A 121896-nucleotide genomic window follows, 5' to 3' on the forward strand; every position below is an offset into this window, starting at 1 on the left:
TGAGCTAACAGGAGCTCCCTCCCCTTCCCTGCACAGAAAACAAAACTCTCCTCACTCCATGATTTATTAACAGAGCTGGGGAGGGGATGCCTGAGAGGTAAAGGAATAAAGCAGGGATTTATTAAAAGCCTTTCAAATTCACCTTGGGCCATGGTTCTGCCCAGGATGGACCCAGAGTCAGGAGTTTCACACTTTTATCAGTTCTGTTCCATTCCCATCTTGGGGTTCATTGTCCAATTCCAGCTCCAGGCTCTGCAGTCCCACCCTCCCAGATTCTCTCCTCAATTCCCTGTTTGCACTTTTTGGGGCTGGAGCTGCAGCAGTGTCCTGGTTCTGGGTCTGGAAAAGGATTGTTCTGTGTGCCTGAGCTGGGAGGAGAACCTGGAACACTTTGTGTGGAGTTCAGAGTTATATCCTAATGCAGGGCAGAAAATGGAAAATATGAAAGCTCAAACTTAAGGCATCAGAGAGACAGGGACAAGGAGGAGCATTCTCCAAGGGGGGATAAGAGAGGGATTATCTTGCTCTGCAGGCTGTGCTCAGACCCTGGAGGGGACACCCTGACCTCCTGGGGAAAGCCCCATCAGCATTTCTGACTTGTGAGGATGAATCTTCAGTCTGTGAACAAGGGAGAATATTCCATGGGCTTGCAAAGCAGAGAATCCTGCATCCTGCAGTGACAAGGACAGGCTGCAGCCAGGAGCTTCTTCTGGACTCCTTAAACTGCTCTGGTGTTCACTGCTATTCACCAGCTCTATCTGAAACAAATTGACATGCAGAGGGTGATTTAATATTTAATATTTAATCTCACTCCTGCTTTGGATGCCATTAGCACAACATCAGGAGGAACAGATAAAAGCAGCTCTCATGCCCTTGAGGGGCTTTTCCAACCACAGCTGTTGAGCCCCTACAAGTTTTCTGGCACTTGTTGTCTTGTAGCCTGTGTTTACAATTCAGCAGTGATGCTGAGAACTCTTGTTTCATGTAGAAATCTAAAAAAAATCTTTGCAAGCATCACCTAGCTTCACTTGTGAAGCAGGATTCCAGAGTGGGACTTCCCACTGCAGAGGTAAAAATGGCATTACAGACATGAAGTGAGAAGGTGGTGCCCGAGCTGGGGAAGGGTTTCTGTGCTCTTTGGCCTCTCTTGCTGTGTCTGCTGGAGGATGATGCTGTGGCTGGGGACCAGAAGTGTCCCCTGTGCACATCTCCACAGCAGGGCTGCTCAGTCTTGTATTAAACACAAGTTTTTAGCCACGTCTGTTGTGTATTTATGGCCATATCTGGGTAGTGACAGTTGGGAATGCGTTTTTTTTTGTGTCATTGGGGGGTTACAGACAGGAAAAAAAGAAGTTTTTACTGAGTTTGAGGGCTGTAACCTCCAGAGCAGAGAGCAGGGGAGGCAACAGGGGCTGCAGGTGCTGAAATGCAGATTATTGCCCTGTGTGGCCAGCAGGACTTTCTGGAGGAACAAGAGCTTTTTAATTCCCCACTCAAGGCAGTGATTTGGGGTAAGGCTGAGCTCAGGAGGGCTCAGGCAGGGCTGGGGCATGGAAAAGGAATTTTGGCAGTGCTGATAGTGCTGCCCCTGAAAGCCCACCTGCAAGTGGAACAGTGCTTTGGAGAGAAGGTTGGCTGTGAAATATTAATTATTGCATTATTAATAGTATTAATATGAATCAATATTGAGGGGAAATAACCAGGGTGGGGCTGTGCACCTGCTCCAGGGAGTAAGGAAATGGAAAGGAGGGAATAACAGGGGAGGAGGAGTGGGAAACCAACAGACTTCTTCTGATTTAGTAACTCTGGAGTTCAGTTCTCAGATTTCCCAGAAAAGCTTTGATGTTCTCTGCAGTGTTCAGCCCCAGCTTTTCCAATGAAATGATGAGAAACAAGAATATTTGAGGGGGTATGTGTGTTTATATGTAGACAAGTAGCAATTAAAAAAGCCCAAAACACACCTATCTTTATTCTTCCTGATGTTTGGAAGGATGATTAAGTGCAAAGGTACCAAGATGCCAATTATCACAAAATTAAGGCTGGAATTTTGGGTTAAGGGGTACAGAGGAAGGCAGCTCATGCATGGAAAAGGAAAAATCATCTTTGCCCTCAGTACAGCACAGCTTTGTGGTAGTTAGTGAACCTGAGGGGGATTTATTTAAGTGCAATTTTATTTTCAGACTCGTTTTGGCTGTTTTGACACCTCCTGGCAATTTTCCTAAGTGCTTAAACTGCACATTACAGTGAGGAATGGTTTTGATCAGCTCCACATTGCAGTTGGGTGAGGCTTATTTACTGTTTGACTCCTGCCTCTGACAGGGTTTATTTCTCCCAACGATTTCTGCTCAATGAGCTCTTTTCCAGTTGGACTGAGCAGGTTCCCACACTTGCATCTCCTTTTCCATCTCCATCCTTTCCTGGCACTGCCAATCACGGAGTTCTCTGGCTCAATGAGGATTTCAGGAGGCAAACATTACCTGATGTGGTTTGTGCAGCAAAAGGGGCAGGAAAACAAAGGGGGCTGAGGAAAACCTTGAAGATTTTAGCTCGTGACTGACACAGGGATGAGAACAACTTCATCTCATTTTACTCCCTCAGTGTCCCAAAACCTCTGTTTTTATCTTGGTAAGAAATGTTGGGCTCTTCCCCCTGGCTGGAGCAACTCCCAATGGGATGCAGTAATTTTATCAGTCCCACAGTGGGACTCAATGGCCATGAGCAGAAAATGACTGGCTGGAGGAAGGATGGGTTGTGAAAAGATAAAGAACACTGCCCCAGCTGGTTTATAAACATGGCCATGAACAGGAGATATCCCATGGAGATAAAGAACACTGCCCTGCCTGGTTTCAATGGATGCCCATTAGCAGAATATCTCCTGCAGAGATCAGGATCACTGCCCCCACTCTCAACAGATGGTGATAGAACAGATACCTTTGATCACAGCCTGTATTGTGTTGCCTGACTTGGTTTGTGCAGCAGAAGGGGCAGGAAAGCAAAGGGGGCTGAGGAAAACCTTGGAGATTTTTGCTCCTGACTGATACAGGGATGAGAACAACTTCATTTCATTTTATTCCTTGTTTTCTAACAAGGAGAGACACACAAACCCAAAGGATGGTGTTTCCACAGAGAGTTTTGTGTTGCCTGGATTAAGAGCTCTGAAGGGCTTTGGGATCCTTATTTCCCATATCCACTTCCCATCAGAAAAATGGAGTGGACAGAGATGCTCACACTTCATCTGAGGGGCAGGATTTAATGGCCAAAGAGAGATGGAATTATTTCAGAAGGGTTCTCCTCTGGGACTTTAAAAAACACCTGATCTGAGCTTGTTTTGTCTAGATATGAGCTGAGCAGAAGGAGCTGGGTGTGTTTATATCCTTGATTTAGATTTTTGCTGCTTTTGGAGCACAGAGCTAAATTCTTTATCAAGCATTCAAACAAAAGGGTGATTGAAAAAACACAAATAATCCACAGTGGCCTTCCTTTTGCCTGCCAGCACCCAGGTATTGCTCTTGTGAGGAAGAAAAGGAAGATACTGGTGCTGAAATTCAGAATCTTCAATTCTTGGGCAGCATTTTTGGTCTCTTTCTCCCTTGACTTTGGCTGTTGGACAAGAAATCACTTTGGCTTTTAAGTTTTCTCTCTGTCTCTTGTTTACCTGATTTTTTTTTTTTTTTTTGTGGTGAGTTTGTGTTTCTGCCACAGAATTGCTGTAACTCAGATCCTGCTTTGTTGATGAATCTACACCTGAAGAATTTGTTTGTCTTTGCCAAAAGGGATCTGTCTTTATTTGTATTTGTGCCTGTCAATTGAAATACAGCTGAAAAAACAGAGGATTTGGGGGCTGTTTCATCATTCAGCTGTGACTCTGAAAGAACTTCTGCCTCTTTAAGCCTGCTGTGCTTAGCAGAAAAATATTCCAAGTTTTGACCTAGGAAAATTCCATTGGTAATTAGAAGTTTGCTTCCAAACAATCAATAACAAATGTCATAAAGCACCAATCTATTCAGGAAATTAATTGGAGATACTTAGGAGAAATTAATAATGAATGCTCAAGTGATAGTTCCTTTTTAACCTTGCAACATTATCAAGACAAAGTAAACATCAGAGGAATTATAGTAAAGCAGACAAACTGTGGGGGAAATTAAGTATGCAAACGAGAGAAGTGCATAAATCTCCATGTTATTAATTGGGGGAGAGTTCCTGAAATTATCATCTGGGCTGAATATTAAGTGTGATAAATCAAAATGAAATGTGGGGGGAAGCATTGCAGGCATCCCTCCGAGGATTGCAGCTTTTCCTGGTGCTGATAATGAACGTGATGGGTGTGATGCTTTAAATGGATCCTGTTTCCTGTGTGTGCAAAAAAAGGAGTGATCAAACCTGGAATAACCACAGCGAGGAACTTTTCATTAGAAACCTCTCTAATTGCACAGCCATTGTGTTTCACCTCCTACAGCCCCACGCTGCTCTGGAGTTTGAGCTCAGAAAAAGCAGGTAATTCCCATTCTGTGTGCCTTCTGGAAATGCCTTCAGGACGTGCTCTAAATGCTCTTCGTGCTGAGTTTTCAGAAGTGCTGCAGGTGCCTAAAGCACTTGGACAAAATTCTCTGAAGAAGAAAACACTTATTGAGTGTTTGAGTATTTGAGATCATGTGGAGTGCACATTTTACAGAGGATTTCCACTCTGAAATCACACTAAATAAAGGTCTGGAGAATGTTTTAATTTATCCTGGTAAAGCAGTTAGAGCTGTTATTTATATTATCACTGCAGAATTCAGATGCTATGTTCTGTACCCTTCACACATGCAATTATCTTCCCTGGTGTCATTAGGTACCCTGGAAATATGTGAGAACACAGATTAGTAGCTGGTAAAACTCCTGAGACTGAGAGTTTAGCTGAATGGCTCCAAAATGAGCTGGGAAATTGGTGCCAGTGAAGTTTCTGGGATCCTCATCAGCCCAGCTGAGGAGTTGGCTAAAAAGCCTCCAGTGGCAGCTCAGGAGCTGTTTCTGAATCTCTTTTTCACATATCTCTTCTCTTTCTCTTTCTTTAAAGCACAAAAGTGTTTGCTGAAATGCCCAAGGACTTGGATTTATTTCATTTGGTGCTGAAGCTGCATTATTCATGAGCAGCACATCCCAATTTATCACTTCCAAACAGCGTTCTGCAGATGCTCATTGTGAGGTGTCCAAGAATGCCCCTCCCGTGCTCAGAATTATTTCCAGCTGGTAAAAGTCTGAAATTACTCCTATCTTAACTCATGAGTGCTGTAGTTGGGTGAGGGTCAATCTGAAAATTCAACAGGAGGGATCTGTGCTTAAAAATCAGAGCGAGGAGGTGAGGGGAGATTTTCAGAACTGCTCTGAACTTGTATTTGCCTTGAAATAAAAAGTTATTTTCAGCTTGAACATCACCCTGGAAATGCCTCATGCCTGTGATTCCTCACAACTGCTGTTAAATCTCCACACAATGTGCATTTTGTGTCTCTTTTCTGATTAAGACTGAAGCATCACTTCCATTCTCCCCAAGCAGTTCTTGAAGAATTGAACCTGCCAAATGTATGGCTCAAACTGTTGGGTGACATCTTTCTGGCTTTATGCATTTCCCTGAGTTAAAAAAAGGCTTTTGTGAGGAGTATTATAATTGATTAAACAGGAAATTAATGTGGGGATATGCCATGGTAAGTGTGAAGAGATGAAATTTGTGCTCACTTTTCATTATGAGCTCGAGCAAGGAGGGTGTTGAGATCAGCAGGGAGGGTGGGGATGGAGGTGGGAGGGCAAAGATTTCCTGAAATTTTTACTGCTGAGACCTGGGCAGCCTCCCTTGCAGCTGTAGCAGCACAGGGGGATGCAGGAGGGATCCTCTGCTCAGCATCCCTCAGATGAGAACCTGTTCTCCCTTCCCTTCCTTTTCCAGCCCCTTGTTTCCTCCCCCTGCAATGAGAAAAAAGGGAAATAACTCAGCAGGTTATTGGCTAAACCTCACCTGTTGTTTTTTTGCATTTCAAAATTGTGTCACAATATTGGGTTGTTTCTGCTCTGATAGGAATAGTTCAGAGCGGATATTCTGTTTATTTGTTCATTATTTCTTCTTTATTTCTGCTCAGGGAGGTCAAACAGCTTTGGGGTGGAATTAAAGCTCAGGTTAAAAAGGGTCAAGTTTCCAACTGAGCTCCTTGCAGGTTGGAGGAAAACACCAGGCACTGCCAGGGGAAAGAAGTTGGAATTCCCTTAAAAATATCCCAAAAACTTCCCCCCATGGCTTCAGGATGATCTATAAAATGTAGACTCTGTGGAATCTTCATTTTGCTCTCAATTCCAGACATTTAAAATTATGCAGCAGGAGTTGAGTTCTAATGGTGCTGCCAACACCTTGAAGAAGACAACTCTTTATTTTCCTTTAATTCCACGGATCTGGAGCCTTCCTGAGGGGCTGGAGGAGCGGATTTTCCTGCAGAACAAAACTTTGGGAGTTGAAATGTAAAAGGTAAAATGTTAATTTTACAGTGGATTCATGAATTGACCATTGGAAGCTCAAGTGCTCTCTCTTCATGTGCCCTAATTTTTGTCCAGTGGCAGGAAAAACACTTGAGTGGTTTTTGCTTTGTTTTCTTTTCTTCAGCAGTGATAATTTTCTCCAGCTCAGAGAACTGGGTAATTAACAGTTTCAGGATTGTTCCTGAGCACCTGACACTTCTGTGCTGCACAGCCAGAGCTGTACAGCTGCAACTCTTAACAGTTCCTTTGCTTTCTGTTTCCATCGTGAGAAATTATTTCCCTACTTGTTTATATAAGGGATGAGATCCCCTGCTACCATTTTGGGGATAATTGGCTTCTCCTGTGACTCCTTTGACACTGAGTGGTTGTGGCAAGGCTGAACCTTTGTGTCTCAGCTCCAAAAGTGCTGTTTCCTGCATGGTTTATTTGCCCAATATCCTTTTTTGCTCTTGAGTTTAGCAGAGATGTTGAATGTCAGCTGATCCCTTCAGAGTGCAGCTCTGCCTTGCAGAGGTGAAAGAAGGGAACAAAAAATCATTTTAATTGTTCCACATGTGAGCCAGCAGCAGCTTCATGTGTGACACCTCTTAATTTCTGAATGCTTGGAAAGGCTTGGTAGGAACAGGAGTTTTTGTAATCCAGGTTTTGTTTCTCTTCCATCCATTTCATGTGAGACTGATTATTTTATTTTTATTTATTATTTTATTTTATTTTATTTTATTTTATTTTATTTTAATTTTATTTTGTTATAGTCCTGCAGCTGCCTCTACCACGGTGTTTATTTGGAATAAAACAACCCAACAACATACAAATAAGCATTTGCACAGAGCAAGTATTTGTGGATAAATATCAGACCCCAGCTTGCTTTTCCTCTGCTGACACAATATCTCAGAAATAATGGCCTGAATAAATGCTAGCAAAGCAGAGTGCTTAGAATTGATTATTGTAATGCTTTGTTTTGGGGATTATATTTGTTTCCCCTCCTTCAGTCTCTCTTGGCTGGTTACTGGCTCATTTCTAGATGGTTTTGGAATCTGTTTAAATTTCAACTTTGCTCTGGGTGCTTGTATTTTCTCACTTGTGTTTCTGCCTTGCTGTACAAAACCATTCATTCATCAGAAAATGGGGTTTTTCCAGCAGTGGTGAGAAAAGCCTCCTTCAGGACAGATCTTTATTTACAGTTTTCCTTGGCTTTGGAGGGGAAATTCCTGCCTGGAGCCTGATCCAGAGGCATCCTGAGCAAGGATTTATTCTGAAATAATGGTGCTGAGAGCCCAGAGGGGGGTTGCACTCCTGGCTGCCACATGGAGAAGTTTGAGGGACTGGGAGGGAAATTCTGATTCAATAATTCTGATTGCCCCTCCCCAGCCAGGCTGGCCTGATATTGTCCCCTCTTTCTGTCCTGTAAATCACATTATTGAGCCCATGGACTGCTCTGGGTCTGCATGAGGGAGTGGAATTTTAGGGATATTCTCATTCTCTCTCCCTCCAGGATTTTTGGAGTGAGCTCAGCACTGAAGTGCAGCTGTGCAGGTGTTGCAGTGTTGGCACTTGGAGTTGAGCTGGGATTTTTTCTGTGCCTTCACACCCAGGGAGGGCAAGAATCCATCAATACCTTGAATTCTCCCCTTAAAGAAGAACTGCAAGGTTAAATTTCCTAAAGTCTCACTGTTTTATTCTGTACCAGCTAAAATGCAGAGCATTGCCCAAAAGCAGAATTTGAATTCCCTTGCTGCTGCTCTTTCCCCAACCACTGTGTTCTTTTGATGATTAATATTGGTTCTCATTGTCTTAAAGCCAGATGGGTTTCCACACCTGCTGTGCCATCCCAAAAATAAAGCACCTTTCTCCTGAGCTTGCATTGCTCCCAGTTTGGAGCTGTGATTTCCCTGTTCTGAGCTCACTTGGGGCAGAAATGGCTCTGGAGCTGGTGGTGCTCAAAAGCAGAGATTGAGGGAGGAAATGAAAGCCCAGAATGGAGAAGAAAATGAAACCTCCTGCTTGGAGAATGATTCTCTTGCACTCCTCATGAATGTGCCTTGCTCTCTCCAGGTCCTTTCCCTGCCAAGATTTCCCAGCCCCAGCTCTCAAACCGCTGATTTCTGCTTTGTCTCTCTGAGCTGAAAATTAAGCTGCAGTTCCATTTCCTGCAGGGTCTCCAGCCCTGACCTTGCCATGATTGCAGTGTCAAAAAGGAGGCAGAGTATGAAAATGAGAGCTGGGATTGCTCTGGCAGCTCGGCCAAGGACCAGGACAGCACTGGGAAAACACTTCCCACTCGTTCAAGCATCAACATTTCATCCACTTCAGATTTTACCATGCTAATGGCACAGCTAATACAGTTTTTGGGGGAATGAATTGCTGCAAAAATCATCTGATTTTCTGTTTGTTTTAAGCCACTTTCACTTTTTGGGCATCTTTTCCTCCAAGTATCAACTGCTGCTGCAGTGAGCTGATGGTGCTGGTGGCAGACCTGTGCTCCTGGGTGTGTTTTCCTTGCTCCAGCTGGGGCTGTGAAATGCCAGCTGTAATCCAAGGATCACACAGGGGAAACTCAGGTTGGTTCCACAACAAAAGCCACAGCAGCTGCTGGTGGTGCAAAGCATTTTGGCTCTGGTCTCAGGATGTGAAATCTCTGAATTATTTGAGAAGGTTTGAGCAATGGGAAGGCTCTAAGGGATGGTGCCTGATCTTCATGAGTGTGGGCAAGTTTTGCTCTCTTGAATGAGGATGGAACATGAAGCCAAGGGGTGAGGAGGCAAATCTTCACAAAAATCATACTGCAAAATTCTCCAGCTGCTGCTAAAGGAACCTTTCTGTGTCATCCAGCCCAGCTGAGCCTTGGTTTTATCTGTACAATCCCATCCTGCCCTGTTAAATTTGGTTTTATTTGTACAATCCCATCCTTCCCTGTTAAATTTGGTTTTATCTGTGCAATCCCATCCTTCCCTGTTAAATTTGGGTTTATCTGTACAATCCCATCCTGCCCTGTTAAATTTGGTTTTATCTGTACAATCCCATCCTGCCCTGTTAAATTTGGATTTATCTGTACAATCCCATCCTTCCCTGTTAAATTTGGGTTTATCTGTACAATCCCATCTTTCCCTGTTAAATTTGGTTTTATCTGTACAATCCCATCCTGCCCTGTTAAATTTGGTTTTGTCTGTACAATCCCATCTTTCCCTGTTAAATTTGGGTTTGGATCCCTCGTGGTGGAGGATGGACACATCCACTGCATCCTGGGTCCCAGACCTGATTTTGGGAGGGAATTTCTGTGGAATGAGCTGAGGAGAGACCCCTGGGCCTCCTCCCCAGGCAGCTGCTCAGCTGTGAGTGCAGCTGGCCCCTAGGAGGGCTGCTGTCCCAAATTCCACATGCAAACAATAATTAAAGCAATAAATGCTCTGAATGCAAATCCTGTTTAGAGCTGGCTTTGAAATTGTCTCTTTGCTGTTGCAACAGGGACAGGAGAACAATGGAAATGAAAACCATCGTTTTCACAGAAAATTCTTTGTGAATATCTTCATGGAAAACAGTACAAAAAACATAAATACAAAGTGCTTTGATTTTAAAATGGAATTGACATTTTTTCAGATGTAGACAAAAAGGATAAATATCAAGAGAAAACAAGTTTCAGTCCATTTTCTCCTTACCAAATGCTTTTCACTTGGTGACATTTCACCAAGCAATCTCTTTTCTCTTCCTTGAATTTCCAGTAAGAGAATCTAACATGTGATTGGTATTCTTGGAAATTGGTCAAACAGTCTTTCCAGGCAAGTTGGATGATTTGAAGTGAGCTCAGCTATTAGGGACTGACATTTCTTCCCCTAAGAGCTTGGCTCTGTGCAGAATTGTAACACTTGTAAGTCTTGCAGGGCTCAGATTTCCAGAGAACTTAAGGCCAAGGTGAGGAGAAGTCACATCTGTAACTTTTGGGCTTATTTTGATGAAAAATATCTTAATGTAGAAGACTTTAAGTGCTCAATCCTGCCATTCTTGCTCGTGATGAAGAATGAGTAAAATTGGATTCCTGGCCCAGAATAGAATTGCAAAGTGTTAAACAAAATTTCATTGGGTAAAAACAGCTCCAAGTGACCTTGAAGTGAAATAAATTCATTGCTGCCTTTGTCCAGCAGAAATTATGATCAACAAATTAAAAGCTGGCTGTGTGATCTCCTAGGAGGGAGACAGGCTTCCTGTAAAGTCCTTCTCCAGTCAGAAAAAATACATCCTTAAATTGTTCCAGTTGTAGGAAAATGAGAGTGAAGTGATGGTGGCTGGAAGGAGCAAGGATCAGGGGAAAAGGGAACAGACAGGCATGGCAGAACTGTAAAGAAGAAGGAGCTGAATGAAGATAAATGAAGATAAATGAGGAGTGGAGACAAAGAAAAACAAGTGTGGGGGAAATTTATAAATTGGAATTGCAGTAGAACAAGGGAACTAATTTTGGTTTGGGGTTAAACACTGCCCCAGCACTGAGAGGCACAAAATTAAACACAGATCCTTCACTTTATAAAAATCCCCACGTTTAGTTCTCCTGCTAAAAGAGATGTGTTGTTCTAAAAGGTGCCTGGTTCTGTTTTTCTAAGGAAAAAGAGAAAAAAACCAAACCAGTTCCAGTTCAGAGTGGAGAGAGAGCAGATTAGTGAGAAGCAGCTCCTGTCCAGCAAACCTGAATGACAAACAACAAAATCAAAAAGGCTTTTTTGCAGCAAAACCTTTAGTCTGGAGCAGGCAGGGAGCTGCCAACATCCCTGTACGTGAGGAGCTGTCTGTTCTGCTCAGAGAAGTGAAAGCTCTGCCTCAGAGCTGGCACCTGCAGGGACAGGAGGTGCCACAGGGCTCGTGTGCCACAGCTGTTGTGACACTGCTGATAAGGGGACACCCTGCTTCACATTGCACAACAAGGGGAGAAGCTGCTGCAGAATTAATCTCTACCTGGAAAACAATTTCATGCTAGGCTAAACAAGGATTAAAAAAAAAAAGAAAAAAAAAAGAAAAAACAAGCCACCCTGGGCTGCTTCACAAGCCAAGCCTTGGAAAAGAATAAAGGAGTTATCTCCAGGTGTGGGGACAAATCTGTCCTGTAAACAAGAGCTGGGATGGCCTGACCCAAATGAAGATCTACAGGACATTTGGCTGCTGATTAAAAATCGATTAAGCAGTATTTTTTTGGGGGACATCTGCAGCTTGAGTGTGTGGGGAAGGAGGGAAATGGGAGAGCATCCAGAGGGGGGAATGGGAGGATTTATCAGTCCCTTGCAGATCAGGGGGTAAGCCAGAGTCCAGATGTTTAAAACCAAGTTCAGTTATGTTTAAAACCAAGTTCACTTATCCTGCAGAGTGTTTGAACCTGGGGCTGCATGGTTTTCTTTATAATTTGCACTGAGCACATGGACAAGGATCTGAAATGCAGCGTTTGTGTGGATGAAATCTTCACTGGGAGTGGCCACTTTGGGGCTATTCCCAGGATTGCTGGATGGGAATAACCAAAAATCCATCCAAATTTATAGGTTGGGTGGGAATAACCAACAATTCATCCAAACTTCCTAGCTGGATGGGAATATCCTGGCTGGATGGGAATAACCAAAATGTACAAGCTGGATGGGAATAACCAACAATCCATCCAAATTTACAGGCTGGATGGGAATAATCAACAATCCATCCAAAATTCCTGGCTGGATCTGGATGGGAATAACCAAAATGTACAGGTTGGATAGGAATAACCAACAATCCATCCCAATTTACTGCCTGGGTGGGAATAACCAACAATCCATCCAAATTTATAGGTTGGATGGGAATAACCAACAGTCCTTCCAAACTTCCTGGCTGGATGGAAATAGCTTTTCCTGAAGGAGTTAATGGGGAAATATCTGCTTGAATCTCAGGTTCTGTGGTGAAGCAGCAGCTTGAACTGGGTGCTTGCAGAAAATGTTTTGTTCAGGTGGAGCAGGAGGATCTTAAATTTGGGAATTCTGGGGCTCTGGTCCTTGCTGTGCTTTAAATTCTTCTTGGCCTCAGGCAAGGAGGGTCTGGAAAAGCTTTTAACCTGCATCCTAAGGCACTGCCACTTCTGGAAGGGAATTGGGCACTCAAACCCACGTTGCTTTTCTCTGTTTAAGCCAAATCCAGTCAAACCAGTAGGAAATTTGTTTTATTTCCCAGGGTATTGCAGCTACACAAAGGGTTGGGTGAGCACCTGGGTTAGCACAGAATAGAAGCTCCCAAAAAGCTTTTCCTTCATGTATTTACATCAGATCTGCCTCAGTATCCCAGGTGTTAAACACATTTGGTGCCCTGACTCAGGAGGATTTTCTGTGGGGAATACACTGGGTGACAGGAGAGAGTTTCTAAATAATTCCAATAAACAGCTCTGAGAATCTGCTGAAATGCTGGGCCCTGCCTCTGATCTTGAAAAAAGAAAAGAAAAAGTAAGAAATGTTCAGTGAGAAGCACCAGAGTTCAGAAACTGAGATATTTTTTTTGGTCATGTCTCACTTGTCAGAATTTTCCAGATCTTTCTCCATTAGAAGTGCTGCCACTCAGAGATGTGTCCCCTGTTTAAATTCCTTCCTTTTTTTAAAGCCTACAAAGTGGATCTTTGAGGGGAAAAAAAAAAAAACAACTTAAATGAACTTTCAGGCACAGCTTAAATGAACTTTTTAGTGCTGCTTGCTGAGCGACAGTGACTCACCAGCACAGAAAAAACCCCATTATGTGGAGCATGGCCTTTGTTCCAAGGAATAGGGGATTTTAACAATGGCTTTAGAGATTTCTCTACAGCCAGGGAAGAAGTTTCATCTCCTCAGTTCCCTGGATGCAGCCCTGGTGCCTGTGTTAAAATTTCTCCTGGAAATAAAGGTGAGCTGCAGAAATTCAACTGCCAGGAGATATTGGAGGGGAAAAAGGGATCTGAGAGATGCTGGGAAGAATGGAGTCAGCACGACTGGGCCAATCTTCAGGGTTTCAAGTGCTTTTTTTTCATAATTGCTAAAGCTTCCTGACACTCTTGGAGCAGGTAAAAGTGAGATAAAGAGGCTGCTCAAGTGTTTCAGCTTGGAAATGAGAAATAATGATTTTTGGGTAAGCTGTGGAGAATAAATCAGGAATGTGGATTTTACTTTTTTATTTTTTTCCCTGCTCATTTTCCTCCACAATTCTAGAGGATGCAAGGCACCTCTAATTCAGTGTGCTTGCACAATGCTGGCTCTATAAAATTTCCAGGGGTAAATAAACATCCAAGCAGCTTTGTTCAGGGCTGAGTCCAAGCCACAACCCCCTGAAATCAGGATCACATTGGCTTATAAAGACAGTGATTCCTGACAGGAATTCACTTTTAATAAATGCCCTTTAGTTGCAGCTAGACATTGTGAGAATTTTTAATATTTTCAGCTTTCAAATGAATTCCTGGTGGGATGCAGCTAGCCTGAAGTTTTTCCTCCTGGATGGACACGCTGGTTTTATGTCTCCTGTCCTGTCAGAGCCTCTCACTGCTTTCATCTGCTCTGAGCATCCCCCTGGAACATCCCTTTGTTTGAAACATCAGGACTTGGGGATGAAGGGAGGGAGCAATCATTAGTGCCTGTGATGGGTTGTGTGAGCTCCCTCAATACAACACTTGCAGCTTTTGATAAATTACCAGCCTGATGTTTTGAAAGCCTTTTTTTCCTCTTGTCCAGCACTCCTTTCAATCATTTCATATTCCATTGCTGGCACTCACTTCAGGCTTTTTCCTCTTTCTAGACTCTGCCTCTTAAGCTGCCAGCTTGGCCTTGGAGACTCCTGCCACAGACCAATTTCCCTGCTAAAATCTTCTGCAAGGCCTTGGCAGGGCTTAAAAAGAGTTTCTTGTGCTGCTGCTGGCTGACAGAATTGATCCTGGTTTTGAGAGGATGGGCAAGGCTTTAAATTTTTTAATTTTTGTTTCTTTAACTTTTGTGTCCCCTGCAAGAAGAGGCGTTTTTGAAGGGTCAGTGCCACACTCAAAGCTATATTTAAATATCTGGGCTGGTTATGCTGATGCTTTTGTTTTGTTACCTACTCCTGTGTTTTTATTAATTAAGAAATGAGGCAAATAAATAATGTCAGTGGCGGGGGGCACTTTGAAATTAAAGTGCAATTTTGTTGGAGTCAGCAGCTCCCTCTGCTTTTCTGCTGTGGCAGCAGTTTGGTTTGCCAATAAAATGCAGAGCAGGGTCTCTCAAAAGCAGATCTGGTGCTGGGTGGAGCCTTGAAACTTGTGATTTTTCTGCACTGTGTGCTAATTTATCAATCCATAGAAAGGGCTGGGTTATCTGCACTCCAGTCCTTGGGTGTTGTGAGGTTTTTTGTGTTTTGAGGTTGGACTCGATGCTCTGTGAGGTCTTTTCTAAGCTGAAGGATTCTGTGATTAAATCAAAGGTACAGCATCAAAGTTCCTGTTGGTATTTAGAGACTTCAGACCTTCCTGGGGTTCCAACCCTCTGCTGGGAGGAGAAGCAACACCCTGCCTGTCATATTTTTACTCTGGTGTTCCTGCTCCATCCCTACTCCATTCTTGGATATTCCCACAAAGTGGCCACATTTTCCTGGATTTTCTTCTCCTCTATTTGTTTCTAGTCCCATACAGAGGAGAAGAATTTACAGACTTAACCCATATCTATTTTCCAGGGTGGTGTTTCCAGATTTATTTCCATTTATTTTCATTATTTCTGTTTAAAATGCAGCCCACTGGAGCCAGGCTATGAGAAAACACACCCAGGTAAAATTCCTTCCTTACAGCTGAAATATTCCTTCACCAGTGCATAAAACCTCTGTAATTACAGATGCCTGATGGATTTGGAAGAAATGGATCCATGCTTTTTCACACCCCTGCTGTTTATTTTGCCCATTTTTCCCTCCCCATGGGTTGAATCCATCTGGGCACTGGAGCATGCAAATATCTCCAGTGATGGAGGTAGAATTATTGTGTAGGTCTAATTCCTTTTTTTTTTTTTTTATAATTCAGGCTGAAGAACTTCTCAAGGGTCAGTTTGGGGGTGTTTCACTTATTCTTCTGTTCCAGTTTTCCACATGAGCAAGATTTTATTGTTTGGAAATAAAAGCCAAGCCAAAATAATTCCCCCATTTTCATGCTACAGTTCTGCAACAAATTTTAAGGGGTTTTTTTTGGCTTTTACAGAGTTTGGGAATGTTGCTTTATTTGGAGCTGGGGATGGGGGTTCCATCCCATAAATTTGGTTTATTGCTAACAGCAATCACAGAATATTCTGGGATGTAAATAGGAAATGGGGAATAAGTGCCTGGTTTGTGGTTCCAGGTTTGAGGTTCCAGGTTTGGGGTGCCAGGTTTGGGGTGCCAAGTTTGCAGCCTTAAAAGGGGAATTTTAATATATTAATCAGAAATCTGTCTGGGTAATAAAAAGAATGAAAAAAGGAGGAAAAGGGAGAGGGAAGCAGAGGGGAGGCTCCACCCTCACCCATCTCTGCCATTCCTGTCCTTTTATCAAACAAGGGGGTGGCTTGAAGTTGAAATGTCCTTCATGCATCCAAATCACAGATTTTTTCCTTTTTTTTTTCTGAAACCCCAGTGAGCTGTTGGTGCTACTGAAATTTCTATCTGTACAAATAAGCAATGAAATAATTCCCAATAATTCCCAGCCAGTTTTGAGTTCTCTCTGTCCTTTCCCCACTTCCCCTTTTCACCTCCACACTGGCTGTGGGTGAAATGGGATGTGCAATTTGGGGCATTTGCATATTTTTCATTTAGGAAAGGGATATTTTATCAGGTTTGATGGCTGAGGAAAATTGCCTGTGTGGGAATGGAAACCAATTTCAGGCTGAGTGATGGGAGCTCCCTGCGAGGTCCCAGGTCACTCCTGTCCCTCCCAGGGTGTTCACACCCCAAATTCCTGCTCTGAGGAATTTCTGCCTCCACACCTGGAAGGTGCCACTGAGCTGAACAGAATGAGTTTTTGGAGGCATCAAACCAAGAAAAATGGTGAAGGACTCCAAATATTTCAGGGCTGCCTGGTTCCTTTAGGATTGACCAAAGAGTTGAGGACAAGTCAGAGCTTTCCAGACACAGTCAGGAGCAATATCAAGAGGAGAGATGAGTGTGTCAGGGCTGGGAACTGAGCTGTTTGTGTCCCAGAGGGAGGAATGTGCTGATCCTTGCTCATCCTCCAACACCTGCACGGAGAAGAAGACATTCCTATTTATTTTCCTTGCTGGAGCCACCCTCCCATCCCTGTGGGTCGATTTATAATTCAATTTGTGTCCATTTGTTTGCAGACAGAACAGGGTGAAATCAGAGCAGCTTTTCTTTATAGCCAGGAAGAGAAAGTTCAGTGTGAAGTGGAGGTTTGGGGATATTTGGGATGAATGCTGCTGCTGTGGGGAAGCAAATCCCAAAATCCTGGAGGGAGTCCCAGGTCGCTGCTGCCTCCCAGGGCTTGGATTCTGTGCTTGGGGAGAAGCAATCAGGGCAGATTTCCCTTGCTGCTGGCTGCAGTGGAAGTGGGGAGGTTCAGAATGGATGTGGATGAAGTGGATCAGGACCTGTTTTGTGCTGGGAACTGGGAATTCTCAGGGTGCCATCCCAGTTAAGGGTGGGACATCCAGCAAGTCAGGGCCCCCAGAGCTCCAGTGGCTGATCAGAGGAAGGACAAATCAGCATTTCATCCCTCAAATGAGTTAAAGAGCTGCCCCTTCCCCATGCCACAGGAGGGACTGTGACCTGGGAGTTATCTCTGCACAGATCTGACAACTCTGCAGTGCAACAGCAGGGAATCTGACCCTGAGCTATCTCTGCTTAAATCTGAGTATTCTGGAGCTAATTGGGGAACTGGAAACTGGAGAAAGCAAATCAAACCCTTCCTCATCTCTTCTGCCTCCTATTGCATCTTCCATCTTTTGAGAACTTTCTGAGGTACAAGGGACAAGCAGGTTGAAAATGAGAAGAAAAATCAGAAGCACTTGGCCTGGTGCCTGCCTTTACACTGTGTTGATTAGGTTTTAATTGGCAATTCTTGCCTGCAATAAAAGATAATTGCAGGGATTTTCAGGAATTGCTGTACAATAGGAAGAAAAGACACGTCTGAGTTCCACTGGAGGACTTTAATTGAAGATTTTTAAAAGTGCAACAGCTGGTGCTTTGCTGGGTGGGAAGAGAGGTGTGGGCATGATGTGATGGACAGAGCTGCTCCTCCCTCCTGCCTGGAAATGTTCTCCACACGTGCACAAGGGGACTTGGACAGGTCAAGGATAATGCACAAGTCATGTTTTGGTCCAAATTCTGAAGGTCAGAATTCATCAGACAAAGGGGAATGGCTTCAGACTGGAAGGGAGAAGTTCAGATGGGATATTGGGAGGAAATTGCTCCCTGTGAGAGTGGAGATGGGATGGAATTCCCAGAGCAGCTGTGGCTGCCCCTGGATCCCTGGCAGTGCCCAAGGCCAGGCTGGATGGAATTTGGAGCAGCCTGGGACAGTGGGAGCTGTCCCTGCCCATGGCTGATCTTTGATTTCCCTTCCAACCCAAACCACTCTGGGATTCCACAAAGCTCTGAAGAGCTCCTTCCTCCCCAGTGCCCAGCATCACCGAAGAGTTACCTCAGAAAGGGAAAAATGAGTGCACAGTGAACATTGCAAGGAGAACCCTGCTTTAGTGAGAGCTCATCTGGGCCTTCAGCATGCAGCAAAAACATCAAAGTTCAGAACAGACAGCTGGGAAACAGGGAGTGCCTCACCTGCAGTGTTCCACCTGCAATGTTCCACCTGCAGTGTTCTATCTGCAATATTTCAGGTGCAGTGTTCCATCTGCAATGTTCCACCTGCAATGCTTCACCTGTAATATTTCACCTGCAATGTTCCACCTGCAGTGTTCTATCTGCAATATTTAACCTGCAATATTCCACCTGCAATATTCCACCTGCAATATTTAACCTGCAATGTTCCACATGCAATATTTAACCTGTAGTGCTTCAGCTGCAATGTTCCACCTGCAGTGCTTCAGATTTGCTATGTTCCACCTGCAGTGTTCCACCTGCAATATTTCACCTGCAGTGTTTTACCTGCAGTATTCCACCTGCAATATCACCTTCAATATTCCACCTACAATATTTCACCTGCAATATTCCACCTGCAATATTCCACCTGCAGTGTTCCACCTGCAATGTTCCACCTGCAATGTTCCACCTGCAATATTCCACCTGCAATGTTCCACCTGCAATATTCCACCTGCAGTGCTTCAGATCTGTGAGATGGTGACAAGTGCACTCTCAGTTTTCCCTGTGGATGCTCCAGGCTGTTCGTTATCTCCCATTTCAAGGCGTTTCCTCCCATTTCAGGCTCAGCAGGGCTGCAGGGAGCTCCCCTGGGATCAGCTCTTTGTGCATCTCCTCTTTCTGCAGCTCAGTTTCCATTTCATTGGGCTGGGTTGGAAATGATTACCTGGAAGGGGTTGGGTTACCCTGAGCCTCCACAGAGCCACCACCAGGTGCTCAAAAAACATTTAAATCAGAAACTCAGAGCTTTTCTCTTTTTTAGGGACTGCTCACAAGCTCCCATGGCTCAGCCTTGGAGTTGGCTGGTTTTGTTCTGGAGCCTGAGGACCTTCCTCAGAGGTGAGTGGGAGATTTTTGTACAAGCAAACTTCACTTTTGATTTGTTTTGCTATTTTTAATTTGCTGTTTGGTCTTTTTTTTTTTTTTTTGTTGGTTTGTTGTTGTCATTTTGTGCACGTGTTTTTTTGTTTGTTGGACTTTTTTTGTTGGTTTGCTTTTGTTTTTCTTTTGTTTGGCAATTTTTTTGTTTTGCTTGTTTCTTCTTTGGTTTTTTTTTTGTTTTGTTTTGTTTTTGTTTGGTTCTTTATTTTTAATTGTTGATGCTGTTTCCTTCTCAAAGCTAGACAGCATTAAAGATGGCAGTTTTTAGCTCATTTTGCCCATCAAGTGTGGCTGCACAAACTTTATAACAATTCATTCAGGAGAGAAGACAGCAGGTGGGGGATGCATTCACCAAGAAGATTTAATTTTCTAAACAAAGAAAAAAAAACCATGAAAATGTCAGTGTGCTGTGATAACAGCAATCCCAAGGTGCTTATTTGAGTATGAAACAAAGGGAGAAAATTCTGGAACTTTCCTCCCCACCCTGCACACCCAGATTTGGTTCCTTATGAGGAAATTCCTCTGAAATCCTCGTGCTGGAACTCACTTTTAAAAACCAAAGTAATTCATTGGGACAGAGGCATGGCAGAATCTAAATCTGATAACAAGAAATGCAAAAAGGGAGATAATTCAGTGATTGTTCTGATTTTTCAGTTCAGTTTTCAGGTGTCCTCTTCCTCTCACAGGAGATTTCTTGAAGAGAGATGGGTAAATTTGCCTTTACTGAGCAGCTGAAGTAGAGAAGAAAAAGCAGTACTGGGTTGAAATTCTGAAAATCTGGAATTACAGAACACACAGCACCTCCTTTATCCCTTGGCTCTTTCCATCTGTGCTGTTTGCACTCTCCTAAAAACTGAGACTTTCAACGTCCTGGCCCACAAAAAACAAAATTTTTCCTAAAGCTGAGAGATGCATGGAAAAGGCTCCCTGCTGCTTTTTCCAGAGGTGAATGGTTCAGTTTGATAAAACATCTGAAACTGGGGTTTCCCCCAGGATTTTGTGCTTAGAAAATTGACTTAGAAATCTCAAGGGAGCAGATTTGAAACTTTTCTTCATTTTAGCCATCAGCACTTCAGGCTGAGTGTGATAACAGGCAGTGATACTGCATCATGGTGTGATAATAAATGGATGTCTAGCTTGGAGGCTTGAGTATTTGTTAATTGTACCTTAATTTTATTTGATTTTTTTTCATCTTTCAGGGGTCTCTTCCCTCTCAGCTGACTGCAGCTTGGACTGCCAGAGCCACTGCCTCATAGACTGCAGGCAGGGTTATTATTACACAGCTGGAAACTGCCTGGAGTGCCCAGCAGGATTCTAGTAAGTCCCCTGGAAAAAAAAAAATAGTTAAACACTCAGGGCATCTGGCATTCTGAATTTTCTGAGGGTTGGAATAACAAAAACAAAAAACAAACACCCAACAAAACACATAAATCCATGGTTCTCTAGCTGGAAACTTTTTTTTGTCAGCAGTGAGCCAAGAGGGATGTTCCTGTATTTACACAGAGTTGGGGATGGAATTCAAAAGGAATTAAAGAAATTAATTTTATAACCTCATCATTTTTGATCCAGCTGCCCTGGAGGCCGAGCAGCTCCAAGGAAATGCCCACTGGGAACTGTCAATGAACTGACTGCTCAGGGAAACCTCTCAGCCTGCCAGGTGAGCTGCACACTGATACCCCAAATCCCACCCTGAGCATCCCTGGGAGCAGTGTCCAACCCCTCCTGGAGCTCTGGGACCCACAGGGATCATCCACAGACACCCCAAATCCCACCCTGAGCATCCCTGGCAGTGGTGTCCAACCCCTCCTGGAGCTCTGGGACCCACCAGAATCATCAATTTAACTCCTGGTCCTGTACAGGACACTCTAGATCCCACCCTGAGCATCCCTTGCAGCGGTGTCCAACTGCTCCTGGAGCTCTGGGATCCAAAGGGAACATCCACAGACACCCCAAATCCCACCCTGAGCATCCCTGGCAGCGGTGTCCAACCCCTCCTGGAGCTCTGGGACCCACCAGAATCATCAATTCATCTCCTGCCCCAACAATCCCAGTGCAGTGCCCAGCACCCTCTGGGGAAGAACCTTTCCCTGACACAAATATCCCTCTATTAAAAGGAATAAATACTTCTCATCTGAATTCTGGCAATGTTGGAGCTCAGCTTTCCTGCCACCACGAAAACCCCCAGATGAGCACTCACACTTGGAGGTTGAGGTTCCATTTTTGCATCTAGAAATTGTCATCAGAGGATGGAGATGAAGCAGTGCAGGGCAGAGAAGAAAGAATGCAGTAATAGGGTTTTTCCTGACTGTTTTTGGGCCCAAATGAGCCCTTTTCCTGCTGTGTGTTGGTGTTTTTTCCCCTCAGCACTGTCCAGCAGGTCAGCAGCCCAACCCCAGTCGCACCCTCTGTGTCCCCTGCACTCCTGCTTCCCTCTCAGCTGAGGACACCAGGCCCTGCCAGCCCTGCCCAGCAGGTAAATACATCTCCCAGGGCTCTTCTGTGCTCACTAAAACATGGGATTGAGGGAGATTGTGGTGGCATTTTGCTTTGTTAACACTTCCCTCAGTGGAACAGAGAGAGGCTCCTTGTGTTATGGTGAAACTGGAGGTTAAAATTAATTCCTGAGACAAAGCAGCTGCAGAAAGTGAGAGAACACCAAGGAGCACAGCTGGATTCAGAACACCAAGGAGCACAGCTGGATTTGAGAGTTCATGGGAGAGGTGCAGCTGATGCAGCCCCAGGATGGGAACCAGAGTGTGCCAGTTGCTGAGCAGCGAGGGAAGCTTTTGGGTTCTCTTCTCACACAGAAAGCAGAGCTCTCACTCTCTGATTCTTAACTGATCATCTGTAAAATTGATTTAGGTACAGTCAGAGTTCCCCCCTCTCCAGGCCTTGACTCACTGGCTGTCACAAGTTCCATTTATTGTCAGAGCTGTAGGCATTAGGAACCAAAGAGGGGAACACTGATTTTCTTACCTGATTTCCCTTTCTGCTCCACACTCTCAAATAAACCCAAACAAGCCTGTGTTGAGGAAATTGCTGTGTGTTGTTCAGGGTGTCACTGAGATGCAGGATGAGGCAGCAGGGGAATAGATTGAGAAGGTTTTGTTGCAAAACCATTGCCTCTTGAAATTCTGCTTCTTCAGTGAGAGGGTGGAGAAACCTTCCAGCCCTGGGTCATGGTTTCCCTGTGAAAAGAGAATTAAAATCCTGGCATGTCCCAGCCAATGAGCACAAGCCCAGTGAGGATTTGGTAGTCCAAGATGAGTTTATTCTTTGTTTGCTGTGAATTATCCCTGTCCTGTCCTTCAGTGCAGCCCCTGGCAAGGCAAGTTTGGGGCTGAAGGGAGCAGAAATTTCACCAAGCATTCCCTGCACACCTGAACCCTCTGGAAAAGCCTGATGGAGAGTGGGGTGTAGCTGGAGCTTGTAAAAGGATCAGCAGTTGGCAATCCCAGCCCCTCCAAGCCCTGGATTGCCACAGGAGATGATTCCAGCAGCAGCTCCGAGTAACCAAGCTCAGTAACTCAATTCTGGTGTCTGTAATTAGAACCCCTCCTGTTAAATAATGAATTCTGTGCTCTGGGTATCTCACCTGCTGTCCAGATAAAAGGTGAATGAGGAAGCTGAAGAGATCAGGATGTCAGTGCTTCAGTTATAAAACACAGGGGAGGGAATAGAAACAGGATTTCTGTTATGGGGTTCAGCACAAGCACAGCCCATCCCATGCTGGAATTCAGCGTTCCTAAATCCAGCCCCAAAGCCCTGAGGTGATGAGGAGCTGGGATTCCATCACCAGCCTGAGATTCCCCTGTGCTTTTCCGTGCTTTGACTGATTTTAATGACACATAATCTGTGTATTTAGTGTTGCCTGTGTGAGAGAAGTGCACAGTGATGGATTTCAGCATAGCAGTGGCTCCGTTAATGCTGCTTTCTTTTTCTCCTTAACATCCATCTGGAGTTTAGGAAAGCATCTGATGATCAGGTTCTGCAAAACCTTAATTGGGAAAAGCAATTAATTCCAGGGTGATGTCAGCTTTTTGTCTCAGTTACAACTAGCAGGAGGATTTTAAGTGGAAGATCATGTATTGAACTGGGGAGAGGGATGCTTGGGAAAATATCAGGAACACCTCAGCTGATCTTTAATCTCCATGATCTTGGAGACAGCAGAAAAACCAGAGTAGAAAGAGAGAACAATTAACTCTAACCATGCTAATAAAACTAATTTAGCCAGAAATTCCACTGCATGTTTTGAATTTAAAGACATCATTTTGTGTTAAAAATGTTTGAATTCCCTCTGCCAGCTCAGCTTTACAAAAGGAAGAAATTTTTAGGCAGGTGGAGCCTGAGCTGCCCAGAATGTTGAGAATTTTTTTATTATTATTTTTTTTTAAATTCTTTCCAGGTCACTTCTGTCCTGATGGCCTCGAGGTCCCTCCATGCCCAGCTGGGAGCTTCAAGCCCAAGGAGGGAGCTCCCAGAGCCAGCAACAGCTCCTTGTGCTTGCCAGGTCTGTGTGCTAAAATTTTAATTTTGGGCCAGCTGAGGTCACCCAGCAGGTCAGTTGTGATGAAAAACTCAGAAACTTTCTGGGTTTTGACAGCAGCTTTGCACAGGAGGCACTTTTTTAACTCTTAGTGAGCTTTTCCAGCACAGCCTCCTCACTCAGAATCCTTTCCAAGCTCTCTCCTGAGAGGAACAGAGGAGGAACACAGTGAAAGCTGAATCCCTTTGGGAAAAGGGTTCTTTATTTGTGTTTGAATCTCTCACAACAGTCCTCATCCCATCCTTGCATCCAGGGGAAATGAGGTTATAGATCAGGGAAAACTTCTCTATTGTAACAGCCAAAAAAACCCACTGGAATTTCTGCCTTCAGGAGCTGCTGAAGGCCTGCCCTTCAATTTGAAAATGCTGAGCAGATGAAGGAGTTTGTAATTTTTGTAATGTTCTAACTGCTGCAAGGCAGCAGCTCAAGGCTTCCCCAGATTTCCAGCTGTGATGCTTCCTTCTAAAAATTTTTGTTTTGGTTTGGTTTTCTAAGCCAGTAGAACTTTGTTTTGTACACACAGCACTGAGTCACACTAATGATGGGAAACGTGGGGAAAGCAAGGAGATTTTAGTTTAGTTGTGGTGAAATTAAGTTTAAAAGGCAGAATAACAGAGGTTTGTCAGTGTTTTCTGGAATCAGAACCTTGCTTAGGCATGGAAAGGGAGCCCTGGTTTATAATCACCCCTGGCTGAGGCTCTCTCTGCCTGGGTTTGAGCATCTCAGTGTCTCTCACAAAGGTATAAAAATCCCTCTCTGTCCTTAAAAACAAATAGGAAAATAGAGGGAGATTCAGGAATGAGCTCAGTCCAAAGCAAACCTTGGCCCAAGCCCAGAATGTTTTACCCAGGGTCACAAATCCCAGCCAGGAGCACAAACCTGGAGTTCAGGTGCTCAGTCTCCCTTTGCATCTCTTGGGCTCTTCCCCTCCTGTGCTAAGAAAATAATTATCTCCCTCAAATCAAACCATATCTTTGTCCATCTGATAATTTCTTTCCCAGCAAATGACTCAGCTGCTAAAGTGCCTTGACTGTTGAATGATTTTTTCCTTCACTCAGAAGGAAATTGCTGCCTTCCACCCACTCCTGGAATGAAAACCAGGAGTGCATTTCCGTGGTGCAGCAAGGAGCAAACCTCACATCTCATCAAGACAGCCAAATTCAACAGACAGGGCCAGTGGCATCTGAAAACAAAATCATTGTAGGAGCTGCACAGTGAATTAGAGTTTAAAAACTCTTTGGGTTTAATAATGTAAGCTGCTGTGCTGGGGCAGTGCTGCTTTATTTAATGATGTTGTCATCTCTGCTGAGGAGCACTTGGCAAAGGCAGGATAATTCCTGAGGCCCCAGGATATTCCAGATGCACTGTCCTGATGGTTTTGTTGTGCTCACCCCCTGCACTGCTGGGTGTCAAACTTGTTTCCCAGTGAAACCAAATTTTCATGTCACATTTATTGCACAGCAACAAGTCCAGCCTAGTCCTGCAGAAAATAAAATCTTATAACATGGATTGCCAGAGGAGCTGTGGCTGCCCTGGGAGTGTCCAAGGTCAGGCTGGAGCAGCCTGGGATGGTGGAAATGTCCCTGCTGGGACACTGGGGTGGGATGGATGAGATTTAGGGTCCTTTCCAGCCCAAACCATGCTGGGATTCTCTGCTGTAAATCTGCTCCCTCACTGATCTCACATGTGCAGCCACACTGCTCAGTCTGTTCTGAACTCCATCATCTCCACAAAGTCAGGCAAGAACTGTCCCTGCACCCACATGGTTCTGGAAAATCATCCTGGATTTGCTGGGGGTGCAGATTTTGTCAGCTTAAATCTGAGTTTTGAGTGGGTCCCACAGCTCCATGGGTTTGCAGCTCCTCAGATGTGCTGGTCCAGCTGAGCTCAGTGCTGGGGAATTTATGGTCTGGAGAAATTCAGATTTCATCCTGCTGAGGTTTCCCCACCCTGTGCTCCTCTGTGGTGTAAATGTAAGGATGAAATAATGAGGTGTCTCTCAGGAGTGACAGGGAGCAAGTGGGTGGAAGGCAGAGGGGGAGACAACCCCAAAACTCACTTTGCACCCTGAGGAATCCCAGCCTGGCCCTGTGCCTTCTATCTGTGGAGGGGGAAGGCTGGATTTTAATGAATCCTGATATTTGTGGGGGGCTGCATTGCCCTACTGCAGCCTGCAGACACACACACACACACCAGGGCATGACTGAGGCTTGACAAACTCAGCTTTGCCCAGTGTCCAGCCTGGCAGTTCTCCATTCTCAGGCATTTCCATTTTCCCTTCCCCTGGAATTGCTCTGTTTGCTTTAGAAAAGCCTGGCTGAGGAGGGGAGCAGCCACTCCCGGGCTGAATTTGTGTTTCCATTATTTGGGAAGGTTTTCTAATGAAATGCACTTTCTAAACATGCTAACAACAGCCAGGGATGTTGTTTTATTACATATTGATATTGCTTTAGTGTGCAATACGAGCATCTTTTGTTTAACATGTGGGATTTTAGGGATGATCACAGATTGGGCTGCTTGTCATTCGAGTAGCTTTGCACTGAGTTTATCTCCAGCCTGCAAAACCCCTTCATCTCCCTGAATTCAAGCATGGAAAGAGCCTGGTTTTCCTGGAAATCTCTCCCAGCTGAGCCCCAGGTGGTTATTATCTGTACCTGCATCAGGCTGTGTTCAGGCTGATGGGTTTGTTTGTGTTTTAACACCTCAATTCTTATCAGAACAGAGGGGTTTAGTGCTTCCAGGACTAAATTCAGCTAATCCAACACCACCACCTCCTGGCTTTGCAGGAGCTTTATTCTTTGGTGTGGATGAACCTCAATCAAATTTCCTTGCTGCAGGTAGAAGCAGAGGTGAACTATTCTGTGGGATGCTCTGAGCTCTGACATTTGTTTCTGACCTTATGTATCTGCTTCTTTAGGAGCTGGCTTGTGTTTGAAGTGCCCTGCTGGCCATTTCTGCCCTGCTGGAGCCAGTTTCCCAGTGCCCTGCCAGCCAGGGACACACAACCCTCTGCCAGGACAGGATGAGGCTGCAGACTGCAGAGCCTGCCCAGCAGGGAGGGCTTGCACCCAGGCTGGCCTGGCCCAGCCTGACACTGAGTGCTCAGCAGGGTAAGCCTGGATTATTTTTTGCTCACTTCATGTCCGTGCTGTGCTCTCAGGTACTGCTCTCTCAAGTACAATAATTTCACGATTATAAGCCACACTTCCAGATGTTGGCAACATTTTATTCTTTGTCCATAAATAAACCACACGAGGATCCGCGTGCAACTTTCACAAAGTTGCCAATTAGTAACAGAATCTCGGGATCACGGGGTTTACTGGCTTGGAGCCACCTCCCTGGGGCTGGGCTGGCTCCAGGGTGGCAGGCTCATATTTCTGGGTTGGCAAATTTCTGAACTTTGTTCGTATATTGGCCGCATCTGATTATAAGCCGCACTTCCGGGTTGGGACCAAAATTTTAGTCAAAATGGTGCGGCTTATATTAATGAAATTGTTCTCAGGTGCTGTGCTGTGCTGTTCTCTCAGGTGCTGTTCTGTTTCTCAGGTACGTGTGCCCCACGGGCTCTGCCAGCCCCCATGCCCCCAGCAATGCCTGCCCTCCAGGAACTGTTGGCAACCACCCGGATCTCTTTGACAAGTCCCAGTGTGAGCCCTGCCCTGCAGGATTTGTCTGTGCCAGAGGTACGGGGTTTTAGCACAGAAATGAGTTCACAGAGCCCACAGAGCTATCACAGCAATGGGAATTGGGACAAAAGTTTCCCTTTAGTACCCTCTGTGCCTGCTGGATGAGGTAATTTTGCTCTGAATTCTCTCTTTGTGCCATGCCTGGTTGCTGTTTTAACTTCCTGACCTCGGGGCAGGCAGTTTTTACAGCTTTCCAAGCTTTTTAGCTTATTTGTGGCCTCTTCACCTTCATCTCCACGCCAGCCTTGGGCAGGGGCACCAACTGGAGTTGGTGAATAATTGCTTTAGTAACCAGTTCTGGGGTAGAGCAGAAGCAGTAATTATTGTTGTCCCATTTAAAATAAAGAAAATGCCCAAAATGAGGGGGAGATTTAACTGACAAAGAGCTGAACACTCTGGGAATTGGGTGCTCTGAAGCCAACACTGCTATGTCAAATTTCCCTTGCTGTTTCCACAGGAACTGGGGGCCAGCAGAAGCCTCCCAGCCCCTGCCCAGTTGGTCACTACTGCCCAGCTGGCACCAAGCCCCAGGCCCAGCTCAGGTGTCCCCCAGGCACCTGGAGCAACAGGAGCAGGCTGGCATCAGCCCAGGAGTGCTCCCCGTGCCCCCTGGGCTGGTTCTGTGTGCCAGGAGCTCGTGTCCCCACCGGCAGGTGCAGCTCAGGCCACTACTGCCCTCCAGGTAGGCAGCTTCTCCTAAATCTATCTCTGCAAGCACTCCTATTGGTTTAAAGTTCAGACTTTCCAGACCTTTTCTGCCCATCTTTGCCTTCTGCAGCCAGGCAGGGACTCACTGGACCAACCCTCTGACTTTTCCAGATGTTTCCCTGCTGGGTTTATGTCCCACCAGTGTGCTTTGTCCATGTATGATCCAATACAAGCCAGCTTGTACTGTGACAGTCAGGGAGATTTTATTAATTCCTGGCTTTGTGCACTCTGATAAAGCCCCACACTGCCTTCATCACCATATTTTTTGCACCATGGATATACTGTCCTCTCTGTGTAGTCACTATTTTATATTCTTTGAACACAGCATGTTTATCCCATTCCCTCCCACCTTAATTTACAAAGAATTAAAATGCCCAATCAGGCAACCATTCTAAATTGGAATCCTCCTGCAAAGATTCTGTAATTGCTGCTAAATGCTGATATTTTGTCGTTATCAGAGCTGTGAGCAGTGATTTTTTTTAATATGAATTTACGAGCAAACCTTGTCAGCAATTAATAGCCACAAAAATACCTTCGTGCCTTTTGTGTTTGAAGCTGCATTAAGACCTGGGGTGGTTCTGTGCTCTTTTTCTTCTGCAGGCAGCTGGAGGAGCACGCAGTTCCCCTGCCCTGCAGGAACCTTCAGCAGCAGGCTGGGCAGGGGCAGCCTGGGGGATTGCTCTGCCTGCCCTGCCGGAGCCTTCTGCCCCCCTGGCACCTCCAAACCTGTGCTGTGCCCACTGTGAGTGCAGGGCACGCTGTGGGGCTGGGCAGGGACAAGGGAAATGGCTGTTTGTGGCATCTCATGGCTCTTCTGCTTTAATTATTGTTTTGTTGCACTTGGAGAGTTTTTGGTGTTAACCTTTTGTGTTACCAGGTGAAGTTTTGTCAGAATTGGGTGGGTTTTGCTGCAGAAAGAACTCATTTCCTCTAATCAGGGCACCAGGAATTCAGGATAGAGGTGCACTGCTGGTGCCTTTGGATTTTAGCTTTTCTATTTTCCATCCATTTGTAACCCTGCAGTTCTTCAGTGCAGAACTCTAAACTCCACATCCAGTATCACTGCTGCTCTCCCATTGTGGGCACACACAACAATTCCTCTCCAGGCCTGGCAATCAAGGACACCTCACTGCCTCAGGCCTGAGAGATGGAAACAAAAGTGAGCTGGGGGAGCAAACTTGGGCTCAGTGACTTCATTAGCTGGAGCTGGAATTGGAAGATGAACCCCCAATGTGCAAATGGCCCAAACTTATCAAAGTGTGCAAACCTGTGACCCATTGTCCATTTTGGGGGCTTTATCTGCCCAGAATGTGCCTGAATAATTCAATAAATAATAAAAATAACTGTTTTTTATTATTTTAATTTGGTTTGGCCTCTGTTTTTAGGTAGCCCCAGAAGGCATCAGTGTATTTTCTGTTTTATCCTGGCTGCTGTCTGGGAGTCTCTCTGCTGTGTTTTCTCCTCAGGGGATCCTTTCGCTCAGCCCCTGGAGCAGAGGTGGCTGCAGACTGCACCCCCTGTCCTGGGGGACATCACTGCCCCGAGCTGGGCATGGCCACCCCTCGGGCCTGTGGGGCTGGCAACTTCTCAGTACGTAGCAATCCTTCCATCCTGCCCTCCCTTCAGCACCAACCTGGATTTTGGCACGGGGGGAGGCTGGGAGTGCCCCAAGGGATGAATTTGGGCTGGATGTGGAGAGCTCTCAACACCACTGGCCACTTGTGCTGGCTCCACAAGGGGTTAAACTGCTGTTCCAGAGACTGGGAATGTTCCTGCAGCAGGTTTGGGCTGCTCCAGACACAGAAATCATCTCCCAGGGGTGCAGTGCTGCTCCTGCTGCTGTCCCACCCAGAGCCCATCCCAGCTCACCTGTCCTGTGTCTGCTGGCTGCACACCTCGGGTTTTGGTGCCACATTTGGCTGCACACCTCAGATTTTGGTGGCACTTTTGGCCCTGCAGGGAGCAGACAGCTCTGTTTCCTTCCTGCTCACAAGCAGATTTTGGGTGGCACTGGGATGGAACTCTCAGGTGCCTGGGGAGGGAAGGCAGCAGGGTGGAGTCACAGAAGGGGACAGTGATGGCACAGCTATTCCCACCAACAGGTGCTAGGTTTGATTCACATTTATCTGTCCCAAACTCCTGTTGAAGGATGCTGGGGCATCTATCCTGGCCAGTTTTCATCCCTGCAAAAATTTGGGAGCTACCACTGGAACCCTCCCCTGAGACTGGAGAGGAGATAAATTACAAATGGAGATTTATACATGGCAAATAGACCCAGATTATTCCTGGTTTGCACCTGGAGCTGGGTGTAACAAGGAGAGATGAGAGAATATTTCTGTATTTCCCCTTGTGCTGGCAGAGGGTGTTGGATTTCCTGTCCTGAGTTTGTGTGGATAATCCACAAGTGTGACAGGGCTGATGTGTGGAGTTCCCTTTTTTTGCAGGCTCGGAGTTGTGCCCTGGTTGCTGTCAGAGCTGGGGGCAGGTTGGAAATGGGAGGGGGGTTTTGTTGCATTCCTGAGCACAGCAGGGACTGTTTTATAAAACATTCAGTATAAACATTTATCAAACAAGTGCTGTGTGCACTCACAGCCCTGCCTGGGGCTCACCAGGGCTCGTTCAGTGCTCCAGCAGTGACCCAGGATCCTTTTCCCTTCCAGGAGCCAGGCTCAGCCTCCTGCTCGCCCTGCAGAGCTGGGCACTTCTGTGCCAGTGAGAACACCAGCCTGGAGGTGATGCTGGCCATGGTGTGCCCAGCAGGGCTCCTGTGCCCGGGGGGACAGGCTGATGTCCCCAGTGCCACTGCCAACGCCTGCCCACGGGGACACTTCTGTCCCCAGGGCGATGCTGTGAGTGACTCTGCTCTGGGGATTCACCATTCTCTCTCACTGGGGTCATTGCTATGCAAAAACCTTTCTTAATAATATTTGTTACTGATTTCTGCACTCTTTGTACCTTAGCAGTATTTGCCCCACACAAAACTATCAATAATGTAATAATATAATAATTATATAATAATATCAGGATAACACTTACTGATATCAGGGTAACACAATTATTCTGAGTTTTTCACAGCTTCAACTGCTGCACTCTGACCTTGGGGGCTGCAGGACTCATTTTAGGGTGTCAGAGACCCCTTTTCCTATTTCCCTTCCAGGCTCAGCCTTGCCCCAATGGCACCTTTGGGGAGCAGAGGGGGCTGAGCAGTGCTGCTGGCTGCTCACCCTGCCCTGCAGGGAAGTTCTGCTACACTGATGGGACAGAGCCTTCAGGAATTCCTCACCCTGTGAGTACAGCCCAGCTTCCCTCAAATTCTTACCCCAAAATTCTTCCCCCAGGCTGTATCTGTTAATAGAGCCAACTTTGTGCTTGGTGAATGTTTTCTGTCTTTAATTTACTTTCTGCCTGTCAGTGCAGGCTGGGGAGGAGAGTTCAAAGGTGAGGAATTGCTGCTGCTCCTCATCCTAATGAGTTTTGGGATTTTTCATTGCAACTGTTTTGTCTTGGGGAAGAATGAACTCACAAAATATTAATAGCTGTTAAAAAAAAAAATAAAGAATGCAGATGGATTTTCTTCCACATGGATGAATGCATGGTTTTATTGAAGAGTGAGGTGATAACTTTGTCTCAGTTACAGCTTTTCTTCAAATGTGGAAAAGCATCTTCCCCAAAACTACACAGGCAAAACTTGCAGGGCTTGTCTCAATGCCAAGATTTTACCCTAAACCCACCTTGCCTCCAGTAATTATCCCACATGGGCAGAATTTTACTGGTGAGAGTGTAAATTCCCTTTCTTCCCTTCTTTCCTACCCCATTAGCACGCAGTGAAGAAACACCAGGTGATTCAAAGCTGAACAACCCCTCTCCTGTGGACAGCAAAGAGCCAAGCCTGAGTGTGTGTTGTGTTCCCAGACAGGGGATTGCCCAGCTGGCTACCTGTGCCCTCCAGGGACTGGATTCCCCTTCTCCTTCCCCTGCATGCCAGGCAGCTTCTGGGACAATTCCAGCACAGGAGAAGGGGTTTGCAAGCCAAGCCCAGCCGGGCACTTCTGTGACTCCCCTGCCCTGACACAGCCCAAGCCCTGCCCAGCAGTGAGTACTTTTCTCTCTTTCCATGGGAGAAGCTGTTCCATGGGATTTATTTCACAGCAAAGCCCTGCTTGTACCCACCTGGCTGTGTTTTGTAGGGTTTTTTCTGTGCTGAAGGCAGCTCCAAGCCCGAGCCCTGCCCGGAGGGGACATTTGGTGACAGGCAGGGGCTGGCTGGACCCTGGGGCTGCATCCCCTGTGCTCGAGGTTCCTACTGTGCTGGCCCAGGACAGACTGGCTCAAGTGGGCCCTGTGAGGCTGGGTTTTACTGCCAGGGCAGGGCTGTGACTCCAGTAAGTCCCACTGATGGGTTTTTTCTCCTTTCCTAACTGTGCTCTGCTGTGTTGTTTTCTTTTCCCCACTGTGGTGCCTTTTTTAACCCAGTTTTTTGTGCTGCTCACAGTCAAGTTTATGGCATGAGGACCCTCAAAGGAAGTGTGGCCATCTCATATTTTTCCCCTCTCAACTCTGACAGCCTCTTAACTAGAAGTTCACCAGGTTAAAAGTCCACTGGATGTGAATCATTCAAATTTCATCCCTATTTATTCTCTTTGAATTTCCTTCACTCAATGTTTTCTGCTCTCTGCACAAGAGCATGTCTCTATATTTTTTTTCATTGTCTACATCACTTTAATGCCTTACATACTTTAACCTCATTTTCTCCCTTGTTTTAATGTTCCTTTTCCCATTTTCAGTGGCCCACGGATGGTGTGACAGGAGCTGTGTGTCCTGCTGGCTCCTACTGCCCACCTGGCTCTGCCTTCCCCATCCCCTGCCCTCCAGGGACTTTCAGCAACATCAGTGGGCTCAGGAGCCTCCAGGGGTGCTTGGATTGCCCACCTGGGTGAGTGTCCTCCAGGTCTGGAATCAAACAGGAGTCAGCTCTCTGAAATTTTAGGGACTTTTTTATATTAGGACTGTGCTATCCAGTGGGGTGGGAAAAAAAAAAAAACAACATTATTGCTACCCAAATTGTTTTTTTTTCCCCAACTTAGCTTGTATTGTGATGGGACAAACAACCAAGCCCCCTCAGGACCTTGTGAACCTGGATACTTCTGCACAGGAGGGGCCAGAAGTGCCCTGCAGCACGTGGTGATGGAGGGACATTATTCCTTAGCAGGAGCTTTCAAGGCAGAGCCGTGTCCCCTGGGCACCTTCCAGCCTGTGAGTACCTCGGGGTTCCAGCCTGGGGGCTCAGCAGAGCCCTTGGAGACTGGAAAAACCTGTGAGTAGAAATTCCTGAGCTGTTTGGAATTGGTCAGCTTGAAACAAGGGGGTTTGGGGGATTTCTGCTGATTTGGGTTATCACCACCTGCTCTGCTTCTACCCTGCAACAGAAGAACCAAAACCCTTTGGGTGAAGACACCAGATCCATCAACCCAGGGCTGTCACCTACACCTCACCTGGCAGTTTTTGTTAGGTTTTCTTGCTCAGTACAGATTTGGAAGGGTGCTGAGTCTTTGGCCTGGCAGGGGTGAATTCACTTGTGCATTTCCTTCACCTCTGTGTTTGACCACAGCTTTAGGGGTGCAGGTACCCCAGATTTGTTGCTTTTGGACTGCAGGACATTCCCTTCAGTATTTATTTCGCAGCAGGAGTTGGTAGAACACAAAGTTTATTTATTCCCATGGCAAGCAGCAATCCCCCAGCCCTGCCAGCTCTGTGCTCTCTTGCAGGGCCGTGCTCAGCCTCTGTGTAGGGACTGCCCTGAGGGGACTTTCTGCAGTGAGCCAGGCCTGGCTGCCCCCCAGGACTGTCCCAAAGGTCACTTCTGCCCGGCTGGCAGCTCCCTGCCTGTCCCCTGCCCGGTGGTAAGAGCCAAACACGGATTTGTTTTGTAAAGCAGCAATTTCCAGGTGGTTTCTCATCCCCTGGTGGTGGCTGTCTCTGTGCAGGGAAGTTACTCAGATGTGGAGAGGGCAGGTTCCTGCAAGCCCTGCCCTGCAGGGATGTTCTGCAGCAGGGCTGGGCTGCCTGAGCCAGAGGGGCACTGCCAGCCTGGCCATTACTGCACTCAAGGCTCCAGCACCTCCTCACCCGTGAGTGACAAACACCTGGCATTGCTCAGGACCTTCCAGCTCTACCAAAGCCTTCAGAAACCACAATCAACTGAATTTCAACCCCCTTCAGGTGGGGCTCCCATTTGGAGATCTGTGCCCACGGGGACATTATTGCCCAGCTGGCACAGGGCACCCCAAGGAGCTGCCGTGTCCTGCTGGCACCTGGAATGGCCAGAGAGGAGCCCAGGATGTCACCTGGTGCCTGCCCTGTGCCCCTGGGTTCTTCTGCAATGTGTCTGGCCAGGATGCTCCCACGGGACTTTGTGCACAAGGTGAGACAAAGAGAACTCGTGCAGCTTCTTAGAAATGGGGTTTGACTTGTGGGAGAGCTCCAGTGTTTTCTGTTTGAAGGTTATTACTGCACGGGGAGGAGCAAGACTGCAAAGCCAGAGGATGGCATCACTGGGATCTCTGTCCTCGAGGACATTTCTGCCCTGCAGGCTCTGCAGCACCTTCCCCCTGCCCAGTGGGGAATACAGCAATGCCACAGGTCAGGAGCTGCAGAAGTGGGACAGGTCAGGAGCTGCAGGAATGGGACAGGTCAGGAAATGCAGAAATGGGACAGGTCAGGGACTTAGCAATGGAACAGGTCAGGAGCTGCAGAAATAGGACAGGTCAGGAGCTGCAGAAGTGGGACAGGTCAGGAGCTGCAGAAATGAAATAGGTCAGGAAATGCAGAAATGGGACAGGTCAGGAAATGCAGAAATGGGACAGGTCAGGAGCTGCAGGAATGGGACAGGTCAGGAGCTGCAGAAATGGAACAGGTCAGAAAATGCAGAAATGGGACAGGTCAGGAAATGCAGCTTTGTAACAGGTCAGGAACTGCAGAAGTGGGACAGGTCAGGAGCTGCAGGAATGGGACAGGTCAGGAATGCAGAAATGGGACAGGTCAGGGACTTTAGCAATGGAACAGGTCAGGAGCTGCAGAAATGGGACAGGTCAGGAGCTGCAGAAGTGCCACAGGTCAGAAAATGCAGAAATGAAATAGGTCAGGAGCTGCAGAAATGGGACAGGTCAGGAAATGCAGAAATGGGACAGGTCAGGCTTTGTAACAGGTCAGGAACTGCAGAAATGGGACAGGTCAGGAACTGGAGCTTTGCAACAGGAGCTGCAGCAGTGGAACAGATCAGGAGCTGCAGAAATTCAACAGATCAGAAACTTCAGCGATGGAACAGGTCAGGAGCTGCAGCTTTGCAACTCCAGTGTGACTCAGGGGAGATGGAAACACTGCTCGTAGCGTTTGCCTGTGTCCAAGAAGGGCCTGAAAGCTGCTGGCCACGGGGAATATTCATATGAATATTCAATATGAATATTCAATATTTCGGGGAGTGGGGTACAGAAAGGGGTCGAGCAGGGATGTTTTGTTATTTTTTCCCATGGTGTCACATGGAATATATTTCCCCCTGCAGCAGCTGCTGTGTTTTTAGGCGCTGTGCAGTGACACTCAGTGCAGCAGGGCTGGCAGCAGTTCCAGCTTTCCCTCTGCTCCTCCTGCCACCTAATGGGGACACGGGGAGGTGACTGGGGCTGCTGGAGTGGAGCTTGCTGAACCGAGTGCTCCAGGGAGAAATCCACATTTGAGGCCAGTTACTGCGGGAGAGCCTAAAAAAACAGCTTTATTTCAATTTCTTATTCTTTAAGTGCAGAACCAGGCATGGGAAAGTTGTGAACGTGGTATTTCCATTCCATTCCATTCATTCCATTCAATTCCATTCCATCCCATCCCATTCTTCTTTTTAATTCCTATTTTTTCCCCTCACAGGCCAAGACAAATGCCTGCCTTGTCCTGCTGGGTTTCACTGCTCCAAGGGGCTCCGGCACCGCTGCCCTCCTGGGTTCTACTGCCCTCAGAAAACTGGGATAAATTTTTATCCTTGTCCTCCTGGCACCTACAACCCCTCCTACGGCCTGAGCCAGGCTGAGAGGTGCCAGCAGTGCCCTGCAGGTGAGGGGATGCTCTCTTGGCACCTGATCTCTCTGCAGCTCTCTCTTCCCCAGCCTCTGATGCGTTTTGACCTCCAGGAAATGCAAATAGAAATATCCAGAGTCCAAGAGGATGCTGCTCCCACTGGTGATGTCCCCACGGTTTTTGGAGGCCTGGTTCACACTCAGGGGTTCCCAGAGGAGCATGAGCTGAATTAGGATGGGGTTCTGTCCCAGTTGTGCTGATGCTGAGGGATTTGATTTCCCAAAGTCTTCTCTTTGCCTTCCAAACAGTGCATGCAGCACAGCAGCTCTCCTGGGCTTTTGGGTTTTTTCCCCCTCCCAGTTTGCTGATTCTCTTTTCCCTTTGTGGTCTTCCAGGAATGTTCTGTGGAGAATGGGGATTATCCTCTCCCAGTGGTCCCTGCTGGCCAGGATTCTTCTGCACAGCAGGTACAGAATTTAGGATTCAGAGGGCAGAAAGAGTGAAAAGGTGGGGAGCTGTGGTCCTTATGGTCCTTGCAGTTAATTATCCCATTCCACCATGGATTCTGGCTTTATTGTCATGAGTTACAGCCAGCTCCTCTCTTGTTTCACCTGTGGAAATGATTCTCTGGCCCTTATGGTCCTTGCTGTTAATTATCCCATTCCATGATGGATTTCTGGCTTTGTTGTCATGAGTTACAACCAGCTCCTCTCTTCTTTCACCTATGGGAATGGTTCTTTAAGCAGCTGGAGCAAACTTGCCTATGAAAAACAACCCCGAAAATTCAGGATCCTTTTCTTTATCTTCCCTGTGCAGGAGCAAGTGTCCCAAACCCCAGTGGAGCCACAAACACGAGCACTGGTGGCCCCTGCCCACCTGGACACTTCTGCCCAGCTGGCACCAGTATCCCCCAACCGTGCCCTGTGGGCACTTACTCGGACAGGTGAAGCTCTGGGGAGCTGCTGATGCTAATTTTTATTTTATTTTCATTTTTGTTTATTCTCTAAGCAATGCAGTGCAGCTCAGTGAGGCTCCTTAGACACGTCCTTGCACTGATCAGAGAAGTTTTGTGGTTGTTTTCACTTCACCAGGGCTGAAGCCTGAGTTTGCCAGCTGAAACTCTGCTTCTGTCCCTCTCAGGCTCCACAATGGGCAGGATTCCAGCTGCACACAGTGCCCACCTGGCCATTTCTGTGGCTCCCCTGGCCTCACAGCCCCCTCAGGACCCTGCTCACCTGGGTACTTCTGCCAACCTGGAGCTTCCTCACCGTCACCACTGGGTGAGCAGCGCTGGGGGAACCAAACAGGCAGCTTTAAAAATGTCACCTTTCCTCCCAGCACCCCTGCCCTGCCTCCTGTCAGCCACCCAAGCCCTGTGAGAATTTTCTTGGAGGGGTTTGTGCCATACATGAGGTTGTTATCAAGGGAAATTTCCTGCACTGAGCACTGGGGCAATCACTCTGCCTGTAAAGGGCACAGCCACTGACATTTGATTTTCTCAGAAATAATCATTTCCAGGGGAGATTTCCAACCCTCTGTCCTGTCTGTGTCCCAGGTGTGTGGGACAAAGGAGGCCCCTGCCCTGTGAGCCACTTCTGCCCAGCAGGGAGCAGCTCTCCCCTGCCCTGCCATGCAGGGACCTACAACAACCTGTCCAGACAAGCTGCCTGCTTCCCCTGTGCTGCAGGCTACTTCTGCCCAGAAAACACCAGCAGCTACAGCACCAACCCCTGCCCAGCTGGGTTTTACTGCCCCAAAGGTGAGGTGAGCCCAGGGAACCTGGAAATCCTTTGGCCAGGCTGAAACATCCTCCTTAAAGACACTAAATTCTCTTTGTGAGCAAAACGTTCAGGTGTCAGCCTGGTTCTTTGCAGAAAAATATCCCCCAAAAATCTTGTTATATGTTTGAGTGTCCTTTTTTTGTTTTTAAGTGTATTTTTAACATGTTTAAGTGTCAACCTGGTTCTTTGAAGAAAAATACACCCAAATATTTTTTTCACATGTTTGAGTGTCTTTTTTATTTGTGTAAGTGTATTTTTTGACATGTTTAAGTGTCAGCCTTGGTGGTTCACAGAAAAAAAAAGAAAAAAAATATTAAAAAATACCACAAAATATTTAAAGTTGTAGATGTGGCTGTTGCTTAACAGCTTCACAACTTAAACAGCACCCAAGCACAGCTTTGGCCATGAAGGGCTGTGGGGACCAGCAGTGGGATAAACTGCAGAGAGGACATGAAATGATGCAGGATTCAATGTTTCTATTCCATGACAGATTCCTGCTCTCTCAATCCCACAGGCACCAGATTTGCCACCGAGTTTCCCTGTCCCAGGGGCTACTACAACCGGACCCCATGAGCCAGAGCTTGGACAGCTGCCTGCCCTGCCCCCCTGGGCACTACTGTGGGCAGGAGGGGCTGACAGCTCCCTCAGGCACTGTGACCCAGGTGAGCGTGGGGTGGCACTGGGGACAGGGATTTGGGAAGGTGATGCTGTCACACACAGCACTGGGGACAGGGATTTGGGGGGTGATGCTGTCACACACAGCTCAGCTCTGGGGACAGGGATTTGGGAGGGTGATGCTGTCACACACAGCTCTGGGGACAGGGATTTGGGAGGGTGATGCTGTCACAGCCTGTACCACAGCCCTCCCAGCCTGTGTGCTGGGTTCTCTGCAGGCATCCCAGCAGGACTGAGCACATCTCTGCAGCTCTGGTGGCCCCCAGGATGTGCTTGGTAGCCAGGAGCTGTCTCTGCCTTCTGAGCTGAGCCCTGTGACCTTAAAGCAAAAGTGCTGAGCTTAGTGCTGCAAGATCTCTTTGTTAATATGGTATTTATGGTATTGAAGTTGCATAGGAGATTATGGTGGCCATGGAATGGTGTTAAACTTTGGTGGATGAACCTGTGCCCACATCACAGCCAAAGCCATCCCAGCTGGTTTATTTGTGATGGCTTTTGGGGCTCTGTCACTGCTGTTTCCTGTTCCCAGGCTGGTTTTGCATCTCAGCAGCCTGGACCTCGCAGCCCTTTGACCTGGACAACTACACCAGTGCCAACTGCCTGTGCCCAGCCACTGCCACTGGGGGCAAGTGCCCAGCTGGCTCCTACTGTCCCCAGGGGAGCCCAGAGCCCCTTCCCTGTCCCCCAGGGCTCTTCTGCAATGCCTCAGGTTGGTGTCTGTGGAGGAGCAGTTCCAGGGATGTTCCTGGTGTTCCCATGGGGATGCAGTGGTGTGCCCAGAGGGAGGCTGTGTTGTTCTCCCTGCTTTTCCCCCTTTGTCTCAGTGCTCTGAGTGCCACCACCCTCTCTGTCTTGCAGGGCTGCCTGTCCCCAGTGGGGAATGTGCTGCTGGCTTTTACTGTGGCAGGGGGAGCTGCTGGCCCTAAACCCACGGATGGGGTCACAGGGAACATCTGTCCCTCGGGCTCTTACTGCAGTGGGTACCCAGCACTGAAAATTCATGGCTGAAACACTCACAGGGTGTGGCAGCCAACTGCCTGGCTCTGACCATGATGCCAGAGCCCCAGATCCTTCCCTTAATTCTTCCCCTTCCTTTCAAAGTGGGAGGTGACATCTTTGTCTCAATATCTGAACTTTAATTGGTTAAAATGAAGGTAATAATTTCTGTCCCACTCCCACGCAGCACTGTTGGATCTATGAGTGGGAAAGAAGAAAAGAATTCCCTGCTGCTGCTCTGTGCTCACCCCAACCCCTGAGTGCAGCCATCTCCCTCATTCTTGCATTTTTCATTTCTCATTTCTCTCCTGCTTCTCCTCCTGCAGCTGCAGCATCAGCAGAGCCCCAGCTCTGCCAGCAGGAAACCTTCTCCAGCCTGCCAGGGAGGAGAGCCCTTTCTGAGTGCCAGCCCTGCCCCTCTGGCTTCTACTGTGAGGAACCTGGCCTCAGTGCCCCACTGGGCAGTGCTGGGAAGGTGAGAGGGGAATGAAGTGTCCTGCAGGCTCTCACAGCCCCTGGGGATGAGCTCAAAGGAGTGTGGGTGACAAATTCAAAATAAATGTGTTCCTGTGAGTCACTGTCTGGAGGCAAAGCCATTTCCCTGCTGGGAGATCTGACAGGAGCCAGAGGTGCTGCACATCCAGGAAAATAGGAGTTGTGTTTTACAGGATCCAAATGTTGTTCTGTGCCTCCCTCAGACAAGACAGGGCAGCTTGTTGTTGTCTTCTGAGCCTTCCCACCATCAGAGATCTGCTGCCCACCTGGTTCCTTCTCTCTACTGGAGGAGAACATTTTGTGTCTCTCTGAAAAGCCCTTTAGAGGTTAAAGCAGCTCAGATGTGAAAGTACAAGTGTCAGCATCTGTGTATTGTGAGCAATTTAAACTGACAGGGAAAAACTGATGTTCAGAGGGAAAACTTGAAGTGCTTCAGTGGCTGAAGGGAAACAGAGAGATCAGTGTTGGGTCATTAAGGTTTTCCTGTGTCAGCTCTAAGTCTTGTCCTGCTTTTTGGGGACCACTGGGTGCTGAATTTCCTGATAAGAGTGCAGTGTGTTTGTGCAGCAGAGGATCAGATCAATAGCTATTTAAGGCAGCAGTTATTTCAGGTTCATTCTGTGAGATGTTTTATGTTCCTCCCTAATGAGCAGCTCCTCTGTGCCTCATTCAGCTCCTCCCTCTGTCCCTGCAGGGTTTTACTGTGACAGCCAGCAAGGGCCACTCATCGATGTCACCCTCTACCCCTGCCCACGGGGCTTCTACTGCCCAGCAGGGACCAGCAGCAGCTCTCAGCACAGCTGCCTGCAGGGACCTTGGAGCCAGGCAAAAACTGAAATCTCTCCAGGAATGTCAAAGATGCCCAGCAGGAAAATACTGTGAATTCGCTGGCCTGGCTGCCCCCACAGGTACCTTGCTGTTCTGAGCATCCTCCTTCCTGCTGACATCATTAGTGGCTGATAATTACTGCAGGGCTTGGGGTTGGGCTCCAGGCTCCTCACCTCATCCCATTTTACTTCTCTACAACTTCTTGAGGAAGGACAAAACCCCTCATTTTTCTAAGCAAGGGGTGAGAGAAGCACTGCAGAAATCAGAATTCTATGTGTGATGCTTCTTTAAAAAACATTCAGCGTGAAGTTTTTCCGTGTCTGGGATTTTATTTAGAATTAGTTTGGGTATTTAGCTGGTTCCCAAAAAATCCTTCCATGTAATTGATGTGCACATGATTAGGTTTCAAACAGAGAGCAAAATACACAGAAATGACATCTCTCAATTTCTTTTCAATTTTTTTTCCCCCACATCTGATGATTTTTTCATTGATCCCTTATCCTGAAAGTCCCTAATTCAGCAAAGCACTTTGATAGAATTCTTAATATTTCAGTCTCCTCTTAAGGATGTGTTGAATATGATTCTGAATGGAAACGTGTGCTGGAATATTTATTGGAATGTGGGGTGTTTTATTGGAATGTGGGGTGTTTATTGGAATGTGGGGTGTTTATTGGAATATGGGATATTTGTTGGGAATGTGGGGTGTTTATTGGAATATGGGATATTTGTTGGAATGTGTGGTGTTTATTGGAATGTGAGGTATTTATTGGAATGTGGGGTGTTTATTGGAATGTGGGGTGTTTATTGGGATGTGGGATATTTATTGGAATATGGAATATTTGTTGGAATGTGGGGTGTTTATTGGAATATTGGATATTTATTGGAATGTGGGGTATTTATTGGAATGTGGGGTATTTATTGGAATGTGGGGTGTTTATTGGAATGTGGGATATTTGTTGGAATGTGGGATGTTTATTGGAATGTGGGATGTTTTATTGGAATGTGTGATATTTATTGGAATGTGGGATGTTTATTGGATGTAAGGATGTTTATTGGAATGTGGGATATTGATTAGAATGTGAAGTGTTTATTGGAATGTGGGATATTTATTGGAATATGGAGTAGTTATTAGAATATGGGATATTTATTGGAATATGTGATATTTATTGGAAATGGGGTGTTCATTGGGATGTGGAGGCAGTGCCCAGGCACTGCAGGGCTCCTCTGTCCCTGTGGCACCCCCAGCAGTGCTGCCCTCCTGGCAGGTCCAGCAGCTCCTGTGCTGCCCATTCCATCAGGGATTCCTGCCTGGCAGATGGCTTGGGTGTGAAATCTGTATTTCCATGGCTTTATTCCCCCTCTGTTCGGTTGTTCTAGGAGACTGTGCCGAGGGGTTCTGGTGCAGAAGTGGTGCCCGGGTGAGGAACCCCCAGGATGGAGAGTCAGGGCTGCCCTGCCCTGCTGGCCACTACTGCCCTGAAGGTAGGGCAGCCTTGGAGCAGCATTTTCCTTCACTGCCAGAAAGGCTGGGAGCCTTTTGCTCAGCCTGCCGTGCTCTCTCTCACCAGGTGCCCCCGTGCCCCTGCAGTGCCCTCCTGGCACCTGGAGCAGCCAGCAGGGCAGGAGCAGCGTGCAGGACTGCCAGCCCTGTCCTGGGGGACACTTCTGCAATGGCTCTGGGCAGAGGGCACCCTCGGGGCACTGCAGCCCTGGGTGAGCAGCACAGCAGCCCCTTTTCCATCTCAGCTGGAGCAGGGATGCTCTCAGGGTGGTGTTGTTTGGAGTGCAGAGGTGTGTGCTGGCTGCAGGTTCTTCTGTGCTGGTGGTGCCCGGAGCCCGACGCCCCGCGATGGCCTCTCAGGAGCTCCCTGTCCCCCGGGCCACTTCTGTCCCCAGGGCTCCAGCATCCCAGTCCCGTGTCCCCCTGGCTCCCACGGGCCCCATTCCCACGGAGAGCAGTGCCAGGCTTGCCCAGAGGGTCACTACTGTGTGTCTGGTGGGGAGCCTCAGCCGTGTCCCCAGGGTGAGTTAGAGCCACGCTTATTCCTGGTTTGTGTGTGGCTCTCCAAACCTGCTGATCCTGCCCTGCTCTGTCTGTTCCAGGGTGTTTCTGTCCCCAGGGCACAGCTCTGCCCATTGCTTGTCCAGCAGGATCCTACAACCCTTCCCAGGGCCAAACCAGCTGCCTGCCCTGTCCTCAAGGGTGAGACACAGGGGCTTGGGGTCTGCTGCACAGAATTGTTTATCCAGGCATCCTGGAGCAGTGTGTGTGGGGGAAATGAGTTATTTTAACCCTGGAAAGGGACTGTGAGGCAGCAGAGCAGCTGCTGAGCTGTGTCACAGCACCACACAGTGATTGTGGGACCAGGAAAAGCCCCAGTCCCACACACAGCCCCACTGGCAGGGAATTGAGGCTGCTCAGAGCTCAGAAACCATTGGCACCATCAATTGTTCCATGTCTGGAGTAAAAGCTGTTCCTTGGCAAACAGGCTGGCACCAGGCTGCTGAAGGAGAAGAGGATCTTGAAAATCACCTGATGCTGAGCCCTGGCTTTTCCTTGGGGATTTATCTCCAATTACTGCCTGGATTTGAACTTGATTAACTTTTACAAGTTGATGAATCACAGCTTGGATGTGTTGTGATTCAAGTTAAGAAAATTACGTCTCTGTGGCTTTTGCAATTATGCCATCAATTTGGCATTTGAGGAATCAAACTCGGAGTGCAGGGAAATGCACAATTAGGTCCCTTTTCTGGTCAACCCAGCACAGGAGCCAAAATCCTCTTTTTTTTTTATCTTTTATTTTCTCTTTGGCTCAGGTTCTTCTGCCCCAAGAATTCCTCCTCCATTCTGGAGAATGAATGTCCCCCTGGGCATTACTGCCCTGCAGGCACTGCCTCTGCAGCTCAGTTCCCATGTCCTAGAGGGACCTACAACCCCCAGCCTGGCAGCAGCCTGAGCTCCCAGTGCAGCCCCTGTGAGCCAGGTGAGGCACAGGAGCTGCTGAGTGACCCTGATGTGCTTTGATCCCTGAAATGTCTTCTCTGTGCAAAGCAGGCTGGGGGCAACACTGATGGGAGAGTTTTGTGTATCCCTGATTTCCCAATGCCAGCCCCTTCTCCCCCCATTCCAGTCCCATTTTCCCAATTTTCCCCCATTCTGACACATTTTCCCTCTCCCAGCACTTTTTTCTCCTGTTTTGCCTCATCCCAGCCCTGTTTCCCTAATCCCATCCCTTTTTCCCAATCCATCCCATTTCTCCCCATTCCAACCCTGTTTTCCCCAATCCCATCCCATTTTCCCCAATCCATCTCATTTCCCCCCATCCCATCCCATCCCATCCCATCCCTTTTTCCCCATCCCAACCCTGTTTTCCCCAAATCCCAACCCTGTTTTCCCTAATCCCATCCCATTTTCCCCAATCCCATCCCATCCCTTTTTCTCAATTCCATTCCATTTTCCCCATCCCAGCCCTGTTTTCCCCAATCCCATCCATTTTCCCCAATTCCATCTCATTTCCCCCCATCCCATCCCATCCCATCCCATCCCATCCCATCCCATCCCATCCCATCCCATCCCTTTTTCCCCATCCCAACCCCTGTTTTCCCTAATCCCATCCCATTTTCCCCAATCCCATCCCATCCCATCCCATCCCTTTTCTCAATTCCATTCCATTTTCCCCATTCCAGCCCTGTTTTTCCCCAATCCCATCCCATTTTCCCCAATCCCATCCCATTTCCCCCATCCCATCCCATTTCCCCCACCCCAGCCCTGTTTTTCCTGCCTGTGCTGATGGCCCTGTTTTCTCTCTCAGGATATTTCTGTGCCCTCCCTGGGCAGTCCCAGGTGACAGGACCCTGCCTGCCCGGGTTTTACTGCACTGGAGGAGCTGCCAGCCCCACTCCCAGGGATGCTCTGGTGGGGAACTCGTGTCCCAAGGATCCTACTGCCCTCTGGGCTCTGCCTCCCCCCTGCCCTGCCCTCCTGGCCGGTACAGCAGCTCAGCTGGGAACACTGGGATCCAGGACTGCCTCCTCTGTGATGCAGGTAAAGCATGAAGAATGCTGATTAATGAGATTTCAGCCATTTCCAGCGCTCCTGGGGCAGGAAATCCTGAGCAGCTTTCCTGAATAGAGGTGTTGGGCAGAGGATACAGACTCAATCTGCCACTTTTCCACCTCAGGATGCTCACAGTAAAGTGGAGATGGTGAGATTTCCTTTCCACCCTTTCTCTGGATGTTCTCACAAGTGCTGCTTGTGGCTGAATGTAGGATGAATCTTTCCCCAGCCCAAATTTGCTGTTATCTGGTCTGGAGTGACCAAACATCATTCTCTGGTTTGATTTCAGGTTATTTCTGCAATGGGACTGGGCTGGTGTCTCCCTACAGGATTGTGTGAGGCTGGGTTCTACTGCAGTGGGGGAAGCCCTTTCCCCCAGACCGGCCAGGGTAAGCTGAGCTTGGTGGAAAATAACGTAAAACATGTCAAATATATAAATATCTGTGGAGCTGAGGTCACCTGAGTTCTCCTGCCCTGCACTACACTCTCCCTTTCAATGTTACCTCCTTCATCAGGTTGATTGATAGTGAAAGGAGAGCGGAGAGAACAAAACACATCTGGCTTTCCTTGGGCTTTACATTTAAATCTAAGCAAAAGTAGCTCTGTCTTTGCATGCTGCTGCTGCACAGCAGCGTGGGATGCCACATCACATTAAAATTCCAGAGGTTAACAGTTCATGAGTTTGATTAGAACGCTGCAGCTGCCAGCCCTCCTCTGAGGCAAAATCCAGCAGGAGTTTTTACAGGTGATGACAAGACTCAGCCCTGGCTTTGAGCAGGATTTCATGGTGATGGCTGCTCCTCTCCACCTGTATCTGCCTCATGTCTGTGCACACAAGGGGTTTTTGGGCTCTAACTGTGGTGTTTTCCTTCCCAGCCCAGTGCCAGTGGGGGTCCCTGCCCCCCGGGGCACTTCTGTGAGGAGGGGAGCAGCAGAGCCCAGCCGTGCCCTGCAGGGACCTACAGCCCAGCCTGGCTGGGACACGGTGCCTGGAGTGCCCAGAGGGATTTTACTGCACCTCTGCCTCCCCCAACTACACAGATTGTCCCCAAGGTGGGTCTGCTGCCCCAGCCAGGGCACCTCTGGCAGCCCTGAGGGGCTGTACCTGTCAGAGCAGTGACAATTGGTAGGGTTGTGGGTTGGGATCAGCCCTTCTGATCCCTTAGGGTTTCAGCTTTTCTATTTCATCCATTTGTAACCCTGCAGTTCTTCAGTGTAGAACTCTAAACTCCAGATCCAGTGTCACTGCTGCTCTCCCATTTTGGGCACACACAACAATTCCTCTCCAGGCCTGGCAATCAAGGACACCTCACTGCCTCAGGCCTGAGAGATGGAAACAAAAGTGAGCTGGGGGAGCAAACTTGGGCTCAATGACTTCATTAGCTGCAGCTGGAATTGGAAGATGAACCCCAATGTGCAAATGGCCAAGACTTATCAAAGTGTAAAATGTTGTGACCCATTTTGGGTGCAGCCGCAGGTCTGTGGGGCAGGGCCTTGAGGGTGACTGAGCCGAGGTTCTTCCCTGAGTTTGGTGCCTCAGAATTTCAGCTTGTGTGTTTTTTATCTATTTGTAATCCTGCAATTCTTTAGTCTGTAACTCTATCTCCATATAAAGTGTTAGCTACTGTTCTCTCATTGTTTTTTGGTCACACACAACAATTCCTCTCCAGGCCTGGCAATCAAGGACACCTCACTGCCTCAGGTCCTGAGAGATGGAAACAAAAGTGAGCTGGAGGGAGCAAACTTGGGCTCAATGACTTCATTAGCTGGAGCTGGAATTGGAAGATGAACCCCCAATGTGCAAATGGCCCAAACTTATCAAAGTGTGCAAACCTGTGACCCATTGTCCATTTTGGGGGGCTTTGTCTGCCCTAAATGTACCTGAATAATTCAATAAATAGAACTGCTTTTATTGTCTTAATTTTGCCTGTGTTTTTAAGCAGCCAAAAAGGCATCCATCACTTCCCACAGAGATGAAGGGACAGCTTTGTGTGCAGGCTGGGAATCCTTCCTAGCTGCTCCCAGCCTGTCCTGACCTTTATAAAACCTTTTCTCTCCAGGTCACTTCTGCCCTAGGAGCACAGAATTTGCCACGCAGCATCCTTGTCCCCCTGGCACCCACAGCGAAGCCCTGAACCTCTGGGACGTTTCCAAGTGCCAGCTGTGCCCTCCTGGAAGGGTCTGTTCCAGGCCAGGCCTGGCCAGGCCAGATGGACTCTGCACGCCTGGCTGTTTTGTCCACCTGGATCCACGTCCAGCAAACCAATGTTCCTGCAAATTTCTCTGGTAGGGAAGTAACAGCAAAGGGTGATGGTGAAGGTTATTATTAAAGGATATTAGGGTCACCAGCCAGGTTCAGGCTGGCTTTCTTTCCCTTTTTTTTTTATTTTCAGTGCTCTAGCTCTCTTCTTCCTGAGCTATTCCAATAAAATAATGTATGTTTGCAATTCTCACATTTCAGCTCACTCTGTGTCTTTCCCACTCACAGGAAAGGCAGCTCCAGGATCTGTTGGGTTGTGCCCTGCAGGAACCTTTTGTCCTGCTGGGTCATCCCTTCCTCTTCCCTGCCCTCCAGGTAGGAGCTGAGTCCTTCTTGCATCACACTTTTTTGGGTTGGATTTTTGGTGTCTGTGTCCCCAAGATGCACAGGTGACCCAGCCTGTGCTGGGACTGCTGCTGCTCTCTCCAAATTCTGCTCCTGATCCTGCTCCAGGGTGGTTCTGTGCCAGCCCAGAGCTGGCAGCTCCATCTGGCCCCTGTGAGGCTGGGTTCTACTGCACAGGAGGCTCCACAGTCCCACACCCCAGGGATGGAGAGCTGGGAGACATCTGTCCCCAAGGCCACTTCTGTCCTGCAGGGAGTTTCTCCCCCTCTCCGTGTCCCCCAGGTAGGTGGAACAGGGTGGTGCTTGCACAAATTATTAGTGCTTTGTCTGGAGTTTCTTCTGTCTTCACTCAGAGCCAGGAGTGAAAAACACTGGAGGAAATGGATTTTCTTGTGTTCAGGCTTGGTTGTTTATTGAATTTTATCAAAAGTACAGAAAGTTCAGCAGCACTTTGTGCCTCCAGCTAGAAGTGGGCAAAATGGAGACCTGAATCTAACCAGCTACAAGGTCTTTAAAGCTAACCAGTCCAACAGAGAAATAACATCTATATTATTGATACTTTTAACCCAATAACCAAACTCCTGTGACCCTCAGTGCAGCACTGACTGTCCAACCAGAAACTACTGCCTGAAACCATGAAAGAGAAGGAAAAACACCAAAAGAGACAGCACCCAAAATCCTCCATCTTGTCCATACCTATTACTATATTATAAAAACCTCAAATTCCAAACCCTTCACCATGTGAAATCACACATTTCTATTTCACTACACACCCATGATTTTAACTCCATCACTCAAATTTGGAGCCTTCTCCAAGGCCTCAGGTCACAGCAGTGTTCTCCTGGAGGTCAGTGCCAGAAAACACAGAAAGCTCAAAATTCCCAGGTTTGTGGGATCCAACAGGTGCCAGCTGGTCCCTGCTGGCATTTCCCTCCCAGAGCCCAGCTGAGAGCTGTGCTGAAGCTTTCCTGCGTTCCCCAAGGAAAAGCTGCTCCCAGCATGGGAATTCAGGCATGGAAATGAATCTCCTACATCAGACAGGAATGGCTGAAGTGCCCCTGGAGCTCTGGTGGTGATTTACCAAAATATGAGTATTGGTCTAACACCCATACTCAGCTGTGAGGACAAAAGACTCTCTAACAATTTAAAGTTACAAAGTGAATGTTTATTCAGCACTGGGGCAGCAGTGTGGGGTAACCCCCAATACACACTGTGAAATTCCAGGCGGTCACAGAGTCTGTTTATTGACAAAAGGTTCAAACAAATTCATATTCATAACACCAGCCCCTCCCATCCCTGCTTCCCATGGTAATTAGCTGGAATGGCAATTAAGCAGCGTGGTTGGCTTCTTGAATTAAGTCTGGGCTCGTTTTTGTGGGGAGGGGTCTTAAAAGGAGGAAGTAAGGTGAGTCTTCCTCACCCTGACCTTTTCTGTTAATGACAACTACAAATGGCTTTGGGGCAACTCCAGTTTTGCAAAGAATGAGTTGCTGGTTGCAATTGTTTGTGTTCTTTGGACCTACCTACCAGTTTCATCCTTTCCCATTGCAAGCACAGCTAAGCAAACATAAATTGACAGGCAATCAATTATTGAAGTTTCAGGTAACTATCTCAAGCCCAGTTTCTTTTAACTAAAATCCTCATTTCTTTAAGATTAGTGTTTCAGTGGGAGGGAAGGTTCCTGCTGAGCCCTCCTGAAGGACAGGAGGTCACCCAGGCAGCACATGGGACATGCCTCTGCACCCCCTGCACAGACACATCATTAACAGCATCACTAATTAGATAAGAGCTGTGGAACATTTGCTTCTTCCCTGGGTTAAATCTAGTAGCTGTATCAGCAAGGGATTACACTGCTCAGTTCAGAAAGAAACAGGAATTCATCTCAGCAATCAGGGGCAGCCTCTCCCAGTCCCTCTGATAGGAGTGCAGGGATTTTGGGAATTCCCTAAACCAGCATCCTGGGCCAAGTGCAGCCAGACAGTTCCTGTGTGAGCTTTGAGATCCAGATAATTCCCCCACAGCCACTTCCAGCAGTGTGGGTGAGGATGCAGTAATGTGATTTTGGCGGATTTTTTTTTTTTTATCAGGCTCCTTCTTGCCTCATCCTGGTGGCCACTCAGCACAGGACTGCCAGCCCTGCTCCCCGGGCTGGTTCTGCCCCCAGCACGGCCTGAGCTCCCCGCAGGGTTTGTGTAAGGAAGGATGGTTCTGCCCTGCAGGCTCTGTGGCAGAGCAGCACTCAGGTAGGAGCTCTTTGGGGTCACTCTTAACTACAGGAGTTGCAGCAGCGGTTTAAAATCTGATTTTAGTTATGGTTTAGAAATTACTATTGAGGTAAAAAGCATTTTTAAAAAAATTATCCCAAGTAGCACAGGGTAAATTATTGGGTAATAGTAAGAAATATGAAAAATAGGGGATCTTTTCAAGCTAAAAAAAAAAGCTGAAAAAATAAAAATAGGTAATTCTTGTTTTGCTCCCAGATTATTTGTGTCCTGTGGGTCACTACTGCCCCCCTGGCAGCCCAGAGCCCGTGCCCTGTCCCCCTGGAGAATACCAGGAGCAGGCTGGGAGAGGCCACTGTGAGACCTGCCCAGCAGGGATGTGAGTGACACAGATTTGTTCCTTCCTCTTGCTGCTCTCTTTTATCAGGAGTGTTTCCCCTGCCCCAGGCTGCTCTGTGCTTGATGTACAAGACACACTTTGATACACAAGAGTTTTCCTGTTGCTGTTTTCACATCACTTTTCCCTTCACTGTGTCATTTTCTGGACCAGGGAATCCATCCATGCTGGGATGGGCAGGGTGATGCTGGCAGGTCACACCTCAGCTCTCTGTTGGTTTTCCAAAGCAATTTCCTTCTCCTTTCATTGTGTGGTCACTGCTGTGCACTGAGATTTTTATATCTCAGAGGGAGAGCACAAGCACTGGCATTTTTTGGCAGGTTCTGTGCCCCACAAGAGCACCCAGGTGATGCCCAACACAACATCCATGGCGTGCCCAAAGCCCTGGAATGCCCAGCAGGACATTACTGCCCACCAGGAACGAGGGCTGCCCACCAGTACCCGTGTCCAGAGGGCACCTACAGCCACCAGACCTGGGCTGGCAACCCCCAGGGACTGCAGGCCCTGTCCTGGGGGCACATTCTGTGCCAGGCCAGGTGGGAGTTGTGTGTGGTTCAACAAAATCCTTTGGGGCTGGGAGGGAGGGAAGTGTTCTGTGCGGTTCATCCAATGTGTCACAGATGTTTTCAGGGATTTCTGGCACCCCTTGGGCAGATTTTAAGGGGTTTTTTTTGCAAGCCATCTTTTGAAATTTAAATTAAAGGTAGATCAAGGTGGTTTTGTTCTATCAGAGGTTTTTGAAAGCAGAAATCAAGCAGCTTGGGGGCTAGGACTCATTTGGGTTTGTGTCTCAGTGGAAAGACTTATCATGATCAGCCTCCTCCAAAATGGTGATTTAGGAAACAATTTGGGCTTTTATCTTTCTGCTCATCAATTGTGTGAGGAAATATTGAGAGTCCAGATTGAGCTTTGAACTAACAGAGCTCCTGACTGGCCAGAAGGCTCTGGGATCATCATGGGATTTGTAGCATTGGTTTAGTCCCAAATTGTGATTTCTAGGATTGGTTTAGGTCCCAAAATGGGATTTGTAGGATTGGTTTAGTCCCAAAATGGGATTTGTAGGATTGGTTTAGTCCCAAATTGTGGTTTTCTAGGATTGGTTTAATCCAAAATGGGGTTTCTAGGATTGGTTTAGTCCTGAATTGTGATTTCCAGGATGCCCCTGGCTCCTCTGACTTGCTGCTCGTTGCCTTTAGGACTCTCAGCCCCCAGTGGCCCGTGCTGGCCTGGGCATTTCTGCACTTCCCAGGCTCGTGTGCCCGACCCTGTGGGTGATGGGACAGGGGGGCTGTGCCCAGCAGGACATTTCTGCCCTGCAGGGAGCCCCGAGCCCCAGCCCTGTCCCAGCGGCTCCTTCCTGCCCCACTCTGGGATGGGCTTCCAGAACTCCTGCCTGCCCTGTCCTGCTGGCAAGTTCTGCCAAGGAGAAGGTCTGGCTGCTGTTTCTGGTGGGTATTGCCCACATCCAATCCTTCTTCTCTCCCAGTTTGGATATGTTTTTCTATTTTCTGTTTCAAACCTAACACTGAAGCTTTCTCCTTGCAGGACCTTGTCATGCTGGGTATTTCTGTGATCCTGGCTCCACACAGCCAGACCACAGGCATTGCCCTGCTGGCTTCTACTGCCCTGAAGGCTCTGAATTCCCAATTCCCTGCAGCCCTGGAAGCTTCAGCCCTGCCAGTGGGAAAGGGCAGGCAGCAGACTGTCAGCTCTGCCCAGCTGGGCACTCCTGCAGCGGTGAGGATGTGCTGGGGTTACAGGGGGAGGAAAGAAAATCACCCACCACAGCTTCATTTCAGCAAGATCTGAGTGCCTCACATCGTTTTAGTCAGTGCTGGTTTCTAGCACCAAGCAGAAATGCCTCAAATAATTTTAATTCCAAAATTCCTGCTGAGTCCTTGGGAGCAGTCTCAGGTCATGAAGAAATCCTTGTTTGCTGTCAAACCTCCTCTGCACCTCCTGTGCGTGTCTGACATGGATCTGGCCTTGCAGGGAAACAAATATTCCTGGCAGGGAGCTCTTGGTCTGGCCATGAGCCAGAGCTGCTCCTGCTCAGAGGCTCTCACCATCTGCCTGCACACGATGTTTATCTGCTCCCCCAGCACTGAGATCCCTTGGTCACTGACAGTAACAAATTCCCCCCTCACCTTCCTGGGGACAGAGGCTTTTCCTTTCTCAGGTCAGCAGCTGAAGCAACAGGGAAGGAATCACTTGACTGGGCTAATGTGAGTTTTAGCAGAGCTGGAACCACAACTGAGAGCCTCAGAATCCCAGCTGAGGTTTTTCATGGGAAGCCTTTGTTTTCCCCAGGCATTTAATCAGGGACTGACTCACCTGTGTGGTGAAATGCTCTTTTTCCTGAGCCTGAATTCAGAGAATTGGTGCTGCCTGATGCTTGGTAGAGGTGCATGAGGAAGGAGATCATTATTTTGGGTTTCCATTGTCTCTGATCTGGGCAAAAGCAGTTCTGAAAGACCAGGTTCTGTACTGTCACCTGCCAGACCCCCACTGCTGTCCATGGGGATCCTCCTGCCCCAGGGGATGTGATTTCCCATGCCCTTGTGTCTGGCTGGACAGACAGGGGAGGTTCAGTTGATGGGGAATGTCATTCCCTGTCCCAGTCCCTCCTCAGCGAGCTCCTGCCCTTGTCCCCCAGGTCCTGGAGCACAAACTCCTGAGCTGTGCCCTGCTGGCCACTTCTGCCTGCCAGGGACCACCTTCAGCACGGAGCATCCCTGTCCCAAGGGCACCTTTGGGCCCAGGGCCGGTGCCACCAGTGAGTCTGACTGCGAGCCCTGCCCGCCAGGTGAGAAGGGAGGGCACAGGAAATGTGAAAATGATTTCTCTTTTCACACAGCTGACCCTCCCCTGCCGTTCCCTGCAGCCCCTCCCCCTGACATGGCTTCTCTGTTTCTTCCAGGGATGTACTGCTCAGCTCCAGGGCTGTCCCAGCCATCTGGATTTTGTCACCCAGGTTATCACTGTGCCAAGGGGAGCCGTCAGCCCAGCCCCCTTCAAGCACAGGGTGAGTGCCAGGCAGGAGCAGAGCACAGGGACCTGGGGACCAGGGGACCAGGACTGAGCTGTCACCTTCTCCTGGCTGATGGTGGCACCAGGACTGGCCTGTCACCATCTCCTGAATGATGGTGGGATCAGGACTGGGCTGTCACCATCTCCTGAATGATGGTGGGACCAGGACTGGCCTGTCATCATCTCCTGGACACTGGTGGGACCAGGACTGGCCTGTCACCTTCTCCTGGCTGATGGTGGGACTAGGACTGGTCTGTCACCATCTCCTGGACACTGGTGGGACCAGGACTGGCCTGTCACCATCTCCTGGACAGTGGTGGGATGAGGACTGGCCTGTCACCATCTCCTGGACACTGGTGGGACCAGGACTGGCATGTCACCTTCTCCTGGCTGATGGAGGGATGTTTTCCAAGTATTTCTGCTTGGATATGCTGCTCCTGATGTCTGCTGGAATGCCTGGCTGCCCATGGATAAATTCTGGCCAGGCCTTCATTTCTGCATTGCACTGGAGCATGGGGTCTGCCATCTCCTCCAAAATACATCATCAGGGACAGCACAACCACCCTTCAGGGGCCAGGAACCCTTTGTATGCCAATGCTCTCTGTTTCGTTTCAGAGGCAGCAAATTTGCAGGACTCAGCCCTGCGTGCCCTGCCCAGAACCTCTCTCTGTGCCCACCAAATCCCCTCCTGATAACCCTCCCCTGTATTTTCCTCATCCAGGTGGAATCCTCCAGCCCTGCCCTGCCTGGCAATGACATCTGCCCGTGGGTCACTTCTGTCCCCGTGGCACTGGTCACCCCGTGCCGTGTCCCCCCGGCTCCCTGTCCAGCGCCGTGGGGCTGGGGGCAGAGGAGCAGTGCCAGCCCTGCCCTGCTGGCAGGGTCTGCAGTGCCCCAGGGCTGGCTGAGCTGGCCCAGACCTCGCTGTGTGACCCAGGGTGAGTGGCACTGGCACTGGGCAGTGGCCAAGCACAGCCTTGCTGTGTGTTGTAGCCAAGGGAAATCCGAATTTCCAAAGCCTGGGCTTGTTCCCAGCCCTTTGGTGGGGATGTGGCATCTCCTTGGAGTGTTTCAGAGCCATTCTCTGTTTTCAGTGGAAAAAAAAATCATTATTATAAGTAAATTGCTGCTGCAAACCCCTTATTTAGCCCCATAATCACACTTTCTGGGAATTTAACTTTTTTTTTTTTTCCTCCTGAGTCCCTTTCTCCCACAAGGTGGTGCAAGAAGCAGGGACAAGGCACATTCCCAGCCTGAGTGCAGAGCCCTGAGCAGTGTCTGTCCATCTCATGAGCCTCAGGGCAAGAGGCTGCAGAAATCTGATTTATTTTATAAGTGTAAGAGAGTCTTGGAATTGATCTCAGTGCATGTAATGAGATTTCATGAGGTTTCTGAGAGCAGTTGGCTCCTGAATGGAGCAGAGAAAATCACAATGAAATTTGTTTAGAAGTTGAAGCTAAGCTGGGAATACAATGAGGGCTGCATTGAGAAGGGCTGTAAATAATTATTCTTGGGAATATGAGGAATTTGACCTGTCCTAGCAGAACTTTAATCCTTTCTAGAATTTCTTGTAACCCTAAAAGTTGTTACAGCCTAGCTGTAACAGCAATGATCAAGATTTTCTGAGCTGGATGCTAATGAAATGTAAATTTTAAATTATAAATGACCCACAACTTCCAAAATCTGTGGCCCTTAACAGGGAGCAGTTTGATGTTTTCCAGCACCTTTATCCCACAGCATCCATCATTCCTCAGAACCTGATGCTCAGCTGGAACTGGTCTTGTTTCCAGGCAAAAAAAAAAAAAAAAAAAAAAAAAAAAAAAAAAAAATCTGTTCTGGTTTTCATTCAGTGCTGTTCCTTTCACAGTGAGAATTTTTTCCTCTCCAGAAACTTCCCCACTTGGGATGGGATCACAGCTCTCATTTTCTTGTTGCTCAGCTCTTAGAGCTCATGGTTTCTGAATTTCTTCATCTTTGCTCGTTGTGAGGGGCTGGGAGGGAAGTAAGAGAGCACTGGGGATAAAAAGAGGCTCAGCAAAGGCACCAGGGACTGAACACCTGGGCGCTGTGTTTTGAAGTAAAACTATTTTTCATTTCCAAAGGCTTTTTTTCTTTTTCTAGAATGAGAACACTTTCCAGAAAGCCTGGTGTAGAAAAAACTTCTCCCAGGCTTTTCAGGGCACCAAGTTGGGGGAAGTTGCTGGCACAGCTGAGTGTCCTAGTTTGGAGGACAGGTGTTTGCTGAGAAAGGCAGGAGCTTCTCTTTGAAATGGAGAATGTAAACCCCCTCCCTACAAATTATTATAATTTTGAAATCAAGGGGCTTTCAGGCAAAGATATGGGAATTAGGAATAACAGTTCTTTACTAGGGAAATTAAAATAGAAATACAGCACTACAAAGAACAAACCCCAAACCCTGACACAGTCAGAGTACAGCCTGACACCCGTCAGGCAGGGTGTTGGCAGCAGTCCCATCCCATGGTGGCTGCATCCTCCTGCAGTGACAGATGTGGCTCAGCTGGAGCAGTGCTCCTGGACAAGGTGCAGTTTCCCTCCGGAGCTCCAGTGGGGGATGTGGAGAAATCCGGTTTTCCTCTGGAGTCCAGTGGAGAAAGGGGCTCCCTTAGTGTCCCAAAACCTCTGTTTTTATCTTGGTAAGAAATGTTGGGCTCTTCCCCTGGCTGGAGCAACTCCCAATGGGATGCAGTAATTTTATCAGTCCCACAGTGGGACTCAATGGCCATGAGCAGAAAATGACTGGCTGGAGGAAGGATGGGTTGTGAAAAGATAAAGAACACTGCCCCAGCTGGTTTATAAAACATGGCCATGAACAGGAGATATCCCATGGAGATAAAGAACACTGCCCCAGCTGGTTTCAATGGATGCCCATTAGCAGAATATCTCCCACAGAGATCAGGATCACTGCCCCACCCTCAACAGATGGTGATGGAACAGATACCTTTGATCACAGCCTGTATTGTAACCCAAGACACCAGGGCTGGCTCTGGGATCACTCAGAGCTCCTTGTTCCAGGTGGATTTTTTTTTTCTCTCTCTCTCTCTGCAGCTACGTTTGCCTGGAAGGAAGCTCATCTCCCTGCCCCTCGGATGGGATCCATGGGTATCCCTGTCCCAGCGGCTCCTACTGCCCAGCAGGCTCGGGGCTGGAGCTGCCCTGTGAGCCTGGCACCTTCAGCCCCGTGCCTGGGGCCAGCAGCTGCCTGCCCTGCCCGGCTGGCACGTCCTGTGGCAGTGCTGGCACCGTGCAGCCCCTCACCTGCCCCAGAGGTGAGCACAGGGGCACTGGGATTCCTCTCTCCAGCAGGGGATGGCAGGAGCAGCCCAGCACTCCCCTTCTCCCCTGGTTGTGAGCAGTGTCTCCTTGTTGTAGTAAGGACAGATAAGATATTGATTTCTCCATGCACAATAGCCTCCTTTTATTCTTCACAGCTTATATTTATTTATTTGGTTTTCTAAAGGCATTGTGTTTAATTCTAGTTGGTTAGTAACTTACTGTAACCCAATTCTTTGGTTAGTGTCAAAAACTTCCCTCTCTAGCGATGTTTACATTCTTGTCTCCTAAACAGAACGTGTTCCACAGGGCTGGGATTCTTTCTTGACAGAGTTGCAGATTGTTTTCTTACAGGAACTGCTCAGGCTGGCTGTTAGCTGTACTTGGCCAGAACAGCAGCCTGAGCCAAGATTTTACCAGGGTAAAATCATGTTATTGTATAAATTTTACCTGTATGAATATCTCCTGGCCCTCTCCATTCCAGGATACCAAGGCTGTTATTTTATAAATTTTACCTATATGAACATGTCCTGGCCCTCTCCATCCAGGGTACCAAGGCTGTTATTTTATAATTTTTTTTCTGTATTAATATCTCCTGGCCCTTTCCATCCCAGGATACCAAGGCTGTTATTTTATAAATTTTACCTGTATGGATATCTCCTGGCCCTTTCCATCCCAAGATATCAAGGCTGTTATTTTATAATTTTTTTTGTGTATGAATATCTCCTGGCCCTCTCCATCCCAGGGTACTTCTGTCCAGGCCGCACTGCTGTCCCTGTGCCCTGCCCCGAGGGGACTCTGAGCCCCTTGGAGGGGGCACTGGCACCCACAGCCTGCAGGCAGTGCCCCGTGGGCAGGTTCTGCGGGGGAGAGGCCAACTGGGAGCCTGATGGTGAGTGTGGGTGATAACAGGGCTGGAGAGTGGGCTGGGGATGGGGGGAAATGGGGAACAGCTCTGTGAGTGGGGTAAAGGTTATTTAGGGCACCCTGTGGCTGTGCTTATCAGCCTCCTCTTATTCTCTGTTCCATTCTTCTCGCTGAGCATTTAGTTTGGTTCTATTCTTATTTTATTTGGTTTTATTATTATCATTTAATTATATCATTATCATGATACCATCTATTATAATATTATTATATTTTAATGCTTTGTTGTTTATTATTTATTTGTTATGAATAATTATTTTTATTACTTATTATTTTATTTTGGTTTCATTATTATTTGGTGGTTTGTTTATTTATTTATTTATTTAACAGTTATTTCTGTTACTGCATTGCTTTTCCTTCTCTCCCTTAGTGTTTTTTTTTTCTGCTTTCTCTTCCTTTGCTTAAACATTTTATCTCTGCTCATTCTGTCCTTTGACATCCTTCCCCTCCCATTAATGCACAGAGTAATTGTCCTTGGCCAGGACTGGATAGCTGGACAGAAGAGAGGCAGGATTTGTCCCCAGGGGAAGCAGTGTAGGGAGCAGTTAGAGAGGAGATAAGGGGGAGCAAACACCAGCTGAGGTCAGAGCCAGGGGTGGAGGCCAGGGGTTAATGGGCAGAAGGAAAGGCAAAGAAAGGTGAGAGATAATGCAGGACAAGGATGGGCTCTGCTCCTCTGGAGTGCTCTGCAGTTTTGGGGTGAGGGGCTGCTCTGAGCTCTGCTCCTCTGGGCTCTCTGCAGTTTTGGGGTGAGGGGCTCTGGGCTCTGCTCCTCTGGGGTCTCTGCAATTTGGGGTGAGGAGCTCTGGGCTCTGCTCCTCTGGGGTTCTCTGCAGTTTTGGGGGCCCTGGGCTGCTCTGGGCCCTGCTCCCCTGGGTTCTCTGCAGTTTTAGGGGTGAGGAGCTCTGAGCTCTGCTCCTCTGGGCTCTCTGCAGTTTTGGGGTGAGGGGCTGCTCTGGGCTCTGCTCCTCTGGGCTCTCTGCAGTTTGGGGTGAGGAGCTCTGTGCTCTGCTCCTCTGGGGTCCTGTGAAGTTTTGGGGGCTGCTCTGGGCTCTGCTCCTCTGGGCTCTCTGCAGTTTTGGGGGCTCTGGGCTGCTCTGGCTGCTGGAGCCCCCTCTGTGCTGCCCAGGGCTGTGCTCGGCCGGGTTCTTCTGCCAAGGAGGAGCCACCGATGCCACCCCCCGTGGGACCCCCCGGCTTCCCCCTCAGCGGGCCCTGCCCTCTGGGCCACTACTGTCCCCAGGGAACTCCTTTCCCAGTTCCTTGCCCAGCTGGGACCCTCAACAATGCCACTGGTGAGTGGGGACCTCCCTGGAGTGACCTTCAGTGGTGACCAGTGCCCTGAGACCAGTGGCCACATGTTTGTGACGGTGGCCACCTGTGCTGCTGGAGTGCCCTGGGTGTTGTCCCCGTGTTTGTGTCCCCTCAGGAGGTGGCTCCCAGGACAGCTGTGTGCCCTGCCACCCTGGGGCGTTCTGTGCCAGCCCAGGGCTCAGCTCTCCCACAGGACCCTGCTCCGAGGGCTTTTACTGCCCTGCCAACTCCAGCTCCACCAGCCCCACGGCACTGCCGTGCCCCCAGGTACTGCTGGGGTGGGGTTGGGGCTGGGGCTGGATTAGGGTTGGGGTTAGAGTTAAGTTTAGGGTTTGGGATTAGGGATAGGGTTGGGGTTAGGGTTATTGTTAGGTTTTGGGTTAGGGTTGGGGTTGTGGTTAGGGTTAGGGTTTTGTTTAGGGTTAGGGGTTAGCATTAGGGTTGAGGTTATGGTTGGGGTTGGGGTTAGGATTGCATTTTGGTTTAGGGTTAGGGTTATTGTTAGGTTTAGGGTTAGGGTTGGGGTTGTGTTTAGGGTTAGTGTTAGGGTTAGGGTCAAGGTTATGGTTGGGGTTAAGGTTGGGTTTTGGTTTAGGCTTAGGTTTAGGGTCGAGGTTATGGTTGGGGTTGGGATTAAGGTTAAATTTTGGTTTAGGGTTAGAGTTATTGCTAGGTTTTCACTTAGGTTTAGGGTTGGTGTGAGCTTTTGGGTTAGGATTTGGGTTATGGTTAGTGTTTGGGTTAGTATTAGGTTTAGGGTTAGGGGTGGGTTTGGGTTAGAGTTAAGGTCAGGTGTAGGGTTAGGGTTGGGGTTGGAGTTAAGGTTGGATTTTGGTTTAGGGTTATTGTTAGGTTTTGGGTTAGGGTTAGGGTTTGGGTGAGCTTTAGGGTTAGGCTTTGGGTTATGGTTACTGTTTGGGTTAGTGTTAAGTTTGGGGTTAGCGTTAGTGTTAGGGGTAGGATTAGGGGTATTTTGGGGTTAGAATTAGGGTCAGGTTTAGGGTAACTCTAGCTGGCACAGGGTATCAGGGTATCCCAGCTCTGGGCAGGGCTGCTCCTGTCCCACAGTGGCACAGGGTCACTCAGCTAATTGAGTCATTGGTCTCATCCACACTGTGGTTTGGGCCACTCTGGGATTTATCCAGCCCCAGCTCTGGCAGATACTTGCTGTGGTTAGTTAAATACTGCTGCTGGATACATATTGTTAGTAGATATTTAGAATAGAGACTCAACAAAGGAAAGGCCTTGCCAAACCTCTAAATGAAAGCTTTTCTATTTTCCATCCATTTGTAACCCTGCAGTTCTTCAGTGTAGAACTCTAAACTCCACACCCAGTGTCACTGCTGCTCTCCCATTTTGGGCACACACAACAATTCCTCTCCAGGCCTGGCAATCAAGGACACCTCACTGCCTCAGGCCTGAGAGATGGAAACAAAAGTGACCTGGGGGAGCAAACTTGGGCTCAATGACTTCATTAGCTGGAGCTGGAATTGGAAGATGAACCCTCAATGTGCAAATGGCCCAAACTTATCAAAGTGTAAAATCCTGTGACCCATTGTCCATTTTGGGTGCAGACCCTACCCTGAATAATTCAATAAATAGAACTGCTTTTTATTCTGTAAATTTGGTCTGGCCTGTGTTTTTAGGTAGCCCTACAGTCACCTCTGTCTGTGCCTTCTCTGCCCTCTCCAGGGTCATTTCTGTGGCTCAGGCTCTGCCCTCCCCAGGCCGTGCCCTGCCGGGCAGTACCAGCCAGCCTCGGGCTCTGCCTCCTGCATCCCGTGCCAGAGAGGATTCTACTGCCAGGATCTGGTGGCAGGGGACCCCAGGCTGTGCCCACCCCATTCCTACTGTCCCACAGGTACTCTGGCACTTGCCAAGGGCTCAGCTGTGCTTGCCTGTGCCCCAGCCATGTGCTGTCCTGAGTGGCTCCCCAGACCTGCAGATGAGGAGGTGGCAATGAGCCAGTGTGGCACAGAGGCCACCTGAGAGTCACCTGGTACAGCTCCAGAGCCTTGTCACAGCACAACACTCTTTTTATTCATTTATTAATTTATTTGTTTATTCATTTATTCATTCATCTATTTATTTATTTAAAATTGTAGATGAAATATATAGGTTAAATAAATTATAGGTGAAATACATATTTATAGAATATATTTATAAAAATATATTTATATATAATATAGTATTTGGCATACATAATGTGTAATGTATTGTATCTGTGACCTATTACCTATTACCTAGTATCTCTTCTGTATTATCTCTTATCTTATATATTATCTCATATTATCTCATATATTATCTCTTATAATTATCTCTCACATATTACCTCACATATTACCTCACATATTACCTCACATATTACCTCACATATTACCTCACATATTATCTCTTATATATTATCTGTTATAATTATCTCTCACATATTACCTCACATATTATCTCTTATACATTATCTCATACCTTATCTCTTATACCTTATCTCTTACACAATTTCTTATCTATTACATGTATATTTATTTTATATATAGGTTAAATATATTTTATGTTATATATATATATATATTTTTTTTTTTTACTATGTAAAGAAAAATTGTAGGTTGAAATAGGTTTCTTTTTGTCTCTGTGCTCTCCCTTTTAGGGACTCGAGTTCCTCTCCCCTGTCCTGAAGGCACCTTCACTCCTGAGAACATGAGTGGCCTCTGGAATGAGAAGGAATGCCTGCCTTGCCTCCCTGGCCACTACTGCAGGTCAGGATTCAGTTCCCCCTGGCATTTTTCCCTTCCTCTGGAGCACTTTGACATCCTGGTTTCATCCAAGTTCCTCCTGGCTCCTCTCCTGCCCTTCTCTCACTCAAAGGAAAAAGTAGAAGCTTAGCACAGAGCTGTGTGCAGAGGCATTGGGTCTGTGGGTTCTGGGAGGCAAAATCTGCCTGGCACCACTGCTGTGGAACAGAGAAACACCTGCAGGAGGTGTGGGTGGATTTCTGAAATCATGGGAGCCATGCAGGCTGTCCAACCTGGTGGAAAGTCACCCACAGTTGCATCTACAGCAACGTGCCACGTCCATGGAATTTGAACAGGCTCACTTTAGCCATCTCCGTGGAAAAATGTGTTTATTTTCTCTCTTTTACCACAAGTCATTTCTCACTGCAAACCTCTCAGAGCTCCCAGCATCAATGCTCTGCTCTTGCACCAACCCAGCAGCAGCTCAGAGCTCACAAATCATCGTTTTCCTCTCTGTTCCAGGCACGGGAAGCTGGAAGGGAAATGTGCAGCTGGATATTTCTGCCTGGCTGGGAGCTCTCAGGCTGCTCCCCGAGGCCTCCCCTTCTCCTGGCGCTTCCTGGCCGGGTGTCGCTGGGGCCAGCTGTGTGCAGGGCTGTGTCCTGCAGGTGGGTGAGCACCTCATCCACATCTGCAGCTCAGAACGTTCACCTGCTGCCCACCCAGTTGTGTTATATTGTGTTGTGTGGTGTCTCGAACCTGAGCTGACACCTGTGTGTGTTTTAGAGTCTCTGTGTCCCACCCCAAGCACTGGAGAGAGAGTCAGGAGACTCTTCTGTTGTTTCCAGAGTTATTTATTTTATCTCATCTAAAAGTTCTTTCTCTGCCCAGCCCAGGTCCATTCAGCAGCTCAGCCCTAGGCACACTGCCTGCCCCTTTTTATACTATAAACTACATAAACATTATTTACAATTATCTTCCAATACCTATCACTTATATTGCACAGTCTGGTTCTGCTCTAAACCAATCTAAAAGTGCCAACATCACCCAAAAGATGGATGCAGGAAGAAGGAGAAAGAAGGACAGAACACACCCAGATTCCTCCAGCTTGACCCCAGACCCTTATTATAAACAATCTTAAAAACCTACTTTTTCACTTTATAATAATCTCATTTACACTCTACTTATTTTTTGTGACTTGTAATTCTTCATGTAAGGGTGGTAATTTTTCCCAGGGGTTAAAATCAAAGGCACAGGGGTTCTGGGCTCTGTGCCCAGGCTCCTGAGCCCCTGCCTGGGTCTCAAACCATTCAGGGCACCCAGAGGGATGTCCTGGATTCCCACAGTGTTGCATGATTTATTGTGTTATATCTAATTAAAATTATCATTGCTCATCAGTTTCCTCATTTTCGCCCCTTTTCAACCAAAGTGCGCCAAACCAAAAAGGAATTTACAGTACTGGGCTGCCAGTCCAGAAGAGTTTGAAGGCTCCTGGCTTCCCAAAAGCTGTGAAAGTTCATTCCCCAGCACCAGCAGCCTCAGACTCAGTTGTTTTTGCCGCTGGAGGATTTGCATGTTTTACTTTTATCTCTTTTCCACCCGTGTGTGCAGGTCACTACTGCCTGGAGGGGTCTGAGGTGCCCACAGCGTGTCCTGCCAACACCCTCAGGGCTCTGCCAGGGGCTGCCAGGAGGGAGGATTGCCTGCCCTGCCCGCCAGGCCGCTGGTGCAAAGCAGGTTTGGGTGGGAATCCCTCAGGGGAGGGGATGGGAGATGAGTTCAGGAGAGTTTTGTGTATCCCTGATTACCCAGCCCCATTTTCCTCCATTCCAACCCTGTTTTCCCCCATTTTCCCAGTTTTTCACCTATCCCAGCCCCTTTTAATCCATTTTTCCTGATCCCATCCCATTCCCCCCCATTCCAGCCCCATTTTCCCCCTTTCTGTCCCATTTTCTCTACGTTTTCCCCCTCCCAGCCCCTTTCTCCTATTTTTTCCCAATCCCAGCCCCATTTCCACCCATTCCAGCCCTGTTTTCATCCCATCCCATCCCCTTTTTCTCCTATTTTCTCCCATTCCATTTTCTCCCATCCAGCTCCATTTTCCCCACATCATCCCATCCCATCCCATCCCATCCCATCCCATCCCATCCCATCCCATCCCATCCCATCCCATCCCCTTTTCCCCAATCCCATCCCCTTTTCCACCATTCCCACCCCATTTTTCCCCCATCCTAGAGGATGGCTGGATGTCAGATGTGGAATTTTGGGGCAGCCCCAGCAGAGATGAGCAGAGAGAGAAGAGGCAGTGACCTGTAAGCCCAGTGCCACCCCTGGGTGCCACCTGGCAGAGGAGAGGCTGGGACAGTGCAGGAGGACACTGAGTGGCACTGGGGACACCCCTCAAAACTTTTTTTTCTGTTTTTAGGGGACTCTGAGGCGCACCTGTGCCCTTTGGGACACTTCTGCCTGGGGAGCAATGGCAGTGAGCACAGCAGGGTGCTGGCCCCTCAGCAGTGCCCTCCCCACACCTTCCGTGGGCACCCGGGAGCCCAGAGCCTGGCAGAGTGCCAGCCCTGCCCGCCAGGGTTCCTCTGTCCCCTGCCAGGTGAGTGTCCCTGGTGTCACTGTCCCCTGCCAGGTGAGTGTCCCTGGTGTCACTGAGCCCTGCCAGGTGAGTGTCACTGGTGTCACTGTCCCCTGCCAGGTGAGTGTCCCTGGTGTCACTGTCCCTGCCAGGTGAGTGTCCTTAGGTACCTCTGTCCCTTTGCCAGGTGAGTGTCACTGGTGTCACTGTCCTCTGCCAGGTGAGTGTCCTTAGGTACCTCTGTCCTTTGCCAGGTGAGTGTCACTGGTGTCACTGTCCCTGCCAGGTGAGTGTCCTTAGGTACCTCTGTCCTTTGCCAGGTGAGTGTCACTGGTGTCACTGTCCTCTGCCAGGTGAGTGTCCTTAGGTACCTCTGTCCTTTGCCAGGTGAGTGTCACTGGTGTCACTGTCCCTGCCAGGTGAGTGTCCTTAGGTACCTCTGTCCTTTGCCAGGTGAGTGCCCATGGGTGTCACTGTTCTTTGTCAGGTGAGTGCCCTTGGGTGTCACTGTCCCCTGCCAGGTGAGTGTCACTGGTGTCACTGTGCCCTGCCAGGTGAGTGCCCTGTCAGGTGAGTGCCCATGGGTGTCACTGTTCTTTGTCAGGTGAGTGCCCTTGGGTGTCACTGTCCCCTGTCAGGTGAGTGTCCTGGGTACCTCTGTTCCCTGTGAGGTGAGTGCCCTTGGGTGTCACTGTCCTTTGCCAGGTGAGTGTCCCTGGTGTCACTGTCCCTGCCAGGTGAGTGTCCTTAGGTACCTCTGTCCTTTGCCAGGTGAGTGTCCCTGGTGTCACTGTGCCCTGCCAGGTGAGTGTCCCTGGTGTCACTGTCCCCTGCCAGGTGAGTGTCCCTGGTGTCACTGTCCTTTGGCAGGTGAGTGTCCTTAGGTGTCACTGTCCTTTGGCAGGTGAGTGCCCTTGGGTACCACTGTCCCCTGTTAGATGAGTGTCCTCAGGTGTCACTGTCCCTTGTCAGGTGAGTGTGGGACAAAGCCAGCCCTTTTCCTTCCTCTGGGTGACGAAAGTACCTCCCTTTCCCTCCTCTGCATGACAAAATTCCTCCCCTTCCCCACCTGTGGGTGACAAAATTCCTTCCTTTTCCCTGCTCTGGGTGACAAAATTCCTCCCTTTTCCCACCTCTGGGTGACAAAATTCCCCAGGATGAGGTAGAGAAAGGGAGAGAGAATTCCTGCTCACAGCCTTTCCCCAAATTCCCCCTGGCCACTCTGTCTCCTTTCCTCTCCTCACTCCCTTCTCCTCCCCACAGGCCTGACCAGCTTTGAGGATTATCCCTGTCCCCCTGGGTACTGGTGCCTGGCAGAGGGGACACTTTCCTGTGTCCAGCTGGCACTTCCAGGATCCAGCCTGGTGCAAAATCCTTGGAGGAGTGTGATCCCTGCTCTCCTGGATATTACTGCCCGGATCCAGCGCAGACAGGGCTCCCCAACACCCGGGGAATTCCCTGCAAACCTGGCTATGAGTGCCCAGCAGGTGACACCACCTTTGTTTTCCTTATTCCCAGCCATTTCTGAGCCTTGATCAGCAAGGATTTAGCAGTGGTTCTTATCCCTTTCTCCCAGACATGATCCCTCTCAGCCCTCCCTGTTTTTCTTTAGCTGAGGTTGCCTAGGAAGTGGTCTAGGATTGAAAAACGAGGAGATGTTTTCATGCAGGGCTGGGCATTGAGGTGTCAGCATGCCATGCTAAAAAACAGCAACAACAAAAACAAAAAAACACAAACAAACATTAAAAAAAAACAAACAAACCAAACAACAAAAACACAAACAAAATCCACTGGTTCCCAACAGTTCTGTGCACTGCTGGGAGCTGTAGGGAAAAACAGTTTATGGAAAAGCCTCCTTGCTGTCTGCCTCCCAAACACAGATTCTCCTGCTCTGGGAATGCAAAGCAGGTTTGGGTGGCAAACACTCAGGGGAGAGGAGCTGATCTGATTGCAGGAGAGTTTTGTCTATCCCTTATTACCCAGCCCCATTTTCCTCCATTCCAGCCCAGTTTCCCCAGTTTTTCACCTATCCCAGCCCCTTTTTATCCCATTTTTTCTTCACCCCTCCCATTCCCCCCCATTCCAGCCCCAATTTCCCAATTTTCCCCCATTCTGTCCCATTTTCCCCCTCCCAATCTCTTTTTCTCCTATTTTTTCCACTCCCAGCCCCATTTCCCCCCATTCCAGCTCTGTTCATCAACGCTGTTCCCCATTTCTCCCCAGGGTCAGTAAATCCCAAGCCCTGCAGGCCTGGCTCTTACTGTGGGGCTGTGACAGGAGAGCCTCCCCTGTGTCCTGCTGGCTACCACTGTCCTGAGGGCTCCTGGACTTACACCAGCCCCGAGCAGCTGTGAGTACCTGGGGCTTGCTACAGCCAGCCTCCAGTCCCTAAAAACTGGGAATTGTGCCTGGGATCCAACCTGAACCGTGACCTTTGTGCAAAGGAATCGTGGGGGCTGCAGTCACGGATTTGGTGACTGAACAGGGAGGGGGATTTTTTAGTTTCTGCTTAGCTTGGAACCAGATAAGAATTACAGTAATTTCATTACTACAAGGCACACTTCCGGGTGCCAGCAAATTTCCGAACTTTGTCCATATATAAGGCACACTGGACTATAAGGCGCACTGTTTTATTTTTTGCAGCGAGGATCCGCGTGCAACAAAGTAATGAATTAGTAACAGAATAGCGCGATCGCGGGGTTTACTGGCAGGTGCTCAATTTGCAAACATTTTTCACGGATTGGTGTAGCCTTTAAATGCAGCCCCAGGTGCCCTCCCTGTGCCGTGGGCCCTGGCACTCCCATCTGCCCCCAGTGCCGGCTGGCACACTTCTTGCAGCTGGCACTTCCAGGTTGGCAAATTTCCGAACTTTGTCCATATATAAGGTGCACCGGGCTATAAGGCGCACTTCTGTGTTTCTATCAAAATTTTAGTCAAAAGGGTATGCCTTATAGTCATGAAATTACTGTACTTTTAGTTTTGCTCTGTGTTTTCACTGATCATCGAACTAAAAAATCATTTTCAGAGATTTTCCTCCCTTTCCCTGCCCTGCTGTGACTCGCAGGTGTGTGTTCCCATACTACTGCCCCCCGGGCAGTGCCCACCCCGTGCCCTGTGAAGGAGGGCACATGGCCCTCAGCCTGCCTGGCCTCAGGGGCTCAGCTGAGAGATTCTGCAGAGTTTGTGCTGCAGGGACCTTCCGCAGCGACCCCCTGATCTCAGCACCCTGCCAGCCCTGCCCAGCCGGCTTCACCTGCCCACCAGGTAAATCCAGCTGCCACGGGGGGCTGGGGCAACAAACAGCTTCAGTGGGGAGCAGAGACTTTTGAGTTGTGTGTGGGCAAAGCTCTCAATCCTCTGCAGTTACAAAACCCTGGTGTGGGCTGTCACGTGGGCTCACCGCTGATTTAGGAAGAGCTGGGGGAAAGAAAAACTGAGATTTATATTTAAATATGAATTGGGCTGAAAAACGCTGCGTGTATTTATACAGACCCGTGTCTATATATAGAGAGACGTGTGTAGATGGATCACTGGGACAAGCAAGTGCTCTCTGCCTCTCTCTCAGCACTTGCTGGGGTCCCTAATGCCACCCCTTTCCCCAGGCAGTGACAGCTACCACGAGCAGCCTTGTCCCCGTGGCCACTACTGCCCTGCCCTGTCCTCTGCCCCGCTGCCCTGTCCCCCGGGCACCCACGGCAGCAGCAACTTTGCCAAGCACCCAGGGGACTGCCAGGCCTGTCCTGCTGGCACCTTCAACCACCTCCCTGCCCAGGCTGCCTGCTTCCCCTGTGGCAGCTCCTCTTCCTCCCAGCCAGGTGAGTTTTTGTGTGTGACTGGGATTTTCCCCTCTGAGGTGTTTCCTGATGTTCCACAAGCCCTGGGATCCTCCTGGAGCTGGGGGTGCTGCCCATGCCCAGCTGCTCTTCCTATGTCCCACCCAGGAGGAGGATTCCAATTCCAAAGCTCTCATTTTGCCCCTCTTACCCAAGGGGATTTGTCTCCTTACAGGAAAGGAGAGCTGAGCAGCTCTACTAATTCTGACTCTGTCAATGCTTTGAAAGTGGTGGAGTTTCACCAAGATCACTTTAGCCCAGATTTGGGGGGATTGTATTAAATCTAGAGGTGCTTTTGAGCCAAAATTGGGCACTGAGGTCATGATAAAGTGGGATAAGGCTGGAAACTGGGAAAGTAAAGGGTGCTTATCCAGGGCCTTAATCCACAAATGAATGGAGAGCTTGTCAAAGCCCTGCTGTCAGGGAGGCCCTTCTGCATCTCTGCCTCAGTGGGTGCTGCAGGAGATGCTCTAAGCTGTGTTGGTGCAGGCTGGCCCCAGCTGGCTCTGCTGTGGCTCAGCTCTGCCCTGGCAGAGGGGCACAGACTCCAGCAGTGTCCCTGAGATGAGCAGTGGGGTTTGATAAAGAGCTCTGAGCACAGGAGCTGCTCCTTTCCTATTGCTTTTTAAAATTATTTTATTTTTATTTTTTTGTTAGTTGGGATTAAATGTTTGAGAGACAGTATTTTTTGTTTGGACTTAGATGTTTATTAATTCTTATTTATATTACAGTGAGTTTTATAGTACTTTTAGTTAACAACCTAAAAATTGAAACTTTTTAAACAAGGCCTTTTAAGGGTTAAACTGTTTAATTAAGAATGGGCACTTAAATTATTTTTAATTTTAATTTATTAACTAACTACTCGTGATTCACAATGCAGATTTTTCTATTGAATTACGAAAATACTATTTAGACTCATGAAGAAGAAGGAAACTTCTGTTTTAAAACCTCCATCTTGCTTCATATATCTATATATTGTTATATTCTAAAACTTTTAGCTCTTAATTTTTTACTATGTGATGCAACACTTGTATTCAAACTACACTCTTGTGATCCTGGTTCTATTATTCAATTTTGGAAGCTTTTCCTAAAAAAGTTCAGGTCAAAAGTTGTGGTTTTTTGTGGGTCAATGTCTTTTAGCACAGAATGTCTAAAATTCTCAGTTTCCAGGGTTGCAGCATGGTTTTTCCAGGCTGTATTCCCAACCCCAAATCCAACCTCTTGTCCCAGGTGCCACCAGCTGTACCTGCCATGGGCTCAACAGGGCTTTCCAGCACTCAGATGCCTCCTGCATCTGCCAGGCAGGTTATGTTTATTATGATGAGAGAGGCAAGACAGACCCTGACAGCAACAGCGATCAGGATTGCCGACCTCAGGTAAAATCAGGCTCTGAACCAGAAGTGTGGTGTGATGTGCAGGAGATGGGGAATGTTCAGGCCTCAGGCCAAGCCAATAAAATGTTTTAAATGTTTTATTGGCCCTTTCTTGTAGGAGTTTTCTTTACCAGGATTTTGTGAGGTGTTCTAGTTTGGAAGACAGCTGTCTGCTAAGAAAGGCAGGAGCCTCTCTTTGAAATGGAGAATGTAAACCCCCTCCCTCCAAATTATTATGATTTTGAAAATCAAGGGACTCTCAGGCAAAGATATGGGAATTAGGAATAACAGTTCTTTACTAGGGAAATTAAAATAGAAATACAGCACTACAAAGAACAAACCCCAAACCCTGACACAGTCAGAGTACAACCTGACACCCGTCAGGCAGGGTGTTGGCAGCAGTCCCATTCCATGGTGGCTGCATCCTCCTGCAGTGACAGATGTGGCTCAGTTGGAGCAGTGCTCCTGTACAAGGTGCAGTTTCCCTCCGGAGCTCCAGTGGTGATGTGGAAGGGTCTGGTTTTCCTATGGGATCCAGTGGAAAAAGGCTGCTCTGGTGTTCCGAATCTCAGTTTTTATCTGGGTTGCAAAGGCTTGGCTCTTCCCCCTGGCTGGAGCATCTCTCAGTGGGATGATGGAATTTTACCAGTCATGCACTGGGACTCAATGGCCATGAGCAGAAAATGACTGGCTGGAGGAAGGATGGGTTGTGAAAAGATAAAGAACACTGCCCTGCCTGTTTTTAACAGCTGGCCCATTAGCAGAGGATGTCTCCACAGAGATAAGGATCACTGCCCCACCTGCTTTCAACAGATGGTGATAGAATACAGACTTTAGGTCACATCCTGTATTGTAAGCTAAGACATGAGGTTCAATTTAAATTAATAAGGGATAGAGGTAAAGGATCCTTCTATGCCAGGGCAATGGGAGCAGCACAGTGTCTCATGTGGATGGCAGATGTAGGAATTTAAGCCTCCTTTAATATGAAATTCTTCTTTGGAACTACCATGGGCAGGGAGACACTAAAACCAATTCTTGTTTGTATCTTGCATGATGCCACTTTTTCCCTCTTTTTGAATGAACTTTTCTAGTGCAAAATCCCCTCCTGGCATGGGTTCCACAGCAATCTAGAGTGCCAAAATTATACTCTGGCTCTTTCCAATATTTTCTTACAGCTGAAGAAAATTAGAACATCATGAGGGGTTGGGAAGTGAAATTGTTGTGTGCTTTCTTTGATGCTTTCATTGTTGGATTAATACCTGGAGAGGTTACCTAGAACAGAGGCTGGACAGAGTTAAAGGAATAAAGCAGGGATTTATTAAAAGCTCTCAAAGGATTCACCTTGGGCAGTGCAAGAACCTGGCCATTACTACAATCAAGATGGACCCAGAGTCACGAGTTCTCATGCTTTTATCAGTTTTGTTCCATTTCCATCTTGGGGTTCATTGTCCCATTCCAGCTCCAGGCTCTGCAGTCCCACCCTCCCAGATTCTCTCCTCAATTCCCTGTTTGCACTTTTTGGGGCTGGAGCTGCAGCAGTGTCCTGGTTCTGGGAAAAGGATTGTTCTGTGTGCCTGAGCTGGGAGGAGAACCTGGAACACTTTATGTGGAGTTCAGAGTCACACACTAATGCAGTACAGAAAATGGAAAATGTAAAAACTCAGACTGAAGGCATCATGATTGCCTTTATGTCAAATGTCTGAAGTGCAACAGTGGGGAGATCTTGAGGGATGTGCAGCTCAGCTGAAGCTCTGGAGCCTGTCTGGGTGTGTTCTCCTGCAGGTGGATGAGCTGGGTGTGTTTTCCTGCAGGTGGACGAGCTGTGTGCCCCCGGTGAGGTCCGGCTGGCGTCCACGCGCCGCTGCGCCGTCCCCGAGCGCCACGACTGCGCTCCCGCCTGCGGGCCAGCGGGAGGAGAGCTCCACGCACAGCTGGGCATGTGAGTCCTGCCAGCACGGCCTCTCCTCAAAAACACTTCTCACATTAGCCCTGAGCTACTCATCCCATGAGGTCATAGCAGGGTTGGGCTGCGGGAAGGGTTTTTTGGAAATTTTCTGTGGGTTTGATGCCTTGAGAGGTTACCTAGAACAGAGGTGGGACAGAGTTAAAGGAATAAAGCAGGGATTTATTAAAAGCTTCCAAATTATTGACCTTGGGCAGTACAAGAGCCTGAAGAGCAGGCTGATGGACAGGGAGTTTGCTCCATCCTTTTTTCCATGGATACAGAGTAGGATCATCCACCCTGTGGGCTGTGAGAGACTGGGGCTCTGCTGCAGCTGTCTGGTGAAGGCTCAGGGCTGACCAAGGGTTTGTCCTTTTTGCAGATGTCACTGCAGGCAGTACATCTCTGCTGAGGAGCTCTGTGACCAGCTGTGCCTGCTGAGAGCCCCACGCATCTCCCTGGGCTTTGGCAGCCACAGAGAGCTGCTGCTGAGGCTCAGCGAGGGGCAGGTCAGGGTAGGTGTGGAGGGAGGCATTGCTTCATAAATGTGTGGGTTTGGTGCAGCCCAGAAATCCCAGTGGGGTAAGGGAACTCCTCCAGGTGAGGTTAAGTGTTGCTGCATTACAGAGAAACAGCAATTCCTGAATTTTTATAGGAGAAAATTCCTAGAGCAGCCTTTTAGAGCTGCTCTGAAGGTTGGCCACAAACCAGGGTTGACTGAATCCGTGATCAGAGCTCCTTCCCTTTCCCACAGGAGGTGTCAAACGTTCTGGGCCCAGATGAGCACGTGCAGAGCAGCCAGAGGGTGCATTTGGTGCTGTTCAGTCCCCAGGGAGTGCTGGGGTTCATTGTCTCCAGCACAGAAGTTCTGGATGCGTTTCTCATGGGTAAGGCTTGAGAGAGAACCCAAATTCCAGCCACACCAAGCCATCCATTTCCTGCCTTGCTGGCACAGCCACTGGACAGCAAGCTGGCACAGAGGGAATTCATTATTAGATGCTCCAAATTATTTAGAAAACAAGAAAATGCCTTGCTCTGTCTGGGAGTGGGGAATTCACTGACTCTGTGGCTAACTCCTGGGAAGGGGTCAGATAAAGATTGCAGGATTTTGGATTTCCAGGCAACTAGAAGGAAATTCTGGAGGCAAATCTGTGCATGGGTTTGGCTCTGTGTGCCCACAAAAACAAAATAAATAATTCTTCCTTGCCCAGGTCAGGTGCTGCCCACGTTTCAGGGCTCATTCTGGTTTCTTCTCTTCCTGTGGCAGGGAATTTCTCCTGGGATCAGCTGCTGCAGAAGGGGCGCAGAGCCCAGAGGAGTTCCCCCAAAGGCAGGCAGGCCTTGCCCCTCATCCCCAACCCAGTGGTGTGTCTGGAAACAGGGGACACCATCCTCTTCCAGCTCAGCATCAACTCCCAGGGTGAGTGTGGCTGGGGCTGAGCACGTCTGTGTGCCCAGAACTGTTCAGAGCAGAGGTTCCATGCTGGGCATCCTGCACGGGTCCATCCCTTCCTGCATCCCAGAACTGCAGCTGGGCTCTCTTTTCACTTTTTTACTGGATTTCTGTAGAATGAGATGAAGTTGGTCCTGTGTTAGACAGCATCAATCTTTGTGGGGCAGTAATTAAGCTCAATTAAATGAGGGGAAAACCTTATAAAAGCAAGGCCTTATAAAATTAGGTGAATTAACAACTTGTCTGTTAAGTCCCCATGAGAAAGAATCTAAGAATGAAAATCAGTTTGGCACTACTCCTCTGGATCCCTGAAAGAGTCAAAAAGACAAAAATAACAAAACTCCCCCATTTGTGGGTCCCTACACATTATTTTTTCCTTTCCTCCAAGGCAAAATCAAGCTTATAGCTTATGCTCTGCATAACAAACTATTCTTGTAAGAAAAGCAGGTTGGGGCTCTGAAAAACAAAAAGTCCATGAGAATCCACAAAGAAAAAATGTAAACTCTTGTGTAGAGAGAGAGTCTCAGCAAACACCACACACAAACACCTTTTAACCAAAGAACTGAGTGGCAAAGGAAGTTGGCAACCAATTAAAGTTCAGCATGATGTCTTTGAAAAGTGTATAAAAAGGGGCTGCAACATTAAAGTGAGGCTTTTTACCTCACTTTAACACTAAAAGGGGCTGTGACATCAAAGTGAGGCTTTTTAGCACTAAAACTGTGAAGTTATGCCTATCATTATTCATTATTAATGTTATAAGCTGGCACTTAGATATATATAATGCTATATATATAGATATAGGTATATAGATATAATGTTTATATTCTATATTTCCTTTTACTTATAATACTATATATGAATATAATTATTAATTATACTAAGTGATGTTATATTATTATTATTAATTATATCTACATTATATAATATATAATATATATAATATAATAATATATTATATATATTAGTTTACAATATATATTCTGTTATATAATTATAATTATATTATTAATATAATTATTATATGATACTACACTAAAGTATTCTATTGCATTAATATAAATAATTTTAATATTGTGTATTTAAATTTAATATTATTTATCATTTTAACCATATATATATATATGAAATTTAATTATATAATTTTTTATATGTAATGTGATGTGCCTGGCCCTATAAAAGCAGTGGCCCAGCTGTGTGCCAGCTGTGCCAGCTGGGCTTGGTCAGAGCTGTGTCCCTGTGCTGCCCCACCCCCAGCCCGTGCCTCCAGCCATTACCCCGTGTACCAGAAGCAGCATCTCTACAACAACAACCCGGGCTGGGATTTCGGGCCCTTCCGAAGGCTGCACCACCTGATCCAGGAGACTCAGCTCAACATCTCCTGGTAACTCCTGCTGTGGGAGCAGGGCTGGGGCAGCACCTGGGAGGGAGTTCTTTGTCCTGGTTTGGAGGACAGGTGTCTGCTAAGAAAGGCAGGAGCTTCTCTTTGAAATGGAGAATGTAAACCCCCTCCCTCCAAATTATTATCATTTTGAAATCAAGGGGCTCTCAGGCAAAGATATGGGAGTTAGGAATAACAGTTCTTTACTAGGGAAATTAAAATAGAAATACAGTACTACAAAGAACAAACCCCAAACCCTGACACAGTCAGAGTACAACCTGACACCCGTCAGGCAGGGTGTTGGCAGCAGTCCCATCCCATGGTGGCTGCATCCTCCTGCAGTGACAGATGTGGCTCAGCTGGAGCAGTGCTCCTGTACAAGGTGCAGCTTCCCTCCGGAGCTCCAGTGGGGATGTGGAGAAATCCGGTTTTCCTCTGGAGTCCAGTGGAGAAAGGGCTCCCTTAGTGTCCCAAAACCTCTGTTTTTATCTTGGTAAGAAATGTTGGGCTCTTCCCCCTGGCTGGAGCAACTCCCAATGGGATGCAGTAATTTTATCAGTGCCACAGTGGGACTCAATGGCCATGAGCAGAAAATGACTGGCTGGAGGAAGGATGGGTTGTGAAAAGATAAAGAACACTGCCCCAGCTGGTTTATAAACCATGGCCATGAACAGGAGATATCCCATGGAGATAAAGAACAATGCCCCAGCTGGTTTCAATGGATGGCCATTAGCAGAATATCTCCCACAGAGATCAGGATCACTGCCCCACCCTCAACAGATGGTGATAGAACAGACACCTTTGATCACAGCCTGTATTGTAACCCAAGACATTTTTTACAGCATCCGCAGGTCCTTGGTGCTGCAAACACCAAATTTTGCTGTGTTCAAGTAGCTGTGATCAACCATCCTCACAGATGGAGGCTGAAGGATCAGCTGCGACCTCGCTCTCTTTTCTCCTCCAGGTTTGCCCACGTTTTCCTGGAGCCTGGGACATTTGTTTTCAGGGACAGCTCCGTTCAGGAACGCTTCCTGATTGTGACAGTGAACGATGCCAACGTGAGCTGTGGTCCTGGGGACGTGTCCTTCCAGCCCTCCTCCCTGTTCCAGCTGGCCAGGCACGGCATTTTGAAGCAGCAGGATCTGAACTTGGCTCCCAACTGGGCTGCTATCACAGGTACAGCCAGAACTCCCAGACAGCACCTTGAACCTCCACTCTTACCTGTGACCTGTCTTGTCCTCTGTGAGTGTGTTTAAACAAGCATTTTCTTTGAAAATGCCACCAAAGCTCTGCTTTGCCAGCTTTAATCCCTTGCTGCTGTGGAGTTCCCCAAAGTTCTCTTTGCTCCCTGGCCAAGAATCTGCCTCCCAGGAGCTGAGGTGGTGACAGAGGGAAGGAGCAGTCGTGCTTCTCCCCACACCCTGTTTGAAGAGTTCAGGTAACCAAAGGCTTTGTTTTCCTTGGCTGGAGAGCAGAAAATGACAGTGTGTTTCCATGATAAACCCAGCTGAAATTAAATCCATCATCTCAAAGTTGACTTAGAGCTAAACACAAGGTCAGGTAAGGTCTCTGCCCCAAGCCAAGGGTGGGTGTGAGCACTGTGCACACACCAGGCCTTCAGTGGGAGGCCAGGAAACAACAGAAATGGAAATGTGGCGTGCAAGCATGATCCTGGCTCTATAAAATACATATATTTTATGTATTATCTGTAAAATTTATAAACTGGATCCTTCAGGCCTGAAAACACTTTGCTTCTCATCCAGCTGCCCCAGCTTCTCCCAGAAGAAACAGAAGTGAAATGAGTAGGAAAGGTGCTGAATGTTGTTTTTTTTCTTGTGTTCCTCACTTCTCATCCTCTCTCCTGGCTTCTCCAGCGATCCTCTTTGTCCTGGGCTTCCTTGTGGTGCTGCTGACCACCCTGGCCATCGTGTTCCAGCCTGCTGGCCCCAAAATTAGCCCCCTGAAGGGCTGGAAGCCACGATGGAGGAGCCTGGGAGAGCCCCACATCCCACCAGAGTACATCCTCCTTAAGGACAGGTAAAGAGCAACCTCTGCATGATCCTACAAAAAAATCTACTCAAGAAATCCAACTTCTGCATGGTCCTACAAAAAATCTACCCAAGAAATCCAACCTCTGCATGATCCTATAATAAAATCTACCCAAGAAATCCATCTCTGCATGATCCTACAAAAAAACCTACCCAAGAAATCCATCTCTGCATGGTCCTATAATAAAATCTACCCAAGAAATCCATCTCTGCATGATCCTACAAAAAAATCTACCCAAGAAATCCATCCTGTGCTTGAGCTGGGCTGGGCTGGTCTTACTGAGAAGAATGAGATGCTCTTCACCCTCTTTGCCATCCTCTCCAGCCTCCAGTTCTATCAGATGCTTGGTCCCCGTGGATCTGGAGAAGATCCTGGCTCTGGAGAGAAAGGAGCAGTGCCCAGTGCAGGTGAAGTGCTGGGTCAGCCCCAGGTGTTCTCCCGTTGGTTTTTCCCCATTTTCTTCTCTCAGGTGCAATATTTTGACACCTGCTCACCCAGAATTTCCTGCACTCTCAGGAGGCCACACAGGCACGTTGCTGTGCACATTTCCACAGGCACACATGCTTCCACCCTGGGTTTATTCCAGGGAATTTAACCCCCTGTCATTGGGATGGGTTGGAGGTTTTTTTCCCTGAAGAGTTGAGTGAATTCCCAGCCTTGACAAGCCCTTTAGAACAGCAGCAAGTCCAGGTGATGGGTGAAGAAAATACAGATTTACAGTGTTTTCCTCGGCTTTTTCCACTGATTATTCTGTTCCCTGAGGGCACGTGCATCCCGAGGCTCGTTTGCTGTCTGGGAATGAGCAGGGCTCGGGAATTTGGGGATGCTCAGAGCACGGCAGAGCCCCAGCCCAGCAGATGGCAGCAGGTGGTGATGCTGGGAGCAGCTCCGGGAGCATCCCAGCAGATCCCTGGGCAATCCAGTGGCTCACAGTAACCCTCTGTCACCCTCCCCCTCGCTGGGGAACGACAGCTTCTCTCACATCCCCTCCCTCACCCATTTTCCTCCCCCACAAAACACAAAATTCCTATGGACAGGCAGCGTCTTGTGCAGGAAATAAACCCAAATAACCTGGCGTGCAGGGTGTGAGTGTGAGCCTTCCCCTGGTGTTTCAGAAAACAGCTTTGCACCCGGGCTGCTGGAGGATTTCAGTGTCCGGACCCTCTATGACAAGCTGGAGGATCAGAATTTGCACCTGGCCTCTCAGCTGGCCAAGCACAGGAGGGACGTGCTGCTGTTCCACAGCGGGGTCAGCCAGAGCATCCAGAGCCTCGTGGTCAGTGGGGACAGCCAGCCACGGAAATTTTAACATAAATTTAAAAAATTAAAAAAAAAAAAAAAAGTTAAAGTTTAAAGGATGGGTATTACTCCTTTCACTAGTTTATTTCGGCATAAAATATTTTTTTTTAATGGTTTTATACGAGAGGGTGAATGTGGATCCTGAGGTTTGCAAAATCTAACACTGCTGTTTGTGTGAGCAGGACACGGTGCAAGCCCTGGACTGGGAAGCCCTGAAAACCTTTTCCAGGCAAGGGATCTGTGGGCAGAAAGCTGCAGAGCAGAGCTGGGCAGCAGTGGGGGCTGAGCTGAGGGATGGACACTGGAACTTGCAGCCAGGTGAGAGCAGCAGGTGACAGGGCAGGGATAGAGCAGCGTGAGGGCAGCAGCAGCACTGAAGAGGCTAAAAAAAGACCTGGCTCATCCATACAAGAGAGCCCAAAAAATTGTTCTGTGAGAGCTGACAGCCTGTCTGCACCCGGGCTGAGTGAGAGGAGAGGTCTGGCAGCTCAGGGAGGGGTGAGCACGGAGTCATTTGGAAATGTTGTACAAAATGAGGCAGATTTCCAATGAGAGATTTGCAAAGAAAGGCTCCTGCTCTTGGTGCTGTTCTGGATTTAATCAGTTTTCCAAGTGGTTCTGGTGGATCCCAGTGAAATTTCATTCATCAGGTGCCCCGTGGCAAGAGGTGGCAGAGTTAATGAGAGCTGTGGAGGTGCTGCTGGGGAACACTCCTGACACGAGCAGAGCTGCAAACCCAGAGATGGAGCTCAGGATCCAAACCCAGGCTGCAGTGGGAGCTGCACCCTCCCAGCACAGCCTGGCCACTGAAAACAACCCAGAAGGGCAGGTGAGCTGCAGGTGGCTGCTTTGGGGCCATCTCTCACCTTCCTGGGAGTTTTTCCATTTCTTTCACTTCTGAGCCCTTTTTATCCCACAGGATTCTGAGCTACCTCAGCTCTGGGAGCTGTTCAGCAGGGAAGATGCTTTTTCCACCCTCCTTTTTTCCAGCCTGCCTTTCTCCAGCCTGCCTGGGCACCAAGAGCACGGTAAGGGCAGTGCCACAGCTGGCAGGTGCTTTCAGAGGAGGCTGATTCTGTATTGAGAGGTTAACAGGCGGTGTCTATGTTTGCTAACACAGCAAATGCAGGATTACTTTTTCCCAGTTATTCTATTTTTTTTACTTTCACCTTTTTTTTCTTTTTTTTTTTCTGAGCTGTCAGCTCAGGGCAGCCACTTCTGCCTCCTCTATCCCCCAGCAGAGAGAAGTGAAGGAGTTTCCATCCCTTTAAATCTTTTAAGTCAAGGAGTTTCTATCCCTACAGACCCTTCACACCTTTATATTAAGTGACCACCTGTAGGGAAGAGTCTGGATGTTATTATAATAATTAAATGCTAATTTGGGGAGGTCAGGCAGATTCTGCACCATCATTCTGTGATCCTCACAGCATTCCCTCTACCCAGGACAATATTTCCTTTTGCAGCTCTTGCTTTAGGCTCAGAAGTGCCCCTGTTTGTTGCAGGTTCAGATCTCCAGTTGGTTTATCTGACTGAGCTGGAGCTGGAGGGTCTGGTGGCAGCTTCCCCCCTTGCCAAGACCCTGTGTGAGATCAAGGAAGCTTTGGTGAATCTGCAGCAAGCCCCAGCCCTTGGTAATTCAGGTAATTCAGCTGGTTTTTTTTCAAGCTTGCTGGTTTAGAGCAGCAAATAAAGCAGGAGTTAAAATAAGCAGCATTTCTTCTGAACTGAACATTCTCCTCCAGCAGCTGCTGAATTTTTCAGGCTGTGACGCTCGGCGTTGGAGATTAATAACAGTGAGGCTTTGGTGTAATTAGGGGAGGATCATTTGCATTATTTTGGAATTCAGATGCAGGGGGTGTGCAAAGCCTGAGCCTGCCTGGATCCTGCAGCCCCTGGGCAGTGCTGCAGGGGCTGTCCTGGGTTATTCCCTTGGCTTTGCTGTGGGGGTGGCTTTTGGTGTCCCCTGAATTTCCCCTCTGCTTTTATTCTGAATTTCTCCATCAGGCAGCAAACATCCAAACAGCCTGGGGAGCTCAGCCCTCCTCTGACTGCTGGACTCCTGGGATGAAGGCCTGCAGCTGGAAAAAAGAGGAGCTGCATCCTCAGAGCACTGAAAGGATAGAAACAGGAGTGTTTCATGTTCTGCACACTAAAAGAGTCACCAACTCATTTCCTGGAGGAGCTGGGCTTATTCTGGGCAATGGATAAAGCTGGATTGGGAAGGGAGGGTTTGTCTGGCACAGAGCAGCTTCACCTGAAGTATCAGAACAGACAGATTTAATTAAGGATGTATTTGGTTAAATATGTGATGAGGAATCCATGTTCTTTTTGCCTAACATTGAAATATTTGCTGTGGATTATCAATAATTTCTAGGCTGGAGAAGGAGGCTGGAGTTCTCAGTGTTGCTAATTGTGTTTTTTGTTGTTAAGTCAATAAAGGAATAAACAGCAGACCACAGGTGGTATAAGAACCTCAATTTACCAATGTGTTCTTTCTGATCTCTGATGTGAAGGATGTTTGTGAGTTTTCAGGGATTTTAGAGCCATTTTAGAGCACCCTTACAAGGCCTGTGCATCTTTTAAATACACTCAGTAAGTTCTGCTGGCAGAGACCTCAAAGGTCTCTACAAATGTGATTTTTCTGAGCAAAGACTGAAACTATTCCAGCAGGGATAGCTGCTGCTGTCCAGTGCTCTGTGAGCTGATTTTTCATTTTTTACTCTCCCTCCTACCACTGTGCTTCCCTTGCCCTGTCTGTAAAAGCTGTGAGGAGGGAATTGCTCAGGAGCAGAACCCCCTGATCTCCAGGTGAAGGGCAGCAACAGCAGATCTGAGCCAGCACAAACCCCCCTGGGAGGCTCCAGCCAGCAGCAAAGCCAGTTCTCCTCTCAGAGCAATATTTACTGAATTGTTTATGTGAGGAGCTTGCTGAGCCCACTCCTTGCTGGTTCCTGTGTTTGCTCCTTACACAACCCCAAATTGTGCTCACAGGGTGAGATTTGGGTGCCCAGGAGCCAGGACAGAAATTCTCAGCTTTGCTTCCACTCCAGGATTTTGCCACTCCTGTTGCTGGTTCCACTTTTCCAATCTTGCTCCCAAAAACCAAAAAGTTTGTTCAACTTTCTGGGAAAGAATTTTGGGGCTTCCTGACAGCTCAAAGGGATTTTTTAGGAATGAGAACAAGCAGGCAAAACACTGCAAAACCCCTGCAGGTCACTGTGGCTGCCTGGTAGGAATGTGGCAGTGAAAAAAAAAAAAAAATCATCCTTGCTTTGTTTTTTTTTAGGTTTTCTCATAACAGTCCTCCATGAGGTAAGAATCCTCTGATACCCAAGGGAAACCTGGGCCCCAACAGGTGACAAAATTATCTCTGGGACTTGTGGCTCCAGATCCTATTTGTAAAAGGCAGGGTGGAAGGCAGCTGTAAATAAAATGTGTCAAATTTTTATTGTAGCAATATTTCAATTAGTAAATTGGTTTGTTTTGAACCAAAGCAAAGATATGAATGTGGAATTTGCTCTAAGTTTTTTTCCTCCCTCTTCTTGTTTTCTTAATTCCAGCTGTAAGTAAAAAAATCAGAACTTTAAATATTTTGGGTCTTTTTTTCCCCCACAAACCCAAAGGATATCAACACAAACACCAGGATTTCACAGAGTTTCTCTCAACAGCTCCTTGCAAAGATCTAATAAAAAGAGGAGTGGTGGGGTTATGGCACTGGTGAAGTATTTGCTGCTGACATCTCTTTTTCCAGGGTGCTGTGGAACCTCCTGAAAGCCCAGCAGAGAAATTCTCAGGAGAGTTCCCTGGGGCTGCTGGTAACAGGCACAGAGAGCAGGCTCAGTGCAGTTGGCATTTGGATTTGGTTTCCCTTGGGTTCCTTTGAGTTTTGCCTCTCTTACAGAGGATGAAAATCCCCTTTTCAACATCCACAGCCAGGCTCAGCCTCTCCTGGAGAGCACCAAGCACTGTGGGGAGGGAGGGAGGTGTTGATCTCCTCCTTCAGGCTGTCCCTCCTCTGCCTCACCGTGCTCCTGGTGCTGCTTAAAGGCTGCCCCTATTCCAGACAAAGAGTTTTAAATGCTGTGGGGAGAAAAAGTTCAATAAAAATGGAAGAAAATTTCCAGTGAGGATTTTTTGAGGTGGTCAGTGAAAATGCTGCCGGAGTTTGGGAATTTTTGGGTCACTCAATATGGCTGAGACACTTATTATTTTATTATTTTAGAGCTCCCTGAGCTGGATTTGTGGGTTTTACAGCTGAGATGGAGCTGGCAGATGAACATGGCCAGGTGAAGGGTTTGCTCCAGCACCAGGAGCTCTTTGGGTGGCAGCTCCTGATGGGGAGGGAGCTCTGTGTCCCCCTCAGTGTCACACATAGGTCACAAATCCCTCCCTGCAAACACTTTTCTTGCCTTTCTCAATCAAGAAATGCCCACACACAGGGGAGGAAGAAAGTTCCTGAAGAGGATTTGTGTCCTGGATTCCCAGGCTGAGCATCCTCAGCTGCACTCAGGCCCTGAAGAAAGAACCAAACACCAGGACCTGGGCTCTGAAATCAAAGCTGGGGTTGAAAATGCTCTGGTGGGAATCAAGATCGCCTCCAACAGAGCAGAAATCTCCTGATAGTCCCACTTTACCTCCAGGAAAAGTTGTTCTGGCTTTAACATCGTGCTTTTATCCCTCACAGGACAAGAAGGTTCCCAAGAAGCTGTTTTTACACCACTGCTGAAAAATCAGAGCATTGTCACTCCAAAATTCCTGAAACAAATGTTCCATAACTTTGTTCTCAAACATGAGAGGAAAGAACAACCTTTAAGTTGCACTCCTGTGGGAGAAATAAAAGCCTGAAGTAAAGATGTTTGTAATTTATAGCCAAAAGGAGAAATCTTTATTTCCAGAATTTAAAATTGGAGGTAAAATTTCTTTCTAAAGTTTCTTTTTAATCCCTTCTCACTGTGTGTGAAGTCCTGGAGCTGTGGACCACATGGTGTGAGCCATGGAAACACAAGAATTATGTTGGATTTTCCCTTTCAGCTACTTTTGCTCTTCTCCCTGCAGCTAAACTGGGGAAGTCAGAGGAGTCCAAAGTTTCACTGACCAGAGGGAAAAATCTCAAAATACAGCAGAAAACCAAACTTGCTTTTGGAAGCTCCATCCACATCAGTTGAGCTGAGTGAAATCAGTGCTCACATTTTCTCCCCCAGCACATCTGTGAGTGCTCTGCATTTCTCCCACAGGTAAAAAGACTCAATAACCATGGGACAACAAAAATAAAACTTCTAAAGAAGCTGGGAAACACTGACAATGCCAGATGGAAGGGATGGTTTGGAACTGAGCTTGGAGCCCTGGTTCATTCTGTGGTGATGCCCTGAATTTTTTGGGCAGCTGGCAGAACCCTGAGGCAGGCAGGTTTCTGAGGTGCTGCTCTCAGTGAGCCAGAGCAGCAGGAAAGCAGGAATATCCCTGGAATATCCTGGGGGCAGGAATAGCCCTGGAAAATTCCCAGGGTGCTCACAGACCCAGGTTCTGTCTGGTGAATCAGACCCTGGCACAAGGACGAGCTGCAGCCCTGAGCTGATTCATCTTTAACACAGCAGTTCTATTTCTGGCACTGCTCAATTAACAGGTTCATAGTGCTTTTATCTCTTACTCCATCAGCTTCTTTAATTCACTTTATAACCCTGAGATAGCTCCTATCTGCACAGGATGGACCCTGGACAGCACACACAGAGCTGTTGATTCACCACTCCTGATTTGCTGTGCTGGGCACTTGGATACCACCACAATTAGAAATATGTGTAAAACTCTGTGTAAAGGTGCAAAACCTTTCTGCCTCAAGGCTTCTCCTGACAAAATAAACCAGGCTGTAAAACCTAATTATCAAGGGCAGAGATTTTCTCTCTACACCACCCAGGTGTTCATTGATCTCAGAAATACTCACAAGCAATTTTAAAGTTGCAGCACTTGGTTTTTTGTGGTTCTTTCATTGCTGTAAATATTTTGAATTGAACAAAAACACCCTCAAAATGTTTTTGCATTGTTTGTTTTTTTTCACTGTGGTACCCAAAGAAGCAAAGGGCTGTTAGGATTTCCCAGTAAGATTCACATGCTGGTGGTCATGGAGTGAGAATTCCCTGTGTCTATGTGAAAATTATGTGATAATCTTGGAAGTTTTTAGCTGTTCATGTCCTGGGAAAATTTTGTAAAAGGAGAAGAAATTAAGCAGGACAGCATCTTGTCTTAATGTAAATCAGGTTTCCAGTCCAGTCATTAGAAGGACTGGAAGAAACACAAACTAAGGAAGAAGAAACGTGGTTTTCCTTGTTGTCTTGTGCTTTTTGGGAGCATCAGACCCTGAAAAAGAGAGGCCTGGAAATTCTTCTTTTATCCACCACAAGCAACAGGCCTCGACTCCCAATCTCCCCCTCAGCCATCTGTCAAACTCTGATAAATCAAAGCCCAAAAATACCTCAAAAAAAAAAAAATCTGCACTGCTCCCTGGGAAGAATCTGCTGCAGCCCATCACTCCTCCTCCTCCAGAGCCACAGAACCCTTCCTGCCCACACCTGTGGCAGCCAGATGGGCAGAAGAGCTGCCAATAAACCCATTTCTTGGCAGGGCAAGCCCAGATAAGGTTCTGCATGTGCCCAGCTCCTCCTGAATTCCCCTGCAGAGCCCCAGCTGCTGGGGCTGACCTTTGCCAGCGGCGCCAGGGAGGTGCGCGCTGATAACGGGGCTGTGGTCAACAAGGAAGTCACCGTGTGGTGTGTGTGTGTGCCAAAGGCTCCCAGAGCTCAGGTCAGCCCCTTCTGGGCAGTTAGAGTTGTTTTCCCAAAGGCTGGAGCAGCAAACTGTGCAGGGTGCAGGTGGGAGGTGAAGGGCAGGAAAGGTGAGCGGCCACAGCCCTCGATAAGCTGGGCTGGCAGAGGGGAGTGTGCTCAGCAAAGGTCAGGGCAGGGACCCAGGGAAAAGGGACAGAAGTTGGAAACTGGAGCTGAAAACAGACATGGGTGTCTCTTAGGGTTAGGTTTGGGTCAGGGTTGGGTTTGGGTTAAGGATGGGTTTGGGTCAGAGTTAGGGTTAGATGCCAGGGCAGGGATCCCAGGGAAAAGGGGCAGAAGTTGGGAATTGGAGCTGGAAAATGGCAAGGCTCTCTCTTAGGGTTAGGTTTGGGTCAGGGTTACATTTGAGTCAGGGTTAGATATGGTTAGAGTTAGGTTTAGGTTTGGGTTGGATGCCAGGGCAGGGATTCCAGGGGAAAAGGGACAGAAGTTGGGAAATGGAGCTAAAAAATGGCATGGGTCTCTCTTAGGGTTAGGTTTGGGTCAGGCTTAGGTTTGGCTAGGGTTAAGTTTAGGTTTGGGTTAGATGCCTGGAGAGGAACCCCAGGGAAAAGGGACAGAAGTTGGGAAATGGAGCTGAAAAAAAGACATGGCACTCTCTTAGGGTTAGGTTTGGGTCAGGGTTGGGTTTGATTAGGGTTAGGGTTAGATGCCAGGGCAGGAATCCCAGGGAAAAGGGGCAGAAATTGGGAATTGGAGCTAAAAAATGGCATGGGTCTCTCTTAGGGTTAAGTTTGGGTCAGGGTTGGGTTTGATTAGGGTTAGGGTTAGATGCCAGGGCAGGAACCCCAGGGAAAAGGGACAGAAGTTGGGAATTGGAGCTAAAAAATGGCATGGGTCTCTCTTAGGGTTACATTTGGGTCAGGCTTAGGTTTGGCTAGGGTTAAGTTTAGGTTTGGGTTAGATGCTTGGAGAGGAACCCCAGAGAAAAGGGGCAGAAGTTGGGAAATGGAGCTGAAAAAAAGACATGGCACTCTCTTAGGGTTAGGTTTGGATCAGGGTTACATTTGGGTCAGGGTTAGGTTTGGTTAGGGTTAGGTTTAGGTTTGGGTTGGATGCCAGGGCAGGGATTCCAGAGGAAAAGGGACAGAAGTTGGGAATTGGAGCTAAAAAAGACATGGCACTCTCTTAGGATTAGGGTTAAGGTTAAGATTAGATGCCCAGGGAGGGATCAGAGGGAAAAGGGGCAGAATTTGGAAATTAAAGCTAAAAAAAGACAGGGCTTTCTCTTAGGGCTAGATTAGGGTCAGGGTTTGGTTTGGGTCAGGGTTTGGTTGGGTCAGGTTTAGATGCCTGGGGAGGGATCCCAGGGAAAAGGGGCAGAAATTGGGAATTCAAGCTAAAAAAAGACATGGCTCTGTCTTGGAGTTAGGTTTGTGTTAGGATTTGGGTTAGGTTTGGGTTAGGATTAGGGTTAGGGTTAGGTTTAGGTTTGGGTTCAATGCCTGTGGAGGTGTCACTGGGAAAAGGGACAGAGGTTGGATATTTGATCTATAATAGACATGGCTCTCTCATTGGGTTAGGTTTGTGTTAGGGTTTGGGTTAGGTTTGGGTTAGGTTCAGGTTTAGGTTTAAGTTATTTGTGTAAGGGTTCTATGCCCAGACAGGGATCACACAGAAAAGGGACACAAGTTGGATATTTGAGCTAAAATAGACATGGCTCTCTCTTATTCAGTGCTGCTGGGAAGCTGGGTTTACTCCACCATGAAATTTTGATATATTTTGCTATAAATGAGGTCAGGACCTCTGGAGGTTTTTCAGGCCCTGTCAGAGGAGCCAGAGTTATTTTTCCTCCTGTGGCCAAATGAGGGTTGCATGCTCAGTAGACAGGGCTTGACCTCTTTCCTGAGGAAATAATTTTAAATTTAATATGTAAATGTTATTGTATCCAGAATAAGTCCATCAGCAAATGTCTCCCATGAATGATTTACCACCCTAAGGAGCTTTCCTGCAGCATATTTGCCTGCTTTTTGTAGGTCAGCAGTAACTAAGAACGAGGAAGACTTTGTAGTGTTCTAAATCCTTTGCTTACTTTGGCTTCCCCACCAGCTCTTGGCAAACTGCAGCTTCCAACCCCTTAGCCAAGCACAGAAATAAAGCATTTGGGCAGGTAACCACCCCTCTTGGGTTTTATTCTTTTGTGGATTATTTTTTTTTTTAACTTCCTGACACATTCACCTTCTGCACTGGGAGGAAATTTGAGGCTGGGTTGAGGAGATTTTGCACTCAAGGAGAAATTCACCTTGTGGAGAGGTTTAATCTCAGCAATGAGCTGGACCCAGCAGCTCCTTCCCCTCTGAGTTATTCTTCAACCTCGCTGGGTGGTGCTGGGGTCAAGAAATCCCAGTTGCAGCTGGGGACATTGGGCAGATTGGGAACGTTCTGTGTGCTCAGGAGGGAATGAACTCTGCTCCAAAGCAGCTCAGACCTGACAGAAACACGGGGAAATTCAAACCTAACCTGGAAGAGCTGGTTTGGACCCTTGGGAATTGAGGGCAAAATTCCTTTCAGCCACCGCGAAGGGACTGGTTCTGGCCAGGGCTGTGCTGCTCCCATCTTGGTGAAGGTTTAAAGCACAGAGAGCTCCCAGAATGACTGAGCTGGACCCCTGAAATGCAATAATAATTAAATATCATTGCATTTCTGACCTCCCCCTGCACCAGGGCAGAGGGAAGCTGCTCCAAGCTGCTGATCTCTGATTCTGCTGCTAAACTGCCCATGTTTGTGCTATGGGAGTATCTGCAACTGGTGATGCCTTTTTGGGCTACCTAAAAACAGAGGCCAGACAAAATTTACAGAATAAAAAGCAGTTCTATTTATTGAAAGACCTTCAGGTACATTTAGGGCAAACAAAACCCCCAAAAATGGACAATGGGTCACAGGTTTGCACACTTTGATAAGTTTGGGCCATTTGCACATTGGGGGTTCATCTTCCAATTCCAGCTCCAGCTAATGAAGTCATTGAGCCCAAGTTTGCTCCCCCAGCTCACTTTTGTTTCCATCTCTCAGGGCTGAGGCAGTGAGGTGTCCTTGATTGCCAGGCCTGGAGAGGAATTGTTGTGTGTGACCAAAAAACAATGAGAGAACAGTAGCTAACACTGTATATGGAGATAGAGTTACAGACTAAAGAATTGCAGGATTACAAATAGATAAAAAACACACAAGCTGAAATTCTGAGGCACCAAACTCAGGGGAAGAGCCTCGGCTCAGTCACCCTCAAGGCCCTGCCCCACAGACCTGCGGCTGCACCCAAAATGGGTCACAAGATTTTACACTTTGATCAGTTTGGGCCATTTGTATTTTGTTCATCTTCCAATTCCAGCTCAGCTAATGAAGTCATTGAGCCCAAGTTTGCTCCCCCAGCTCACTTTTGTTTCCATCTCTCAGGCCTGAGGCAGTGAGGTGTCCTTGATTGCCAGGCCTGGAGAGGAATTGTTGTGTGTGCCCAAAATGGGAGAGCAGCAGTGACACTGGATGTGGAGTTTAGAGTTCTACACTGAAGAACTGCAGGGTTACAAATGGATGGAAAATAGAAAAGCTGAAACCCTAAGGGATCAGCCTCACTGCAGGAGCTGCACCTGGCAGAGGGAAGCTGCTCCTGGTAGCTGCTCTCTCTGGCTCTGCTGCTAAAGCTGCCCATGGCTGTGCTTTGGAAGCATCTGGAACTGGGTTGTTTGGGCTGTTGGCACAGGCCCACAGCTGGTTTGAGGTGACAGGAGCCAGGGGACAGCATGACATCAGTGTGGCTCAGAGCTGGCAGGGATTCCGTGCTGGAAAGCACAGCTCACATGAAAGGCTCCGTGCAGGTGGATCTCGAAGTCATCATGTCCCTGCCAGCACACCCAGTGAACCCTGGCTCTGTGACAGCACTGTAACTCCCAGAAATCATAAAATAAACCTCTTTTAGCCCTTTCAGCTCACAGGCACCTCCTTTGTGTACCAGGCACACATAGATAATTTTTCCTGCTATAAAATCCCTGTCTGGACTTCAGTTATCTCCTGTTGTAATCCCATAGGAAATGACATTTAAAGTGTACTTTGCCCTTAAGTCATTCATTCAGGATGGTTTTATTTGTGGGGGAAAAGTAAAACACTGCAAGGGGGAAAAGATACTGGATAGGTTTGGGTTGCTAGGGACAGTGAAAATGGTGGAAATTATCAAATTACATCCAAGGGAAGCTCCTAAATGGCTGAAATTTAGGAACTGGCAGTTTTAGACTGCAATAATCTGACAGGATGCCACTGCACTGCCATTTTTGTGTTTTTTGGTTAAATCAGTGACCTGATTCTCGTGCTTCTTGTGACCAGGGGAGTCTGCAAAAGCTTTTGCTGTCTGCATTTGCTTTCTGCAAGGTTTTGATGTGATCTTTATGTTCTGGTGCCCTGGCCCAGCCAGGTCAGTGCTGGGCTCCCATTCCTTGTCTCACACACTGAAATTCTCACTGAGCAGCCTCTGAGTCAAAAATAAAGAGGAGGCTGCAGGGATCCAGTGCTGCAGGCATCTTCAAAACCAGAATTCTGTGTGGTTTTTTTCCTCTTTGTGCCTCAGAAGCAGTGCTGCTGCCAGCCCTCCCTGCAGGCAGAGCACACCTAAATGCATTTTATGCTTTAGTTAGGACTCACACTTCACTGTTGCTGTGTAAGTGCTCACTGTGATTCACAAACCTTTCAGAAAATCGTGGAGATTTGGAATTTACACCTGGATAATTTCACTTTTCCATCAGAAATCCTGCTCTGGGAGAGGGGAGCAGCCTCACAGGACTCCAGGCCTGGCCAGGGTAGGAATTTCTGCTTTAGAAGCAAGATTTGCACAGAACAATGTGGTTTTTCCTGTCCTTTCTCAGTTGCACAGCCCCATAAGTTGTCCTTTATTTTCCAGTTTTACAAGAGTGGTGGCTGGAGAAGCACAGAGAATATGCAGGGTTGGAATGGCTGAAGAAATCAGAGCTTGGAAAAATAAATAATGCAACCACTTCCAATATTTTTATTGTCAAGATAGTTTAAGATTAGGGCATTTCTTGCCTGTTGACTGATAAAATACTTTTTATTTTATCCCCTGAGCCTGGAAAGAGATTGTTTATTGATCCAACATTGGGGCTCCATTATACTGTATAAAAGGGCAGTTAAGGGATTTTGGGGTGACATTTGTAGGGACAGAGGCTCAGCAATAAACTGAGCTCTGTGTGGAGCTGAAGGCCCTGCTATTTCTGCCAGAGCTGTTACAAATCTCTGTTTGTTGGTGCTGTAAAAGTTCACTGCACAGACCCCAGGTGTGGGGCCAGCACCTGGGTTTGGTGCCTTGCAGGGCAGAGATTTCCAAAGATTTCCAGAGATTTCCTTCCCCAAGCAGAGAAATCTGTTATCACTTTTATAATTTTTTATCTTTTCTGCCCATTTTGCATCTCACTGCACATTCCATGTCCTGAAGAATATTTATTCCATTCCCCTTGGCAACAGGAAAAGCTTCTCCTTTAGGGCTGGTGAGTCTTGCAGGTGCAAAAATTCTGATTTTGGCCTTGCAGCAGCTCCAGGGGTTGTGTTCTTGCAGGGACTCATTATTATCATTCAGAATTAGAGGCTGAATTGGCTCTGCAGTTTTTGCTGCTCTCTGGGAAGGGCTCTGGTGTCCTGTCCCTTTCACCTGGGAAGGTTTTTGGATCTTTTATAAAACTCCCTGTTAACCTGGAGGGTTTGGGAGGATGAATACTGAAATAATCTGTTCCAAAGGGTGTTTATTTAGGGAAACAAGGCACAGGAGCTTGTCAGAGTGAGGGGTCGAAATCCTGGCTAGGACTCTTAAACCTTCAGCAGTTGTGCTCCTAAACCCCCTCCCATAGATAGCTGGCTATTTTTCAAGATCTTTCTGTTGTTTCAGAAAAAAAAAAAAAAAAATTCTTGTTCATTTTAGATTTTCTTGCTTGGAGTTTTCATGAAACAGAAGATTTCCAAATCTTTACAAAAAAGTCATCACCTGGTGCAATTAATTTTCCAATTAAAGGGGTGGTAGTTAAAAAGCACAGTGGTGTTTTAGAGTAAGTTGTTAAATAAAAGACACAGTTCTAGACTGTTTTTTCGTATGGATCTTCTAGAAAAAAAATCATGTTTGTCCTTAAGTGCAACATTTGTATGGGCATTCTCCTTGAAATTGCTAGGAAAACATCCCAAGGGTTTTTAGCAGCACCAAACCAGCTGAGGTTGATTCCAGCTGAGCTCTGTTTCCTAAATAGCATTTTAGAAATGTGAGCATTAAATGAGCTTTGAAGATAACATCTCTCAGGTTCCAGAAGTTAACTGTGAGGATTGGAGTTAATCCAGGGTAAATATCTGCGATTTCTCTGTTTGTTTGGGTTTCATTCACATTTTGCACCTTCAGAATGAAGTTCATTTCCAAGCTGAAAGGAGTTTTATGTTGTGGAGCTGCAGGCAGCTCAGCCATGGTGTGAGCAAGGAATTGAGAGTTATTAGAAATGCAAACTCACTGCTGCTGCTGGAATGTGATGGGCTGGGTGATTAGGGGGTGTGCAGAAAATACCAGATCCTGGGGAGGTCCTTCCTGCTGGGGGGTCTGGACCAGTTTTTCACTCGTTGCAAAATAATGTTTTGGGAAAAGTTCATGGACACGACCAGGTGGAATAGGGCATGCCTGAGGAGGAGAGGTTTTCCCTTGGAGAAAGGAATCAGGAGGAATAAATGGAGCACTTTGGGGGCAGGAACAGCTCAGTGGGGTCTCTAAAGCAGGATGTGATGCTAAAGAAATTCCTGACAAGGTGTGAAGGCTCAAGAGTGGCAAAATAATCCCATTTTTCCATGCTCACAGTTTGCCCATGTGCTGGGGTGATTTTACTTTGCTGCCCTCAGGATGACCAGTGACCCAGTGAGCTCCTGGACTGCAGGAATAAATCTGGGAGCTGGGTGTGACATTTCAGCATCCCTGTGAGCAGCTCTGTTTCTCCATAGTGAGAACAGCTGTCTGCAAATGTTTGCATGAGAATGTGAATTTCTGTGTTTTCCTTCCTCTCCTGGCAGAGATAAACAGGGTTCACAAGTGCCCTGGTGTCTGCCCAAGAGATTTCTTGCACTGGAGGTGGTGCATTAGAAAAAAAAAGAAGAATTTTCAGTGTATAATTTGGCTGCAGTTTTTATTTGGAAAGGGGAACTCCTCTCTGCAAGTTCATGACTCTGAAGAGACTCTCACTTTATAGAACACAAACCTTGGCAGTGTTCCTGCAGCTGGAGTCTCAACATCACAAATTCTCTCAGTTCTTCATCTCTTGGATCATGTTCCCTGGTTAAAAATGCAGTCCAGGGAATTCCTGGTTTTGACTCATTGTCAGTGTCCCACAGGAGAGCTGCAGGGCTGATTTCCACGGAAGGGGATGTGCTCTGCAGATGCCACTGAAAATCCTCACACCACACTGAGGTGTCACCCCAGGCTCTGCTGCTGCTGCCAAAATCACTTTGGGGTTTGATCTCAGGGGGAAATCCAGCCCTGCCACGCACGGGAATCCAGCCCTTCCTTCTGATAGAGGGCAGGAGTTATTTTGTTGGAGCTTGACTCACTCCAGGACACACAGCTCAACAACTCTGAGTCATTCAAAATCTGGTTTTGGGAGGAGGACCTAAAATCCCACTTACTCCAGCATGAAGTTTTGTTATTAACAGATTTTTGAGGGCCAAGAGAGAAGCAGCCAGATCACAATTCACCTCCCTGCACAGAATTTTACAGCTGCATTGCACAAAGTTTTGGCCTCAAGTTCTCCCTTTGCCCTAAGCCAGCTCTCCCTCTCCTTAGCAGGCTGCAGGAATTGTCAGTGACACCGAGGTGAAAGGGGAAAGTGCTGGGATTTTTTGGAGCTGGGAGGGGGACAGAGCTGGTTCAGACTGGAGGAAACTGTGCCAGGAAAATGTTGTTCAGCAAAAGGAGGTGAAGGAAAGCTCTGAAGCTCAGGGCAATCAGCAGGGACATCAGACCTGCCCAGTCTGGCTGAGGCTGGAGCAAGAAAGGGTTTTGTGCTCAGCAGAGATTTCTCAGTTTATGAGGTAGGGAATTAACTCTTGGTTTCCTTGGAGTGCAGTTGTAGCAGAAAAACAAAAACAAAAACCCCACCCTGCTGAAAGGGTTCAAAATCTGCTGCACTCCATTGCACAATTTAATAATAAATTATTGCTTTTACCTGGCTGAGAGCAATGTCTGCTCCTGCTGAGGCTGCAGAACTGATTTGTGGAATTTACAAGTAAGGGATGAGTGGAGGAATTGCATTTTCTGTTTATTATTATTGTTATTTAGCACATAATTATTTCTCATGATTCATTCAGACATGATTCATACATATTTTCCCATCCTCCAAATGATGATGACAATAATAATAATATAATAATGATAGTAATTTATCTAGTAGTAAAAGACCCATCAAATGTTGAATGTTCTGTGTGAGGCTGAATGAAAAACTAAACATAAGCCTGACCTGGAAAACAAATTCTCTTCCTTCCCAGCTATCATATAAGGAGCTTGCCAGCTCAGTTATTCAGATTCTGGATTATAAAGGGTTTATTCTGCCCAGATTTGGAATTTAACTAAACCTCTCTAAGATTTCTGATCTGGGAGCCACCAGGATGAGAAGATGCCTCGGTGAGCATCTTTAACCTGCTCACAAGTGGGAGGCAAAGCAGATTAAAGGGAATAAATGATGCAGCACTGAGTGTGAGAATCAATTTGTGATGCTGCTACTCAAAAACCTGTTCTGAGACTGGGGGAGGGTCCTTTGTACCTTCCCTTGTTACCTGTGCTGGATGCAGCTGGATTGATCATCTCCCCATGATTAACCTGAGCCCTGCAGGGCTCCCTGAGCTCATGGGGTTAAAGTTGAGTTTGCTTCCACATTCCCCTGCTCCCTGTGGTGCTGCCATGCAATGCCCTGTCCTGACCTGGGCAGGAATTCCCAATAAAACCCCAAGGGCAAGTGCAAGGTTCATTCCTGTGGCCTGGTTTCCTTTTGTAACTCTGGGAAGTTCCTTTCAGTCCATTCTCCTTTTGTAATTCTGGAAATTTCCTTTCTGTCCATTCACCTTTGGTAACTCTGGGAAGTCTCTGAGATTTAGAAACAATCTGTTCTTTAGGCGTTCACGGGCTCTGCCCTTGTTGAAAATGATGTCAATATTCTGATTTCTTTGCAAACCTCTGATCTGAGCTCTCTGCTCAGGCGTGGATAGGGTAAAACAGATGGCAAAGAACATTTTGTCATCTCAGGGAGATATTGATGTGATTGAGTCACAGGCAGCCAAGCTCTGGAGCTCTCAGGGAGCACACAGAGCTCTCAGGGTGAATCCAGATCTCTCCCAGCCTTTGAAGAGAGCTGTGACACAGAAACATTTGAAACACAAAGGAGCATCTCTTGTCAATCCTTGTTAAAAACAAAACTGACCCTACAGGTACAAACTATTTCAGAAGCCTTTGCTGGTGTTTGCTCCAGATAATCAGCTGCCTTTTATTACTATTTTTAATATTTTTTTTTTTTTTTTTTTTTTTTTTTTTTTTTTTTTTTTTTGCTATTATTGACCTTCTAAGTGAGTTTTTCTGTATGGTTACAGATATGGGAAATGTGAGGCTGCAGTTCCTGCCCATCACCCTTGCACAGAGGGGATGTGAAACACTTGGCATCTCCATGACAGCAGACAGAATTCCTTTGCTCTCCTCTCAGGAGCATATGTTGGTGTTTAAATGGATGGATCACATCCATCTTTTAAATTCTCCTCTCAAAATTTCCTTTCCCCCGCCCTCTCTTCTGCTGCTGGGTTTTTTTTCCAGCTTGCATGGTTTTGTTTCTTTATTTGACTCTTCTTCAAGCCCAGAGCAGCCAAAGTTCCCTCTGATGCTGCATTTCCCAGGGACTGAATGGTTTGTGGTATTGAAAAGAATATTCCTGGAAATTCAACCATGAAGCCAGAACATTTCCAGTGTTACAGCTGCAATGCTCTCCCTTGGCCTTGAAATGCTGGGAAATTCCAGGAAATCCCTTTCCTGTGCCTCTGTGCTTTTGTCCTGCTGGGCTGGGAGATCCTGAGGACACAACCTCGAATATGTTGGTTGGGGGGGGCTTTGGTTTTTGGGGTTTTTTTGGGGGTTTTTTTTTGTTTGGTTGTGTTTTGGTTTTTTTTTGGCAGCAAAATCTGTTGGCTGTGGCTGCAGCCAGCAGTGCTGAGGTTTTTATCCAGGTGACAACGGGAGAGCCAGGAGGAAAAGCAGGAGCCAAAGCCCTGGTGTCCTTCCCCAGGGATGTGTTTACGAGGTGATAATTGCCAGGAGATACAGCACAACAGGAGAAAGTCCTTTTTGTAAGAATCCTTTGTAGATTTGGCCTTCAGCCAGCTGGAAAAAAAACCAGATTTTGACTCTGGAGATGATTTTGCAGAGCAGCCACTGTGCTTTTAACCTTGGATATTCCACAAAACCTCTCCAGGCATCTTTCCCACCAGCTATTTCAAGAAAATGTGTTTTGCTTTAGAAATAAACCCAAAGCAGCTGCATTCTGCTCTGTGCAGAACTCTCCCTTTATACTGAATTTCCTTTTTTCCTTTCCTCTTCCTCTGCTGGAGCAGGAATTTTGGCCAAGCCGCAGGTGCAGGTTGTGTTACAGCTCCTCTATCTCTGCTATCATTCAAACAGGAGATAAAATAAATCAGTGCAGGCTGCTGGCGAGTGCCAAGGTGTGAAATGAGTCCGGCTGGCACCTGCTCCGGGATTGCATCACCAGCGATAAGCAGCACATTTATCTGGAATTTGGGCCCGCCCGCTGTTTACAGCCTCATTTTCTGCCTCCTCCTTTCCTTGGTAATTCCTCTTCTTTGATAATTACTGGGGGTAATTAATGCCCAATAATGAGCTGGCAGGACTCAGATTCTTCATGCAGAAAAAGCCAATTTTGGATGTTCCATCTCATTTTTATACAGCTCAGTTGGTTCATAACTTTCTTGCTATTCAATGATTTAGTAAATGACATTTTGCACATCCATCAAATCTCCCTATCTTTGGGTAGTTCATAAATTTTGTTCCCTGATTCCCATGGGACAGATTTCATGTTTTTTTCTTTTTTTTTTTTACAGGTGCAGACTGGTTTTCTGTACAATAATAATTATTGTGCTAACTGCTTCTCGTTCTTCTGATTCTTTCTTATGGGAAATTACAGGCTGGTCATTCAGCAGAACACAAAATTCTTTTCTAATTTCCCTACCTGTGTGCAGCACCCAGCCAGGCACTAAGTGAGGGATTTTAGGGAAAGAAGGTCACAAAATAAAGAGATCCTAACAGGGAAGGGTGTGGATTTTTGGGAAGAGCTGTAGATTGGAAAATATTCCTCTCTTCCCCTCCCAGGGTTTCTCTCTCCCAGATAATTTCTCTTTGCTGCAACAGGAATTCTCCTTCTGCCCCATTTCTTTTGTAAAGCTTGTCTAAACTCGTGTTTAAAAGTGAAATAGCAGCATAAAATATTTCGGTTTTTGCTTTAAAATTGGGAAATCCTTCTATACAAGAAGTGGGACCTGCTGGTTCTTGCTGAAGTGACCATATTAAAGGCCTGGTTTCAAAAATAACTTAATTAACACTAAAATTAATGGCTGTAATTAGCTATTTTGCCTTGGAGATTGTCACCTGTCAAGACACATTTATCAGAATAGGTCAAGTGTTTTGTCTGTTAATAGGGGTAAAAAAAGCAGGGCTGCACTTCTTTCCTTTGTGACCCCATTCCTCTCAGTTTCTCTCAGTTTTTATAAAAAAATAAGATAGAGAACAGTTTTCTGGAAAAAAAACAATGTTTTATTCACAAATTATTCCTGTACAGCACAATTACCCGTGACAAGGTAAAACAGAATTAGGAATTCAGTTCTACCAGCACAAAAATCAGCAAACAACTCCTTCAGTGCAAATTAATGCCTTGGATTGTGTGGAGTTCCTGTCTTTGGATGGTTTTCCTCTCCAACTCCATCTCTGAACGAGGGGAAATCGTAGGAGTTATAAAAATAGATAGTATTTCAATTTCTAGGCTTTACAGTACAGTGGGAGGTAATTTCTCAGCCTCTAAAGTCCTTATTTCTTCATGGAATTCATGAAATCTCTTCACCCCAGCACGGGGGATCCATGCTTGGTATTGCACAGACAGGACTTGAAAGCAGCAGAGGCTGGGCCAGGTGGGGAAGGAGCTCTCCTTGCTCAGGAGTGTTCAGTAATACATGTTCTTGTCCCACCAACCTGCAGGAGAAGGGAGGGGATAATAATTTAAAAAAAAAAAAAATTGGTTATTTTTCCTCAAAAAGGAAAAGTGATTTTTGGAGAAATATTGTTCATTTTTCAGCAGTTGTCTGTGAGTGACAGCTGAGTGAAAGGGTAGGGAAAGAGAGATGAAATGAAAATATTTAATGAAAATTGAATTAGAACAATGCACTCACTTCCTGGGTATCTCCTGATGAGCAGCTTTCGGATTTCATCGTAGACCCAGATCAGGATGGCAAAAGGAACAGCCACAAACCAGTACTGGAACCTGGGGGTGGGGGCAAAACAAACATCTGAAAACACTTCTGGGGTCTCTGTCTGTGCTCCTCAATGTCACCAAAACAAACCTGCCCCCTTGGGCCTCTTTGCCTTTTCTTAATTCATCTCTCAAATTGATGATGTGCATGTAAAGCCTCCCAATCTTAAGTAGTTACTGGATTTATTAATTCCAGAAGGAAATTTTTCCTGGTGTTATCACAGCAATAAATCACCTGACTGATTAGAGTTAAATGCTGTCAGTGCTCATCAAAACATTGGAGATGCTGGAAGAAATATTTAAATGTTGGTTGTGCACGAGTGGGTTTTTGGATCTTCAGTGTGAAATCTAATAGGAAATCTAATAGATAATAGGATAATTATTATAATTATGGCAATAATGTGCTTTTAGGTCAAGAAATAATGATGAAAATAATGAATTTTTTAAAATGTTTGTCCTGCAGTGGTGCTGCTCCTGTTTAATACCCACGAGGAGGGCAGGGGAAGCTCGGTGGCACCAGGACTCACCTGAGTGGAGTGAAATTCAGGGCTGTAACATGTCCAAGGCCGTAGGTGAGAATCAGAGCAATCCCTATCTGCGAGAATATCCCCACCCAGATGACTTTGTTCCTGCAGGAAAAGCAGAGAGGAAGGGTCAAACCCCAGAGCTAAACCCCTGTGTGGCCCTGGGAACGTGCTGGGGGTGACTCAGGTGTTGCTGCAAGGAGGAAGCACACATAGGTGTAGGCTCTGTAGCTGCAGATAAAGGATGGAAAACGAATTGCTGTGCTATCAGAAAGGCAGCTCTGCTGCTGGCCTCTGGCCCAGCTGATATTTGGAATTCTCCTGGGCTGCAGGGTGGTTTGCAGAGGGCGGCCAGCACTGTCTGGGGGAGTTTGGCCAGCTGGTATCTCCCTTCTCAGAGCCTCAAGTTATCTCAGAGAAATCCAGACTTGCTATCTCTTGATAAGGAGTTCAGAAAGTAATCTGGGGGAGAAACTCCCATTTTTTTTCCTAGTAAACATTTTAATGAATGGAGAGTTGGTTTTAAGCTGGTGCATTTTCAGAATAACCAGCACAATGTCTTTAAAGAAAATCCCTATCCTGAAATAGAAAAGGGGCTGAGGGGAGGTGTAATAAAATATTTGCCTGAGATTTGTGATTGTTTAAGGCCAGACTTAATCTTTGTGCAAAGACTGAAAGTGAGAGGGCCAAATCACTGACCTCACCTGCTTCTGAACAGAGCAGGAGAATAACCTGAACTGCAGGTTTAGATTAGATAGGAAAAAATTCTTCCCTCTCAGGGAAATTCTTCCCAGGTGAGGCCCTGGCACAGGGTGCCCAGAGCAGCTGTGGCTGCCCCTGGATCCCTGGGAGTGCCCAAAGCCAGGCTGGAACAACCTGGGACAGTGGGAGGTGTCCATGGGATGGGAAAATGGGATGGGAAATTGGGATGGGAAATTGGGATGGGATAGTGGGATGGGATAATGGGATGGGATGGGATGAGACAATGGGATGGGATCAGTGGGATGGGGATGGGATAATGGGATGGGATATTAGAATGGGATGGGATGGGATGGGATGGGATGGGATGGGATGGGATGGGATGGGATGGGATGGGATGGGATGGGATGGGATGGGATGATGGGATGGGATGGTGGGATGGGATAATGGGATGAGATGGATAATAGGATGGGATGAGCTTTAAGGTCTCTTCCAACCCCAACCATTCTGGGATTGTGCGTCTGCCCAACTCACCTGAAGAGGCCCTGCCGGAAAATGGAATTCCTCCGAGTTTTCCTGATGATCAGATCAGCCACCTGCTGGATGGTGATGCTGACAAAGAAGGCTGTGTAGCCAGTCCACTGCAGGTACGTGCGCTGGTATTTGGTCTGCAGAGCCAAGGAAACACCAAAGTGTTTTTACATCAGAGCCTCCCATCTCTTTGCCACTGCAAACCTCGGTGGGAGGCTGGATTTCAGTTCCCAAGGTGTGAGTGCAGAGTTACTCCAGATTTAGGCACAGAATGAGCAGATTTGGAGCCAGTTTTATTCTGTGACTGAGTCACGAGGCTGCAGCACGAGCTGGGGGTGAGGGCTGTTTGTTTGGATTTATCAACCCTGCTGTGATTCTGCAGGATGAGGGAGGGGGAGCGAGGCTGCAGAGGACTTGGCAGAGGTGCTGATCACTGACAGGGCTGGGAGAGGATGGGGATGGCTCCTTCTGAGGGGTTTAAAGATCCAGAGCAGAGGGGAAGGTGCACCTGCAGAGGCTGTGAGTGAGAAGGCGGCGAATTGTCAAAGAATGAATGAAAGAGGAGAGGATGAATGAAAGAGCTGGGCAGCAGGAAACCCTAAAGATTCTCAGGAAACCCTAAAGATTCTCAGGAAACCCTAAAGATTCTCTCCTGTCCCTTTACTTTGGGGGAGTTTTTGAGTGAGGGACAAGGCAGGGGATGTTCAGGGCTGCTTTACCCATTGCTGCCCGTAGGAATCCTCGAAGTCGTTGATGGCATTGCTCTCCCAGTCCACTCTCACTCCCAGCAGCGTGGAGGGGAGGAACCCTTGCTCGGCATAGACGGTGAAATAGGTGACAAAGGCCCCCACAGACTGCATGATTCCTGCAGAAACAGGGGCAGGAATGAGGAAAAAACAAAGTTAAGAAGCACTGGATGTGCTGGATGTATGAAACATGCTAAAGGCAGCTTGAGAGTTCTTGGTGCTCCTCTGTCGATAAAACCTCATTTTATTTTATTAAATAATGACCAGCAGGAGGAGGCTGGTGGGTTTGCAGGGTTGAGTTTCATCTCCTGATTTATTATTTTTTTAAATGAATTAATTGAGTCTGCTGACACAGAGTTTGGGAGGCCACATACCAATCTGCAGGTAGGAGTACACAGCCAGCTGCTCGTTCACCAGCCGGTCCCTCCTCTTGTTCCGAGGTCTCCTGTTCATGATGTCACTCTCAGCTTTCTCATAAGCCAGTGCCACCGAGGGGATCTGCAAGGGAAACAAACCCTCAGGGGCTGGGGCAGCGTTGGCCTGGCTCTCAGAGGTTCAGCAGGAATTTGCACTTCCCAGGTGGTTCTGTGGGATGTTGGCAGGACTGGGGGAAAGGAGAGGGGGATCTGTGTGGATTCCTATTAATGTGTAAAGGGTTGGGGGAATCTGAAATTTGTGTGGATCTGGTGATCAATACAAAAGGGCAGAGAAGATTGACAATAATTTAACATTACTTTCTAATTAAAGGGTCTTTCAGGTCCCCTGGATGGAATGTCAGGTGTGACTGCAGGAATCCCTCTGACCTCTTGGTTAAATCACTGATAAAATTAAAACTGGGAATTGTTCACTGCTGATCTTAGTCTGGATCAGATGTCTTTGCTTTCTGTTCCCTCCACCCCTGAAGGTTGTTGTTGTTTTCTACTCTTCTTTCTCTCTACCTGGCTGCTTTTATTCCCTTTTGTCACTGCCTTCCTCAGCTGTAGGATAAAGCCACAAACCCCCTGTTCTGGGTGTGCTTTGTCCCCAGCCCTGTCCCTTGGCAGGAAATTCCAGCAGGAAATGCCTTTGGAGCTCCCAACTCACAATGTCAGTGCCCAGGTCGATGAAGAGGATGGTGATGGTGCCAATGGGCATTGGGATGCTGGCAATGATGTAGATGAGGAAGGGGCAGAGCTCAGCAATGTTCTTGGTCAGGGTGTAGGCAATGGTTTTCTTCAGGTTGTCAAAGATCAGGCGGCCTGGGGGAAGAGGAAATACTTGTCAGAGGGAATTTAATCTGTGTTTTCCAGGAAAAAAATAAATTCAAATTGAACTAAATGAAGTGAAAGCATTTACTGCTTGTTTCTATTTTCCTCATGTGTTTCCTCAAGCATTTTGTAATTTGGTTTTGTTGGGTTTTTTTAAGCTACCCTCCCTTAGAGCCCTCTGAAAACTCAAGTATAATAAAACATTTCTTTCAATGAGGCAGTTTGCTGGGAAAATGTCCTGTTCCCCAAAATGCTGGAAACCACAAGCTCTTTACAGTGCAAGAAGGGTGGGATGAGGGTTCCTGTCATAGGGGGAGCACAGTGAAAGTGATGTGGGGAAAAAAAATAATAGAGGGAAAAGGTGGAGAAAATAATTTTTGTCTTTGTGAGGCTTCAAACTGCAGTGGAACAAGTCAGGAAGTGTTTTTACCTGAAGCTGGATCAAACAGAGACAGCAAATCTTTATTATTTGTGTGAGAGAGAGATGATTTCCTTATTCTCTGATTGTCATGAGTAAAAATGGAATTCATTCCCACCTTTCCCAAATATCAAATCCAAAAATCCAAGAGGAAAGAGAGGAGGGAAGGATCAGGAGGCCCTGCCAGCAGCTTCCAGCTCAAAAAGAGGGAAACAACATTATCTTTACCTTCCTCCACTCCTGTGACAATGGAAGCAAAGTTATCATCCAGCAGGACCATATCAGCTGCATTTTTGGCTGCGTCAGAACCAGCAATCCCCATGGCAATCCCAATATCTGCTTTTTTTAGGGCAGGGGAGTCATTGACTCCATCTCCAGTCACGGCAACCACTGCTCCCTGGAACACAGAAAAACATCCAGATGTGGGTTTGGGAGGAGAGGGGGAACCTGCCATCAGCAACTTTTGCATTTCCAGCAGATAAATGCTGACAGGAAGGTCTGAACCCTCCCTGCACCCACGTCAAGCACAGCCAGGGATCAGGAGGGTGGTGGGCAGGGCTGGGAGAGCAAGCAGAGTTTGGTGTGGTTCCCTTTAGAGTGGAGATGTGGAAAATTCAGAGATGTGATTCATTTCATCCTGAAGAGTGGGCATCTCAGTTAGATGCATCTCAAATGCAATTAATCTGGTAGTTGGATATAAAGAGGATTTAAGATTTGGAGGATGGATTTTCTGCTCTGTGTGCACAGTTCAACCCTGTCTGAGCAGAGCCAGGTTCACCTCTGACATCTGGGGAGGTTTGATTAACACAAAATGTCCTGTCTTTTTTTAATGAAGTGCTGCACAAACAGCCAGGCTTCATCTGAATCATGAATTATGTAACTGTTGAGTTAGAGCCATCCTCATCCTATCCCAACAGCTTCTGGCTGTGCTAGAATTTCTCTACTAATCCAAAAGATGGGAAACTCTGATTATCCAACTCAGCTTCTTTGTTATCTTCCTGAACCATCTCCTGCAGCTCCAGGCTCTGCTCTGGCTGCTGCAGAAGTTTCTGGCTTGGTTCAAGGCAGGGTGTTCAGAGTGGGGACAAAGCCTGGCAAAGTGATTAATAAAATGCTGAATTTCCTGTCCCTGGGGGATTGAGCTCAGTGTCACTACCTATAAATAATGCCATGTACAGAAGGGCTTATAAGCTCTAAGTGCTAAACATAGCTGAGACTGGCTGGGGGAGGGTGTTCCTTTCATCCCTGAAGAGCCAAATCTGCAGGAGTGTGGGAGTCTGAGCAGTGCAGAACACGTTTACCCACCGTGTGCCTGACAGAGACCATTCAAAAAATAAAAACCACACGGAATTGAAAAGTTTTATCTCTATTTTTTACTCTCTGGAGAGCCCTCTGGTTAAACCCAACGAGCTGATAATGCTGATTGGGAAGCTTAGTGCTGGCAAAGTGACTACAAAGATAAAATATTATCATGTGCCACATCTTCTTCTCTACAAAGTCCAGGCACAGCACTAGTGTGGCTTTAATTCACAAAATCTACTTGGAAGATGTCATTTTTGAGTGGAGAGCCTTTTGATGGCAGTTTTCATCTTTTACAGAGCTCTGTAAATGTCTTTTTTTTTTTTTTTCCCTGCTGTGCTGGCTGCACTCCAGGCTGCTTTACTTAATATTGCTCATGGATGGGACAAACTCTCTTTAAATCCTGCTGCCTGATTTACAACCCTGGGAAGTAACACAGAGAAGGCTTGGTGGCACATAAATCATGCTCTGGCATTCTGTGGGGTTCATACCTCAGAATCCTAAATAGGCTAGGCTGGAAAAGAGCTGTGAGTTCACCTGCTCACCCAGCACTAACCAATTCCACTCCCAAGCATTCCTGTGGGCAGGAGGACGTGAGATAAGAGGAGAGGATGTGGCAGCACCATTGCTTTTATCGGAGTTTAAAGAATTCCCAAGGGAATTCTCCTTCCCAACCAGGGCACAGGAGGCTTTTTTTGCTTCTCAGAGTGACAGGGACAATCCATGCCCTGGCCACAGCTCCAGAGCCAGGCAAAGCTCATTTTGTCCCCAGGAGCTGTCTGCAGCAGGAATTTGAGCGGCTTGGCTCCAGTCCAGGCAGCGTTTGTGGCAATCTGTTAGATAATGTTCTGGCACGGGGGCAGGAGTATAAACAGGGCTTAGGGAGGCCTGGGAATTGGCTTGCAGCCTCTCAGCCCTGGGCTGGTGTGTGTGTGTGACCTTTGGCACCCTGCTCACCTGCCTCTGGCAGCCCTCCACGATGATCAGCTTCTGCTGGGGCGACGTGCGCGCAAAGACGATCTCGGCGTGCTCGCGCAGGATCTCGTCCAGCTGCTCCGCGCTCATCTCCTTCAGCTCCATCCCGTTCACCACGGCTGCCGTGGCCTCCCTGCCTCAGAAACAGGGGGGTTTGGGTTAAAAGGGTGAAAATTGGTAGGGTGGGATGGGGGGAATGCAGAAAATTGAGTTAATTGCAGAGCTGTTCATTGTTAATCAGCAGGAGTTGGATGAAAGGTTGAAATCCAGAGTGGATTGCTGTCCTGGACACAGACGGGTCTCATTGAAGCTTCAGAAAATGCATTTTAAAGAGGCCTCTGACTGGGAGGGGCAGGAGAAGACATCACTTCTGCAAAGAGTTTTATCCTTCCCTCGTGTTGTTATTTTTTCCATATTTAAGGGGTGAAGGAGGAATTTGGGCTGATGAGCTCCACGCTCATCTCCTTCAGCTCCATCCCGTTCACCACGGCTGCCGTGGCCTCCCTGCCACAGCAACAGGGGGATTTCAGTTAAAAGGGTAAAAATTGGTGGGGTGGAAGTGAAGCTGGATGGGGGGAATGCATCAAATTGAATTAATTGCAGAGGTGTTTGTTGTTAATCAGCAGGATGTGGATGAAAGGTTGAAATCCAGAGTGGATCGCAGTCCTGGATACAGAGGGGTCTCATTGAAGCTTCAGAAAATCCATTTTAAAGAGGCCTCTCACTGGGAGGGGCAGGGGAAGACATCACTTCTGCAAAGAGTTTTTATCCTTCCCTTGTGTTGTTATTTTTTCCATATTTAAGGGGTGAAGGAAGAATTTGGGCCGATGAGCTCCACGCTCATCTCCTTCAGCTCCATCCCGTTCACCACGGCTGCCGTGGCCTCCCTGCCACAGAAACAGGGGGTTTTGGGTTAAAAGGGTAAAAATTGGTGAGGTAGGAGTAAAACTGGATGGGGGGAATGCAGCAAATTGAATTAATTGCAGAGGTGTTTGTTGTTAATCAGCAGGAGTTGGACAAAACGTTGAAATCCAGAGTGGATCGCAGTTCTGGATACAGAGGGGTCTCATTGAAGCTTCAGAAAATCCATTTTAAAGAGGCCTCTAACTGGGAGGGGCAGGGGAAGACATCACTTGTGCAAAGAGTTTTTATCCTTCCCTTGTGATGTTATTTTTTCTACATTTAAGGGGTGAAGAAGGAATTTGGGCTGATGGTCCAAACTGGGCCGTGTGATGCTGAATTTTGCTTTGTGTGTGTGCGTGTGTTTTGTCAAACAGGCAGCGACAGCAGCTTCCACATGATCTGCAAAGGATAATTTGCCAGATTTTCTTCACGGGCAGCAAAGATGAAAGCCAGTGAGTGGACACATTTAGGTGGGAATGACTCAAGAGCGGGAATGTGCCGTGAAAAAAGCAGAAAGCAGCAGGGATGGAGCAGGGAAATGAAGCCCAGGTGCTGGCCTGGCTCTCACCTCCTGTTGACCTGCTCCACAGGGATGTTGAGGCGCTTGGCAATGTCCTCCACGGTCTCACTGGTGGCTGAAATGATGCCCACGCTCTTGGCAATGGCCTTGGCCGTGATGGGATGGTCACCAGTGACCATAATGACCTGAGCAAGGCACAAGTGAGTGATAAATGGGTGAAGCATGGAGTGAGAGAAGGGGAAATATCCACTGCAGTTTGGATCAGAGCACACAACAAAGGGAGATGAGGGGTAGTGATTGTCCAGCTCTGTATCAACATCTGGGCTCTGCCTCTCCTTTGTCAGGGCTCTGAAGGAAGAACTCGTCACAGGCAGACAGATTAAAATAATGCAGAATAAAGGAGCCTTTATGTAAGGATCTATATTAGGTATGTTCAGTGGGGAGGGTTTGTTAGAATATTGCATCTTAAAATGGATCCTTGTGACTGAGGTGTCCTGACAGATAAGGCACAGCGTTTTCTTGCTTTCCTTGAAGAAAGATCTGTCTTCAGGTTATGGAAAATTTCGTCAGGGTTGGGGTTTGGGATCCATCTTGTTCGAGATCTGTGATCCCAAATATGATTTTCCTAGATTTCGATAGATTTCCCCTCTGCTTAGGACTGGAAGATCACTTGTGGGTCACCAGGGAGTGAAATTAAGGGAATTACTGCTTCAGATTCTGCTTGAATAATTTTGAGATTACTGATTTCTTTGTATGAATGTTCAAAGCAGAGACCTGATGCCTTCTCTAGAATTGTTTCTATCACCTTTCTGTTTACAAGCAAGTTATTCCAGCTGGTGTGGTTTCTGTATTCTAGAAATGGATCTGATGAGAGAGTATCTGAGCTTTTGCAAATTTGGATTTCCAGGTTTGAGGGTTTTATGCAGTTCCTATAGTCTGATTCCCAATTAAATTAAAATATTTTGCCTCCAAGGACTCTCTAAATTGAAATTATAGAATAGTCTTAACCAAAGTTGAGATTTTTGGTAGCTGCTGCAAGAAAGATAATCCATGACAATATGGTGGAAGATCTTAAATTTTAAATACTTTAAATAATACCTAATATGATTATAATGAGTCTTTCTGAAGAGTCTTTCTGTGTTTTTCTCTGTAAAATCCTTACCTTGATGCCGGCACTGCGGCACTTGGAGACAGCGTCGGGCACCGTGGAGCGAGGGGGGTCAATCATGGACAGGAGCCCCACAAAGCACAGGTTGGAGGTCGGGAAGTTCATGGAATCTGTGTCAAACTGGAAGGTCTCTGGAAACTCGTTCTCAGGCAGGTACAAGTGGCAGAAACCTGAGGAGATGTTTAGGTTGGTGTGATGGCAGGAAAATGTCGGGGGAAGAGGAGAGCTTGATAAAACATCAGGGTTTGCTCTTCCCCATGGAGCTCTAGCATTTAACATTTTTCCACGCTGGATGTGCCAAGACTTTAAACCCCATTTCACAAGTTTTATAGCTGGATTTTGCCCCATTTTCATTTTTTCCCCATTTCCCAGGCAGTCCCTGCATCTGCACTCACCCAGCACTCTCTCCCCCATGCCCCCCAGCTCCATGTAGGCTGTCTGGAAAGCTTCTGCCTTCTCACTGTCCAGAGGCTCCTCCTTGCCGTTGATCATGATGGTGCTGCACCTCTCCAAAATCCTCTCTGGGGCTCCTTTCATCACCAGCAGGAAGCGTTTGTCGTGGGGGTCGTCGGTCTCGTGGATGGAGAGCTGTGCCACAAAGAGCAAAGGGGTTGGGAGAGCTCAGATTGTCTCCATCTGCTTCTAGTTTTCCATGGGATTCATGCTCTTTTCCATGGAGAAATCATAATTCCCATCAAAATGGAATGAACTGTATTTATTATAACTTGAATTTACTCTGTTGTTGATTTACCCCATTAAGGCTTCCAGGCCACCCATTGTTGCATCAGGCTCAGTGACAGAAACAATCTGGTACAGTTAAAAAAAAAAAAATTAAACATACCTGGAATTTGTTGGTGGAGTTGAAAGGGATTTCAGCCACTTTCTTGTTCTGTGCTCTGATGTTCATCACATCTCCCAGAATGACCTCAGAGAATTTCAGCAGAGCTGTTTCAGAGGCATCTCCAACCACGACCCTCTGTGGGCACAAAGGAAGAAAACATTTTCCTTTTGCATTTCCACAATTCCATGGCATGCTGCACACCTCAGCAACATTTTTATGTTCAAATTATCCTGGAAAATTATAAAAATAGAATTTGGGGATGTCTGCTTTGCTCTTGGGGTTAGAACTGAGCACAGCAAAGAGCATTTGCTGCTGTAAAGCAGATTTGGGGTCACACTCAGGTCAGTACAGGTGAGCTGAAGCACAAACCCAAATTAATTTGAGGATGACATTGATGAGTAAGCAGCAGATTTGTTCTGGTAGTTCAGTCAGTAGAATTTACTACTTCAAGCTGTCATGTGGAAAGACATTTAATTAAGACATGTTTACCTTTGCTATAATAAATTAACAGGGCAGTAATTACTATTCCTGCTACTTGTGTTGCCTTTTTCCTGGCAGCACAGTTGGGTTTGGACAATACTGTTAGGATCAGGGATTCTTGGGGCTGTCCTGTGCAGGAATTGGGATTGTGGATCTCTTCCCATTCAGGATAATCTGCATTTCTGTGCTCTTGGCTGTGTGAGTTTTTCCTCCTGTGTTAAATTTTGTGTGAATGTACAGCAATAAAACCACGGTCAGTAGGAACTTAGAGGGCTGGCACAGGAAATGGAGATTGTTAAAGCCAAACAGAGGAAATTGCTCTTCCAGAGGAAGGGAACTAAGCTGATGTGAAGTCAGCAGTACCTTCATGATGGGGAGATTCTCCTGTCCTGGTCGGAATTCCGCCCGGTTGCAGAGAGTGACGATTTTTGATAACGCTGCCCACGAGGGGGAACTTTGATCAAAGGACTGGGCTGAGAGAAGCAAAACACACATTGCATCCTTTAGCACTTGCATGAAACAAGTAAAAGCTTAAGAGTGAAAAAACAGAATTGACTTATTTGCAGGAAAAAAAATATTCTTTTGACAGGTTTTTTTATGGAAAAAAATAAATTATATAAGTTTTCCCTCTAGAAGTGCTGGCAAAGGAGTTTGGATGATGTTTCTCTGCTCAATTCCCTACTAAATGTACTCTTGGCAAAAGGCTCTGGAGTAGAAGCTCCTCCAGGTTTACTTCTTGTGAGGAATTCAGATATTAATTCTTTTATTCCACATGGCTAAGGAGGGATTTCCATGTGCAGAAGGAAGATGGGTCTGATTTAGCCATCAAAAGTGAACATTGATCCGAGGGTCTGCCCCTTCCCACACCCCCATTTTCCCATTTACTTGTCTGATCTTCACTGGTGTCGGCTGAGTAGATCTGGTTGTCAAACCAGAGGTGTGCAACAGTCATCCTGTTCTGGGTGAGGGTTCCTGTCTTGTCAGAGCAGATGATGGAGGTGGAGCCGAGCGTCTCCACAGCCTCCAGGTTCTTCACCAAGCAGTTCTTCTTGGCCATGCGCTTGGCCGTGAGGGACAGGCTCACCTGCAGGAGGGAAGGGGTCCAGCTGTCACCAAGGTGTGACTACACTGAGGTCTAACGAGATTATATTCCCCTGGGAGATCTTTTCTGGGGTCTGGTGTTTGCTTGGTTGGGGTTTTTTAAGAGAATATTTTAAATTTGTTGTGGTTTTTTAAAATTTAGAATCTGAGGTTTGGCCATAACTAGCACAGCTAGATTTGCTGCTGATAGGAACCTGCTGCCTGCTGATAGATGGGATGTCTTATTTCTAACAGAAAATATTTCTATTATTTTAATAACTCTAAAATTTCTTAGAAATTAATTCTAAGATGCCTTATTTCTAAACAAGAGGCTGTTTGAGATGGAAGAACCTTCAAAGGGCAGAGAGCTCCATGCATCCCTTCATGGTTTGCCAGCAGTGCTCAGCAGGTGTGCTGCTCCTCAGGCAGGGATTTCAGTGCTGGACATGTGGAATTAAGTGGAGTTTTCATGTGATTTAAGGGTGCAATGTCCCCACTTCCAAGTGGGAATGGGTGGTGGGGAAATGAATCACGTCATTGGACTCAACAGCCATCGAGCAGTGAACTTAAACCCAAATTGGGTTTGAGATGAATGACTCAGTTACACCGGAACTGCCAAATTTCAGTGTTGGACAGGGATTTCAGGGATTGAATTTGTAGAAGGGATTTAAGTGCTGGACATGAGGAATTAAGTGGAGTTTTCATGTGATTTCAGAGTGCAGTGTCCCCACTTCCAAGTGGGAATGGGTGGTGGGGAAATGAATTACATCATTGCACTCAACAGCCATTGAGCAGTGAACTTAAACCCAAACTGGGTTTGAGATGAATGACTCAGTTGCACCAGAATTCCCAAATGAAGGGTTTATCCTTGGAATGAGAACCCCCACCCCTGTCCAAGCCCAGCCCAGCCCAAGCAGAGAATCCCAGCCCAGGCTCACCGTCACCGTGGCCAGCAGCCCCTCGGGCACGTTCGCCACGATGATGCCGATGAGGAAGATGATGGAGTCCAGGATCTTGTAGCGCATGGAGACGGAGATGATGAAGAAGAGGACGCCGATGGAGATGGCCACTCCTGCCACCAGGTACACGAAGTGCTCGATCTCGATGGCGATGGGCGTCTTCTCGTTGCCCACGCCCGAGGCCAGGGAGGCGATGCGGCCAATGATGGTGCGGTCCCCGGTGTTGATGACAATGCCGGTGGCAGTGCCTGCAGGGACACAAACTGTCACCTCCAGGGCACACAAACACTCAGAGGTTGCTGCAGCCTGACATTCCAACAGGTAACGATGGAAAAACTGCCAGGAAACCGCAGTGGGTTCAAATCCAGATCAGTTCATTCATTGGTGCAGCCATAACCACGCTGTGCATTGGAAATGCTGTGTGATCATGCTTTTATTTGCTCAGGTCAAAATTCCTATGAGCAATTAAACCTCTCTGAAGTTCCTCAAAGCAGAATTGTTTCAATGAGTTAGCAGGACCAAGCAAAATGCATTTTTGGGGGCCCTTCTCTCTGTACTAGAAACGTTCAGTTCCCCTGAAATTGCTGAGCTGAGGTCAAAGGCTAACTAGGAAAAAAGATAAAAGAAGGTAAAGGTGTGCACACAGATGATAAATGTGACTGGAGCCAGCAGAGAAACAGATATAGAGGATAAAATGGGATTTCCATGCCCAGTTTCAGGATCAGCTCACCTTCCACGCAGGTGGTGGAGTAGAAGGCAATGTTCCTGGTCTCCAGGGGGTTCTCGTGGGTGAAGTCACAGGAGCGGGACTGTGGCTCTGACTCCCCTGTGAGTGAAGAATTGTCCACCTTTAATGGAAGGGAGACGTGCCCAGATTAAAGTCAGCAGTACACAGTGGTGTCCAGCCAGGAGGTGAGGTGCAATCTTTCATAACCAGTGACATCAACATCTCTCAGTGCCTGTACCCTGAGCTGCTGCTGTCCCTGACAGAACCCCTGGGAATTCACTTCAGCAATGCTGTGTGTCTGTCAGTGGGATTTTCAGCAGCAGCCTGAGAAAACCCCACAGTTCTGAGGATCTCCAGTGGAAACTCTCAAATTTGTACTGGTGCATCTGCTCTGTCCTGGCAGAGAGCAGAGCCAGAACATGGCATGGATTTTTGGGAGGGAGGTGTCAGTCCCAGTCCCAGAGGAGCTCAGCCTCACATTCAGGCTTCTACTCTCTGACTTCATTAATTATGTCCAATCAAAGCTCTAATAACCCATATTGGCTATATAGAAAATCTTTCTATGCAATAAAACCTCTCCAAACTCTGTTTTCCCTCTTTCCTTTTCTCTCCCAAGCCCTGCTTACCTTGCAGCCCTGAGTGAAGATGAGGCGAATGTCTGCAGGGATCCTGTCCCCACCCTTGATCTCCACAATGTCCCCAACCACCAGCTGGTCTGCTGGCAGCTCCTTCTTCTCGGCATCCCTCAGGACAAGAGCTTGCTGGAATACAGAAATGGAACCAAAATTAGCTTTGTGCCACTCTCTAGGCTGAAATCCTCCCCTCTGTTCTGGGAATGATCCAGATCAGGGTGCTGGAGAGGCAATGGGAGCATATTTGACATCCAGCTGGGCTACTCAGGCTGGAATTTGGGGGATGTGAGAAGGGAAATGGCCTTGCAGATGGGGAAATGCCTTCCAAGGATGTGCTCCCATGACACCAGGTCTGTGGGTAAAAGCAGAGAGCTGCAAACCCTGAAACCCAGCACACGTCACCCTTTTCCAGGTTTGAGCTGGGCACTGAGATCTCCAACCCAGTGCTGGCTGGAAAACAAGGATCCACAATCCACAGCTCCCCGTGTGCTTTTCAGCAGTGGTTTGTGATTCAGGACATTCATCTGGGTCATTTGAAAGAGATAAATTCCAACTGGGCTTGTTGGGTTTCCCTCCTGCATTATTGGGAGGAATTTTTGGCTCAGTTGAAGGGCACTGGTGGTTCTCACCTGTGGGATCATCTTGCTGAAGCTGGCCATGATGTTTGTGCTTTTGGCTTCTTGATAATAAGCAAAGATACCAGTGAGGATGACAACCAGAGCCAGGACTACTCCGAGGTAGAGCTGATCAATAAAAATATAATCTGGTTAATTTAAGACAAGTGCTCAGCAATTCCTCTGTTAGATTAAATCAGTTCTGTGTTGTTTTAAGATGAAATGTTGGCCAGGTTTAAAGACAGAAGTTCAGAAAAGAACTTTTGGGTGTTGGCCTGCAAATGACCAATTAAAGCTTTTTTGGTGTAGGTATAGAAAAAGATTTTTAATAGTGATTTTCCCATCTAAAATTCTTCTCTAAACTGGCACAATACCAAAGAAATTAGAGTGTAAAAAACAAATACAATAGAAATAAAAGAGTGTAACTCCAAAGGGAATTAGTCAGAGGCTCTTTAATCAGAGTCTAAAGCCTTGAGACTCCTTTACTGCTCTCAGAGTACTCAAGAATTATGATTGTGCCCAGTGGTTATAAAACCTTTGCCCAGGCACTCTTTAAGCCCGAGGTGTTTGAGTTTTTATCAGAAGTGCTTAGCAGCAGGAGAGTCCCGTGAGAAGGAGAGGCCTCCTTGTAGTTACTGAGTAACCGTGTAGTATTTCCATCACCCGAGCGCGCTGTGGTCACCCGCGCACTCACATTGTCAAAGGCTGAATCCACCCCCTGTGCCAGCTGGATGCCAAAGGAGATCCAGGAGAAGGCAGCCCCGATCCACAGGAGGATGGAGAAGCCCCCGATCATCTGCTTGAGGAACTTGACGATTTCGGGGGTGGCTTTGGGGGGAGTGAGCGCGTTGGGGCCGTCCCGAGCCAGGATCTCCGCGGCTCTGGCGCTCGAGAGACCCTGCAGGAGGAGGTGACAGGTCCGCAGTGAAATCACAGAAAAAAAATTACAGAAATCACAGAAACCAGGCTTTCACCCCACTCAGAACCAAGGGCAGGTGCTGCTGTGCCTTTAAAGGTTGTTTGTGTCACAGACCAGCTGCAATCTGATTTCCAAACTCCTGATTTCAGAGTGGCTGCTGTTCTTGTCTGCTATGGAGAAACAGCTGTTTCTTTACTGCAGCACTGAATTTGGGGCCACATCATTCAGGAGTTTCCATTCTGCTGGTTATCAATCAGATATACCTGCACTAAAAGTTTGGAAAGACAAAAAATCCCTGATATTATTTTGCTGCTGTTTCTGCATTTCCACAAAGTGTTTGTAGCTCAGGGAATTCAGAAATGAAAATCTGTCTCTGCTCTGGCCATGCCCAGGGCTTTGATATTCAAATATCAAAGGGACTCAGGTGTAGTTTCTCAGATCTAGATTTTCCTTCAAAATCAGCTCAGTCCATGCAGCCTTTGGCTATAAATTGTGGAGAATGAATTGTGCTGAAATCAAAAGATCACAAAACAGCTTTAGAGAAAAAGAGGTCCTGGTGCAAAAGCCTGAGGTCCCAGTTTTGATTTCAAAGGCTGGAGAGAAACTCCACTTTCAGTCCAGGTCAGTGCTCGCTGCCTTGCTGGTTTGGGCTTTACTGGAGCATCAATGCAGGCACCCACAAATAATTATCTACTAATGAAATTCCTGCTCTGGGAGCCCTGGGGAGGCCAGAGGTGCCTGGAGGCAGCTCCTTAAGGAAGCCCTGTGCACTTACTTTGTCAATGCTGGTACCATACTTCTTCTCCAGCTCTGAGGTGCTGAGCCTGTGGTCATCCTGCATTCCAAGAGACAGAAAATCACAGTGAGCACAGCAGCAGACTGCTGACATTTTATCTCCAAACTGCCTGGGTCTGGGAGCATGGATGGAGCTGCTTGCATGACACCCCACTTTCATTAATTAGACAAATCTGCACATTGATAAGCAATATATCTTCCAGTGGAAGATGATATTTTTTTCCTTTTGATTTGCAGAGTGCTTTTGTAAGTAGCTCCCTCCTCCAGCAAATCTGTCACAAGAACAGGGTGGTGTGTTCATGTTTTTGCTGTTTGCCATGAGGGGCTGTGCTGCTTTTGGATAAATCATTTCCCTCTGCTGCAGGGCTCAGAGTGTGTGTGACAACCTCTGCCCTTGATTGCCAGGGTAGGGAATGTGAATTATCCTCCTCAGTCTGATGGAAAGAGGCAACAGGTTCTGAGCACAGTTAAAAAGGGTGTGGGAGAGGGAAATCTCAAAGCTCTTCTCCTTGGCCTGCAGTGACACCTCTGTGGTATCGTTGGCCTAATTATATCTTGTGCTGAACAGGGATTTAGAAGCCAAGAATTTGAGAGATCTCCCAATTGTTTTCTCAGAGTGATTCATGGGTACTTGGGTGAGTCAATTCTGCTGTCTGTGCTTTGGTTTCTCTTTAGAAACACGGGAGTGGAGTTACATCCCCCGGTGGCAAAGACAGCACTGAGAAATATTTACCTGCTGCTGGGCAGATCTTGGCAACGTGGTGGGAGAATGGATGAGAGAATCATGGAATCAAGAGCTTGTTTTGGTGTTCTTTCAGCTCTGAAATGCCATCCAGTAAATAGCCTCTCCTCTGAGCTGCTCTCACAGCCATCCCAAAAAGAGGTCAGCATAATTACCCCTGTGTTCAGATTGGGAAACTGGAATGTGGAGAGGAAGCAACATTTCCAAGAGCAGCCAGCAGGTCAGTGGAGAGCCAGGAGGAAAACACAGATTTCTTGAAGGCCAGAGAGTTGGTTTGGGGAGGAAACCCTTGTGTTTAAAGCTGAGAAATAATCTCAGCCCTGGAATCTCTGGAGCACAATGCTGTGGTTCTGCCTCTCCCTCTGATTCCTGGCTGGTCAGGAAATACTGATGGCACTGATTCCATCTGGGAATGGTTCCTTTTTGGGCAGATAATGTTCTGTACCATTGGTGGCTTAATCATCCCAGAATCATCCTCTCACTTTAGGTATTAATCTTGCACAGCATTTTTCTGGCACACTCCAGGAGTGTGAGGAAGCAAATCCTTCCCTGTGCCAGGATTTTCAGTGCTGGACATCCCCTGGATTTCATGGGATGTGTGATGGAAGCTCAGCAACACTCACCAGGTCCAGTTCTTTCTTCAGATCATCTGCCTTCTTTTTCTTCTTGTTGCCTTTTGAGTCTTTGTGCTTCTCCTCTTCATCTTCAATCTCTGTTTTATGCAGATCTTTTGTCCCATAGACCTCAACCGAGTAAACATCAGACTTTTTCTGTAAAACACCACAAAAAAAAGTCCAATTTTGCTGATCAAGTTACAAATTTCTGCTGTCCCTTTTTCCTGGCTACTTAAGGTGTTTTTTCCTGTCTTATGCAGAGATCCATCCAGTTTGTGTTACTGTGATTGTGGTCAGGACTTCATCAGGTGCAAATTACAGAGATTCCTTTAGGGATGTGCAACACTTCCAGCACTTTATGATCTAAAACAAGTGTAGGAAAATACTGCCCACGACCTCAGCAGTGAAAATCATTAACTTATTTATCAGCTCCAAGAAGAGATCAGCAGAAAAGCAAAATATTAGTGGAAGAAAAGGGGAGGGGAAAATTATCCATTGAGACCTAGCTTGTTCCTGGAGCTTCTCAGATCCATAACCCCAAGATTTAAATTTTAATTTACGATTAACACCTCCAAACACGTATTTGCACTGAATCAAAGCGAGGCATGGGGGCAAACACCAGCCTGAAAGCCAAGGAGGAGCTGCTGTGTTCCTGCTCCCACAGAGCTCAGAGCTGGCAGGGCTCAGCCCCCAGTTCAGTTTTTGCACTGGGACATGGGGCACAGGGAGCTGTTGACGCAGGGAGGCTGCTGCACCTCAGGGAATGTTTTGTTTTCAGTCCTATCTTGAGACTTGTGCTGTTTCCAAAGCCTGGCTAGCTCTGCAGTGAGCAAACTTCCCTCCCGTGCTGCTGATTTAGCACAGCTCCCAATTAGCCAGGAAAGCACGTGCCAGAGCCGTGGGGTGACCCCATTCCAGAGATTTCCTGGTGGATTAAACCCCAGAGGATCAGCAGAGCTCCCCTGGACGTTCCCTGGTGGGACAGAGCACAAAGGGGCTCTGCCAGTGCTTCCTGTGGGATCTCGTGATTAAAGGAAGAGCTCTCCAGAACATGAAGAAAGCTCAAATAATGGTAACAACAAGCAAAACCAATAATAATTGTTTGGGGTTTTTAAAACAAAAAATAGATAATAATAGATATCTTATTATTTAACACTGATCTGAACTCAAAACTGGCAGCTGTCCTGTAACTAAAGGAGTATTTGGATCTTGTCTCATGATGAAGGGGAAAGCAAAGAGACTCTAAAGACTGAAATCCTATTTCTAACCACTTGATTTTGCTTGGTGGTGCACACCCCAGAGACAGGGCATGCCTGTTATAAGTTCTGATTGTTTTTCTGCCATGCTGAAGATTAATAATCTGTTATATCTATTGGGATTTTTTCTCTTCACCTTCCTCCTCCTCCTCTCTTTAACTCCCACTCCCAAAAAATCTGTTCAGCTTTTCAAATCCTTATAGAGCACAGAAACCAGGAGAGAAAGGCAACAGGTCTCTGCTGGGAGAACTTAGCAGATGGAAGAGAAAAATTAAAAAATATGATGAAGTTAGTAAATCTATTGCTCACTTGTAAGCATGTCCTATGCTAACCTTTAACCTTCAGAGTTTCAGAAAATCTCAAATTTTGGCTCAGATTTTTGGCTTAGCCAATCCAAGAATTTTTCCCAATCCAAACTGTTCATGCCCAAGAGTGTCTGGTATTAATTCAACTTTCCACTTAGCCTGTACTATTAGTGTAGATTCACAAAATAAAACTTAAGAAGAAACACAAGGGGCAGTTCCTTGGGCATTGTACCCACCTTGAGCATCTTGGTGAATTTATTCCTTTCCTGATGGAGAGAAGCAACCAAGCCAAAAACCTCTGGATCAGAAAGCCCAAATGTCTGGATGAAAAGCCCAAGGCCAGCTGGGAGTGTGGTGGCTCAGAGCAGTGCTGGAGTGCAGAGGCTCCCCGAGGTGCTGGGTCCCTCTCCCGTGGCCAGGTGTTAACTGCAGTGCTGCTCCCACCTCGGCATCCTTCAGGCAGCACCAGCTCCCTGTCCCAAGCCTGTGGAGAAAGAGCTCTGCTCGCTGCTGCTTTATAAATCAGCATCTTGTGCTGCCACTCCACCCCTCCCCTTCCAGGTCCAGCCCATCTTCTGTTTCACCTGGAGTAGGTGGAAAAATACCACACTAATGGGCATGTGGGTTTCAGGTCAGATAGGTTCTAATTATTCCTTTGTAGTGTTTGCTCACAAGTAGGGAACAGGTGTATTATTCATCTTGCTGGAAGCGAGGAGTTTCCTCCTGAGACTTTCCAGCTGCAGGCTCCCCTCGGGATCCCAGCTCTCCTGGGCTCTGCACATTCTGTCTGTGATGTTCTCTCTGCCTCAGGTCCCTCAATGGAATCCCTGCCTCACCTGGCTGCTGGCAGGGGTTTAGTGGAGTGGTTCTCTTTGGAGCTTCAGAGCTTGGACTTCACTCTTAATCCTTGCCTTGTATTTCGTGTGTTTTCCACTTGCATGCTGAGCTGGGAGAAGTGAACTTCCTGAACTTCCTGGTGCTTTTCCAGCAGGGCTTTTACCTGAACAGCTCTTGGTTTGCCTTGCACCAATTACCAGCTTCCAGGTAGGAGTGATAATGAGATTTGTGACACTTTTGGCACCTGGCTGGTCTCATCACTGAGGGGTAAAGCTGCTTCTTCACCTCTGGCACTGAACTGATGAAGAGCTGAGTGAAACACAGGGAATGGTTTTCTGTAGTGTAACATTATTTGGGGAAAGGCTTGTCTGCCATCCATCTGACCCTGCTGATCAACAGCATTTGCTCTTTAATATCTTTAATCTTTTCTATTGTACAAAATCTTTAATACTATGCAATCCACAAACTTGAAATCCACTGGAGATATTGTGTGGTGCCACCAGTAAATGACTCAAACTGTGGTCAGAGAGATGACGTGCTAATGGAGATAATCAATGCCGACTTTATCAAACCATAAAGCTGTTAGCAGAGGGAAAACCCATAGGACATCATCTATTACCTCATCAGGAGCGGGAATAATTAATATTCAAATCAAACTGACAGAAATGTGAGTGCCAGCCCTGCTGCTCCCCCTTCACGGTTTCTTTCCACGGCATTCCTTAACCCCGGAGCGTTGCGCAAGGTCAGGAGTGGGTCTGGAAAGGTTTCGTGTTCAGTTTCTGCTTGATGTACTCAGAGCTGGGTTTTGTCCTGGAATATCAACCTTTCCCCGTGTCTGTGAGTGCTGGAGGTTTCCCAGTGTGAGCCAGAGCAGGGATGTATTGGTTGAATCCCAGCACTGAGATCCTCCCCTCTGTTCTGGGAATGATCCAGATCAGGGTGCTGGAGAGGCAATGGGAGCATGTTTGACATCCAGCTGGGCTGCTCAGGCTGGAATTTGGGGGATGTGAGATGGGAAATTACCTTGGAGATGGGGAAATGCCTTCCAGGGATGTGCTCCCGTGACACCAGGTCTGTGAGCTGCAAACCCTGAAACCCAGCACACATCACCCTTTTCCAGGTTTGAACTGGGCACTGAGATTTCTAACCCAGTGCTGGCTGGGAAACAAGGATCCACAATCCACAGCTCCCCGTGTGCTTTCCAGCAATGGTTTGTGATTCAGGATGTTCATCTGGGTCATTCGGGCACTTTTTGCATTTGCTTTCCACAAACCTCGATGACTTTTGCCTGGGGACGAATGTTAGAAATGCAAATGAGAGAAGTGTTTGGCAACAGAGCACGGGGTAACCCTGCCCCGCACGGGACATTTACCCTGACACATCTGCCTGCTGCAGGATGTGCTCTGTGGCCAAGAACTCAGCTGGGAAAATCTCTGTGGACAGTTCTGTGGCTCAGGATTTACAGAGAATTTGCTGCTGGCAAAGCATCTGTGTGGAGCTGCCAAGTTCAAAGGGCAAATTTGATGTGAAAATTCTGTGGCCAAAATTCCATTAAGTCTGTCAACTGAAGGGCTTTTTATTCAGTGAGTTACAACAGGGTGAGGAGCACTGTAAAAAAGAGAAATCTCTTGTTTTTCATGAGTGACTGGAGAGCTGGAATCCTCCTTGTTAGCTGGGGTCACGGCAAAATTTGTGTTTTGTCACTTTTGTGCTGAAAATGTCCCAGGAACAGAACCCAGACGTGAACCCAGGCTGAATTTCTGAGCAAGGGCTGCTCCACAACCAAATCCTGCCCCGTGCCCTGGCTTGGCAAGACGTGGCATGTCCTGAGAGGAACATACCTGAGGGCTGGGATTGTCACGTGTGCTCCTGGTGTGGCACAACAGCCACAGCTGGGCCCTGCTGAGGGGGAGAATAAACTGTGCTGACTTCTGAAGATCAGCCCAGAAAAATAATGTGGCCCTTCTGGATTATTGTATCTCACATTTATTCATTGGAATTAAGATCTATTTGGGTCCTATGTGAAAAAAGACAGCCAGGAGAGTGTTTGGATGTTATTTAGGCCACATTTCTTAACTCATAGGGGCTGATCCCAGTGCTCAGATTGTCAAATTCCTTCAGGTTTCAGAAGTGTGGATGTTTGTGAAGCATTTTGGGGTAAGGAGAATGCACTGCCTCTGCCTGATGGGCTTTGCTGGGTTGTTTACGTGTCTTGGATGAAGCAGGACTTGCATGAGCGGTGGAAGGACCTGAAGATGCAGAGAAAACCGTAAATCGATGGCAAATATTGCGAAAGTTTGCTTAAATTTGCTCGAATTTGTGTAAATCTGCTTTTGGCAGGGTGGTGCGCGCTGGCTGCACTTCCCGGGCTGGCCAGGAGAGGGCGCACGGCTCTCTGCGCTCCGCGATTCCCACGCTCATTCCCAAAAAATTCCCCAAAAAATTCCCAAAAAAGTCCCCAAAAAATCCCAAAAAATTCCCCAAAAATTCCCCAAGTTCCCCAGAAACGAGCGCGGCTCATCCCTGCCACTTCCCTGCAGTGCTGCCCCAGCACGGGAGGGATGCAGAGGAGCCAGAGGAGGCTCCAGGATGATGAGAAAATGAGGATTTTTTTTCAGCCTTTCTGGAGAAGAGACCAGAGGTGACATCGCTGTGACATTCCTGTGCATGAAGTGAGCCCGCAGGAGAATTTCTGCGATGGTCTGGAGTGACAGGACACGGGGGAGTGGCTTCAAACTGCAAGAGAGGAGGTTTGGATGGGATATTGGGAAGAAATTCTTCCCTGTGAGGGTGACACAGGGTGCCCAGAGTAGCTGTGGCTGCCCCTGGAAATGTCCAAGGCCAGGCTGGACAGGGCTGGGAGCAGCTGGGACAGTGGGAGGTGTCCCTGCATGGCAGGGTGGCATTGGATGGGATTTAAGGTTCCTCCCAACCCAAAGCATCCTAGGGTTTTGTTTGGGGTTTGTTTGTTCATTCCCTCCCTCAAGGCCAAGGGTAAAACCGACCCTGAGCTCTCCAGAGTCAGACAAATGGAAGACAAGGATTTATCCTGGGTGCATCCATCCCCCAGGAGAGAAGTTCTGAGGGTTCCTTGATTTTCTGCTCAGTGCAGAGCAGAACCCCCCTTCCCTCTAAGTGCTAAATCTCACCTGCTTTTCTCCTTAATTTAACCCAAAGATGTTAAACCGTAGTTCAGAGGCCACAAGTAACGATCCAAGCACCTGTAAAAACCTCCCAGGAGCCAAATTAAGACAAAGCTTAAGTGGTATTTGGACAGTGGTAATTTAGGCATTGGCTGTAAACCACTCCTTGTCTGAGCATTCACCTCCCAAGAGGGGGAATTGCACATTCAGCTTTGCTGCTGCTCATGGAGCTCATGAAAACCTCAATTTCTGTGCTTTTCTCCCTCCTAATTTCTGCATTCTTGTTGATCAGAGATGAGTAGGGAATGCTGAGGAGCAGAGGGATTCACTCCCAGCGTTCATTGGAAGTGCTGGGCTCTGTTATCACCTCACTAGAGATCTCCTGGTGGCTCGGTGTCCCTGCAGACCTGGCACAGCCACCACAGCTTTGGGTCATTCCAGGGCAAGGTTTGGATTTTCCAATAAGGATTTGGCCTCAGCCTTTTAAGCTGAGCTGGGCTCTGAACACCCACAAAGTGCTGGCACAGTTGGAATTCAGCATTTCATCTCTATGTATTTCCACATTTCCTTGATTTCTTCCTGTCACCTGAAGAAGAGCTGGTGAATCCTGGGAGGAGTGACTGGTTCTGAATCTCAAGCCCTTGTCTGATAAAGTTTTTTGGGTTTTACAGCAATATTGGTCACTTTTTGATGTGGAAAGCCATGGCTGTCTTTAGTTTATAGATCAGAGTGTGCTGAGCTTGCTGCTGCCCAAAGAGAGCTCAAAAATCAGAATTTGCACAGTTCTTGTTAGAGGGAATATCACTGAGAATCAATTTTCTGTCAATGGTTTCTGTCTGTGAGGAAGAAAAACAAATCACAAGGAAGTCACAGCATCCAGGACTTAATATTTTATCTTCCTGCTTCCTCATGCTCCTAAATATGAACCATTACTGGATTCATATCGGATTAAAAGCAGTAAAGAGAATTGATTTTCCTCCTTGTAACTCCCTGGGGCTCTCAGGAACAGCCAGAACTGGAAATTGGTGCAAAAACCACAAAACTTCTTTCTTTAAACGTGGTGGCATTCCCAACATTTCATGATTTATAGGAAATTGTAAATTCCAGTCTTTCAAACAGCTGCTGTGTTGATGGCTTGATCATTAAAAAAAATATATAAAATTTCTTTTTAAAATATATCTGTGCAGGATAAGGAATTCCAGAACACACCCAGGTTCATTCCTGACAGAAATCACAGCCTGGAGAGTGGCAGAGGCAGGAATTCTTTGGAATGCAGTCAGGAAAATGGGATGGTGAAAAGAAAGATGGGACTTTGGATTTCTGTGCAGCTCAATCTGGACACACAGGAAGATAAAATGGATTTTTTTTTATCAGGGGTGTGTTGACCCCAAAGCACCTCTGTAAATGCAGAGGCCAGGAATGTGTGATGTGTCCTGAGCCATCCCAGCATCACAGAATCCTGGGATTTTTGGGGTTAAAAGGATCTTAAAGCTGATCCCACTGCACCCCTGCCATGTGCAGGGACACCTCCCCTGTCCCAGGCTGCCCCAAGAAAAGCTGTAAATGCTCAGCAAATGTTCCATGGAAGGGCCACATCCATTCTTCACCAAAAATCACTTTGAGTGGGCAAGAATTGCATCCTAATTTCATGTGGAACCAGACTGAGGGTTATTTGGCAAAGATTGGGTTAGAAAATCTGAATTCTGTGACCTTTTTTTGGGATGGAAAGCAGCTCAGTGCAGCAATGTGACTGCACAAACAATTGGCAAAGCAATTGAACCAAACTGAGCATTTTTTGGCAAAAATTTGGTTGGGAAATCTCAGTTCTGTGGCTTTTTGGGGTGTTTTTTGGGATGGAAAGCAGGTCAGTGCAGCAAATTGGCAAACAATTGAACCAGACTGGGCATTATTTGGGAAAGATTTGGTTAGAAAATCTCAGTTCTGTGGTTTTTTAGAGTGTTTTTGGAACGGAAAGCAGCTCAGTGCAGCAATGTGACTGCACAAATAATTGGCAAAGCAATTGGCAAAGTGACTGAACCAGACTGGGCATTATTTGGCAAAGATGTAGTTAAAAAAATCTCAGTTTTGTGGGTTTTTGGGGGTGTTTTTGGGATGTAAAACAGATCAGTGCAACAAATTGGCAAAATAATTGAACCAGATTGGGCA

At 47.3% G+C, this 121896-nt stretch overlaps 4 protein-coding genes and 3 long non-coding RNA genes across 7 annotated transcripts; 6 read left to right on the top strand and 1 right to left on the bottom strand.

The window, feature by feature from the left end:
• The first annotated feature begins 36090 nt into the window (after positions 1-36090).
• On the top strand, positions 36091-37404 carry LOC117008142. Its single transcript, XR_004420271.1, has 4 exons — positions 36091-36180; positions 36540-36611; positions 36961-37087; positions 37285-37404. It is a non-coding gene; the product is annotated as an uncharacterized LOC117008142 (long non-coding RNA).
• A 2588-nt stretch (positions 37405-39992) lies between these two features.
• Positions 39993-45896, top strand: LOC117008004. The gene is made up of 6 exons (XM_033081503.1): positions 39993-40071; positions 40786-40999; positions 42297-42401; positions 44732-44964; positions 45266-45365; positions 45853-45896. Exons 2-6 carry the CDS (start codon positions 40822-40824, stop codon positions 45894-45896), a joined length of 660 nt encoding a protein of 219 aa, XP_032937394.1. The 5' UTR covers positions 39993-40071; positions 40786-40821.
• A 5661-nt stretch (positions 45897-51557) lies between these two features.
• LOC117008143 lies at positions 51558-52968 on the top strand. Its single transcript, XR_004420272.1, has 3 exons — positions 51558-51648; positions 51746-51937; positions 52857-52968. It is a non-coding gene; the product is annotated as an uncharacterized LOC117008143 (long non-coding RNA).
• A 5648-nt stretch (positions 52969-58616) lies between these two features.
• On the top strand, positions 58617-67857 carry LOC117008005 (platelet endothelial aggregation receptor 1-like). The gene is made up of 11 exons (XM_033081504.1): positions 58617-58740; positions 58875-59026; positions 60452-60620; positions 61404-61512; positions 62011-62156; positions 63100-63225; positions 63914-64093; positions 65336-65559; positions 66296-66422; positions 67137-67336; positions 67675-67857. The coding sequence occupies exons 1-9, from the start codon at positions 58617-58619 to the stop codon at positions 66302-66304; spliced, it is 1239 nt and encodes a 412-aa protein (XP_032937395.1). The 3' UTR covers positions 66305-66422; positions 67137-67336; positions 67675-67857.
• Positions 67201-78431, top strand: LOC117008006. Its single transcript, XM_033081505.1, has 14 exons — positions 67201-67336; positions 69136-69281; positions 71090-71217; positions 71603-71735; positions 71975-72107; positions 72488-72640; positions 73928-74054; positions 75016-75227; positions 75926-76088; positions 76425-76507; positions 77216-77376; positions 77582-77717; positions 78050-78228; positions 78405-78431. The coding sequence occupies exons 1-14, from the start codon at positions 67201-67203 to the stop codon at positions 78429-78431; spliced, it is 1917 nt and encodes a 638-aa protein (XP_032937396.1).
• A 441-nt stretch (positions 78432-78872) lies between these two features.
• Positions 78873-79474, top strand: LOC117008191. Its single transcript, XR_004420282.1, has 2 exons — positions 78873-79039; positions 79404-79474. It is a non-coding gene; the product is annotated as an uncharacterized LOC117008191 (long non-coding RNA).
• A 16603-nt stretch (positions 79475-96077) lies between these two features.
• ATP12A (ATPase H+/K+ transporting non-gastric alpha2 subunit) lies at positions 96078-116000 on the bottom strand. Its single transcript, XM_033081716.1, has 23 exons — positions 115987-116000; positions 114199-114345; positions 112814-112873; positions 111814-112017; positions 111135-111248; positions 110500-110634; positions 109877-109994; positions 109126-109394; positions 107993-108191; positions 107471-107580; positions 106628-106762; positions 106182-106374; positions 105781-105956; positions 104667-104803; positions 103178-103328; positions 101150-101318; positions 100340-100494; positions 99631-99754; positions 99230-99375; positions 98514-98647; positions 97284-97385; positions 96677-96768; positions 96078-96479 (listed from the first exon to the last, which is right to left on the bottom strand). Exons 1-23 carry the CDS (start codon positions 115993-115995, stop codon positions 96451-96453), a joined length of 3108 nt encoding a protein of 1035 aa, XP_032937607.1. The 5' UTR covers positions 115996-116000; the 3' UTR covers positions 96078-96450.
• Positions 116001-121896: the final 5896 nt, after the last annotated feature.

This window comes from Catharus ustulatus, chromosome 28 (genome assembly GCF_009819885.2).
Source record: "Catharus ustulatus isolate bCatUst1 chromosome 28, bCatUst1.pri.v2, whole genome shotgun sequence".
NCBI lineage: Eukaryota > Metazoa > Chordata > Aves > Passeriformes > Turdidae > Catharus > Catharus ustulatus.

Bases quoted from the DNA above. Each gene is read 5' to 3' on its own strand.
- LOC117008005 (XM_033081504.1), top strand. From the start codon at position 58,617: ATGCCACCCCCCGTGGGACCCCCCGGCTTCCCCCTCAGCGGGCCCTGC. The intron at 60,621-61,403 runs GTACTCTGGCAC...TCTCCCTTTTAG, and splicing joins CCATTCCTACTGTCCCACAG to GGACTCGAGTTCCTCTCCCC. The intron at 63,226-63,913 runs GTTTGGGTGGGA...TTCTGTTTTTAG, and splicing joins AGGCCGCTGGTGCAAAGCAG to GGGACTCTGAGGCGCACCTG.
- ATP12A (XM_033081716.1), bottom strand. The intron at 112,018-112,813 runs GTAAGTGCACAG...CTCCTCCTGCAG, and splicing joins ATGGTACCAGCATTGACAAA to GGTCTCTCGAGCGCCAGAGC. The intron at 109,395-109,876 runs GTGAGCTGATCC...GTGTCCCTGCAG, and splicing joins CTCCACCACCTGCGTGGAAG to GCACTGCCACCGGCATTGTC.
- LOC117008006 (XM_033081505.1), top strand. From the start codon at position 67,201: ATGGCCCTCAGCCTGCCTGGCCTCAGGGGCTCAGCTGAGAGATTCTGC. The intron at 71,218-71,602 runs GTGAGTCCTGCC...TCCTTTTTGCAG, and splicing joins CTCCACGCACAGCTGGGCAT to ATGTCACTGCAGGCAGTACA. The intron at 75,228-75,925 runs GTACAGCCAGAA...TGGCTTCTCCAG, and splicing joins CAACTGGGCTGCTATCACAG to CGATCCTCTTTGTCCTGGGC.
- LOC117008004 (XM_033081503.1), top strand. From the start codon at position 40,822: ATGTCACCCTCTACCCCTGCCCACGGGGCTTCTACTGCCCAGCAGGGA. The intron at 41,000-42,296 runs GTACCTTGCTGT...CGGTTGTTCTAG, and splicing joins TGGCCTGGCTGCCCCCACAG to GAGACTGTGCCGAGGGGTTC. The intron at 44,965-45,265 runs GTAAAGCATGAA...GTTTGATTTCAG, and splicing joins CTGCCTCCTCTGTGATGCAG to GTTATTTCTGCAATGGGACT.